The following is a 103558-nucleotide window of genomic DNA, read 5'->3' on the forward strand; positions in this document are numbered from 1 at the left end:
AGAAGGCGGCTTTGACATGAGTCAGCAGGAGAGCTGGGCACCGGGTAAGCAGAACCCAGCGAGCAGAGGAGCAGGGAGGTGCCAATCGGATAGTGACACGTCCTAATTACTTTAGCTTCCAAATCCATATTGTGCTATTAAATTTGCTTGCTTGCACGAGAAACCGAAGCAAGGGGCATTCCCCAAAACTTCCCCCAGGCAGCGGGCTCTAGCACCTAACCCAGATGTTGGCAGACCCTGCCTGCACCAGACAGAGAAGAAGGAGCTCTGGTCACGCTGCCGCCTGCCAAGAATTCCCCAACCGACAAGCCCAAGGCTTGCTACCCTGCCTCGTCAGCCTGGGACCAGGCGCTGGAGCATCGGTGATGAAGTCACCGCTTGGGAGAGCCAGGCGTGGAGGAGCAGCAGCCCCTGCATGTGAGGAGCCCTGCGTAGCCTACGCCTTTGCTCCCCACAGTTGGGAAATAGCTATTGCGTGGGTGCTGTGGTCAGCTAGCACAGGACAGAATTGCTGCCAGCTGCTTACCACGTCCTACCTGACGTGTGGGAGGGTCAGCCCAGGGAACAGTCCCTGGGACCTCACTGGGGCTTGGCTCCCATCAGACGGAGGTACCCCAGAGCCCCAGGAAGCGCAGGCAGGAGCCCCCCACATCCCCTCCACCCTATGGGGTCCCCCAGCACGCTGCCCAGCTCCCGGTGCCAGGTGCTGGGCTGGCCCAGCCAAGCTCCTCCATGGCCCCACTCGCCCCCCTGTGCACCCACAGAGGTTCCATGGGGAGAGCAGCCTGCTGCTGCTGCTGCTGCTCCTGCTTCTGCTGCTGCTGCTGCCACCTAACGGAGCCGCTCCTCCCGCCCGGGTGAGATGAAAGCTGCAGTGCTCTGCACCGGCAGGCCAAAGCTTGCAGACCCTGGGCAGCCTGTGCCCATGCCCATGCTGGCAGGGAGCACGTGTGATGTGCGGGGCGTCGGAACAGGTGAAACCCCCAAGTGCATGTCACACCACACGGCGAGGAGGAGACCCAGTCTCCCCCTATAGCTGGTTACCCTTGGATCTTGTTGACACGCTCTCTCCGTACGCATGCACGTATGGCACACCTGGCCCATGTGGCTGCCGCACGTGTGCAGGTCTTGGCTGCTGGCAAGCAGGGATCTGAGCCCCTGGTCTGTGGTGGCTGGGACGGGGACAGCGAAGCAGGTCCTGAGCAACGCAGGTCATGGCAGGATGCTTTATATAACCCACAGCCACAGAGAAAACCAAAATAGCTGCCTCCCTGCTGCTCAGTTCGTCTCTTCCATCAAACACGGATAAAATTAGAGCAGGCAGTGACGTGCACCTACGTCTGCGCAGGGACTCCAGGGAGACAGAGGGAGCCGGCTCAGGGCTCTGCCATTAGCGGCACAGCCTGCCAGAGCTTTCAAGTAAAATCCGTCAGCCAAGCTGGTGTGTGGCCGCAGGGGATCCATGTGTGGAAGAGGAGGCAGCGGCGGGGGGTGGGGGTGGGGCACGGCTGCCGAAGGCGCTGGGGGATCACTCCACACCTCGTCGCTGCTTTTTGGGAACACAGGCTGACCGCTCGCAGGCTCCGGTGCTGCGCTGACCCTCGCCCACCCAGCGCGGACACCACAGGGGTCGGAGCAGGCCTCCCGCCGAAAGCTGAGCTCTGGAATGACCAGTCTCACAGGGCTGAGCCCCCGAGCAGGGGAATGCTGGAGCGGGAATACTCCAGCCCAGCCGGAGCGTTCTTTCACGCAAACCTGCCTCTGTGAGCTGGGACACAGAGCTGCTGCTGTCCCCTGGGAGGTGACCGCCTGAGCTGGCCAGCCCTGCTTGTCTCTGCTGACTTTGCAACTTGGTGGAGCCCCAGGCTATGTAGTGCTGGAAAGTGGTGAAAAGCTGCTTCAGCAAACACTTCGTGGAGACTCAGACCCCTTAACAAAAAAAAAAACCCACAACAACAAAACAAAAAAACAGGAAAAAAGAGCCAGGAAAAAAGCCTAGGCTAGAAGCTTATAAACAGTCACCTACATCCTTGCATAGACACCCCGATAAGGTCTGAGCCTTTCCCTGATGACATGAGAAACTACAATTGCTCAAAGCCTCTGAATACCAGATAAAAATAATAGTGTCATTGTCCAAAGCACACACACAGATGGAGGCGTCTAACTTCAGCTCTCTCTTTTCAATATGTTGGCTTTGATTTTTACTGTCTGGTTTGCTGGCTGAACAGAGGAGAAAGAGCCTGGAATGCAGTTGTCCTCTATACGCTGTGACATTGCCCAGATCTGTGACCTTGGACACATCTTTCCCTGATGTCCATGTGGCTACATGGGTGCTTTGGTGTCCCATCCTCTTCTCTAGGGCTAATGTTCCCCACCCTCATTCAGCTGACAGGGAAAGGATTCAGGAAGGTGAGCTATTTGTCAAACACTGAAGATGACAAGAGCCCTGGAGAAAAACTCTATGTTAATCCTTATTTACGGGAAAGCAATTAAAAAAAAAAAAGAATTAAAAAAAAAAAAAGGGCAAAAGGTTTAAAACTACTTTCATGGTCTGAGAGATGTACCCACTCGTGAAGGTAATTTATGCCCCATCCCCTGGAGCTCTGCCACCTTCCCCCTCTACCTCTGTCACACGGCAGTGCTGGGTACCTCTGCTCTCGGAAAGGTGGCTCAGATCCCAGCCAGCTCCTGGAGGCAGGAATCGCAGATACATATAGCGGTGTGGTAAAGAGATGAACTAGGCAGCCACAGCAGCAGCTCCTAACGCCAAGCTTGAAAATAAACCCCAAAGCCACACGGAGCAAATGAGATCTGGTCATCTCCCCCACGAGTTCCTGGATTTGAACAGCTCAACGGGAGAAGTGACCAGATGAGAGGAGGGACACCTGTGTCATGCCAGGGTGTCCCTCCTCAGTCCTGCTTTCAGCCGGCAGAGGCCACCGGGAAGTTGCTTGCATTTCCATGGGGACATTGTTTGCTAAGTATCAGTCTCACCATTATCTTATGGTTATTATCACTGTTATCTTATCTCACCATTTCTGAGGAATTGCCCTGCAATCCAAATGTCAACCATACCGTGCAGAGCCATGGGCCTGTAGTGTCCCTGTGTCCTCCGTTCTCTTCTCCTTTGGCCCATGACAAGGCTGTGGGAAGTGTGCACATGCGCAGCACACTGGAGCACCTGAAGTGGCACAGGCTGGTTTTGCGTATTCAGTGAGGCCGTTCGGAAAGAGTGTTTGGGAATCAAAGGGCTTCATGTGTAGCAAAACCCAGCTTCTCTGGGTTGGTACCGAAGGCTGTGTGACTCCTCCCAGCCACAAACAGTTTCACCTGCATCCACATGACCCAGCATAGCCTGATGCCCCTGCAATGCTGCCCCAGGAGGGCTCCTGCCCATGCTGCCCATGCTGCCCACGCTGCCAACACTGCGTGCAGGCAGAACTCCAGGTGCTGCCTGGCAGCTGGACAGGGGGCATTCACCCTGTGCTTGCCCTGGTTACCAGGTTCCTTCCTTTTACTGAAATCGCTAGTTTATTAGTAGCTGAAAGCCTCTGAGAGAGCAGAGGAGACAGAGGTGGAAGGGACCAGGATGGATGGGACAGGCCAGAAAGGCCCACAAAACACATCCTTTCCCCACAAGCCACAAACCCTCCCTCCTCAGACCATGCTGGCTCGTCACTCTTCACATGAGGCACCAAAGCAGGTGAGGCAGCTGGAAAAGCAGAGAGAGGGTTGCACAGCTCCACGGCGTGGAATATGGGAAGCCTTTGGTGTGCTCACACCTCACTGCATCTTCTCCTGCACACCAGCCCCTGAGGGGTGGAAGAAGTAACAGGCGAACACTGAGCACCAGGCGTAGCTGTTGCAGCTGAGGGCAGGGGAGCACTATGATACAGTCTGGGATTCCCCTGCGGCTGTTGGAGGACTGGTTTTTACTAGCGGGATCTCTGCTGGGATGAGATGAATGAGGAGCAGGATTAATTTGCAATCCGTCTTACGTCACTTGACGGAAGATTTAATGACTGGGATTTCCCTCTGGTTATCCTGGGGGAATCTGAGCTCATTTTACAAGCTCTCGCCGAGCATCAGGCAAGGAGCCATTCTCAGGCTGTTTGGGTCTCTTTAGAAGACATCAGGAATAAAAATTGTTTCCCGTGAGGAGTAGCAAGGAGCAGCCTGGCACAACTGTGGTCTGAAAAGGATACTTAGAACAGGAGCATCCTTTTCCTCAAACCCTCAGCACATTGCTCTTTCATAACTGTTCTGTAGCCCAAAATAACCTGTCCTGGCAGCTGGCGTTACCGGCATAAAGAGGAAGCTGAGGCCCTCAGTGAGGTCAAAGGGAAGAGCACCCTGTCTAGACTAACATCCCTGGGGATTTCAGCCCCAGGCTCCTGGAAACCCCCCTGGTCCAGAATTGCCCTGGTGAGTCAGAGCCACTCGCACAAAGCTACCACTGAGACAAACTCCAGAGTCATCCCACCACTCTGACACCTCTCCTATGACCTGCTCCTCTTGGGAAGCCTTCTGTAGGGCAAAGGAGATTTCCATGTTGCTCTTACTGCTTGACCCTTATCAGCTTTTCCTAGCCCTGCTGCAGGATAGGTGAGAACCTGTGACTGCACATCGTATCCATCTTCATCACGAGATTTTCCCTTCCCTCCAGCTAGAAGGCCTTCCTTGTGCTGCTCACCAAAGGTCCTCTCTACTAACATTCTCCGTATCAGATGTTACACGCAATGGCCAGCCATGTCTTTGGTGCTCACTAAGCCCACCACACCGGCAAGGCTTGCAAAGCCCATCAGTCTTTGGTACGATGCTTAGGAGTGACTTCTCGCCTGCAGCCAGCAGTGAGAAAACCAGTATCCCTGAGGTACCTCTTCCCTGGCTGTCGGGGTGCCTCCTGCACCCCCACAAACGGAGCCAGCAGCTCCGTTTGCCCTTGCAGAAGGAACTCTGCAATGCAGAAGTTGCCCATCTGCACTGAGTGGCCACAGGGGCTGTGGTTTGGATGAGCCATCCTGCCCTGCAGAACTCTTGCTGTAGAGGAGTTATTAATATTCCTGTTGCCCACGTGCCATGCTGACTAGCTTCCAGGGATAAGTGCTCTCCTCATGAGCCTGTGGAGAGAGGGGACTTCCCAAGCCTAATTCAATGCTTCCCATTCCTGCTTCCTTACACACCAATCTCTGCCGAGGCTATGAATATGTCCTGCTGAATCAGTGTTCATCCAGCCAACTTCCCCTTTTCACAAGGGGGAATATTTATAATCTAACACTCAAGCCGCCACACAGTGCAGCTGGGTGAAGGCATCCAATAATACATCCCAGCTAACTGCTGCCCGGGCTGCCGAGCCTCCTCCCAAGAGCTGGTGACTCGAGCAGCGTTCAGCTGCACTGTTGCTGATACGTACGAGGTGGTGTTCATGAAGCCATTTGCTAGATGCTGACTGCTCTGATGAGTTGCATGGAGGAGTGTTCTTCATGTTAATCTTAAAATAATCAGCAAGGCTGTTCTGAGCTGAACAAAACCATGTCAGCCTGCAAGAATTCGTTAAGGGTGGTTTTCACTGGAGAACCCGGCTTGGTACTCTGCATTGCGTCTAGCATGAAGGTATCTTTGAAAGATATCTTGTAGTGCCCCTGTGCATAGGCATCCTCTGTTTACTACTAACAGGTGACAGGAGGATACTGTCATTCAGAAATAGTGGCTCCATAGCTACAGCTGAGATCAATTTTGTGTTTAAAATTGGAATTTGAGCGCTCTCCTGTCTTGATGTTCCCTCCCCATGGTTCTTGCACTAACCTGCTACATGTAAGAAGGAAAGATCTGAGAATAGACTGATAAAAATGCTGAGAAGCTGAGAAGCTAAAAATAATAATAAAAATTAGCCCTTGAAGAAATGCAGCCCCTAGTAACAAACCTTTTTGACATTTAATCATCACTGTAGTAGAATAATAAAAAGACTTCAGGCTTCCTACATCGTAAAAGCTCACTGCTATCATGTGCAAAGCCTACACAAGAATATTTATTTTTTGATTCCTGGGTATTTTCCACATTAAGCCTACACAAGAATATTTATTTTTTGATTCCTGGGTATTTTTCGCATTACTTTTGACACGTGAAAGTCTCTCTGGATGGTTACATTAAGTATTCCGTTTAAAATTTTCCTTTTGGATACGCGACTGAAGTCACAACTCATCTTAACTGGGGCTCATCTGGAAGAGTCGCACGTAAACACACGCATACACGTGCCTTTCCTCACACCTACTCACGCATTTCTCCCCGCAGCTTGGGCAGCCATCCTCCCTGAGAGCCGGCTTGGCGACGTCCCCCTCAAGCACCACTGGAGGACAAGTTGTATGACAGATAAGCTAATAAACTTTCAGTTATTAAAAATTGAAACTGATTTCAGGAAATACCTTCACAGGCATCGGACAGCGAGTCTGGAAAGCGTTTAATTCAAGAATTCAGAAAGTTATATGGCTGGTAGGGAACATCCAGTTCGTTACAAGTCAGTGTATGTTTTAAAATGGGTAGTGAGTCTTCTGCTGAGGTCCTCTAGTTAGCTCCAACTAGTAAAGACTTGATGCTGGAATGAGTAAGTCCTGTATTTCTGCTGTGGGCTTCTCCATTCTCCTGTCACGTCCATCACTAGCTGTCATCAGAAAGAGGATGGTGGAGGAGCTGGTCTGGGAGGTCTGGAAGTGGGTCTGGGGTCCCCCGCAGTTGGCAGGGATGAGGAGAGTGAGAAGTCCACCTGATCCGCAGGAAGGTGGATCTAGCATGGCCAACTACCTTGTATTCAAGGTGCCGTCCATTATAAGTTGGCTTTATCTCTCCGTTTCACTCATTTTTTTTCACAGGTGAGGACACTGCTCAGTCAAACTTGTACAGAGCAGCAATATATGATGTAACCGCTGATTAGACCTCGATTTCAGCATAAATTTAGTTTGAAGAAACCTGGGGTGGGATTTACTGCACCCCATTTAGGTGTCTGGTTCAGGATGGGATGACCTTCTCTCTACAACAACCTCTTTCTCCCCATTGCTTGGAAAAGGGACGCAGCACCTGCGCCTGGCTGGATGCAGAGATGGGGATTCGATCAGGTGTATCACACCTCTAGTCTTTTAAGAAAAAGTAACCATGAAGTGATGCCCCAAACCTCGCAACGCACTCTCTTCCGTGCTGTCCTGAGCCTGCACCGTGTTTCATAACTGAAAGAAAAATAATGGTGTGACTTAACATTGCAGACCTTGCCTGTTAAGACATGACAATACCCTAAGCATCTATTTTTTTTTTAGAGTTGTGGCTCAGGTAAACAAAATTGCACGCAACCTTTTGCAGAGCATCTTGAAAGCCTATGCAAACAGCAATGTTTTACCCTCCCTGAGCAGAGGCATATTTATCACAGAGGTCAGAGGAGGGCAGGACAGGGTTGAGAGGAGGTAGCAAGCCAGCTGCTTCTCGCAGAGGGTGGAGGTTTCTAGGTGGACTCTTTTATCAGTGTTTGCTGGGCGAGTTCATCCTGATGCGGAAGACAGGAGAGCCCAGCGGAGCCGCGTGGCTGGGGACTCGCATGGTGCACGCTGCTGCAGGAGGAGCGGAGCTTCGGCTGGGGCTGCCTGCTGGGGGTGGGAAGGGGAACCGGCTCCCCTTGAGCTCCAGAAGGGCAGGAGGTGAAAGCTGATGTGAAGTGAAGGGGGAGATTTCCTTAGGAAGCTGGGAAAGAGCCTTGCGAGCCAGCCAGGCTATTGCTTGAAAGCCAAAAGCCTGCCTGGGAGCCGGCAAAGCACTGGGGAGAGATGGGAGAAGCATAGTGAGCGCTCACCTCCTCGCCGTGGTTTGAGCGTGATGGAACCTGGGCTACCTTTGATGAAGGATGTTTTGTTGCCTGAAATGAACTCATGCTTGAGATCAAGCCCCATACGCTTGATTTTAGGCAAAACCAATTCACATTTCTGCAGGATTTTTAACTAGGTAGAAATAACTTCAGTCACTGGGTGAAATGGAAGCAGATACGTATAAATCCATTGTAACAATAGTTTGCCTCCTCCAAGGAATTACCTTACATGATTCTTGATATCTAAAGGTTATTTTGTTCCACACCTCCTATCCGAGCGCTATATATTTTAGCTATAGGGCCAGCACACAGTGCCTGGGGTCTCTGGGGCGGATCACAGGGGAGGCAGAGCAGTGCAGTGCTGTTTTATGGCTGTTTACCCACTGATTTATTTTTAGTCAATTGGATAACATCCCCATCTGGATTGTGATCACGATGGTGACTGTGATGGTTATATCCCAGCAATGAGTTCAAATATAGCCCCTTAAAAGAAGAGGCCTTGCACTTTCCAGAAGTGGATGAATAATTTTGCATGGTTAGTAAAAACAGCGATTAGCATTGTAAAGCGTATGTAGTTTTTATAGAAGTTTCTCAGTAGCTTGTAGTGGATTGCCAGGTGCAAGGCAGAATGCAAAAGGATTAGAGCATAAAAGTAAGTCTAGAATAGTTTTTAAGAAGAAAATTGTTTCAACTTTTAATTGTCCAAAAGGAGAAAATGCAGAAATGCCACAGCAGCTGACGCAGAAACAGTAAAAAAATAAAAATAAAAATTGTAATTACATCATTCACACACATTCATACACATTGTTTCACGGAGACAGCAAATTAGTGCTGCTTTCTGCCATTTATGTAGACAAAAGATATATTTTGGTATGGCAAAATCTGACTACTGCCAACACTTTGTGAACTTCTTTTTCATTTGAGACAAAATCAGAAATGTGGTGGGAAAGGGCATATTTTCTTCAGTGGCCATTGCTGCCTCAAGCCACAGAGATACCCAAAGGTTTCCAGTGCTCCCTCATTAACACAGGGCTGAAAGCTGAATAATTCATTGCTATCTTCCTCATTTTCAAGACAGCAATGAAATGGCATTAGGGATATTTGGAAATATAAAAGGCATACTCAAACAGAATGGTTTAAATTTTGACAGTTTATCATGACTGGGTGATGACAGAGTAATACTTTCTTTGGGGATACACCCATTTGTCTATGGATTAGCGGCAGTGAGAACAAATACCTGCCTCCAGCTAACTGCCGAGCTCCCACAACTCTTAACACAGCAGATTAAGCTCAACTAGGTCATCGCTTCATCTGGAAAGTTGCATAACAAGTTATCAATCTCTCCTTCTCCTCTGTGAAGTGTTTCAGAATTCCAGGAAGCGTTTCATTTTGCCAGCCTCCACTATGTGGAAACGTTAAGGCAAGTCCCTGCAAGACTGTTATTTCTAAATCTGCAGCTGAAATGATCTTAAAATGCTTCCCCCTCTGCTCTAAGTTACTTTGCACACTCAAGGAAGATTGCCTCATTGGATGTTTTAAGAGCTTTAAAGAGGGAAAAGCTGGGGTTTGTGAAGAGGCTCGCTGCAGCTCGGCACTGTTTTCTTCCACAACACGCTAAAGCACTGAAGCATCTCGGATGGGGTTTTAGAATTGGATCTGAACTTGCCTGCATGGCAGTTTCTAGCTTAATGCATCCAGACGACAGAAGGCTATAAAGAAACCGGGGGATAAATTTGTCAGTCGTAAATGTAACTCATCTAAAAACGTACCGTGACAAAACAGCCGCAATAGGAAGGGACTGGAGTCAGAAACATCTTTGCTCTTTGATGTTTGACATCATGCTTTGATTTTAGAAAATGAGGCTACCTAAACATGAATGAGCCACTTTCTCTGATATTTGCCCCAGACAATAAAGCATTATTGAGTGTTTTAAACATGCTAGAAGGCTGGGCACATATAATTGGTATGAGGAATGTTCTGCACAGAGAGATCGGCCGTGCTGTGCGTGTTTCATCAGGAATTTTGTGGCACAACATTACAACATTTCATATCTTCAGATTCTAGTAATCTATATTTCTTAAAGCTTGTGAAATAATAGCTATTTCTGCCTTAAGTGCTGCAATGGAAAGAATGTTTTTGTTATGCAAAAATACTTTGACATATTGCAGAAAGAGCTAAATATTTATTTTAAGGTGAAGTTTCCAAATAATTGAATTGTCCAAGTAAGGAAAGGTTTGTGAACCAATTAGAAAAATAAAGATTTATTGAAATGTGCAACAAGTGACCATAAATCCCATGTCAAACAATAAAGTAGAGCATAAAGCAAAGCAACAAGCTGAATATTTGAGCGCGTTCGACCTTCATGTAAAAGATACACGCTCTGCTAAGGAAAACTGTGTTTCCTTAACACGCCATTTAATGAAGGGCAAAGATCTAGTGTTGGGATTTTTTTTTTTTTTTTGTGAGGGTTCTCTTTATGTCCCGCCAAGCAAGGAGGTCACTCCCTCACTGTACAGTTGGGCTCTGTTTCTTTTCCTTCACATGGATGGCTTCATCGTATTGTCGGGCAGATATGAGCACAAGGATGTGAAAGCACAGGACTTTTTTAAAATGCTCTGGCCGTGACATGGCCTGTCTGGGTCTGCACAGGAACATCCAGGCACTGACTGCTGCTGTGAGCCACTTCAGACCGGAGTCTGTACCGCTTCCTAGTCACTGCTTATCCTTAAAGGCATGTTTTGCCTGGAGAGAGATGACTGGAGGTGTTTAAGAATTAAAAATGAAACAATGGCGTATTTTTTTTAAATTCAAGTTACTAGAAATAGAAGAGCTTTTTTGCTTTCCAGCGATGTTACTGCCTTTTTCTTTCCTCCTGCCCTTCCTTACATCTCAGCACACCCAAGTACTTGCAGGTGATGCCCGGAGCTGACTGCAGCCGTGGCGATCACAACCGCACACCTGGGAAACCGTCCTGTGCTCCGTGTGAAGGCAGGTCACCCCCCCAGCAAGGTGCTTGTCCCACCGGTGCCCGTTGTCCCTGTGGTCCCTGTCGTCCTTGCCTGGGGAGCCAGGCTGAGGCCGGAGGGATGCTGGTGGTACAGTGCGGGCCAAGCAGCGGCGCAGAGCTGGGTGGGGTTTTTTTAGTGCTGTGTTGCTAAAGGGTAAAATAGACCAAGAGGGGAAAAAGGTAGATCTGAGCATATGCTGGAAAGGGAGGGAAAACATCGCATCCTCAGAGTCTCTCTAAAAAATCATCATAATTTTCTTTGCTGGCTAAACCACTCGCACAGCTCTGCTGCTGTCGTATGGTATCTGCAGGGTGCTGATGCGAGGAGGCGAGATGTCAGATAAAACGGAATTTTGTTGGCTGGAGAAGCTGAGAGGGAAATTACTCCGAAATTAAGATGACCCATAAATTAAACAGCGCGTGCACCTCCCAGGGGAGGACCTCAGCTGCCTGGAGGTCTCTGGGCAATCCAGGCTGCCTGTCCGCTCCCAGCCCGCTCCTCCGCCCCGCAGCACGCTTGGATTTGTCATAATTTTTCAATTCTTTAACGAAAGAAACGATCGCCACTCATTATCTTCCGTTATTAATGAATTATTTTCATTCACAACTGATGTAACAACAGAACACCCGCTCGAAGGGCCGGGCTCCAGCGCCTGAGCCCAGGGCAGCCTCCCCCGGGGGACACCGAGCAGCCCACCCCGCGGGCCCTGGGCGCCCCCGCCCCGCCAGCCCCAAGGCCCCGCCCCGCAGCCCCGCCCCGGCCCCGCCCCCCGTGACGCGGGCGGCGGCGCGGGTCACGTGTGGCGGAGGCGGAGGCCGGGCCTGCCGCACTCGGAGCCGCCGCCATGCCGCTGCCGCTGCCCGGCCGCCCCCGCCTCGGGCAGGCCCCGCTCCTGGCGCTGCTGCTGCTGCTGGCGCTGGTGGGCCCGGCGCGGCCCATCTCCTTCCAGCTGCCGGGCAAGGCGCGGAAGTGCCTGCGGGAGGAGATCCACCGCGACACGCTGGTCACGGGCGAGTACGAGATCGGCGCCCCGCCGGGCTCCTCCACCGGCCCCTCCGCCAACCTCAAGGTGCGGCCGCGGCGACGCGGGCCGGGGCGGGGGCAGCGGGGGCCGGCCGGGGCGGGCGGCGTGGCCCCGCCTCCCCGGCGTGCGGGGGCAGGGCGGGGGGTGGTGGTGACGTTTTCCACGCGTGACAGCGACCCACGCGCGGGGCTTGCGGCGGCCCGGCCTCTCGCCCGTGGCGCGGGGGGGGCCGGGGCAGCGCTCGCCCGACCACGGGCTCCGCCGGCTGGAGCCACGTACACGGGTTTGCCCCCAGAGCCGCGCTGCAGCGGCCGACCCCGGCCGCCCCGGAACCTGCGTGCCCGGGGCCCTGCGCGGCGGCCGGGCGAGGCCGCCCAGAGGCCACCGGCACCGCACGGGGGAAGCGGTCGGTGACGTGGCTTTCCCAGGGCCCCGTCCCGCGGCCGGCCTGGCACGGCGGGCAGGAGCAGCAGGCTGCGGGGACGGGGCCAGCCGGTGCTCCGCCACCGGGGCTCGGTACGCGACGCGGCCGTGCAGGAGGGCACGCTTGCTGCCTGGCGGCACGCGTGGGATTTAAGGGGGCAGGTGGTTGCCACAGCGAGGAAAATAATCCTAAAGCGTCTTCGCGGAGTACAGGGGAAGGGTCGGCACAATATATGCCGCTAACCGATGTGACAAGCAGCTATTAAAACTAGAACAACTTTGCGTTAATCCTGTCCGCGGTCCGCCTTCCCTGGGCTTTCTTCATTTCCCACCTCACTCACTAAGGTCCGTGGCTACGTCATCAGTTGGTAACAGCTTTCTGTCTGGTTTTTATTTCTGTCTGGGTGCCCAAAGGCTTGGAAAAGTGTGCAGACAGGGAGCGAACGGTCTGCTCGGGAGTCTCTGAGCTCAGTGTTACTGAGTGAGTATTTGAGGTCTGCTGAAATCAGGTTGCCCTTCCAGCGTCGGCCTACAAACGCCTGACGGCCTCGCATTACTGGCAGTCGTCCTTGGTTATGGCTAGAGAAGGCCATTTCTGGAGTCTTGCTTTTTTAAAAATCTTGTTCTCCTGCTCTTACATCATTTGTAAGAGGAAACTTGTCTGTTTATAGGTGGAGGCCTGCAGCTTTAATGCCTTAAAATGTTGCTGTAGTACTTGCCTGGTAAGGAGCATGTGTTTCAGACTGCCACGTTCCCATCTGTCTCTTAACACTTGGTGGTCAGGCCTCCTGGTTCTCTGGTTGGCTGCTCTTAGGTCAACTGACCCCACACCGTCTCTTCCAAAATTCACGGTGATGACAGAGGACTTGTCTAGGGAGGCGGTGAAACGATGAATCCCATGCTTGGGTCTTAGTCTGGCTTTGCTGCTGAAGCTAGTATCCAGGCAGGACTGCTCATGGAAGTTGTTTTTTGGGTTTTGGCGGGTTTTTTCTTCTTTTTATTTTTTTGCAGTTACAATAAAAGTCCTTACTAGTTCAAAAAGCTACAAAGGAGAAATAATAATTCATGCAGTTCTTGCTTTCCTTCTTGTTAATATATGCCGTGGCCTCCCAACATGCTGGGCCTATTGTTGGTGCGCTAACCCCTCTGCTAGGTGTGTCTTTGGGTCGATGGGGGAAAGGTTAGTTCAGACATCATGTCTGCAGGTGGGCTCTCTGTCTGCACTGGATGGTCTGCTTCGGTCCCCTGGATCGGGCCACCACATGGAAGAGGTTGGTAGTTAATTCTGGTGGGGCTCAGTTGAGTTCCTGCTGGTGAGCTGAGCTTTGTGTGTGCGATACCCCAGCACTAACAGTGGCACCCTCTGTTTGGGAGGAATCCGTGGGCTCTGCCAGCTGGCTGCTGAGGGGCAGCGTTGGTGTGGCTGAGGTCTCCTTTGGGCCTGGCCATGTGCTTCTGCCCCATTGTCAAGGCTGGCAGTTTGGGGAACCGTTGGGCTGTTTGTCAAGGGTGAACAATGCCCTGTCTGTAGGGGATTGCGTTACCGTAAATAACGTTAGAATAGAATGAAAAATCCCTTTCAGGTCAACTCCCCCACACTCATTCTGGCTGGGCTATTAGCAGCTTCCCCCACCCCCGCGTCCCAGCTGAATGGGCAGTGCATTTGGCTGATTTGGGCGATGCTATTCAGTTTTGATGAAAGCAGATAGCAGAGCTTACACTGTCCAGAATTCTGTTTGTGAGCAGGCTATTGCTAGAGCTGCAAAGGGCAAAAATGGATCAAACTGCATAATATTTGCTAGCTAAAGATTAGCTCTGGTGGCTACAAAGCCCTAAGGGAACAGTGCTTAAAATAATAGGGACGTTTGAGAGCTTTACTGTGTTCTTGTGCCTTGGGATGGAGAACCCAGTGTGCAGATTATGCGGCACCACGTTGATCAAGCATCTTGGTTAATCAGGACCGCTCCGTAACATGCACCATATGGTGACCAAAACACATGCTTTTACGTTGTGTCTGCGTGGTCCAATGTGGACAGTCATGTCCTCCAGTAGGGCTCACTCACTTGAGCCGAGTGCTCAAGTGTTCAATAGCCTGGTGACTTCCAGACAGGAGGTGGCTTGTGTCTGGTGGCTTGTGGCCGGAGGCTGGCATCACAGCTGCCTGTGCCTGACTACGCAGGTGTGCTTTCATCTGCTCGCCGCTTGACTACAGGTAGAGCTCTGAGCAGGCAGCGCGGGAGGAGAACCATGCTCCTCGCTGTTCTCCAACACTGACAAATGCCATATGGTTCAGGGCAGCTACAGCAAATCCCGTAACAGGCAATTACAGGATAAGCTGTATCTAGAGGAAGCTTGTTCCTGAAGTCTTGCCTGCTATGGTTTATGCCTGAGGCATGAGGATTTATATGCTTTATTTTTCCTGCCTAATGCAGCAGCTCTCGTTATCCATGTGAAGGTCCGCATCTATTCCAAGTCCAGCAGGCTGCTGGCATCAGTGGTATCCCGTGGCAGGGAGTTAATAAGCTTGTTCTAAAAGAATAAAGAGTGTTTCCTTATAAAAAATTTGGGTACATAGCCCTTTTGTATGGCCTTTGTACAAGTAAAAAAAGGCTGTTTTGCTGTTGAAAGGTGGCGTAAAGGAGAATGTCTGACTTGCCTTTTCCATACCACAAATTATTTTGTGTACTTCTGTCTTATGTACCTTTAAAATTATTCCCAAGCTTTTTAGTCTCTTCACCTCTAAGACTTTCAAAAGCCCCTCCTAACTTTAGCACCCATGCTTTTTCAGACCTGCTGAAGGATAGAGTTGAGGGAAACTGGGAAACATTCCAGTGGAACACACGCAGTTGATACTCATGCAGTATTGTGACACCTTCAGGGTTTTTTTTACCTCTCTCCACGGTCAGAGTATTTAAACTGGACCGAGCCTTTAATTGAGCACAATGATTTTCAAGTCTGCGTCATGAAATGTGTGTCTTTGGGTTTTCTGTTTTTGTTTTTACTCTTTGTTGAAGCATTTTTGTAGACCTTCTACAGTTTTTGCCTATTCTTAGTTAATTTCATAGACTTAGTGCAAAGCAGTCATTATTCTGTCTGTGTAGTCTGAATTGTCCTGGAGTGGCTGCTTTTATGGATCTTGGCACCCAAACCTTGTATAACTCGGGGCCACACTGGTGGTTCATTTTGAGAGGAATGGATGTGCCCTTCTCCATTTCATCTTCTGGGGAATGATTTTTTATTTTATTTTTATTTTTTTTGTCCCGTAAGGCTTCTCCATATCTCTGTTGCTATGGGAATTTATGAATTGTGTGTGCAAAATGAAGGCAGTGAATAACGGTTTGGTTCAGCTGGAGTTCCTAAATGTATTCTGTATTTGGAGGTTATAGGAGGAAGAGGAATTAGTGTGGTTTTCGGTTTTGGGGTTTTTTTGGTTGGTTGATTGCTTTTTTCCTTTTTTTTTTTTTTTTGTTTTTTTTGTTTAAGAGTAATTTACCTTAGAGGCACTCTTGATTTTTGCAGCTCCTGGAACAGGGATGAGGAGGGGAGGAATTCATACAGTTGCAAGGAAGGAGGGAAACTGCTGAAAGGAGAAAGTAGCAGATCTAGGGGGGAGGCTAGGAGAACCCTTCCTGTATGGGCAGTGTGAGCCCGTGGTGGTGAAGCACCATGTTTCTTACCCTTGTTGTCTCTTACAGATAACTGACTCTGCTGGGCACATCCTGTATGCCAAGGAGGATGCCACTAAAGGCAAGTTTGCCTTCACCACTGAAGACTATGATATGTTTGAGGCCTGCTTTGAGAGCAAGCTTCCCGTAGGTAAGTGCAGTGAAAGGTCTGTTGGCTGCTTCTATCTAGTTTCTGATCAAGCTCGCATAGATGTGCGGTTTAGGGGTAGTGATACTGAGTGTGGCCCACAAAATGCTGTTTGACTCTTAAAGCTGATTTTCAGGAGGCTGTAGGCTCACTGCAGAATATCTCTGTCGGTGTTGCATTTGAAGTAAAGTAAAATTCTCTGGCTGTCATGTAGAGCGCTTGGGTTTCATCTGAAAGGGGAATTGCGTGTTCCTCCCACGGAGGTCACCACAGTTGCAGTGAGTGGCAGTACTGGGGATCAAACCACTTCTCTTTTGCCCATTTCATGCTTCTCCCCATCTTGCAGTCGAGCCAGGACAGAGCAGGATGCCATCGTCTTCAGGACCCTGTCTTTCTCCCCAGCTGACCATCTCTCCCCATTTGGTGGAACGTGATCTCTCCACAATGCATACTTGGCAGCAATTCTGTGTTAGGTTAGCAACTGTTTTCTGGGGTTGGGGGGAGTGTGTGTATAGAGAACGTGGCCTTTGTTTGCACCCGCAACTGCTCTCTTAAGCGGTCAATAAAGGGAAGGGGAAATGAGCAGAACGTCAGCCTTGCATTTGTGCTGCAGGGATGGTTGCCTGACGATCTCAGCGCTCGTTTCCTGTGAGTGTGACGCATGTGCTGCTTTGAGTGGCTGGGCTCAACTTAAGGAAAAATGTGCTGAAAACAGTGAACACGTGGGCTCCAGTCTCATCTGCGGTGGTGTGAGTGCATGTAAGTTTGTAGGTGCTCACATATTTTCACAGTTGCTTTCGGAGTTCTGCTCCCTGGAGCCAGTTCTTCTTAGGTCTTACCCTATAAGATCTCAGAGCATTTCACGGAGCAGTCACTAGCAGCATTCCTCATACCTGTTGAAAGGCAGCCTCTCTTTTGGTGTTCTGTTCCACGTATAAAATGCAAATAGTTTGCAAGTTGAAGAGAGCTTTCCAGAAAGAGAAGGCTGTCATTTTTGTTGGGATTGGGAGGGATCTGGCGTGTAACACCTCTTCTATAGTGTTTTATAGATAAGGCAGTGACCCCAAATGTTCATGATTTTGCTTTTACTTCACTCCAGAAGTAGGGCTTCCAAATGCTCCTTAACACATCGAGACATGCAGGCACTAATGACTCATCTAGGAGTCACTCGTGCTATTTACTGTCCGACACCTGGGTATTTGGGAAGTCTCCAGACAGTCCTGCAGAACCTTTCATAGCTTCCCTGCGATCACACACTGAAGTGGGAAAGGCTTCTTTCTTTAGTTTGTCTAGACTCTTATTTCAGGGCTTATGACCAGGGGTTTCTTGCCTAGGCTGGGCCCCTTATAGCTCCTTGGGTTGTAGCAAATATTTGTTCTCTGGCTCCCTTGTATTGTTGCAAGTTTGTTTGAAAGCTTTCAGTACTGATGAGGATAAAACATTTCTAAATGCAGCTTCTGCCTGATGACCAGTGGGGCGTTGAGGTGCCAAAATCTAGAGCTGTTCAATTGAGCAGCTGGATCCTCTTCTGCAGGCTTTCTCTTTAGGGGCCTCCAAGCTGGCAGTTTCTTTTTGGACCCAGGTACCCCAGTACTGCCTTGCTAAAGAGAGATGCTGCATGGTGAGTATCTTCAGATTTCCCATGCCTGTGCTGGAAATCAAGGCAGTATTAAAGTAAGGGAGGCAGTGCTGTGAGGCTTGATCATCTGCAGGACTTGGTTAAGGTACTGTGGGAGAAGTAACCACGTCACAGGGAAGCGCATGGTTTCCTCTGTAAGGTCAGCATGGGAATGGGGGAACTGACCAAGTGCTGTTTTATCCCCATGTTTCTCTTTAAAGGTTTTGGGTTTTTCCCCCCACAGTCTCAAGTAAGTGGTCAGGACTTGTGCGGCAGCCAAGGAGGATGTTGGTGGAGGACTGGAAGAGAAAAACTGTTGGCAGAGGAAGCCCAGAGCCGTTGGGACCCGAGGGATCTAAGCAACTGGGATTTCTCAATCCCTAACCACAGAAATGAGGAAGAGGAAGTGAGGAGGAGGTCCTGTTTAGAAGGTCCACCTTATCAGAGTGGAGGAGTTCTTAGGGTGCTTTTTGGAGCTTTGGGGGTTTGCATGACAGGCTTTTTCCCTCCTCTTCCACCGTGGAAGAATCCTGTCTTCCTGAGCAGTACTCTGTTCCCAGACATGCTTACTCTCCCACTGTATGCTAATCTCCGAGACAGACAGCCTGGCCTTGCTACGTGCTCCCCTGTAGGGCCTGCGTGCTAAGCTCTATCTCTTTGCTCCTTCTATAATCTGTCTCTTTGCAAATTTTCTTAAGAGTGTTATGGCTTATTTTTTTTCTGGAATTTCTGTGGGAAAATTTTCTGACGTCCAGTTCAACCATCGTGGTTTTCCACTGACTTTGCAAATTAGGAGCTCCCCTAATCTCCCTGGAAACAGTTCTGTGCTCATGTGAGATGATCTCTTGAAGACCTCCTGTGGGAAGTAGGTATCAGTTTAGTTCAGGATCTCTGGGATTTAACTGTTTTTCTCTTTGCTGCTGATTCAGGCTGCTCTGGTGAGCAGGAGGAGCAGGGAGTTACTGAGGATCTGATGGGCATGAAGGGAGCTGCTTAGTGCCCTGGGCTCAGTAAACTCATAGAAGAGCAGCTTGACTTTTTCCAGGCCAGTCCCTGACAACATTAACCTCTTTCGGAATGTCTGCTTTCCATCCCTTTGCACCCAGCAGCTCTTCTGGTTTCTTACTGCCTCTTGGCAGCTCTCTGTTCCAGCCTGACAAATTAATCCTTCCAGTTCTGTTCTCCTGTTCACTAGCCTTTTCATCTTTCTCATCTCTTCCTGGAAGCTCCAGCTCTCCATCCAAGTTGCTGTAATTTAAACAACTTTAAAAAAAACCTCTTGCTGAACTGTGTGCTTTGAATTTTCTTCTCCAGCTACTGTTGGCTGCCCTACCTGCCAGTCTCCAGGCGTGCTGGTATATGTATGGCACAAGCGGTCAAAACTTGTGGTTGGAGACAGGAGCACTGGGTGGTTGTCTACAGCCTGTCTGTTAAAGAACAGCGTAGGGATTTTAATTTGTTCTTACAGTAACCGGTCTTTCATAAGAAAATAAAAAATGCCATCCTAATCCCGATTTATCTGTTGGGCTCTTACATAACTGGGTTTGAATTTTGAGCTCCTGAAAGTTAAGGAACAGTTTGTAGTTGATAGGGACCACCTTGTCAGTAGGTTATTCTGTGTTCTGCTAGTGGTACAGGTGATTCTGGTCTGGTGTTGAGGAGCTGTTCAGTGGGTAGAGAGAAAATTGGGGATGTTGTATTGAAGACCGGGAGTATCTTCCTAGCTATGACTGGAGTGACCCAGTGTAACCTGTACATTTAATTTGTTTGTGGACTGAGGGAATGTCCATCTGGCAAACTCCTAAAGTAGAGTGTGAGTATTGGACGTGATCCTGGATAAAGACTCTGAAATTCATAGTATAAGTGAATTCGGACTTGGTGTTTTGCTGGCAGCCAGCTGAGGACAACTGTATGGCCAAAGTGCTGGGATTTGGGAATGCGTTATGTACAGACATTTCCTTGGTGGGTGGTATAGTGGGATATGATACTTGGGTCAGATGATGTGCTGCATTCTTTGGGGTATGTTGTATGCCTATCCTATATATATAGATATATAAAAATAAAATTTTCTTACGAATGTTCTCAGATATGACAGTCAGAAGAACCTATTGGCCATAGGTGTCTCTAGCTTGGGGGCTACAGCCTTAAAAGATACCTGCTGTGCTGTTGACTGCAGCCTTATTCTACGCGCTGTTTGTGCAACTTCAGCTGGCAGTTCTCTGAAGTGGTGTTTTCTCAGCTTCAGAAGCCTCTGCCATCTCAGGGTTTGCGTTAGCAGTGTGGATCTCAGCCATCTGAGCTGTTCTTTCCCTGAAAAGATATGCTGGTAAAGGGATTGCCTTCGTTTCTACAAACACTGCAGCATGCAAGGGTCAGTAGTCCCCATATGCCATATTCCTCAATTGGTGCAGTTTACCTTCTGCTCCTTTGGATGGAAAATCATTTACAACCCCAGTAACCTTGACAAGTTGCCGGTGCGCTTCCTGCTAGGAGGACCGTGGGCTTCCCAGTTGAATATCTGTCCCTCTAGTGACTTGTTTTTCACCAGGCTGTCTCATAGCAGCTGGTATTCATCTTCTAATCCTCTGCAGTTTTTACAGTGATTTGCATCCTACACACATTTAGTGCTTTTAGTTACAGCTTGTTCTCATTATCTTTGGGAGGCTCTCCTACAGTCAGGATTTATTGTGAAGTCTCTGTATTTTTAGGCTGGACTGTGCTGCCTCCGCAGTTAGCTGCAGACATGGAGGGAGGGGAGGGATATTGTGAGCTCTTCCTCTGTGGTGGGGAGAGCTGGTGATTTCCTGGCAGGCTGAATGTTTCACACAATGAATCCTTTCATTATGCTTCCAGGAACAGGGAGGATGCCGGACCAGCTCGTGATTCTGGACATGAAGCATGGAGTTGAAGCAAAGAACTACGAGGAGGTATGTCCCCTGGCTGCCTGCACTGCAGGCTCCCCTTTCCCAGCACTCACGTGATGCCATTTGTAGATCTGGGGCTCATGATGGGAAGCTGTTTTCCCAGTGGTGATGAAAGCCTGTCTGCAACCTACAATTCCAGTGAAGCTTTGTGTGTTAGGAGAGAGGAAAAAAAAAAAGACAAACATCAACTGAAATTAATTCTCTACTCTGGGAACTGGAGCCTAATGTGTGAATGTCTTTGCTAGGACAGCATGACCCAGCTTCTGGGCATAGGCATCAGAAGCAACAAGATACGGAGATGTGAAGTTTCCCAAGCCCCAGCAGCGGAGGGCATTTTAGGTTAATATCAGATCCTCCTAAAGGTCAAGTTGCGATGTTACTGTTCTTACCTTCCCGACTGTGAGACGTCCCAGCTCAACAGCCCTGAAATGGCGCCTGTGCGTTTCGAAGAACTGGCAGTGTATCAACATAAAGGTGTTTGGCAGACTAACAGCTGGTGTGAAATGGGTGTTTGGTTTGAAGGCGTGACATTGCAAATAGGCATAAAGCCTAAATGTTTCCATCTTAAGAGGACATAGTTTTCTTAGACCCAAGAGCCAGCTTTGTGGAATAGCAGCTGCTTTGTGGCTGGAACAGTCCTGGCTGGTTTGGATGCTGAATTTTGATGGTTGCTACTATGTTTTTGGCTTACTAGAATTCAGGGTCAGTGAGCCCCCAGCACAGAGCCTGTGCCTGAGAAAATGAGAGTTGTTGGCAGAGAAAGATTCCTGCAAGTGATTGTGTGTCTGCTGTGCACAAAAGCATGGAACATGCCTTAGGGAGGACAGTGGGTAGCAGAGGATGCTGTTTATGGTGCCAGTTAGAAAAAGAAAAATTTCTGAGATGGTAATGCTGGAGTTTTTGTATCTTTTTGAGCTTTGGGCTAGCTGGTCCTGCATGGCTGAAGTCAGTCTAGAGCACATCCTACGTGGGGAGTAAAAAAGCACTTGGGGTCAGGGAAGAGCAGAGCAATCATTGCACCAGCTGTCTGGCAACCCGCTACTAAAGGATTACAAGATGTTGAAATCTTATGGGATGACCCCATAGAGCATAAGTGGGAGAATTATGGTGACTGCATTTACAGAATCTCTTTAAATACAACCCCACAGCATATTCTGAGTTATATTACTGTAGCACCACCTAGAAGTGTTGTGCCTGTGCAGAAAGGTTCTCCTATGACTGTATATCTACATGCTCACTGTTTGTACTGATAAAATTGTCTTGGAATAAAACTAAATATCCATTATGCATGTCAGCTTAGTTAGATCAATGGAAAAGGTCCACAGACAAATGTGAGAAAAGAAGAATTTAGATTTGCAGTCCCACCTGATACCAAATGGAGATCTTGGCAGCACTGGCAAGCGTCCTTGACTTGTGAAGATCTCTCAGAGGGGCAGACTGTGTTGAGCCTTGTTGAGCAGCATGTCTGCAAAGGACTCAGACTGGTTTAATGTTTGCACAGCTGCTACAGATGTTTAGCCACACTGCTTTGCAGTCTGTTTTCTTTTTTTTTTATTCCCTCTCCCCAGGTTGCTGTAGTATTTGTGGGTTTTGACTTGACTGGTTGCTGTAAGGCCTCAGAGGGCAGGCCTGTTGCTCAGGTTTCCTGGAATTGATGCCTTTTTGAGCCTTTTGCTTGTGATGTTCGTGTGCTGTAAGGTGCCAATGACCTGTCTTCTGTCCCGAGTTGTTCTTGTTGAATTGCTGCAAGGAGACTTGATGGGGGGAGTTGAACGAGGGTCACTGATACCCTGCTTGTGCATGGATACATGCAGTTAGAAGAGGGGTAACATCCAAGTCTGGCTTTATAAGCTTTCATAGATCTGGACATTCTTGGAGCAAAGCACCTTGGAGAGTGAGCTGGGTTAGAAAAGCTAACTGCATGGCAATGTTATACCTTAGTTCTCTGGGGTAGGGAGGAATAACTTTCTGTATTTGATAAGTAGAAATGAAGGTAGGGAAGAGTGAAAAGACTTTTCAGAGGGCACCAAGAAGGCTTGGTGATCTGGGTTCCTTTCCAGATCAGCTGTTCCTTGTCAATTCTTGGCTACAGTGTGTCTCTTCCTATGCTAGGAAGAGAGTTAGGCTTTGACAGATTTTTGAGTGGCCCCTGAGGAGTTAGTGGAGTTGTCATGTCAGTTCTGGTGGTTCAGATGTTCATTCTAGGATGATGGTGTTCCATCATCACAAGTGCTTGGTGGGCTTTTTACAAAAATCCCTTGGAGCAGCTGTGCATATTGGCTTCTCTAGGGACGAAAGAGGTTCCAGGATGTGCATTTCAGAGTGCACGCAGCACTACAAGTAGCTATCAGATGATCCTAGCTACACCTATTAAGAGCAGCTGAAGGGATGCAGGATGCAGCAGACAAGCCTTGTTTTTCCCCAGTGGAACCTTTATAGCCTTCTGTGAATGAGGAAAGGTGCCCTCCAGGAACATCGTGGAGCTGGTCAGTGTGGGGCTCTCTTGTCAGTAGAGCTGCCTGAGTCTTTGTGTGTGTTACAGACCTGCTGCTCTAGCTTCCTCAGCAGTCTGGGCCATAGGCATGCTTAAACGGGTGCGAGTTTTTCAGCAAAGCCCTGCTGGCAGGTATGTGTCCAGGCCACTAGAAAGCAGCAGGGGTTTAACCTCCCCTTTCCTATCTCTCCTCACAAATGTTCACCAAATTGACACTGCCGTGCAGGCAAAGCTGTAATATACAGCTCACCTCAGCATAAAAAGCCTCAGATGACTGCTTGATGGCTTGCTACTTGCCAGGATATGTGTGTCATGTGAAGACCCTTCAGTGAAACAGCTGATCAGCTAGCACTGGCCTGGTCCCGAGCATCTCCTCAGGTGGGCTCTGACACCCAGGCAGCTGCCTCTGGAAGTGGTGTTTTGGTGATGCTTGCACCCTGGGCACCCTGTTGCCTGCCTGTCAGCACAGACCACTGAGAGATGCTGTCCTGTGGCTTATGTCTGAGTAATTCTGTGTGGCTGTGAGACCGTTGGTGAGCTGCAGGTGTCCATGTGCTTTCTGTAGTTTCCTGTAGCACATCTTTCTTCTGCTGCATTACTTGGGGACAACGGCATCTAGCCTTCATGGCAGGTGCCTGTCGCTTCTTGGCAATAGCAGCAAATTCTATGCAAGGACCAGAGTTACTCAAACTCCATGCTGTAGCAGTGGCAGGAGTTGCAGCTAGCTTCCTTTGAGCAATGTCCTTGTGTCACAGATTTTACATAATGTGTAGTCAGGTTACAGCCAGGACGGGTGAAGGCACACATGTTTTCACATCCAACTTTAAATAGCTGCTGTTGTGGACCATGCTTTCTAACTGTATTTCCTGTGGACTTTTCTTTTTTGGATAAAACCCTGTGACTTGTAGGACTGTGGGTTGCCTGTGCTGCGCAAAAATGATGTCCTCTAAAACCAGCTTTTATGAGGGAAGTGTATTTTTCTTTTTCCTTCTTCAACTGGCTCGGTGGCAGCCTGTCCCATACGTATTCCAGCAGCGCCACCTGGTGGCTTGAGGCAGATGGAGCACTTCGTAGCGGCGTGGTCCCTACCTAGAGCCTATGCAGCCCTTGAGGTTGTCAGTCGTAAGTGATGAAAAAAGCCCTGAGCTCTCGTGGGTGTAATCAAACCATTGCGCTTTTATTACTACTGGGAATCAGGCTGCTTTCTGGGGCGTGTGGCAACGGTGAGTCTCGGTGCTAATATCCTGTGTGCCTATAGAACAGTATCGTATGCGTATGTAAGTTAGTCACCTATATCTCACTCTGATTTCTATTCACTGGAGGTTTAGTCATGTGGCAGGCTCTTCTACCCACTCCTCAGAAGTCAACTGTAAATAAGCTAACGTTAGGCTGAATAAGGAAGAAATGTGCTTGTAGGCATGCTGTGCTCCTCCGTTGTGTAGGAGGGGTAGTAGGAAAGTGTGTTTCAGAGAACAGGTGGGAGAAGTGATAGTGTTTTATGCAGTGGTAATTTCTGGCTTGTAGAGGTGCTTCCCTGGGGGAAGGATGTCCCAGATTTGTAGTGTGTGAGGAGGAGTGGTTCAAACTGGCAGTAAAAACCCATGTGGGGGAGCTTTTGGTTTTGGCTTAGTGATTGCCTGACTCTTCTGTTTTCTAGATTGCTAAAGTGGAGAAGTTGAAGCCTCTGGAAGTAGAACTGAGGCGCCTGGAAGATCTTTCAGAGTCCATTGTTAATGACTTTGCTTATATGAAGAAACGAGAAGAAGAGATGAGGGACACGAATGGTAAGAGACTGTGTGCTCCTTCAGAGGGATGGAGCTCTAAGACCCCTTACTTACTTCTGCGGGGTGTTACTAGCACAGCATTTGGAGAGCAAGCCCTTGTAGCGGTCTCTGTCCCTTCTGTTCCTAGTAAGGGAAACCTGCTGATACTTCTCTCCTTCTGAAGCAATCACTGAGTCTCGTGTGTCCCACCTCCAGAACTTCTTTCTCCATCCTGAATGTGGGTTACTCTGTACCATTTAATGTTGCCCACTGACCACAGTTTCACCTTGTTCTCTCTCATTATCCTTCTTGTTCCCTCTGTGTTTACTGAGTACTGCTGGTGCTTGGGTGCCCTTGCCTTCGTGCTGTATGATATCTTGCCTTCGAAGGGTGGGGAGAGGAAATCCTGGGAACTTTGCTCTCTTGAGGCACATCCTGTGATGCAGGCTCCTGTGCAATGGTATATTGTCTGTTTCAGAGTCAACAAACACCCGGGTTCTGTACTTCAGCATTTTCTCCATGTGCTGTCTCATCGGACTGGCCACCTGGCAGGTTTTCTACCTGCGTCGCTTCTTCAAGGCCAAGAAACTGATTGAGTAAAGGAGCAAGTCCTCCTCCCCCTCCTCTCAGACCCAGCTGGACACCGCTGGGACCCAGCTGTGGCCCCCTGGAGCCATCTCACAGATGATACCCACTGACTGGAGCTTTTCTGCAGGAACTTGGACCCTAAAGGGGGAGGGGAACCTAAACGTTGGAGGCAACGGGGGACTTGTGAAATCCTGTTGGATGTTGAGGGTGGGGGAGGTTTTGATGGGTTTGGGTATTCTTGGGGCAGTGATTAAATAAAAAAAAAGATGTTTCCACGACAGCTGCAGCAAGTTTTTTGCGCTGTCTGTTCTCCTTTTATAATCTTGGCTTGATGATGTCTCCCATCTGTCTGTGACTGTAGTGTTACTCTGAGCCACTTGACCCTGCTGAGCTCTTTAGGTGCCATGCAGTGGGCACCAGGGCAGAGCGGGACATTCCCTGTTCTGACCAGCCGGGATCTAAGCCCTGTGCAAATGGAGGTGAGTACAAAGCGATAGGATTCATCATTCCAGCAGGGCCTGAGGATAGAGGGAGGTCCAAGGTTTGGTCCCTGTCGTGGACCTCTGTGTTTCTCCCTGTGGGAGCTGGTGTCTGTGCTGACGGGTCAGGGCACTCGAGCATACGGTGGTTCAGCCTGGAGGAAGGGGAGCCTTGGAAGTAGGTCTTGGGAGCGTGTTTGAGCTTGGAAAGGAGAAGCCTTTTGCTCAGATAAGCTGTCCAGCCTTGGTCCTGCCCTTGCTCCACATGTTTGTCTTGGGTTTGCCTCTCTTGTTCTGAAATGGTGCAGCAGCTTTCCTGAAAGCCTTGGTCAGGGACGGCCTTTTGTGTAGCAGACGGGAGGCCTCCATCAGATACAGTCACAGAGCAAATAGGAGCAGGTTGTGCTGCAAAACTTGGGCTTACATTGAGCAGGAGACTTTTCTTATCTAACAGTGTAGTGTTTATCCAGCAGGCAGCTGGCTGGACCTCGTTTTTGAGACCTCAAAGCCAAGTGGGCTGCTGCTCACATGAAATACGAGGGCCTGTACCCTGTGTTGAGCTCTGAGGGTGCAAGGGTGCCTTGCAGGTTGGCAGAGGAGTTGGAAGAATGTGGATGAACTCAGAAAAGCAGTACAGGGTAGGAATAGGCTAATTCTATGTCTGGGGGAGTCTGAACTGTGCCCTTAATGTAATTGTTATTCTCCTTTGTGGTACTAGAGAGAGCAAGTAGCTTCTTGTCGTTTCTCAGCCATCCAGATGGCATGATGTTAAATAAGCCAGGCTGGGAAAAAACAGGCAGGTTAACTTCCTGGACTTACTTGCTGCAGTTTTTAGGCAGTGATTAAAATTCTTTCACCTTCCCTGCATTCCTTCAGTGCAAATGGTTCAGCAGCACAGCATTCTGGTGTCATGTGCCTAGACACTTCTGGCTAGGGAAGGGGTTGTCATGGCCCTGGGCCTGGCCTACCATTCTGAAAACATGGATTTATGATTTCTGACCTGAATCTGATCTGTTGCTGGGAAGGAAATGGTTGTCCGGGGGGAGGCGATGGGAAAGAGGATGAAAAGACGACCTCTCGTCATCTAAATACATTAGTACTTTCCCTCCCCTTTGCCATTGCGAAGTTACTGGAGTTGTTAGTTCCACCGCTAAGTGCTTAGATTGCTTTTAATTTGTTTCTTTTTTGATAAAGCCATATTAAGAATCCACATCCACTCCTCTGCCCTTGCATCAATTTTATCCTTGTATGTTTTTGAAAGCTGTTATAGTGCAGAACAGCAGTGATGCCACAGGACTGAATTACAGAAGTCATTTGAAGGTAGTTTAAGGTCCTACAGTTTGAAGCCTGTAGATCTGTTAAGGTTCTGCTTTTGTTTTTATATAACTTGAAAAGACAGTACAAGAAAGGGGCTTTTCCAGTCTTGTCTGTTTTGATATCCTCTCCCCGTCCTTATCTGAGTACAAAGATATCTGTATCTTAAAAATGGTGGTGAGGCCTTAAGTTCCCCAGGTGACTGTTACAGTGTCATTGTTCTGGTGTTACGTTTTGATCTTCACTGTACTGGTATGGTTACTGGGGAGCAGGTGCGGGGGACTGGTGTGGATTTACCTGTAATGACTGGTTGGGGGATTTTTGTCAACTTTCTCAAATAAAATTTCTTTGGGGAAAACCAACCCACCACAGTTGTCCGTGTGAGTCTTGTCCTCTTACATGCACATTCCTACCAGCTGCCGTTTCCTACAAGCTGATGTGTCGCAGGAAGCAGCAAGTACACAGACACCCACCATCGCCACCCCCCCTGCAAGCCTTTGGGTTGCTGTAGCAACAGTTAATTTCTAAAGAATTTGAGAATTCTGACCTGGGAAAGGTACTGGCTGCAGAGACTTCCCTGTGAGTGGGACCGGCACAGCAAGCAAGGTGTCTCTTAATGCAAGTTACTCTTGGCCTTTCTTCCTTCCACTTCTTAATTATATCCCATTATGTGGAAGAATTTTGAGGCTGACAGTGAGAAGGCTGGCACTCTCGAGATCCAGTTTTTCCACAGTCAGCTCCCACGTAAAATGTAGTTCATTAAGACAAATGGAATTACTTTCAGTTTTGTGCTTTAGAGGAAATTTTACATTGTTGCAAAGATGAATTGGTCCTGTGTGAGTGGCAGATGCTTCCTGAAGAGAGTGGTCAGGTATTTACTGAACTGCTCTCAGATCTCCGCTGAGCCTGTGAGCCTTTTGTCAATGCAGCAGTCAAGTGAGATATGCTGTGTAACAGGACTGGGGGGCACATAAATGCTATGTAACTAGTAAGTAGTATTGGGGAGAGTTTCAAGAAGGGAAATTCCCAGATCTTTGGATAAGGATTAGCCTCTGCAAGTTCCTTCCCGGATGAATATTTGAGCATGTGGAATTGCACAGCTGTTCTCATGCGGTAGGTTGGCTAGGTTGGTGGTGGGTCTGAGCTGTTCTACAGCACTGCGGATGCAGAGCCTGGTGTCTTCGTTCCATTTTACTTGTGGGAAATGGGCTAAAGTTGAGCTGTTGCAGATACTTGGGTCTGAGCCCATCTTTGCGTGTGACAGATGCGTTGCTGGCAAATCTATAATTGCCCGTAGCAAACTGCATCAGACATTTCCAGCCTCTTCCACCCACTTGTCAATGTGACTAACGATTTAATTATCACGCTACTTGACACAGCGCGTGAGCATTCCTAAGTAACGTATATCTTTGCATATTCCCTTCCCCCCCCAGCCCCCTGCTATGCCAATGTAGGCTGCACCCTGTACAAAGTTCCTGCTGCAGCTGCTGTTCACGTGCATGCATGAGGGGATGAGCATTTTACACACTCTGCTCATTTCTTACAAGCTGCTCAGCTATGTGAGAAATAACCCAAGTGTATGTATGTACACCTGTGTTGTTTCCTAACTAGTAGATTTTTCAACTCAAAACTAGTTTGGCAACTGGTTGGTGAGATCGTTAGGGGATTCCTGCCTGTGCATTTCACGGGGTCCTACTGCAGAGGTTTTGAAAAGTAGCGTTGCCTCTCTTCACCCCTGCCAGTACACGTGATGTATTTGTCTGTCTCTCATACCTTTAGTTGTGTCCCTCTGCTGTACTTGTCTTTCAGATGTCTGATGTGGCCTTGCCCTTAGTGAACAAAGTCTCTGGGAAATGAACTTCCCATACATTGAAGGTGGTTTGTTGGGAAGGAGAGAGCACGAACCTGAAATGGATGAATATTTCACAGGAGAAAAACCAGTTGGGTCTGGTGAAGACTCTGGGAGTTCAGGGTTGGTAGTCTTGTCTCCTGCCCCTTCTCCACCTGAAAAATTTGTCAGGTTTGTGCTTGTTCTTTTATTCCTCTCCCAAACCACCACCGGTGGTGGTGTGGTGGCTCTGGCAGGCCTGCCTTTCTCTGAGTAAGGTGGAAGGAGCAGAGGATTTAGAAAAACTGCCTGTTGGCATTTCTTGGATCATTTTGTAAACCTGAAACGGGTGAGCCCAAGCTTTTGTTGCAGCACTAGAATACTTGCATTTGCTCAGCAGTGTTTGTAGGAAGCCTGTTTTGCTTTGCACTGGAAGTCTGCTGCGCTGACAGGAGCTGGGAGTTGCTCTGTTTCAGTTGTAGCTGAAGCGACTTAAACTTTCTGCAAAATGGCGGTAACAGATGTCTGATTGCTCCTTCTATTGCCAGAGGCCCATGTGGTTTATCACCTTAAACTCGGCTTCAGCGCTTTCAGCTTGCTGACACTGCCTGCCAGGGGACCTGTGGTCTCTAGGTGTCCGTCCCAGCGATCTTTGCTGTGAGGATCATTTGTTTAGCTCATGTTTGGAGAAAACTGCTGTGTCCTGAAGGACCCATCGGACTTCTTGTATTTCAGGTTTTGCAGTAAAATGTACATGTTGAATGTACATGTAAAATGTTGAATAACTTCCTTTGGGGGCACATTACTCAAAAAAGGCAACAACAGAACCATGCTCGCATTGCTCTGTCTCATTTCTGCGGTTTCCTGTCACTTAATTTCCTTTCATAGCTGCTATTTCCGAGGTACTTTTTCCCTGAGCTTTTAAATTGATTGCATTACGTGATCTTTGCATAAGCTGCACCAAGCTATGCTGTTGGCATCATGATGAGATGAATTTGTTTTTTCTTCGTTATATGGGGGATGCTGTTCCTACGGCTGCCACGCAGATGAGGCAAGCAGAGGGAAGGGCCTGCTTGTGTTCTCCAGCTATATCCCATCGCTGCTCTGGTCTTATTTGCTGCAGAGCTTTACCCACTAGGGTTTGCTCACCCATACTAGCTGCTCAGTCTTGTATTTCCCCCTGAATCTGTTTGGATAATCTTCCCCCAGGTATAAGGTATTTGCTATACATATGTAACCGGAATCTGATGGTATTGTCATCTTAATTATAATGAACCATGTAGATGCCTTGTCATTTCTTCCTTCTCAGTGTGACCTGCTGTTTCCTTGTCTTAGTAACATAATCAATGTACTGTCTTGACTCTGAAAACTATGAATCAGATCTTTGAACTAAGGCAGATACCTGCTATAATTTGGTTTAAATGACAGTGTTCCTACCCTTACAAAATTCATCCTTCAGTAGTGATTTTGCAAGAGGCAGAATGGCACATTGCCTCTAGGTGGTGAGATTTCTTCAAATGCTAGAGTAAAAAATTCAGTCTGAGGTTGGGTGCACATTCTTCAGTCATACTCCAATAAACCTGAGCGGGCAGTGGCTGCTACTTCCCTTAGGGGCATCTTGCTGTGAGAATTACTGCCCTGCTTTTTAAAGCATACTAAAGGCAATGCTCTGGGGCGGCTAAACCTGATTGTAGCTACTACTGTGATCGTTTTATGGAAGAATTTGTATGATACCATAGATAATAATGGGCAAGAGAACTCTACTTTTCAAATCGGAAGAATAAAGATTGACTTTTTCAATTAGTCTTCTGGCTTTCTACAACTGTTTCAGATTCCTTAATCCCACTTCCATGATATTTTGCCATCTAGTTTTTTTTTTTTAAATTCTTATTATTATTATTTGCCAGGTGACATTTTGCCAGGTACTGCCCTTGTAGTGGAGGGAGTGAATGATCCTTAGCAGAATCTGTCTGAACTTTTTCATGCCTTCCTGCAAGCTCCTTAATTCTAAAACCAACATGCTGTCTTTGCTGCTTGGAAGGACAACGTCTTTGTATGGAACTAGTTACGATGCACACAGCAAATAAACTTTGATGGGTAAGTTACTCACTTTTAAAATAGGTGTGTATAACGACAAACAGCTGTTTAACCCTCGCTGCATTGCAAGGAACCCCACTTGTTTCATGCTCTGAGCAATACAGCATATTCCGGAGGTAGAGGCACAAAAGCTAACCAGGCTTTGTCATACCTCACTTCAGATGCCGAAGCACAAATCCCTGACGTCTCCTGTAAGCACTGGATCACCTGTCCTGAAGAGAACATTCCCTATCGTTCAACTCTGGCTTCCCCATCCGTGGTTGTGACTGCTGAACTTTGAAAACACAATATTCAAATGATGATGGCATGCATCATCTGTGAAGAAAATAAATCACTTACCTAAGATTCAGGTTGCTAATACTTCTTTATGATGGAAAAGTTGCTGTAGCTCCGGATCTAAGATATTATTTATGAAGCTTTGAGTTTATTTCATCTTGGCTGGAAAGAAAAAGCCATGGAAGAGCGAGGGGCACAGCAGGGGATGCTGCGATGTTTAATTAACGGTGTGAAACGTGAATCCACCCTCATCTTTTTTGAGCTGGGGACACAGTGGTGGTGTTTATGGGTCTGTTCTCCCTTCCAGCATTTATTTTTCAATAAAGCGCATTATGCATAACACAGGTAAGCAAGAAGGAAAGTCAGTATCCGCGCCATAAGAAACAGCAATGCCTTTTTTTTTTTTGGTACAAATCATTTACTTCCGCTTTTTAGTACCAAAATAACCATTTGAAAGCTTTTTAGGAAAATAACCTTGAACTTCGACTGCTTGGGGAGTAAAATCCTTCCCCTGCGAGCGCTGAGGCACCTGAGGTGGCGGCGGGCGGCCCGCGCGCGTTACATGGCTTCAAGCGCCGGTTTCAGCCGTTCGGGGGCCGGGGCCGGGCTCGGGGGGGCGGCCGGGGCCGAGGCTCCGGGGGCGGGCGGCCGGGGCTCGGGGGGGCGGGCCGGGCCGGGCCCGGGCCCCGGCGGAGGCGGGAGCGCGGAGGTCGCGGCGGCAGGAAACGGTTCCGGGTCGCCGTGGGGAGCCAACATGGAGCCCGTGGGGCTCGCGGGGCCTCGCTGAGGGGGAGCCGGGCCGCGCCGCCGCCATGTCGCTGGGCGAGTACGAGCGGCACTGCGACTCCATCAGCTCCGACTTCGGCAGCGAGTCCTCGGGCAGGGGCGGCTCCCGCGGCGGCGGCGGCTTGCCTGGCGAGCAGGAGGAGCTGCACTACATCCCCATCCGCACCCTGGGCCGCGGCGCCTTCGGCGAGGCCACCCTCTACCGCCGCACCGAGGTAGGCTGCCTCCGCCCGTAGGGATCCCCGCCGCCGCCTCCTCCCCCGGGGGCAGCGCCGAGCGGGACGGGGGCCGCCGGCAGGGCGAGCCGGGGGGCTCCGGAGGCTGCGTGCTTGGAGGCCCCGGCGCCCGGAGAGCCCCCGCGGTGACTGACTGACGGCCCTCTGGGCGACTGAAAGCTCTCTGGGCCACCGACGGCCCTCTGGGCGACTGACGGCAGCCCTCTGGCCCACCGACACCAGCCCTCTCGGTGACTGAAAACAGCCCTCGGGGTCATTGATGCCCCTCTGTGCGACTGACGGCCCTCTTGGTGACTGACTGCCTTCTGGGCCACCAGTGGCCCTCTGGGTGACTGACAACAGCCCGCTGGGCGATTGATGCCCCCTCTGGGCGATTGATCCCCCTCTGGGCGACTGATGACAGCCCTCTGGGCAACTGACAGCCGTGACTTCGGCCCTTGCTGTCGAGGGGCGCAGGGTCTGGGTTTCAGCACATTTGGGAGCCAGTCGCTCGGTCCCCTGAAGTTCTGTAGAGAGATGTGTAGACTCTTCTGACGCTAATAGATTCCTCATTTTTCTATGTTTTATTCCAGTCACAGAGGACATGGGGGCATCTCATACAGGTAACTCTCTCGCGGCATCAGCATTTCAGCATAATCAGGGGCAGCTGGCTGCAAAGCCAGTCCTCCTCTCGCTCCCAGGTCATTTAGTCCTATCCAGTTTGATCATAGTTGTGCTTTTTAGTGGCTGTCAAAGAAAAGCGCTTGACTTTCTTCCCAAGGCAAGTTCTTCAGTTTTTCTCTGGGTGAAGGCCACCCCAAGGTGTCACGGCTTGAACAGCTGTAAGTGAACACTGTTCACTTAACAGATCACTCATAGTGTGTCTGACAACATGGATGGGCCTAACAGGGGCAAACTGGATTTGTTCTCATTTCCGTGATATTTTTTATGTATATTTTTTTTTAGGAATACCTGGGTGGTTGTAATGGATTATGGCGTGCAATATTCTACAGTTATGGGATTGGAAATATACTGTCCTGCCTTTATTGAACTGGAGTATGTTTAGTCTTCATTGGAACAAACCAAATTATGTGTCTTCCCCTGGAAACCTTGTAGTATGTTTTTTGGGGTTTTAGGTTTTGGTTTTTGGGTTTTTTTCTTTTCCTTTTTTTAAAATTTTTTTATTTTTGTCAAAGCGAGTGCTGGCCAGCTAGAAAGATGGCTTTAGGCCATCGCTATTCCTAGGAACAAACAGAAAACTTCAAAACTTACTGTTGTTGAGAATCTTTGTCCGAAATCTGTAAGAGGCAGGAAAGTTTTTTTTTACCTTTCCTGAAATTTTAATTTCCTGCTGTAAAGGCACATACTGTTCTCTTTGTAGTAGCGTGTTTTTAATTAAAAGATATTTTTGTGTTTCAGGATGACTCACTTGTAGTGTGGAAGGAGGTGGACCTGACCCGGCTGTCAGAAAAAGAGCGTCGTGATGCTTTGAACGAAATCGTTATTCTTGCCTTGTTGCAGCATGAGAACATCATTGCTTACTACAATCACTTCATGGATAACACCACGCTGCTGATTGAGCTGGAGTACTGTAATGGTGAGATCCTTACTCCCACTTACAGACAGGCAGCTGCCACATTGCTGAGTCACCCTCCTGCAGAACCTGCAACAAGTTTTCCTGGGGTGTCCTCTGGGGAGCAGAGGAGTGGAGGGGAATTCTGCTGCATAGCTGCTGAAGAAGAGGTTGAGAACCCTTCGACTGCTTTGTCACTCGGGTGCCAAAGAAAGAAGCCCAGTAGTTAGTGCAAGCAGTTCAGGCAGTAGGCGATTTCTCAAGTCTTCTGAGTAGCTGGTGCAGTGGAAGAAGTTGGTTATTGGTAATGTATGCTTCTAATGCGCCTTGCTGTGTTCTTTTAGGAGGACAGCGGGAAAAGATCATAAGGATATTCAGGCGCCTCTGCCAGTACAGAGTGGGGCTGTTTGTCAGTAGCATCACTTAAATAGACCTCTCCATTTGGCAATTATAAATCAGTTTTAAAAATCTACTGGCACACCACAGTCAGGACTTTTTCCTGCCTTGTGCTATCAGCTTCTGTGTTTATTATTAAAAAAATAATAATCTGGTCCTTCTGGTGGTGGAGAAAACATTAAAATTCTGTCCAAGAGTAGATCAGGTAGTATTTTTTGGAGTTTGCAGGGGAAACGGTCCCAGATGGGATATAGAGGTGGAAGGATTTGATATGATGGTCTAAGCTGCAGCTGCTCTTGGATAGCTGGAAGAGGAGGTCACATATGGCTAATGGTGCTGGAACAGGATACGTACCTAGAACTGCAATATGGTTCCTATTGGGGTGAGTGGGACAACTCCCCTGACTAGGTATCCTGCGTGTGTTTGGGGGTTATGTTAAGCCTTGGCTCATCAGCAGAAACCTTCTTTTGGTGGAAAAGGCTGTTATCATGTTGTTATCATCTTAGACAGGTTGCTTTCACTGGGACAGGTTGGAGAGTAAGTTACCAAGTATTTTTGTGAGAACACCCTGGTTGGCAGGTTGGCCAAAGCTGGTTTTGCTTCTCTGCTTTTTGTTCTTATGCAGGGTGGAGTTGGGTGCAAGAGTAGGGGAATGTTGGCTCTTCCGTGCTCCCATTTATTTTAGGAATACTCTGTGTGAGTTATTTTGCTGCCCCAAAAAGACTGCATGCTTGGGTCCATTATAAATTCATTGGAGGGCACAGAGAGAAGCTGCATAGTACTGATGTCTGTACGTGTTTGTTAATGTCTCTAAACTGTTTTACTTTGGAACAATAACCAAGAGATGAGTATATAGCCTGCGTTGCCTGCATCTGAGTGGTACAGGATATTGGTTTTGCTGATGTATTAATAGTTTCTGTGGGTTTTTCACAGTGTAAAAGTCCAAGATAATTTGTGAGTAATGTTTAAAGTGAGCCTGGACTAGTGTCTATCAGACACTCCTCAGAATCCAGAGCTTTTACTGTACAATTGGCACATCTCTTCTGGAAATCTAGGAAAGACTTCCAAATTTGAGTAAATATTGTCCCCATTTTACAGGGGAGGAAGCCAAGTTACTGATTTATTTGCCTATAGTCCTGTATATAAATCATGGTACCATTAAGACTTGGATTTTTCATAACACCAGTGAATACATCTGAAATGGATTTGGGAAGAAACATCCTGTAACATACATTTGTTGAAGAGAGTATAGAGTGTCAGAAGGTTGGATGTGATTAGATGAAACAAAGAAGGAAGTAATTTGGTTTTAGTATGTGTGCATAGAGGTATTTATTGTCTTAGTCAAGAGCTAGTTTGTCCCCTTGTGTAGGATTTCGGTGATGTAGTACCTCTCATGTTGCAAAAAAAGATGGCAAAAAATCAGAGATGAGAAACAGAATTCACTAAAAGCCTGCACAGTCTGAATTGCTAGGAAAGAGGTTCATAAGAAGAGGCAGAAATTAATAATTTGGTTAATTTGGGAATGTGAAGGGTGATTTGTAGTTAATTTACAAATGTGAACATGAGGCAGAAAAAAGAATTGTTGAGAGGTTATAGCAAGGCTGAATGAAAAGAAATTAAGTGAAGGGATCTTAATTAGAATATCAGAAAAATCTTCCAAACGTGGAAGTCTGAAATAAGTCCCCCCAGTAGGCAACGGAGCCGTTGTGACCTGTGTTGGACATCTACAACTTGATAGGCCCATGGAAATTATACAGCAGAAAGATGTCTTGCACCATGCCTGTGGGAATTGGAAAGGGCCTGGTGTTCCGTTACTGTTAGGACATAATATATGATAATTAGGAAATGGAATAGCAACAGGATGTGATCAGAGATTTGGGATTTACTGGTAGGATGCTAATCTGAAAAGGAGTGTCAATGCCTGCTGCCTTCAGCATCATTTCTTTTAGCTCTCCTTGATTTTCAGTCGGCTGTCTTGAAATTGTGAGGTGACCTAAAGAGTCTGCTGATTTCAGGCTTTTGGTGGTGCTGCTGCTGTCAACACTTTGTGACTTCTGCATTGATGTATTTGACAGGGCAGATGAAGGAGACAGGCATGTCAAAGCTGGGCAGTAAATGGGGAAAGACAGTAACTTGTGTTTTCAGGGGCTACTCTGAATTTATAATTGCTTTCTTTCTCTTTTTTAAATGTATTTATTTATAAATAATGCTGAATAGGACAATCTCACACGTGATTTGGTGTACAGGTTATAAATGTTTACATATCCCAAGAGGCACTTAACAGGTAAAAAACTTATCTTACTGATTCACTTTTCAGATAGTATTAAATGGTGGTGTTAAAAAGGAATCATCTCTGCTTAAGCTTAGATATGCCAGTAAAGTTCTTCGATAGAAAAACAACTTAATTTTGTGAGAGTCTGACCAGTTTTAAGTGAAGAGTGTTGAGGGAGAGCTGTAGTGATTCATCAGATCTCTTGGGGGATTTGAGTATTCCCAGCAGTACCTGAGCAGAGTAACTGCTACTATTAACTAAGATGAACCTCTCTGTCTTTCTTGCTCTAATTACAGGAGGGAACCTCTACGATAAGATTCTGCGGCAGAAAGACAAGTTATTTGAAGAAGAGGTAATTTGGATCGGCTTGAGGGAGTGGTGGGGTTGGCTTAATGTTCTGGGGATCCGAGTACTTAAACAACATTTTTTCTCTAGTGCTGGTGGGGAATTTTTGTGTCTATCTGGGGACTGACATCCTTTCTCGCCTGTTGAATATTGCAAGCATTTATGGACTATCAGAAACTCTTAATTTTTCCTTTTTGGCTGTCTATAAACAGTACAGACTTCCAAGGGAGGAATAATGAAAAAACATGCTCAAATGGCTTTGGTTGCATTATGACCTTGGCTAACTTTTGACTTTAAACCTCTTTTTATGTTTCTTCCTGGTTGGTACTCAATTTCTTTCTCTTCTGAACCATTTTTTAGGTTCTTTTCTGAGTAATTACCTTGAATCTGTCTCACCATAGATTTTTTTCATGTTACTTCTTTTTTTCTTTATTGTTTTTGAACTTATTTTCCGCTGTCTGTTTCCACCTAATGTTCTGATGCTGAGGTGGTTAATGATTATACTTATTTATCTTACATAATGACTTTTAAGGCCTTGCAGTGCTTGGTGAATATTAAATGGTCACAGTTCATATTCCAGAGAGCCCCACTGTCGATCTTTCCCAGGTGGTCATTAGCTGTCATTCCTAGGTCTTTTCACTCATTGAATTCTTTGGCGCTGGTCAGGACAGACACTGTGAGTGGCACTAGAACAATCTGCCTTTTGGAATATCTTTTCAGAGATTTCCAAGCCAGGGAATTCTAAATTTTCATGCTCCTGAAAGAGCATCTAAATGGTACAGTCAGGCCCTTTCGTTGTGCCTGACAGGGATGTATGGGGTTTTGTGGGGGGTTTTTTTGAGCCTCACATAAAGCTTTTATTCCTACCTTTGCAGATGGTGGTTTGGTATCTCTTTCAAATAGCATCAGCTGTGAGCTGCATTCATCGAGCAGGAATTCTTCACAGGTAAGTGTGGCATATCGTGAAGCTGAGGTAACCGGTGTGGTTCATGGATGTGAGTGCCGAACATGGAGTAGCCTTTGTTTCTGTGTTTAAAGCAAGCGCTGAACTTCTCTCCAAAGCGTAGCTGGACTGCCTAGATGTGAAGTATCACTTCTGTAAAGAATTTTTATTGGGCTAGAAACCATCTTCTGATAAATGTGCAATAAATGTTGTATGTGAAAATGGAATTGCCATCTTTCATGCTGCAGCTCTGTTAAAAGAGTTCATCCATGCAGGAAGGAAGTAAATTGGCTCTTTATTGCTATAGCATGTAAACAAAGTTTGCTAAAGTGGATAGGAAGAGCAGTTACCACAGGCCAAAGGTACTTCCTACCCATTCCGCAATTAATAGCTTCAAACCAACATGTACATCCTTCTGTAATTCATGGAGGATAACAATGATGAAAGCTTTGCATTTGTGCATTGCTGTAATATAACCCATGCAAAGATCTGTCCTGTATTTTGCTTCATCTCATTTCTCGGGCCTATTATTTAAGGAGGTAACGTAGCTTGTTAGCTGGTAGTGGTAATTTTGACGTTGACTGTGAGATTTTAATGAGTAGCTAATTACCTTTTCCTGTTGCCCTGTTCTGTTTGGGAGGGGTAAATTTCTTGGCTTATGTGTGCTTCAAGGAGGCTGTGGTGGTCTGGGGAGTACCGCACATGTAGACAACTGTTTCCAGCATGGGGTTGGATCGTGTGCTGCACAACATCCTTCTCTAACTAATGAGCATAGCTGTGTGAGGATGTTTTCTGTGGGATAACATCCTGGTTGCTGCCATTCTGAATGTCTGGTAATTGGCAAGCCTTGCTAATGAAGGGTTGGTACCCTACTGTCAACAAAGTAGTGCCGAAGTTTTTGACCTAAAGCAGATGTCGTGTCTGCCCTACTTTGTGATGATTTCCTACTTACCAGCTCTGTTGCCCATCTTCACAGCAAGGTTCCCAGTCTAGGAACATGTGTGGCCCCAGATCCTTCCATAATAACGAATTGAACAGTTATTTAAATGTTTGCAGTGATTTCCTTCTGCTGCAGACATTGTCAGAGTGACCCAGGACTTTGCGATGCCCCAAGTGGATGAATGCAAAGTGCTGCTTTACTTGATGTTGTCCTGATCTACACTGGGAAGTTGTTGATGGTACGTTAGGAAAAGGGGGTGTTACGAAGTGTTGGCCATGGGAAGCATATCGTACTGCGGGGGCTTCCTCTCTATTTACAGCCTCTTATATTAATCTGTGAAACTACATATAAATTACTCTGTCTGGGAGAAAGTGTTTTCAATGAGTTTCAGAACCCTGCATTTTCGTGGCAATCAGCCTTTTGATCTTCTGGGCATAGTACATCATATTATAAAGAGTTGTTCCTGAGGCGTAAGGTAGAGGGATGTTACACTTGTAGTTGTAGAATGGCATCTGTTACACACCCTTTGTGTGTGTATTTATATTTGCATACATACATATTCATGCACAATTTACATTTTTTGGTGAGCTCAGTGACTCCTGGCTTAGGTCTGTTTTTAAAACCAGGAAAAATAAGACCTGCTCAATGACCTTCATATGAGAAGAGACTGAGAGGGGGAAAAGAGCTATCTTTGATCTGTAGCCTTTATATAGGTGTCTGGAGCCTGAGCTTTTTAGACTGTGTTGTGTTTATGTGGGTTATTGATAAAACGTGGATAACTACCCCAGTACTTGGGGTCAAATTGCCTTCGGAGAGCTCTGTGTGTGTGTGACAGAATAGCAAGTACCTCATTTGGGGGGGGAGGTGCAGTAACGTGTGGAAAACTGTGAAACCCAGAAATATATTCGAGTGTCTGCATTTCTTTTTCTCCTTTCAGAGATATAAAGACATTAAATATCTTTCTAACCAAGGCAAACCTGATTAAATTGGGAGACTATGGGTTGGCAAAGAAGCTGAACTCCGAGTACTCTATGGCTGAGACTGTGAGTATCTGCTGCCTTTGTGTGCAAACTGAGGTTTGTTTTTCCTTTCATCTCGGCATGCCTTGCAGAAGACCAGGGATGGTGTACATTCTTGCTGCTTGTCTTCTGTGGTTTTCCTTTCCCTCTCCCCTCGATTTCCCTCAGTGTTGTCTCACTAACATCAGCGTATTTGCTGGGATGTTGTAGCCTGCAGTTATCCTTGCTCTAAGGTTACGTTTTGGAGGTCTGTCTCTCTGCAAAGCAGCAGTAGACTAAAGATAAGTGCCACTGTGGGCGTGGAATTTTGCCAGAGCCAGTGTGGCTGTGCTGCAGAGCGCTGCTTTTCTTTCCCTGGTACCTAGGCATGGTACTTCTATAGGTGAATTTATGTAATACAAAGGCAGTGCTATCTGAAGGTACAGAGATAGCAGTAGAGTCACATCAGTACACCGCTCTCCCTCTGGGCTAGTTAAGTGCAGCTTAGTCAGTTAAATTAATTTTGTCATGCTGTTGTGCTAACAGGGGCATTTTACCTCAGCTGGATCTGAGATAGCTTGGACTTGCTTGCGTGACATTGCACCATGCCATAGATATATCTCCTGTCTCTTTAATACTCAGGCTCTGAACTGAATTACAAAGAAGTAAGAAGGCACTTGTGCTTCTTATGGCAACCAGGTGTATGGTTTATTGATAATGCTCTTGGAGGGGGGCGAAGCTTTGCTGGAGAGATTAGTTCTACCAAGCTGTCAAGCTTGGCTTTGTTCCCGACCCTTCCACAAAGCAGTTTCGCAGCCAGAGTTATGACACAGGGTAAGCTGTATTGCAGGCACCTGGAAGGCTCGGCTTGGATTTCCCAGCTCCATGAATTTCTGTGGTGAGCACTAGGCTTGGAAGGGGAGACGTTGTCTGGAGCTCCTATCTGCTGAAGGCCTTTATTATAGTTTGGGATGCAAGCCAACCAGCTTGCACTTCCCCTCATCAGGCCGTATTATTAGATTTAATGCAAGCTATTGGTGTTCTGCTAGGATGTGTAGTTCAACACTTGCCAGCCTTCTTCCAGAACATGAGCGCTATTGTGCAGTTGCACGGTAAGTGGGAACTCAAGGCTACTGCATAAAGCTCTCACTTAAGCTGGGCTGCAGCAAAACCACTTTTGCTTGTCATGTTTTTCACAGTCTTCTAGTTCTCAGAGAAAGTGCAGTCTATGCTGTGAATGTCTAGGCTTGGTTTTGCCTGTGTTGTGTGTGTTCCATCTATACCTGCGAGCTTTTTTTTTTTTCCTTTTTTACTTCTGAGACATACCTTCAACCATATTTCATCCTGTATATGCTGGATGTGCTGTGTCAGTGTGCCAGTGGCTCAGTTTGTGATCTAATGACCAGCGGCAGTCTGGAAGTAATTTTTTTGTGAAAACGGTGCAAAACATGTTATTGTCAGTATTTGTGATTGCAACAGTCAAACTGTGATTTTGTAAAAAGTTTGCTTGCTAAATGCTGATCTCTTAATTTATCATTCTTTCTCGCATTTACCAAGGAAGATTTCGAAAATACACCTCTGTGTTACAGAAAGCGTACATTATCCTTTGCTTTAAAAAGGTTTAGGCGCTGTGTCCTAGTTCTCCATCTGATACTCCAAATAGCTGGGCTTCTAAACCTTCCCGTGGCCAGGACTTGCACAGCTCTCTAGCTGTCACGCTTGGTAATGGGAAATGGAAAGGAGATGGAGGTTCTAAATGTGCCCATTAGGTATCCAGTGTACTAGCAGAGTCTAATGAAGGGCAAACTTTGTAGTCCTTGGAGCTTTGCTGAGGGTTGAAAAGAGGGCAACTATAAATATTTCCCCTTCTTCTAAATTGTCTTTCTCATTTTATTTCGCTGTCTAGTTCCTTGCTAGGGAATGAGCTCCATTCATCTGGAAGCTTCATTCTTACACCTTTTATCTTGTTTGTTCTCTGTCTCCTTGTTGTGACTTTGAGCTGTGCCGCTATTTCTGTTGTTCCTGGGGGGGCTGCTGTAGTTCTGTGCTGGATTTGGGGATTTTGTGTGTGGTGAGGGGTGTTCTGTTTTAAACCGGTTGTTGAGGAAAGTCCACTTCTGAAGTGAAAGCCTTTCAGGTGGGACTTGAGCCAGCTTTCTACTTACTGAACCAAAAGTATCCTGGTTTTTTTGTCAGAGACAGAGTAGCCTTTGTCCTGGCAGTACCTTGTGATGCGACAGAGTGGCACCATCGCCATGGGCTGGCATCTGTGTTTAGAAGCTTTGCTTGGTACCTTTTCCTTCAGCCTCTTAGGCAGGTTTCCATATGCCTGGGGTTTCCATATGCCCAGTCAGTACGTAAGCCCCTGATTACCTCTAAATGTAATATATTTAAGAGAGGGGGCAGTCCTCACTGTGTTCTCATGACCACTACTCTACTGAGAACTGTGTACCACATCAGAATCTGAGCAGAGAGGTGCCTAGGATCTTCTAAGAAACTCAGGCGCAGGCTTGTTGATGAGAAGCAAAGAAGCATGCTCATTGTTCGCATCCCTCCAGCGTGTTGGTGAGCTTTGTCATCTGTGTCACTTCAGTGCTGTGTGATAGCTGCATCTAGCTCTAATGCTCATGGTGTGAACATGTGTGAACATGATGGATGCAGAACTCCTGAAAACCATTTCTGATTTTTAAATGTTATTTTTCCTAGTTGGTGGGAACTCCGTATTATATGTCCCCAGAACTCTGCCAGGGTGTGAAATACAACTTCAAATCAGATATTTGGGCTGTGGGCTGTGTCATCTTTGAGCTGCTTACTCTGAAGAGGACCTTTGACGCTACTGTAAGTCTGCAAATGAGGATGGACTGAGTAACCTTATTTTTTTATCGCCCTGAGATTCGCACTTGGCTCATAGCTTTCTTAGCTCATGTTTTTCTTTCATTGTTTGAATCTGCTGATTAAGAAAACAGTGGCCTGGGAGGGCCAACTATAGCCAAAGGAAATGTCTGCACGATTTCCCCTACCCTGCACTGCAGGTGTGTCTCTGGCTTCTGCCAAATCTACCCTTGTCTGCAGCCCTGGGTTTACCAGATGCAGAATACAAGCTGTGGTCATTTGTATCATGGTTGTGAATGAAACATCCTTTTCTCTACAAGGAGGAAGTTTGTGGTTGTGTAGTTTTTTGGGTTTTTTTCAGCGTTACTGTCCGCAAATTTTCTGTGCAGCATTCTAAGTGAAAAATTCCAGCCTTCGGATTTCATAGGATTTAATCCTCTTACACTTTCTCGAAGTTTGGGTGCAAGAGAAGCTGGTGGTCAAGCTGGCATGAGGAGGCTGAAAGGGAGCATTGCTGGCTGGCATGTGTGATTTGCGAACTTGAGCCCATAGATGGGAAAAGCTGGTAGCTGCCATGGTGCAAAATTTTGTAACCCTTGAAGAGACAATGTGAAAATACCATCCTTTCCTGACATCCTCTCATCATGGCTACCAAGTCGCCTGTAACTTTGCTGCTGTGCAGTGTTTCAATGGCAATATGCTGCATAGGAGATTCCATGCAGAGAGACACTTGTCCTCCCTCCACTGTTAGGGAATTTGGTGAAAAGCTGGATGTTGCCACCAAGTCCTGCCTATCAGAGGTACCATTTCTGCAGGAAGTATTATTAAGTTTTTGGAGAACCTGCTAGGCAGGGAAGCAGAGGGATGTGTCCTGATCAGAGAAGGAGCAAAAAAAAATAATGGTGGCCTTATAGCATCTCTCCCCAGTGGACACATTGTCCAGTTCAGTTCCCTTACAGCTGGTTTTTGGTTTCTGCCTAGAATCCCCTGAACCTTTGTGTGAAGATTGTACAGGGAAATCGTGCCATGGAGGTTGATTCCACTGTCTACTCCCGGGAGCTGATCCAGATGGTGAATTCCTGCCTTGATCAGGTTGGTGAAGTACTTTTTAATTTTCAAACACCCCTTCCCAGCTGCCTAAGCCATGGAGTTCAGGGGTGAAGGGGAATGACATGCCTGTTTCAGCATGAGGGCTGTTGATGCAGGGTAATTTCTGTGAGGCCTGAGGCATCGCTAGGGCTGGGCTTCCTCCAGGTCTCTGAAAGCATTGTCTCAAGATGCCATTCAGTCTGGCAGGCTCTGGACAGGTGCTGAGTTTACGCTGACACCAATTATTTAATGGGCTGGCAGAAGCAATTATTTTCTAATGCAATGCTGCAGAGGTGGGAATATTGTCTCTACAGTCTCTTAAGGTTCTGACTTTCTGACTGTGACTGGCTTGCTGTAGGGAACTAATGCCTTGAAAACAAACATATTATTGATACTGTCAGAGCATGGAAGTCCCTCCTGCACATCCTTGGCATTTATCCCTATTCATTCCTAATATTTGAATGAATTCCTTTCCCTTCTGAAGGGAGTCAGGGAAGGAGGTCCATGTAGGCTTGAATGAGGTCTTCTGGCCCAAGATTTCCTTGTAGATGATGAGCATTTCCCAGAGAATGACTTGTTGCTCACTTGTTTCAGGATCCAGAGAAGAGACCCACTGCAGATGAATTGCTTGAACATCCCCTTCTCAGCAAACGCAGGAGGTAATCAGATGGTCTTGCCTGAAACCTGGACAGGTGTTGGGGAGAACAGCAGGGTTTGTGCAGCCTAGTGGCATTTATGCTTTGAGGCAAAGTCCTGAAGTTAATTTGGGCTGATGTGACGCAGTTGTTGAAGTATACTTTACCTCTTTAGGAGAGGAGTGCATTCTTGCTGTCTTCTGATCTGATGTTCTGTTGGTGCATGGGTATGGTGAGAAGGATCTCAGCATCCTTTGTCTTAGAAGCTGTTGTATTGAGAACCTTGAGGCATCCCTTTCTGAGGCTCCTTTGAGGACTGCTGGTTCCTGCTCTTCAAATTTCTGTGAACGAAGGGTCACAGAGATCCTCCTATGCTCATTGGAAAAGGCCTTTTAAAATAATGTATCATCCAATGTAGAAACTTTCACTTTCTCCCTTTGTTGCCTCTGTCTTCTGGAGAAAGTTGCCTTGAAAGTGGCCCATTTTACCTTAGTTTGACATCAGCCTGTACACGCTGTCTTTTTATGAAAGGTGGACCATAATTCTGGACTGTTTGGATCCCACATTGGTGACTTTGGGAACGGCAGACTTAGTCCTTTATACCAAGATTCTTTTTGGTGGTCAGCAAAGTTTGCGTTTTGTCTTGCTGTATGCACTGGTAAAAGCTCAGATCCTGATATTTAGCCATATAAGATCATTCTTGTGCTATATGGGTATTGGTTGGCCACATTCTGGTATGTATGTAGTTTGTTGTTCTCAGCTCTTCTGGAAGTTTGTTAGCTGTATGGTACATTACTTCTGCCCTACTTACTGTGTATTGCTGTGAGCTGGTAAATAACTGCTACATTTCTTCCAAGAGGGAGCAGCATTTGATTGGAAAGGAAACCGGTCTGTGTGTGCTGCTTGTCAGTAAATTGCTTTGGGCGACGTTACTGTTTCCTAAAATGCTTTTTCTCCTTTGGCAGGGAGATGGAAGAGAAAGTCACACTGCTTAATGGGCCAAATAAGCGACCAAGGTAATTATTTGGGCATGTGTCTGAAAGGAAGTCTGGAGAGAACAGCTCCCCAGAGAGGAACTTTGCTGAGAGTGTTAGTTCGTGACAATCTTAATGGAAGAGTGTAGTTCAGAAGATCCCTAAATGCTAGGAATTTGACATAGTTGTTACGTGGTTATTGTCCCACATTTTACTCTGCCTTTTTTATCCTGCTTATATGTATGGCTGGAGCCTTACCTCAGCAGGTCCCATACAGCTCTAATCTGCCCTACTGAGGATGTAGTCTTTACAGCCTGCATATCTGAGGATGTAATGTAGATCCCCCCTTTCATGCAGATTCCCTTCAGCAGGAGGAATGTGACTGGATGTTGAATATTAAACGAACATAGATATCTTTCAAAAAACTGGATATATGCAGAGGTTCTCCACAGTCCACAGCAAGCCTGTAGGCAGGGTTGCTCCATGAAGCAGGTAGCTTCTGTGACACATATAGCTGTTTTTTCTGTTGATTTGTCAGATAGAATTTAACCTTTTTTTCCCTCTTAAACTTGGAACTACTATCTGAGCGCTTAATGTGAAGTTATCCCAGTTCATGGGTTGCTCGCAGACTGTATACAAGAGGAAAGAGGGAAGTTTGAAGCTTTTGGATGCTGCTATATTCTGAGCTAGATTTCGTGACCATTTGTAAGGCTTTTTTTTTTCTCTTTCACAAATGAGGATAGCACCGTGGCCATTCAGTGAAAGCCCAGTCTTTTTAAATTATGTCAAATTAGACTGTAGGCTTGTTAAAATGCTTCCTGGGGGCTGCTTTCTGTGCTGCTCTGAGACAGGTTTGAACCTGAGTCTCTCTATAGCAGTTGAGGCCTCACAACCACTCAACAAAAAGAGTTCAGAAGTTTGTGAAAAGAAAAACCCTGAGTGGTCATGAAGGGGAAACCGATAGACAACAGTAGGAAAATGAGTGATGACAGTGAATGTGAACTCCTCATTAAAAGCCTGTGTGTTTTGTCGGGGGGGATCTTGTGCAGGTCAAGTACCATGAATGAGGCTCCCATTGCAGTGGTGACTTCGCGCACTAGTGAGGTGTATGTTTGGGGGGGTGGGAAGTCCACCCCCCAGAAGCTGGATGCCATCAAAAGTGGCTGCAGCGCACGCCAGGTGTGTGCTGGTAACACTCACTTTGCTGTGGTGACGGTGGAGAAGGAGCTCTACACCTGGGTGGTAAGTGAGAGAAACTGCAGGAAGGGGGTGAGGGTGGGAAAGGAAGGTCCAGATCCACCACAGACCATTCAGTAAGCCTGTTAGAATTAGATGGGAGAGTGGCTTGGAAAAGGAGAAATGTTGCTTATAGTGGACGCTGTGAGGCTGTCTGCTTCGGGGCTGACCCAAGTCTCCAAGGCAGGTGTGTTTCTCAAGTTTTCCGTCATGACAGGAGGTGTATTGGAGACTTGCTGTGCGCTTGAGGATTGTAAATGGTGGTCTTGTGGGCTCAGACACAGAATCAGACACCTTTTCCTCCCCTTCCTGACTACTAGAAATGCAGTGGAGGGTTTAGGATGTTCTGTTGGCTTTATGCGTTTTTGAGGAAGGTTTTCCGAGATCAGAACGGGTGACATGAGTTGACCTCATTGTAATACAGGCAACTTGTGGGTGAAACTAGATATGTCTTATACTAAACAACTCCGCTTTTTATGATGAATGGAAGTTCTGTAATAGTTTAAAGTGAGTAAAAAAATGTTGGCATATAATGCATTTAAAACAATTGAATCCAGCCTTCTCAGGCTTAGATGGTCGGTGATGTGGAGGTATTCTGCATCTCCAGGCTTCCACAGGCTTTTGTATTGATGATACAGAAGCTGTTAAGACAGATTAGAAATTACCCTTAGGTGGGTGAGAGAAGAAAGACATCCAAATGGGAGGAGAGCAACTTGAAGTAATTTGCTGGATGTTCCTGCAAGAATGGCCACTGAAAACTTCCATCTGGCTGTTAATGTTTTAGTTTTAGCTTCACACTACTCAGAGTTGTTTTGTTTTTCCTGTAGCACTGGTAGGTCTGGCCACTTCGGTGACATTTGTTTTATGTTATGGGTTTCTTTCAAGCCATTAGGATTTAGAAAAGTAAGTCCAAAAGCCGAAGATAATTTCAGTCCTGTATCAAACCTGGCAAATGAGAAAGGAGCAGGGATTCCTCACCAGCTGGTGGCCTGAGACCAGGTCACTCCTTGTTAGTACCTAACTGCCTGAAAGCCTGTGCTGCATTTAGAATGTTGTTACACTACACAGATAGCAGTCTCTTCCCTAGAGTAGTTAACACACTTTCTCGTGCTCTTTGTTGTCTTCTGGTTTTTGTTTGAGGTGCTATAACTATCGGCACTGTCTCTGGAGTTGTGGGTACATAACCTTACCAGAGGTTTCTGTCTTGCAGAATATGCAGGGTGGCACCAAGTTGCACGGGCAGCTGGGACATGGAGACAGAGCCTCCTACCGGCAGCCAAAGCATGTTGAGAAGCTTCAGGGAAAAGCCATTCGCCAGGTGTCCTGTGGAGATGACTTCACAGTGTGCATCACAGGTGAGAGAGGGAAGGGGACCAGCATCCCCTCACTTTGCTGTGCTGTGGAGGTGTTTGCCTTCACAGTAAGATTAGCAGAGCAGCTTTGTGCACAAAGGAGAAAGCCTCATATGTTACTCACCCCTCAGTTTTGACAGTAGTAGGTACAGTAGTGGAGATAGATCAACACTATTTTACAGAGGACAATACTGACTCCCTAGAAGGCTGGGTGTTTTGCTAGGGATGAGCTTTGTTTTGATGATGATGCTGGGTGCTGAGCACAGCTCCTTGTGGCTGTGCGGAGTCCCTGCTGTTGCATGTGGTGCCTCCATACATGCCTGTATTAAAGACAGAGGAGCTGAAAGTCATGAATGTAAATGTGTTTGAGACTCTTTTTGGACTGTGTGGGGAAAGAATCACCCAATGATAAAAGAAGATGTGTATCTGAGATTTGCTATTTAATTCAGAAAGCTTGAGACTTGGTAGCTGTCTCTAGTCCTAACCCTGCTCATACTTCTGAAGATCTGTTAACTGTGGTGTTGTCTGTTACGGAAGAATTTGATTCTTGCTTTACCCATGAAAACAAATCTTGAAGAAGGTAGTTTCCAGCTTATTTTGCCAGTGCTGGAAAAGCAGAGGTTTGACAGATAAGCTCAGATGCTTGGTGTGCTGGAGGAGTGACTTAGGGAGCTACAGGATTGATTTTGGGGTTTCTGTTAAAGAAAGTGGCAGGTTCAATGCAAGATCTTTTTACGCTGGTGGCCTGAAATAGCTGAAGGTGGTGGAGTAAGGTCATCCATCTTAACATGAACAAGAAAGCACTCCTTATCTCCTGATCACATTGTTCTGCACTAAAGAGGAGGAGGATTACAGAAAAGAGGTTGTTCCGGCCGTGCCCTAAGAGGTTAATATGCCACCTAATACAAGCTCTTTGTGCTGACCAAGCTTCCCTTGTGTCCTTCAGATGAGGGCCAGGTGTATGCCTTTGGCTCGGACTATTACGGATGCATTGGCGTTGACAAGGCTTATGGCTCTGAAGTGCTTGAGCCCCTGCAGCTGGATTTCTTTCTTACCAACCCTGTGGAGCAGGTCTCGTGTGGAGATAACCATGTGGCAGTGCTGACCAGGAACAGAGAAGTGTACACTTGGGGCTGTGGAGAGTATGGTAGGTAGAGTCTCCCTGGAACCTAGAGGGTTTCTGGGGCATGCCTCGAAAAAGTGGCTTGGTGCAGGTGTGTAATGCAGGCCCTGGGTGAAGGCTGTCTGGGTGCACCAGGAGGCAAAGAACATTGTATCTTTGGGGCTTTCTTTCCTTGTAAGAAAGGGGAACCGGGGACTGAGTACTTGGCACTTTAGTTTTGGCTTCCATCTGGGTAGGGCAGTTTTTCTGTGAGTGGGATTGGGTTACCTTGAGGATTGGCAGGCAACGGTGCACGTAGGGGAGCAGGTTTCTAGTTCTGGAGGGAGATGCCTTTGGGACTGTGGTGAGACAATACCATTCCTTAGGGATGGGCACCTGGTGAGGCCATTTCTAACTGCAGTGTTTTCACTGGTGCAGGGCGCTTGGGCTTGGATTCAGAAGAAGATCACTACACCCCTCAGAAGGTAGGGCTGTGACTACTTCTCCAAATCTGCATGGCGTAAATCCAAATTAGTTGCTGTTTGGAAATATTAACTGCCTGAGGTTCAGGTGTTTTTCTGAGATATCATAGAGTTTGCGAGGGTTTTAACTTTTCTTCATCACTTCATTTTGCTTAATTTCTTCCTAGAGATCATGGCAGAGGGGCATACCACTCCCAATCCAGCCAGCATCGTGACTTAGAGCTTGATTGCTCCGATCTCTACGCTGGAACTGGAAATGCCAAACTTATTGTTGTAGAAATTGTAGTAGGAAATACCAAACTGTGTACCTCGGGGCTGTAGAGGAAACTTGCAGCAGTGCAAACAGCTGGGGGTCTTTCAATTTGACATAATGAGTTAAAGATGAGTTGCAAGTAAAACCCTCTTGAAATACAGTGCTAGGGGTAATGAGATAATATAACCCATTGGGGGTTAGAAAGGAACAAATATGTGCCTGGAGGACAAATATCCGCGATCACATGGTATTGCACCCACGCAGCACAGACCCAGCCCTGCTCAGCTAATTGGGTCTGGTGCTTGTGGACCCCAGCTGGCCAGGATGCCTGTGCACCACGTTTCTGGTTCCTGTGCTGGCTCACTGGTGTCTGGACACAAGGTCTAGGATGCCTTGAGTTTCTGCGTTGTGACCAGAGTTTCGGTATGCTATAGACTTCATGGTACCCCCCTCACTCAAAAGAACTGCACTGGCTATTGTCAGGGCCCAGACTAGCTGAACCGCTGCTCTAACCCCATATGTTTTCCGTGTGCCAGCTTCAGTGTAGTAGGTGTTGGGATTTTCATTTTTTGGGATATATTTCTTCCACACAGGTGGATGTTCCAAAGACCTTAAACATTGTGTCCGTTCACTGTGGCTGTGATGGTACTTTCCTGCTCACTCAGACAGGCAAAGTATTGGCATGCGGACTCAACGAGTTCAACAAGCTGGGCCTGAATCAGTGCACATCAGGGATAATCAACCATGACGTAAGTGCGTTTGGGTCCCTGGCTCCAGCTCCCAGCAGTCAGTAGTATATGAGAAAATGGAGGTCCTGTGAGAGTGACCAAGCCTTCATTAGCTTTGTGCCAATTTGTTAGTTCCAGTCCAAGACAATGGATACTGGGATTGTGGGAAGAGGTGGTTTGTTCCTCAGTTTCCTGTCTGCCCTATGGGCTGACATCAGGTCTGAGGTAGCGAAATGGATAGCGAGCTGCTCCAGGGTGACTTAGCCAGTGACATGGATTCTGGCAGTTCTTTTCCATACCCATGTTGGGATTGTCTAGGTTAATGTTGTGGTCTGCCAAGACCTGCTTGAGTAGATCTTAGCTGATGAATGTGGGTTTTGACTCTCTGCTTATCCGCGTGTGTTTTCTCAGACATACTGTGAGGTGCCATATGCCACTTCCCTTACTCTGGCCAAGCAGCTGTCCTTCTACAAGATCCGTACCATTTCTCCAGGGAAGACACACACAGCTTCCATTGATGGTGAGCCCTGTGTATTAAGAAGTGGATACTGGTTGCTGGATTACTTTACATCAGCTTTGCCCTTTCAGCCTGACCCTTGACATTGAGGGTTGTGCTCTTGGTAGCAAGGCTTAGGCCTGCTCCCGGAGCCCAGGATTCCTGTTCCTCAGTAGCGTTGCCTCCTGGCCAGCTGAAGCAGCAGCATCAGCTTCTGGGTCAGCCTTCATTTTTTTTAAAGGGGAAAAACAAAGGTTTGGGGAAGGATTACGCTAGTGAAGGAATTGTTTATGACCGAGTTAGGCTTTGCCCAGGTGACACCAGTCAGAGGGCTGGGAGGGAGGAGTCCCAGCCCCCAGCATCAGAAAAGGGGAGCAATAGGAGAAGGAACTGGGGAAGTGTTTCCAGGCTGAAGCCATTCCTCTTGGGTGGCACTGTCCCCTCCCATCCTGGCTGGCTTCTCAGCAGAGTTGTTCCTGGTCGTGGGCTGTTGCTGCTAGTTCTCTGCATGCATGGCTGCTTCCCAAGTTGGGTCCTTGCTGTGACTGTCTCCTCGTTCCTCCTCTCAGAGCGAGGCCGCCTGCTGACCTTCGGCTCCAACAAGTGTGGACAGCTTGGTGTTGGGGACTATAAGAAGCACCTGGGAATTAACCTGCTGGGAGGCCCCCTGGGGGGTAAGCAGGTGATAAGGGTTTCATGTGGAGATGAATTCACCATAGCTGCTACTGACGGTGAGTGGGTCTTTGCAAAGTTGTGGTGGGTTCCTTTGAACTAGATCTGCAGGGTGGTTAACTGACTCCCACTGATCATTTCCTAGACCACCCCCGCAGCACTGCACTGAAATAAAGAAATCCTCCTAGACTGGAGGCTGTTAGCTGACCCAGCACAGTGCCAAGCATTTGCTGTCCCTGGGGCTGCAGAGTGCCAGCTTGGGTGGCTGCCTGTTTTACCAGTTTACTGTTGTTACCAGTTTGTTCTCCCACTGGCAAAATGGAGCTGGTTGATTAGATAGTTTGGGATAGCAGTTACAGCAGAAAGGCTGTGATCCCTGTAGCAATTACTGATCAAGAGGGAGAGAGGGAGGGAACTGAGGCTTCTGAATCTCTTTCCTCAGACAACCATATCTTTGCCTGGGGTAATGGTGGGAATGGGCGCCTGGCAATGACATCAACTGAGAGAGCTCACGGCTCGGATATTTGTACCTCATGGCCTCGGCCAATATTTGGATCGTTGCATCATGTTCCAGACCTGTCATGCCGTGGCTGGCACACCATCATCATTGTTGGTAAGTGTCACTTTAGGATGAAATTTTGGGATTTTGGTTATGATGATGTATTGCTTGCCAGGACCTGGGCTATAAATCCTGCCTGGGAACAGGCCAGGGTGGTGTGGGGGAACGTGGCAAGCCGCTCGGAGCTCTAGGCCTGCAACATTGGCTTTGTTGTGTGCCTCTAGGAGTTGTCTTGCTTTTGATGCGGCACTCTAACTGAAAGCATGCTTCTCTCCTTACAGAAAAGGTGTTGAACTCTAAAACAATCCGATCCAACAGCAGTGGCCTGTCCATTGGTACTGGTGAGTAACCTGCCCTGGGGAGCAGTGGTTTAAGTCCGTTCAGTGGTTGGTTTGAGTGGGTGCAGTCTGGTCCTGCTGCATTGTTTCTCTGTGTGAAACTCCTCACAGAAGAGGTGAAAAGGAGGAAATCCAGTTGGTGTCGTGCATGGGAATGGATGGCCCAAAGCTGGGAAAGGGAGAACTGTTAATGGGCGGAAGAACATGGATGCAGAGAGGCGTTTGTAGTTCTCAAACTTCAATTTCGCAGGGAAAAGCTGTGAGGAAGTCACTGAAGGGAGCTGATGAGGGAACGATGGCTATGGGGCAGCTGCTGGGAGAGACGGAGTCCAGTTTCTTGGACCTGTGGGAGGGCTGGGGCCAAGAAGCTGCAGAAAACTGCTGCACGCAAGCCCTTTTGGGGAGGCCTGCGGGGAGTGTTAGGAGATGAGCTGTTGAGGGAGGTGCCACTAGCATGTGCTCTCATCCTGGCCTTACAGCCCAAATTTCTGCATCTTCTCTGCTCCAGTTGGGGTTTGACAATGGGAATAGCAGAGGTGGGGAAAGTATAAAGTTTTCACTCTTGTTTGCTAGTGGCTCAGAGCTGCACAACTGGAGGAGGAGAGGAAGAAGATAATGAACAGGAAGCGGAGACCCCCAATCCCAGTGGAGGCTTTCGGGGAACAATGGAGGCAGATCGTGAGCTGGGGGGCTGGATCAGCACCACAGAAGCTAAGGGAGGCAACAGTTCCGACAGCAGCTCCTGCCCTGGCTGGCTACGGAAGGTAAGTGGGGGTCTCAGAAACGCCTTAAATTGGGGATCTAGGCTGGGGAAAAACAAATGGCCCCTTCCACCTTTAAGGGATGCTCTGAAAGCTTCTCAGAGCTGTGCTGCACGGGGAGCCCTTTAAGCCTCACTGCCTTTTTTACCACAAGAGGGTGTGGGTGCATTGGTTGAGGAGATGAAGGCAGGCAGGCCTGACAGTGCTGCTTTTGTGTATCCAGGAACTGGAGAATGCTGAATTCATCCCCATGCCTGACAGCCCCTTTCCTCTGAGCATGGCATCTTCAGAGCCTGAGAAGGAGACTCTCCCCTACCAGAAACTTCAAGGACTCAAAGTGGCCTCTGAGGAACCTGTTGGATTAAACAATCCCAAAATGGAACCCTGGGTAATGTTACCCACCCCAAGATGTTTGGGACCATAAATGGCAACATCTGAATTATGGGGAGAGCTGAGAAGAGAGTGTTGGATTGGCCTAATTCATCTGGATGAGGAAAAGAGGGCTGTTGATAATCAGAGATGATGCTGCAAAGAGAACAATTCATAGGAATCTAGAACACGAAGCTTGAGCTTTGTCAGATTGAAAATACTGAGATCAGTTCTGTGGAAAAATATGGTTAAAGAAGAGAAGCCTAGAGCCCAGAAGCCTAGCAGAAGATAGAAATTTAGAAAGCAGAAATTGCTGTGAGATAGAAAGAAGCACTGATACAGGAAATCACTGAGAAACCGCAACCTGTGAGACTACTTTTGGGACAGAAAACTCCTGGAATAGAGCAGGCACAGATCCCAGGCTTAGGGAAAGAGGGGTAAACCAGGTGGATTTTGATGATAGGAGGACAGGAGCAGCTTTCCCAGAAAAAGGAGGAAGTTAGTGGCTTTGTATTGAAGACATAATGACTAGTAGCTTGCTGACCTTGGCTGCTAGAAGTTTGGGAAGCTGGGAAATGAGCTGGGGTGACATTTTCTGTGAACGGTTTCTTCTTGTGGCGTATATAACTCCTGGCCTTGCAGTCAGATCTGGCCTGACTTCTCTCCATGTCTCTGCAGCCTGCTTGTCTGAGTCCAACCTTGCCATGCAGCGAAGGGAAGGCTACATCTCCTGTTGTGGGCTGCATGTGCAGTGCTCTGCAAGTGGAGGTGACGCACCTCCGAGGCCTGGTTTTACAGTGTCTGGATGATCAGAAGAAGCTGCAGCAGGAAACTGTTCGTCTGAGTGCCCAACTCCAGCGGTTCTGCAGGGGGATGGAGGGAATGCAGCAGGTGAGGACTTGTCACCTGGGTGCACATCCATGCTCGGGGCTCACTGCACTCCTGCATGGATTGTAGAGGCTGCGCAGCAGGAAGCAGCTCTTAACAGATGTCTCCCTTAGAGCAGAAGGGGGACACTGAGCATGATGCCTGGCTCTGCTTTGAGCTGCTGATGTAGGCTCTGGTAGTAGCAACAGGAATGAAGCCAAGAAGAGAGTTTCCTGTGAGGACAGCCTAGTCCTTGAGGGACCTCATTGTCTGGGATTCCCTGGGATTCTCATCATCTCCTGATGAGAAGGGATGGGTGGTCAGATGTCGCGGGGAGTTACAAAGGGATGTGGAGAATAGGAACTGTGCCTTCTGTGGCTCTTAGCTTCTTTGCAGCTAGTCCTAGAGCTGTTTGGATAACTGCTGTGTGTTTTGGCAGGTGGAGGTTCATTCCAAAGGAACACAGACAGCCAAAGAGGAGATGGAAGTGGATCCGAAACCTGACTTGGATTCAGATTCCTGGTGTCTCCTGGGAACGGACTCGTGCCGCTCCAGCCTCTAGTCTCCTGAGCCCACTGGGATCCATCTAATTTCACAGCACACTAACCGAATGCAGAGAGCGGCTTTCCTGGCTTCAGGTCACTCGCAGACAAGGAGCGAGGCCGGAGGCTCCAGAGCAGCACCCATGTACGTTTGATACGAACTAGGAGTGAGTTTGAGAGAGGAAGGGCCCCTGAGCTCTAGGCCAGCTCAGTGGTTGAAGCAGCAGCAGCTCCTCTTTGTACCTTACCTGTCAATTCTGCACATGAGGCAGAATGGCCCCATTATGGCAACAGCTCCAGTAGCAGCTTGTGGCCCTTTCATTGTTTCACTGCTTCTTGGGAGCTGCCTTTGGGACCCCAGTATTCATCACTGCATCTCTAGATGAGAGGAGGAGACTTGTTTTGTACTGAAGCTGGCTGAACCCTAAGACTCGCCACTTTCACTTCAGAGGGGTGAAGGACTTGGATCCTCTCCCTACCATATGGTAAGGCCCAGCCGGTGAGGCTGCTCCCCGCTGCCGAGGGGCAGAGGGAGCAGAGAAGGTCTCATTCTGGAGGCAACAGAGATCTTCCTCTTAGGGAGATAATGGTAGACGGCATGTCCCTGGCCTCGAGGCACAGCTTCTGGCCATACGGCTGTGTCCAGTGGCCCATACAGACAAGAGTTTAAAGGCTTTATTCTGGGTGCCTAGAGCTTTCCAACTTCCAGGCAGTGCATCGAGATGAGTGAATCCGGTGTTGTTTCCAACAGCAGGAGCAGGGACTATCTGAGATGGGATCTCTAGTTCTCGGTTTCAGACCACCTGCTTCCCAACCAGATGACAAGCATCTGGGCCTCAGACTAAGCCACCCATTTCTTGCTCCAGCTGTTCAACTTGGATTGGATGCCAGAGCTTCTGGTTTCTTGGCATAAGCCTGTAGCTGCTCCCTGCTTGGCTTCTGTTCTCCTCAGCCCCTGGTGCCCACGCTCTGTGTGGGTGTGGGAAGAATCAGTGTTTTTCCACTCAGTGTTTTGATGAAGCTGGAATGCAGTTTCCTACCCAGAATGGGGTCATTAATGCTGTGGTCACAGGATGCAGCCTTCCCCAATGACCAGGAATGATCAAGTCTCTGTCTGGAATTCACCTTCTTTCTAGAAGCAAGAGGCTTTCCCAAGAAAATTGGAGATGGGAAGAAGTATGGTCAGATGCTCAAGATTTCCTCATTTCCTGTTTGAGAATGAGGTTAATTTTATTCCCCTTAAATTTGTTAGCAAACTGACTTTGAAGTAAGCTTATGGGATTGGTAGGATCTCTGGGAGCAGCTTGCCTCCTCCGCCTTACGTGACACCTCTAAGGAGTCCTGAGTGCCTCTCACCTTTGCTGTGAGAGTGAGGTGATTTCATCAGGCTTAAACCATCCCCATCAATGGCATGTCACTGGAATTGCCTTAGGTCTAGTGGAGTTGGATATCCTGTCACCTCTCCTAGACTACTTCTTTCGAGAGACTGTTTGGGGGGAGCCAGCATTCCCCATTTGTCTCTAGAGATGGATGTCAAACCATTTGCTTGTAAAACTTATGCTCCTTCAATATTTCTTCGGTGCCTATTGCTAGTATCTTGGAGCTGAACCAAGTGTAGTCTCTCCAGCGCAGTGTCCAGGGCAAGGATTGTACCAGTGTGCTCATCCATTGTTCCTGAAGGAAGGGCAGGAGGACAGCCCTCCTGGGAGGTGGTGGGTGCCGGGCGCCCTGGCACAGCCGCATCACTTGGTTGCCCTTGTGACTGCTCTCCTTTCCCCCATGTGCGTTGAAGCCAGTTCTCAGGTTAGGGTCCCGGCTTGAGGGTTGTTGTTGCAGTTGGAAATGATTGAGTTGGTCACATTGCAGCAGTGCCTTTGAGGAGTGAAGAGTTGAGCCTGAGCCATGTCCAATAAGCAAGCACCAAGCTGATGGGAGTCGCTCTCCTGCAGTGCACTGCTATCCTCATTTCTCAATGCTCTGCAGTTGGGAAGCTAGGTGCACAGACTGGATTCCCCTTGGATCTAGTGGAGGATGAGGGTTCCTGACAGAGGATGCCCTGTGTTCCACAATCTCATATGTGCCTTAGAGGATTCACGCTATCCAGGTTGTGCCTGTTACAGACCACAGATTTCACACCAGCCAGCTATGCAACCAAAAAAGCAGTTTAAAGCCAGCACCTTTGTTTTGGGCTGAAAACAGAAGGGCAAGTGGGCAGAAGTGCCTTTGAGCAGTTTCAAACCCCTTCTTACTTCTCCCCTTCTTGCAGTGCTAGCTGCATATGTGTTGGTCTCCTGCTAGTATTGCTACTGAGTTGTTATAGTGGAACACAACTTATGCCTGCTCTGACACTCTGGCTGAAAACTAGTTTGTCGTTGTCTTTTTTTGAAAGGTTAAAGGGTGGAGTGGTTTGGAGTTTCTGTTTAAATAAATGTTTAAACTCATTCTCCTGTGTTTGGAGTCTTGGTTTTTTGGTTTGGGTTTGGTTGGTTGTTTTTTTGGCAAGAGAGGGAGGGAAAATATGCATATATTCAGCTGGCTTCATGGCATTCTGTTGTTTTGGGGTGGGTTTTTTGCTTATAGAAAGAGGGCCAGTGGGCTGGCAGGTTCTTTGGTGTGGGGAAACAAAAAAGTCACGTTCTGTGTCCCTTCATTAAAAAACCAAACAAACAACAAACTGACTCTTTTTTTCTCTTGCTGCTACATCTCTTCCTAGTGATGTCAGGGGGCTTTTGTGCTTGTGTTTATTTCAGTGGTGCCAAGTGGGAAATGAGTAACAGGAAGAGAGAGGCTCAAAGGGAAGAAGTACCTGTTTCTCTCAGAACAGCTTCTACTGAGCATTAAGGCCCACAGAAGGGAGAACCTGCCTGACATCTGCTTGGCCAACTGGTCCTGCACACTGTACTTAAAGCCTGTCATACTTTATCAGGGTTTTTAGTAAATTGTAAAATATCTTGAGAGGTAGAGCTGGGTCAAAGCCTTAAAATACACCAGAGATTTGGACGCTGAAAATGCAGCATGTCTTTAAGAGGGATTGTACTGCAGTAGCCAAAGAGGAACTGAGCTGGTGTGAATAACATAGCTTGAGCAGTGCCGGGCTAACACTGCCCATGATAGCAAAGTAGTGGAGTAAATCTCGGTCCTGAGCCTGATACTTTGGCTAAACTGTTACTAAGTTTTAAACCAGTTATCAGAGACTTCCTGGGGACTGCTGTCTGTCTTGACCTGAAACAATAGCTCAGCAAAGAGGGGTCAGCTGCCCACTGCTAGCTTTAAAACAAATATGATAAATGAAGCCTGGTGATTTAATTCCAATAACTTTCATTTAATCTACAGTTTCAATCTCTGTGTTAGCAGTTTGCCTGTCACTTTAGTCCCCAACAGATAGATTTATTTTACAGTATCAAAAGCTTTTCTGTGTCTACCCCAGTCACCATTTGCACTCTGCTGACTTTTAGAGTCCACTAAATACGGTCAATAAAACATAGCACAAGAGAAATTAGTTAATATTATAAGACAGGCAGTGGTACTGAATTTCTTAACTACCTTTTGTTAATTCAGTTGCACCTTTCATCAAGGAGGCTGGCATAAAGGTTCCACTTCACCCCTTTCCTACCTCTTGCTGTCCTCTATTTTGAAGCTCTGAAGTTAAAGTGTTGGTTGGTCTTCCTTCTCCAATTGATTTGGATATAGCAAATTATTTTCCCTTGTTTCAAGTCTGGTTTTTCTCTACTCTCTAGGTTTGTATGCTCCTACCCGCTGGCACAGCACTGCACTGACCCTTTCTGGGACCTTCGTGCTTTTCTAGGATGTGCCAAGGGATTGAGATTTCTGCCCACATATTTATAGGGTAGAAGCTCTCCAACTTCTTTCAGGAGTCACATCCACCCATGGAGGGCTGGAGTGTTTTTTCAGCTTCTGACTAGTCCAGTTTAGTCACTTTCATCTTTTTCTAGGTTCCCATGAGCTGCTGCTACCTTACTAAAGGACTTGCAAAAGGAGCTGCTGGGTTGTTTTTTTTCCTTGTTTCCTTCCTGTTGCAACTCTGTCATACAAAGTAGTCATTCTTTGAGAACACAAACCGCTCTGTGACCATTTAAAACAACTTTACACAACAGAACTAATCTGACATATTAAAAATCAGAATCTGGAAAAATAACTGACTTAAAAAATGTGCAGGAACTGGCACCAGTTACAAGCAGATGGTTCTCTAAAAGGGTCTGTAGGACACCTATTTCCTGCAAAAGACCCTCTGACAGTGTGGCAAACTAAGACCTTTAGTGTGAGGCCAGAATCCCCAGGAAGTATCTTGCGTCTTAATGAGAAAGCAAAAGAAGGATTTTTTTATATTAAATCTAATTGTTGATTTAACCCTGAACATATGAGTGAAACAGCTAACGGGTTTTCTGATGTGAAGTTCCTCAGTGTACTGTCCGGGGGTGGTGTTTGGGTTTTTTTAACTGTAACAGTTCTTAAATATTTTGGATATAAATTAAAAGATAAAAAAATCAGAAGCCAAGTTAAGAATTGAGGGGAGGAAATTCCTTCTCAGATCCTGAAAGTGATGCACTGAGGCACAGAACTGCCACTGAGGTGTTGTTCACACATTATACAAAAAGCCTGGAGACAGCAACAAACGCTCTGTATGAAAATTTTTTATTTCTAACTCCTGCTGTATGCTCTGCTCCGTGATCTTCTCCAAGTCCATCTTGAAACAATGTAGGTTCCTTGCCTGTGCTGAATTATTTGGAAGGTTTTTCCGTGATCTCACTCTTCTCCTGGTTAGAAACCTAATTTCCAGTCTGTGCTTATTCATGACCTATTTTTGATCTCATGTGCCATTCTTCTTTAATTAAATATTTCTTCTTCCACCCCTTCCCAGCTCAGAGCCCCAGCTGTTATACATGGTAGGTAACGCATTGGGATGGTTGTTCTGTTGCCTCTAGGGCCTGGCTGGTCCAGAGTACTCAGCTGTTAAATGCACGTGAATTGACATACGGACCCAAACATTAAATGCTTGCTACTGGTAGCTTTTCTAACCCCCTGAATTTCTGATCCTGGGCTTCCTGTGTTGAGGAAGCATTTAATAATACTCCTCCCAGTTCTTCTTTTCCAACCAAAACAAGGCACACTGGATTTTTAAGTGGTCACATTACAGATCTTCAACTGGTAAGACGTAGGCCCAGGATTGTCACCAGTATTCTAGAAAAGCATCTAAATAAACTCTTGGGCTGCTGCAGAACAAGCGTGGAATAAACCTACCTACAGAGCTTTCGTTATTCAGCTGAACACTGCTACAACAAATAGGACAGAGCACTAGCAAGGATGAAATGACAGCTCTGGATCCTGTCATCTAGCACAGGTATCATGGACAGAACAACACAGCAGTCTGTGTGCTGAAAAAGTTAACTGCTTACATAGTTTCCTCCCCTCCCTCCCTCTGACTTTTCCAAATGTCTTGTCTAAATGCTAAAGTTTTGAAGAATGTGGACTCCTTTCTATGACAAAAAAAAAAAAAAAGCCACCTCAAAACCAAAGAGGCAGCCCCTGCATCCCAGTCTCTTGCAGGTAGCTACAATAAAAATGCTACATTAGCCAGAACCACCATTGCTGTTAGCACGTCCAGGGTTGAATACTGCACCTACAGAGCTGCACAGCAAACAAAAGGCAGATGCTTTGTTTGGCCCAGCCCTTCTTCTCACAAACAGCATTACTCCATGCTTTTGGAGAAGGGAAAAAAAAAAAAAAAAAAAAAGGAGTCTGTAGCCACTGGTGAGCTAAAGCAGCTCTCTTCACATCGGGCAATAGTTAAAAAAAACAAAACAATCAGCACCCAAGCCACCTTAACCTACAGGCAAAATACAGTTCTGAACAGCAGTCCCATTTCTGATGACTGGTTTGCTCCTCACTGCTGACCCCAGCAACAGCCTTTTTTCCCCTGCCCAGCTGAGTAGCCAGTGCCTGCCTTACGCCTACGCTGAGAGTTCATTGAGGGGAGAAGCGGCACCCAGAGGGGCACCCTGCACAGGGCGGCACAGGTCAAAGTACAGGTGTTCTAGTATCCTGCTTACACGTCCCAGGTTGTTCACTTGCTGCACTACAAGCTCAATGCTTGCAGCCAGTGTTGAGACTAGGGAAAGCAGGAAAATCACAAGTGTCTGTGGCTGGAAACCTGGCAGAAAACAGGCAGGGAATGACAACAGCAGGTACAGTGGGACACCGTCTCAACAGCACTTCCTCTGTGGTGGGGGTGGGGGCCTGTTCTTGATGGTTTTGCATTTGGGAATATGTCTCTCAGCTGCTTGGGGAGAAAATCGGCGGGTGCAGTAGGGGCAGGCAACGTAGTCTGAGTTTTCGATGGGAGGCAATGAGGGCGGGGCAGGTGCCTTTCCTCCCTGGGAGACGATTTGCTGAACCTGACGGGCCTGCTGCAGGGTCTGCATTAAATAATCATGCTTCTGTCTCCAGTTGTTCCTTCTGGGTGGCTTCCTCTGCAGAAGGGAAAGGCAGTCAGAGCAACTGGCACCACCGTCAGCCTCCATTCTCGTCTTATGCTCAGGGTCCAACCCAGGTCACCCTTCCCTGGCCACTCCCTGTCGACATAAAACCCTCGCTGAGAAACTGAGGATCAAAGGGGATCAAAAAGACCAGCACAGAGAAGGATTTGAAGGAAATACTGATGGAGACATCAATACATAGAAAGATCTTAAGACTAACCAGAAAAGCAAGCAGTAGGACCATAGAACTGGAGCAGTTTGCTACAGCTGCTTTGCAGGAACAGAGCTGCATGTTTCCACTGCCTTCATTTTAACAGCCTGTGTTACTACCTGGATTTTCAGTCAGTTCTCTGCAGCCCTTCCCATCATAAAGCTTTACTGCAGCAGACCTGGTCTGCATCCTGAGCACCCTGACTACAGCAAGGAGTGAGCTTTCTCTGGGAGCACACACCCTCAACACATTATAAAGACAAGTTAGGACCCTCGCCCTCCCATCTATTAGATTTTAAATGGATCTATTTGGCAAGAACCTTTCAGAGGCAATAGCTGGATTTTATCCCTTAGCCCCACGTACACGTGAAGGTGCTCACATCTCAGTCAGAATTAGATGTCAAGGTGGAAGGAATGTGAGCAGCAGATGTGGGTTGAGGGAGGCAAAGGGACTGCACATTACCTGAGGCCTCTCTGAGCTCTTCCACTGCTGAAACTGTTCCAGTTCTGTGCCCCTAGCTTGGACTTTGCTCGAGTCAAACACTTTCTTCTTGGAGTGTTGGATCTTGCTGCAGATACTCATATGCTTCTCAAGCCTTCTAAGGAAAAACTTACGTCCGCAGAAGCTGCACTCTCCAAGCTCCTGCTGCTCCTCATCACTGGCAGCCTGCATGCATGGCGCCTCTGCAAACGGGTGGTCACCAGAACCTTGGACTGAATGGGTGGCAGGACAAGAGCTACCTTCTGCGGCCAGCTCTGAAGAAGAGGCTGAAAGCTCCTGGGGTACGTGGTCTCGAATTCTGCTGTTGCTGGCCACCAGCTGTTCCTTCTTGAGTTTCCTCATAGCCAGTTCTTGGGAGTGGCGGGCAGTGCCAGGCTTGGGGACAGTGGCCTCTGCGGACTGCACCCCACCGAAGACCCCATCACCTGGCCTGACTGCAACTCTGAACGTTCTCTCCTCAGGGTGCCTTGCAGCCTTTTCCTCATGGGTCCTCTCTGCTTCTCTGCCTCTTCTCTCCTCTGCTTTGACAAGCTCCTTCTCTCTCTGAATCCTCCTAAGCTCCTCCTTTGTTCTACTCAGCTTCTCTCTAAGGAGGGCCTCTTGCTTTCGAATTTCCTGTTCCATTTTCCATCCATCTTCCTCCAACTTTAGGATGTAGGCCTGCTTGCTCCTGTATAGGTGGGAGGCTGACTGTTTAGGTTCTTCTGTCCAAGGAGAGAACACTGTAGCTAGCGGAAACCTCCCTGCTGGAAGCTGCCCTTTTCTCATTGAGTTAAGCCTACTATTTGGAGCTTCCTCCATGTATGGGGAACTCCTGAGCTGTGCTGTGTTGACCACTGGACCACTCACATTCCAGTAGTGAAGAACTGGCTTCAAAGGATATGCACGGTCCACTCCTTCTTTCCGTCCGGCTACTGATATAGCTGGCAGAGTCTTGGCCTGGCTGGTAAGGTACTTGCCCTGCAGCCCATTAGAACAGAAGCCTCCATACCCAGAGCTGTATTGACTACTTTCCGGAGAAAGAGAATAGCTTTGGCTCTTTTGGGCATAGTGATCCTTTAAACTTTCCTCTTTATCGGATAGGAGTTTATGCTGAAAGTTGTTCTGGTATGCCAGCTGGGAACAGGGAACAAGCTTAGGAGCTGCCATCACAGAACGCACTGGCGGAAACCAAGCCATTCTGTGCGTGAGAAAGAGCCTGAGGTTAGAAGCAAAGTCATTACAGACTATCTTATCCAAAACTGGACAAATTTTCTCTGAACAGTCTACACCTGGAGGCTACATTGAGGAACTATAATGAACGTTAGCGAAGGTTTTGTAACTTTTCCAAGTTCTGTAAATCTTTACATTTGTTCCATCTAGGGAGCTCCCATAGTGCCTCTTCTAGTCCCAATCATTTATGCAGCCAGAAATAAGGTATTTCAGTTAGCTTTCTGCCTGAGCCCTGTCTTATCACGGTAACAGCAGAAATATGCTGTACTGCCACAGAAACTGTTAGAGCCCCCCCTCAGGGAGTTTCCTGTACGCGTCCCTCCAGTTTCGGCACGGCAGATCCTCCAGTGCGGCACACGACTGTGACACGCAGGTGTCCGGTAGAGCTCAGTAGGCTCGTTCTACCGCATCCCCCGGAGCGTGTGCGGTACCCACGCCGCAGGCCGGCGTCGCGGGGCGAGTGGGGTTACCCGCTAAGTTACCTGTGGGGCTGCGCCCGGACTCCGCGACATGCGGCGTCGCCACCCGTTTCGCTTCTGGGTCTGTCATAACCCGCAGGACCCGAGACCCGCGGCTGCCGCCGGTCGCCCGGGAAGCGCGGAGCTCTGCCCACCCCGGTCGCTGCGTTGCCTGGATAGGGGCACGCGAATGCCAGTTCCTGCGCCGCTCTCGCTGCTGAGCGGCCTCTCTGTGGTTCCTCCGCAACGGTCATTCATCCACTCTGCTCTCTGGGAGGACCGCACCTCTATGGCCGAGGAGGGGAGAGTGAGCGGAGGGCGAGTCAATATACATTATTCATGAGGCCGCATGCCGGTCCTGGATTTTCATTGGCTCCAAGGTGGGGGGGGGGGGGCGTGGGAGCGAGGCCACACCCCCAGAGAGAGGACGCCGCGCAGGCGCAGTGGGGCGTGGCGGCGGCGGCAGGAGGAGGCGGGCGGCGCCGCCATGGCGGAGGGCGAGGGCCTGCTTTCCGTGGACTACGAGGTGTACGGCAAGGTGCAGGGCGTCTTCTTCCGCAAGTACACCCAGGTGCGGGGTAGGGCTGGCGGGGCGGGGTCCTGGGCTTAGCCCCGGGCTGGGGGGGAGCCGTGAGGGGCGGCCGCAGTTCCTGTGGGCGCCTCGGTGGGACTGAGCCAGGGGTGGGCTGGGTGATGGCCGCGGCCCGGGCTCCGGAGTCAGGGCAGCCATCCTGTCAGTGCTGCGGGCAGCCTGTGCTGTGTTACATAAGCACGGCTGAAAAGTGCTTTTCAGCCCCAGTTTTTCATGCGGAAGAATATTATGAAGTGCTGGGGTGCGTCCTCTGCTGCTTTCCCGCTGCCTGAGCCTGAGGAGCTTCTTGGAAGTCTGTGTCTTAGCTATAAAATTGACTGCTGTATGTGAATGTCATTCTGTAGCTCTCTTAACAGTTCGAATTAATCTCGTTTTGCTCTGCGTTGTCTTCTCAGGGGGAGGCTAAGAGGCTAGGACTCGTTGGTTGGGTCCAAAATACTAGCCACGGCACCGTGCAAGGACAAATTCAGGGTCCAACAGCCAGGGTGCGGGAGCTGCAGGAATGGCTCAGGAAGATAGGAAGCCCCCAGTCCCGCATCAGCCGAGCCGAGTTCAGCAATGAGAAGAAGATCACGGAGTTGGAACACCAAGACTTCCAGATTTTGAAATAACTTTGTCCGGGAAGGAGCAAAATCTGCGGCATGGCGTCCCCTCACAGAATGTTTCCCCTCTTCCCCGTTAGTTCAGTTAGCCACTATTCAGCTCTAGAGAACTTTATTTTATTACGTTTCTAATTTATTGATTCGTTGTACTGTCAGTCTAACTCCCAGCCTTTCACAGAGTTTTGGCAGGTGGAGGAAGAGGTGTGCTGCCTTTTTTGCGGGGGCTGTGCAGGGACACGGCCTCTTTATTTCTGAATGTATGCGCAGGGCGGGGTTTAGTTGCACATCAGTAAAATTCTTTGGATTTTGTATAGTGTTACGCTCACATGAAGGAAATCACAGAATCAGTGCTGGTAGGACAGATTGCTAAAAGCGTCATTTCTGTGCTCTGAATGCCTCAGAAACATGAATTTTGCTCCCGACCTTGGCTTTTAATTTAGAATAAAATTGCTTGGAGCTTGCTTCTTGTGTGGAACGGGTGCGTCGTACGTGGGTTGAATGGATCGCGGCCCTGTGGCCGGGGAGGTGCCGCGGGGGAGCCCGGTGCGGCCGTGAGGGCGGCGGCGGGGGGAGGGGCGCTGCCCGGGTCCCGGCTCCGGCTGCCCTGGGGCGGCTCCGCAGCTCCCGGCGTGCACCGCGCGGCGCGCCCGGCCTGCTGGGAGCCGTAGTCGCCGCCGCCTCCGGCCGCGCCGGTCCCGTGTCCCCCCAGTCCTACCGCACCGTGGGAGCGGCGGCCGCTGCGGGGCCGCCCCGCCCAGCCCGGTACCGAGGGGTGAGAGGGGCCGCGGGGCCGGTAGGAGCGGGGTCGCCCAGCCTGGCAGCGGCGGGGCCCAGGTGAGGGGAGGGCCCGCTGCTGCGGCCGCCCTGGGCCCCGCCTGTGGCAGCGAGGCCGGGCGCGGGTCTCCGCTGCCCGTGGGGCCAGGCAGCCCCTTCGCCTGTCGCGGAGGGTCTCCGCTGCATCTGGGGCCGGGCAGCCCCGCACGCCTGTCACGGAGGGTCTCCGCTGCCCCTGGGGCTGGGCAGCCCCGCACGCCTGTCACGGAGGGGCCGCCGGGGCGGGGGGGGGGGGGGGGGGGCGAGCAGCGATGCCGAGCTGCAGGGGAGCTCCGCGCCGGGGGCGTGAGGGGGAATGGCGCGCCCTCTTGAATGAGAAACCTGCAGGCATGAGGGACTTGGGAAATAATGGGTCCTTTTTCACATAACCAGCTTACTCAGCCATCCCACAGCCGTTCCCAAGCCTGCTGTATTCCTTAGAATTGCAGCAGATGCTCTTTGGCCGGAATGAGGCATCGTGAGTTGATGTGAGGGTGCTGAGGTGAAAACCAGAGGAAAGCAATGCTCTGCCCAGTTCTTGGTGGTACTTTTGTATTTTTGATACAAATAGAAGTAGAAACCTTTTATTTGCAGGTTCTTTGAGTTTTGCTTCATCGTGGTTGGAGTTTGGTTTGGGTGCGTTACATTTCAGAATCAAGTATGTTGTTAGTAAAGAGCATAGACTCATATTCTGAGCTTTTACCCAGAAGGCACCAATGATGTATAGTCAAAGCCTGAGCAGGAAAGTCACCACAGAAATAGCCTCTGAATACCTGAAAAACTGAGAAAAGTGTATTTATGAAGGTGAATGCACTAAATGAAAGTTTTTCCAGGCTTTTAATTTGTTTTTTTTTTTTTTTTTTCTCCACCCAGAGCATAATTTTAAGGAACATGGAGGAGTGAGCTCCTGGCAGTTTCTTGAATTTCTCATCAATCTGATTTTGACATGATCAAATGTTTGGTGGAAGATGTTCGAGCCAAGCTGCGTTCTGGAGTGACTATCAACTCACTGGGGCAGTGTGTTGAGGAGCTTGTCCTCAATAGCATTGATGCCAAAGCAACATGTATAGCTATCAGGGTGGATTTGGAAGCTTTTAAGATCCAGGTGGTGGACAATGGCTCCGGGATGGGGAGAGAGGACTTAAATCTAATGGGAAAGCGGTACTTCACCAGCAAGTGCAGCTCAGTGGGAGACTTGGAGAACCTGTCGTTCTACGGTTTTAGAGGGGAGGCTGTGGCAAGCATAGCCAACATGGCCAGTATAGTGGAAGTTTCATCTAAGACCAGCAGGACAGCAAAAACATTTGTGAAACTGTTTCACAATGGGCGAGCACTGGAAGTCTGTGAAGCTGAATTGAGCAGACCAAGTGGTGGAACTACAGTCACTGTGTGTAATCTGTTCCATCAGTTACCGGTGAGGAGAAAATGTATGGATCCTATGCTGGAATTTGAGAGAGTGAGACAGAAAGTAGAGGCTGTTTCACTGATGCATCCCTCTGTTTCCCTTTCTTTAAGGAATGACATTTCTTGTTCTATGGTGCTTCAGCTCCCTAAGACAAGAGATGTATACTCACGATTTTGTCAAATTTATGGGTTGGGCAGATCTCAGAAGTTACGAGAAATAAAGCATAAGTCTGGGGGATTTGAGATAAGTGGTTATATCAGTACTGAAGGACATTACAACAAGAATATGCAGTTCTTGTATGTGAATAGAAGGCTTGTTTTAAAGACAAGACTACATAAACTAATTGATTTTTTATTAAGAAAAGAAAGTGTCATTTGCAAGGCAAAAAGTGGCCCTGCGAGCAGACAGGCTAGTTCAAGTCCCGGTCGCCATCGTTGTGGCCCGGAATTGTACGGGATCTTTATTCTCAATGTGACCTGTGCATACAGTGACTATGATGTGTGTCTGGAACCTGCAAAGACTCTGATTGAGTTCCAGAACTGGGATGCTCTTCTAAATTGTGTAGAGGAAGGAGTGAAAATATTTTTGAAACGAGAAAATTTATTTATTGAACCGTGTAGTGAGGACATCAGAGAATTTAATGAAGATAATGACTTTTGTTTGCATAACGCTCCAGTTCTGAAGCCCTCAATTTCTGATGAGAAGAGTATCCAAGACAGTTTTGAGAAAGCGTGCAATGAAATTGCAGATTCCTATGAAATGTGTAACTTGCAATCAAAAGATGTAAAAAGGAAATCTGTTACTGCAAAGAAATCTTCAAATCTTACAGAGTTAAATAAAAATTTACAGGAAACTGAAATCACCCTGAATCAGAAGATTGCTGAACCATCTGATCCATGTAGAAACAATGAAGTGGAGATTTCACTGCCCAGCAAAGATGACACGACTGATTTCATTGTATCACATATCTCTGAGCAGGAGCCAAAAGACACTAACAGTTCCCAAAAAGCGTCTGATACTCATCTGAAACCTTCAGAAAATCTTCGTTCTTCTTTCACTGGAGGGGCCAGATCAGAAATAAGAAAAATAGACTGTTGTGGTGACCTGCAGCATTGTGCAGAGAGTTACATAAAAGATGTGGAAAGCCAGCAAGGCAAAGCAGTGCACAAAAGTGATAAGGTCTGTATCTTAAATAATGATATTATTCAGTTGCCATCTGAGGGAGAAGACTCTAATGAAACAGCAACGGAAACTGTTTCCGGAAGTTCATTGATGAGACTCTGTAATGCAGGAGGAGGAGACAGGGAAACAGTTGAAGTGACAGATGATGCTAGAAGAGGACCTGTTAGTTCAATACCGTTACGATTGTGCTCTACAGGCTTCATAACATGTGCTAGGCAAAGTGAGCCCCCACATGAATGTGAACAAACAGAAACAAATCTTGCGTTAAACATGCAGTGTAGGCCTGGCCCTGTCGGTGCCAAGGATATTTTTGGCAACAAAGTGAATTTTCGGATTCAGTCTTTAAATGGTAAGAATATTTCCAGTAATACAAATAAAGAATATCCACCTCCTCACACCAGAGAAGTACGCATGGCTGATGGTAATGAGTGGTTGGAGAAAAAAACTTTGTCAGATCAGGTGCATGAGGAGATAGCTATGCCTACTGCCACCGGTAAAAGACATTATGAGACATCAAATGTTACAGAATTGCCGCTGGCAACTTCTTCAGGTATTCCTCACTATAAAGTTACAAAAAGCCCTAGAAGACAAATAGCTGTGCCAAGATCTCAGCCCTCTAAGAAGTTGAGCTTGTCCACACAGCTGGGTTCATTAGAAAAGTTCAGGAGATGTTATGGGAGAATCAGGTGTACACTACCAACACCATTGTCAGAGCGAAGTGTAGTTGGTCTCCCGATTTTAAATTCACAAGCTAATTGTGACTTTTCAAAGAATGAGAATAGTCACCATGGTAACTTGAGCACTTGTGAAACTCCAGCTGTGGAAGATACAGATTCGAATAATAGTAGCCAAGTTTTTGGTTCTTTGGAAGAGACTTTATTCTGCATTGAAGAAACTTCACAGGACAAACGAGCTCTTTGTCAGAGTCCTCTGACATTGTCTGATTACTCTCAGGTTAGTAACAAAAATGCAAGTTGTAAAAGATCTCCAGGATCGTTGTCATCCAAACTGTCCAGGATGAAAAGTGGCGGCAAAGTAGAAGGACAACTTGATGAACAACTCCAAATAGGTCCAAGTAGAAAAGATTACTATTTTGATCTTGAATCTTCAAATAACGATTTTTTGTATAATACTTGTCAAACATATAAATCCTCAGTGGAAAAAATGGGGGAATATAGTTACAGCATTTCTAAGGAGGGTGCGTGCTGGCAGTCAGACAGTATAACAGAGTTCGTGAAAGGTACTGTTAGCCCATCACCGCTCAGCAATGTAGAAGGGGAATGCACAGTCTCTTCAAGCAATATTTTATCATTACCTGCTAAAAAGGATTGTGCAAACATAATCTGTAAAGATAAAAGCACATTAGATGAATCCTCAGAAAAAAATTTGAAAGCTACTGAGGTTCCCCATATGACCTTCCTAAGTAACTTGGAATTCTCTGCAGACAACACAAGCACAGGTGATCCCAGAAATGACTTATCTTGTTCTGACTGGCTGCAAGATTTTGATGTTTCATCGGGTAAGACAATATACATCAATAAAGCAACAGGACTGAGCACCTACAGCACTCCTCCTACGGAACAATTTCGAGCTGCCTGCATTCAAGATATAACAACAATGGCTGTGAATGTTGTTTCAGAGAATGGTAAGAGAGGTGGTGGTAAAAATGGGATGAGGAAAGCCATTTGTTTTCTGTTATGTGCATAAAACATCTTGCTGGTAGCACCTGACTGTATACTGAAATAACTGCTGCCCTACATGTAATAGCTGTATGGAAAACAGGAAAGTGTTGGGAACTATGGAGACAGTAAGATGTTAACATTCAAGATACTAAAAGATGACTTTTTAATAAAACAGTAAAAATAAATGTCAGCAACTTGTCAATTACCAGACAGCTGCCTAGTTTTCACTGGGCATCATGACATTTACTGTGATCACAGTTATATATAATTGATGTCATATATAAAATGAGAAACATACTTCAAAGCAAGCGTACCAGAAAAATATTGTGGTTTTTACCATTTTGTCCTAAACAGTTATGTTTCTAAGCATATGTTGTTACTGAAAGCCCCATATGAAGATGATATTTTTTCAATCTGCATAGACAATTTAAAACAACCTTTGGAAAATGAATGAAAATCTTAACTCTTCGTTGAGAATGTGTAATCTCCTTTCTGCAGATTTTGGAAGGCTGTTCCTTCACACTTGGCTTTGTAGGAGGTGTTGTACAGTGCTGGTGGTGGTCTGATGGTGGAGCTTTTCCAGGAATGACAAGACACTACATTGCATTGTATTTTTCAAGGGTGTGGTGTTCATGAGTCTTCATTGATCTGTCTGTTGGGTCTAGCTTTCTGTGTCCTCCTGATCTGGCTCGGCAGAATAGTGTTTTTGATAATTCTCCCTTCCATGGACGTATCTTTGTTCAAAGTTGTTCTTTGTTCTGTCTATAGGTAGATTTTATGAGTGAAGATGCAGCTATTCCACATGTAGACTATTTGCTGCTGCATAATTTGCCCTGAAAAAGTAGTCTGAACTTCTTTCTAGATGGTTCTCCCATGAAATATTTGTCTAATCAATCATGACAGCCTCTGGTTTGTTTCACTTTTTCTGTTATTTCCTTCTTTATCACCAGTTACAGAAACACTGGTGCAGTAGGTGTTTCAGTTGTTAAGCTATTCCCTTATAATAATAATAATTTATGCCAATAATTCTTAATATTTATGGTGTTCCATTTAAGTAAATTTGTTAGAAATTTGCTCATAAATGTCTCTGGTTTTATTAGGTAAAACTACTTGCAAGTGCAAATGTACTCTCCCGGACTAACACTTTTAATTTCTGTGGGTCAGTTGCCCACAGTGCTGTTTGGTAGCCAGCCAAAGCACTGAGATGTGAAGCTTGACCTTCCACCCAGGGCGTTTGGGTAGCACATTCATGTTTATGAAGAGAATACCTCATGTACCCTTTCAGATTATGTATATAGTCTGTAGTCTTGAAGATGTGTATTGTGTTGTATCTTTTTACCTCCAATGGCACTGTTCTTTCTTAGCCTTATCACTGGTGTTACTCTCTGTCGTACCAATGGTGCCACTCTTCCTTAGCTCTGTCAATGGTGGTGTTCTTTGGTGAGATGTCTACTGCAGCTTTTTTTAAGTTGAAGGTTGGACCTCCTAGACCTTCACAGGGTGTTTGCACTGTGGCTAGACCCTATAGAGCTTAGATTTTTGAAGTTCAACACAAACATTCAGACACATTTTTCAAGCAAAGGATATTCATTCTTTTAAGCCGTAGGAATAAACATAGCTGTATCCTAATGTAACCTTCATGTCTCTTGCTGTTGAGCACTGTTTTGGACTGTTGTTAAGACCCAGGAGTGGAATAATTTCTTCACTTGCTATGTATGCTTTCACTTTGCTTTTTAGAGTAACGTCAGTAACCCCAAGGTGTCAACTTAGAATTTTGTAGCCCCATGATTTATTAAGAACGGCATCTCATACACAAATTTAGGGAAAGTATGTTGGTGGGTGACAGGTGGAAAAAGGTAGGAATAATCAATATCATCTTTTCCATTCCAGTGGTGGCCATCTGCCATCTTGTCCAGTCACAAGCCATGTGCTCAACAGAAATGCTAGATTTTGTAGGTTAGCCTCAGGCATCTTTGTACTGATTAAACTGAGTGCTATGGGAAAATCCATCAGGCTTCATTTCACCATCAGATGCTTTTTTGAATAATTTAATGCTATGCATTTGTAGGTTAACATCCCGGTTCAACTTGGTCTTTCTTATGCCAGCTACAGTTACATTTTTTGTTACTTTTATTACATTATTGACTGATGCGTCATTACAGTAAGGATATTTTAATGATCTAATTGAGGTTAGTGAAAATGAATACTCAAGCATGGTACTTGTATGTGGTTTGCATGTATTAAGTAGATACATTATTATCCTCAGCACCTTTTCTGACGTTACTTGCCAGAAAAATCATATTAATATCTCTGCCAGCTCTGAATTCTTATTGGCCTTTGGGCAAGAAAATCCTAGCTGTGTGAGCAATGTATATCCTGAACAAGGATTTTCCTGCAACAATAAGCAGGGAGATGACTGTTTATTACATGTATAAAATACTGGACTTCTGTTCATATAGATCATGTATGCTTCTGTCAGCTTGAGAGATAATACCTTTCTGTGACAATAGCTATAAAAGTTCTGCCAGAGTCTGAATTAGCCAGCATTCTTCAATTGGCCGCTTTACCAGGAATCATGTCAGGCCATCTTGTCCTCTCTTCTGGATTTTGTGACAATGGGATGCTGAGTTACTCTCCTGTGCTGGGCTGCCAGTTTGGATTCTTGAAAGGATTCTTGGTCCCCAGGGTAGGACTATCAGTGGTCCTTACTGGAATGGAGCCAACACTCAGGAGTCTACGGACTGGCCTAGGATCTCATAGAGCCTTTTCACACAGCTTATCAGCATGCAGCTGTTTTTCTTTGGCGTTATCACTCTGCCACTTTTCCTGAATGCACACCCTTAATTTCTCAGTAGAAAGGAACTTTATTAATTCATTATTATTTCACAAAGAATAGAAGTCTGAATTGTACCAAAGGAAGGGTGAAATGTTTACCACTGTGCTGGAAATGTGGGCCACTTTTCTTAATAATCTTGATAACAGTGCAGGTTTGTAATATCATTAAATCATTTCTGGGTGGGTAGGAACATGTTGTTAGGCTAACTCTGATATCTCATGCAGTCTCACTGACTTGTAGTTTTCAGTTTTACAAGTTCCTGATAACTGTGATAAATACTGATAGGAGTGGTGATAGACTGACAGTTTTGCCACTCCTTAATGGAGGGAATTCAAGAGTGATTCAGTATCTGACAGACTGCTATATGCCTCCTCTTTTTCTTTGGGGATAACACTTCTGATTGCACTAATTCTGGAAATAGTTGTTACATTTTTAAAGCAGCAGCCAATTTTTAAGGACAGTCCTGCAGAAGCCACGGTACTATTTTAAAATGCATTTCCTGGTGCGAGTCTGGCAATTCTTTACTTTTTACATACGTACTTTTAATTCTTAATGTTAGATTGCAAAATCTGTGGGATACTCTTAATTTGTACAGGGCTAAACACAGGCTTGTTTACAAGAATATAATAATTGTACAGCTTTTGTAATTTTGCATGCTGTTGAATCTACAGCAGTAAATTTGTATTGTGTTTAGGGATTCAGTTCAGGTGCCATCCCTTTAGAAGTGAGATTGTGCTACCCTTCCTTCCTAGACCTCGAAAAGAGAAGACTCTAGCAAGCCAGGATCTGCGAGGTAGGGCCAGCTTTCCAGGACACAGTGTTCTGTGGCAAAAACAAATCAAAGAATTCTCCCAGATGTCCCAACAGGAACCCAGAATTACTCAAGGTCTGTTAACAATGGGACCGTGTGAGTCATCTCAAATCTAGAACTGGAAAAAAAAAATCTTTTAGGGTTGAAGGCAGGTTAGGGGATACTTATTTACAGGATGAAATACCCAGTTCTTTGTTGAATTATGTCAGTAGTTTAAAGAATAATTACCTACTCCCTTCTTTGTACTTGTTCCAACCTTGGAATGTGAAAAATAGTTTCAATCCTCACAACTTTTTTTGTGGTGGAAAGGATGAAATCATCTTTTTGGTATGTGGCTTTGTCCAGAGGGAGTGGGTAGCTAAACAGGTCTTTCTTCCCCCCTTCCCTACACCCCCCCACCCCCCATTTCCAGGGCCTGTTGAACTGTGCTGCAGCAGTCCGAAAGCTGCATAGTGTGCTTCCTAGTTAAAGCAGAAAGTTAAAGCCCAGTCTCACGTTCCATTATTTATTTGTACATTCTGCCCTTTTTATGAAGGAAAAAAGTAAGGTAGTACTTGTGTGAGGTAAAGGTACCCAATGCACCTTCCACTGATGGATGGTGGTAGCCCCTGTGTTGTGTATGTGTTCTTTCCTAGATGCTGAAGGGGAGTCTCTCCAGTCGTTGCTTTCAGAATGGCATAATCCTGTTTTTGTTCCCTGCCCAGAGGTGAGTGTTATCTTCCATCTCGTGCTAAGGTAAGAATCATTTTAGCCTTCGGTTATTTTCTGACATGGGGGCCAAAATTGCAAATACTGTAATAATTACATATAAGGTCTTCAGTGATATATTAGACTGTAGACCTGGCAGTTACGTTTTTTTATAGACTAAGTTGTCATGAATTTGTTCAAAGTCAGAGAAGCAGGTATCAGGCTAATCTTTTGCTTATGTTATTTCAAAAGCAAAACATTATTGTAAGCTGTCTTTCTTTCTACTGTCTAAGAGATAGTAATCTTAAAAGTTATCAAATGGCAGAATTGTAATATCGTGTCTGTTGTCTGTGAACAGAATTAAAATAATCCACCTTTCTTCTCTGGGATGCAATGGGTCTTAGAAGTGTATTTTACTATAATTGTTTTTATAGCCTGGCAGGATTATAGCATGTGAGAGGGAAACAATGTTGGAGCTTTTAGAAAAACTTCCTTTGTTGTCATGAGATAGCATTATCTTTCATCATCATGCCGTGTGTGTGTAAACATACGTATGTAACCATTTCCACCTGCAAACAATAGGGATGGAGTAGCAAACCACCTGCTGGTGAGTTTCTGAAAAGGAACAGTTTTGTTCAGTTGTTGCCGTGATGTGTACTCTGACTCATTTCAGGGTAATGCATCTTTTGTAATGCAATCCATTGAGAGCTCACGTAGGCTGATGATTAACTTCGGGTTTTCTGGTAGGTACTTGAAATCAGCTGAATGCATTGAAGTTAGCAGGTAATATCCAGATGGGAAAGTATATGGGGATGGAAGCAGAGGGTTTGTTGTGTGGTATCTTTAGCTAGTGCTGTTCCTTGCAGAAAGCTTGGTTTGTCAAAATACAGACTTAGTTCCAGTTTTTCTTAAAGCTGGTTTGTTGGGAGTATTTTATGTTTGTTTGGGTTGTTGGGTTTTTTTGCCATATCCTTTATAGCCTGCCTGATCTGTAATTCTGTTTTTACAGATTGCTGTTGATGTGACCAGCGGTCAGGCTGACAATCTGGCTGTAAAAATTCACAATATATTGTATCCTTATCGTTTCACCAAAGATATGGTTCATTCAATGCAGGTACTGTATGATCTATTACTAGTTTTTACCGCCAAATTCCCATTCAGCAGATGGGATTTGCTGATGTTTCTGCCTGGTGGGAAAGAGGTATCCAGGGAAATAGTTCATATCCCTAATTTTCACAAACACCAACAGAATTCTTGGTTGCTGTGTGATACCAGCAGACATATGTCATGCCAGATCTTAGTATCAGCTTGTGGTTAATCAGCTGTCTGCAAGTGACTCTAACATTCCTTGACTTTATGGTTAAATCAAATCAAGAGGCAGCCCTACTACTGCTGCTTAGAAGCACTGTTAACTAAATGATATTTCAATGGGCAATTTTTTATATTTATTGTAGGCATTCGCTTAGTTTGTACTCCTCTGAAATGTCTGTCCTGCATCTTCCATTTGTGTTGACCTTAGAAATTTAATTCTTCAGCAGGGTAATTTCAAAAGCAAATCTCAGGCTTCACAGAAAGGCTTGAAATTTCACTTCAAGATTTATGTCTGCCCTAAAAAGTGATTCTTAAAAATGGCATCATAGCATCAAGTTTAACTGTTTTAGTGCTTCTTTATCAAATGTTTTATATGTTAGCTTAAAAGCTAATGTAAATGTGTGGCTTCAATTTGCGTTCTTTGATGGTCTGCCTGGACTGAAGTGCCACAGTGGATTCTCTCCCTTTGTTGCATCCCAGTAACAAAAGCCTTCCAGGCCCAGTTAGCATTATTCTCATGCAATCAGGTTGCTGATTTGAGGTTGCAGGTTCTGACTGTGTGGGACATGGTAATGTTGATCTCCAGAGTGGACAAGGATCCAAATGATTCCCTTATTTCTGTTGTGTGTGCAAGAATAACAGGAGTAAATAAAGTTATTACAGTAAACAGGTTATGTTTCAAAAAGACAGGAGAGGAAAGCTGGAAAATGGAAGGTACCATTTTTCTGTTTATTCATAATAAGAACTATTCTTTAAAACTTACTGAGTGGTTCTGTAGTTAACTTTACCTGCGTAATGTTTTCCTTTTTATGTTTCAAAGGAGGTAAAGCTAGAAGAAATTACCACTTCCCATCCCTGAAGAAGCTAAACGCTACCTTCAGTGCCCTATTGTAATTTTTAGAATCTCCATAGAAAAGACCAAAAGCACAGAATGTTGCATCATACCGCAGGAAAAGAATAAATAGAATCATTAATGTCTTTCATTCCTGCAAAGGAATAGGATCATCTCTTCATTTTTACCTAGGAGGTGAACAATGCACATGTTGTGAGACAGAGAATTCAGTGAGCTCTGTCTATGTGACTTGGGGAGAAATTCCTCCCTAACACCACATCTGTTAATTTACATCTAAGAATAAGATACTGAAAGCATTGTGCAGCCCTGCTTAGTATTCCCTGTAGCTGTGGTTCATTTCTGATGCTTGAGGGAAAGGTGGACTCAAGTCATAGAGGCAAATTCTACATCAGAAAATGAGATTAAAAAAAAAAAAATGCTTCCTGACTGCTACAGATGATCAGCACAAGTCCTTAAACACAGGACAGTTTAAAAAAAAACGTTGTTTACATTTTCTTTTGGTGATAATCAGCAAATCAAATACTCAGAGTCGCTGTGCACAGCTTTAACTCACAATTCAAGAAGGCTTCTACACAACCATTTAATCTATTAAATTCTGTAGATTTCCAGCTCCAACTTAGAACAATTAGAGCTCTTGCCCTTTTGACTTTCTTTGAAAAAAATTTGATCCAGAATAATTTTCTTGGATATTTTAAAACTTTCTCTTTGTTCCAGACTAAATTGTTTCATGAGCAATTTACAGATTTGACCTTGTGCCAATATTGTATTTTGGCTTAAATAATTGCTGCCTTTTCCATATTTAGCCCCCCACTGTATTTATAAAGAGTAATTATATACCATCTTGGTTTTGCTAGGACAAATTCTTTAAGCCTTTGGGATTGGAAAAGATGTGGTTTCCGCTCTCCTAATCATCCTACTAGCTGTTTGTTGCACTTGATCCATTTTGATTGTTGTCTTCTTTTGTTTGTCTTAATTTTAAAAATGATTTTACCACTGAGTAGTGATTTTTCTGAGTATCTTACAGGTTCTTCAGCAAGTGGACAATAAATTTATTGCTTGTTTAATCAACACTAGGAAAGAAATGGATAAAAAGGCAGGTAAGAGTGGTTATTAACACAAAGTTGAGGTGTCTGTCAAGTGTATTTAGACTGCAGAGGGAATGCTATCCTGTTTGTATTCTCTTCTTGCCTTGGGATGATACTGTGATTAGAGGAAAATGTTAGTCTTCACTTGAAATTTCCTGGATCTTCTTTATCTTTATTTTGGATGTTGTTGAATGTTCCTACTGCCTTCAGATTAGTGTTATAAAAATAGATTGTACTCAAATTACTAACATCTCCCAGATTCTGTTCACAGTGTCTGGACATATTCATTGTTGAAGCTTGCTGAAGCTGTACAAAAAAGGCATTCAAACCCAGTAGTTTTTGTAACATTTTTAAAGGCTGTATTAAACAGAACACTTTGTGGGTGACCTCAGCTCTCAATCTGGCGTTAGAAGATGTCCATAGACAAGAGTTTCTGACTCAATCTAATTACCTTAATTTAAACGCCAATTTGGATCACTAAAATTCTGTTCTGTAGTGACTTTATGTTCTGCCAACACAGCCTCCTCCTCACTTTATTTCTGTAAAACTGGTTGATAGTTATCTTCTAAATGTGGGCTGTAGAGAGTGGTCATTCTTCCCGACCTGTGCAGTTGTCTGGTGCAAAGTTGCCTATTTCTCATCTGTTGTGGTACATTTTTAGATGGAAACCTCTTGATCTTGGTGGACCAACATGCAGCTCATGAACGGATCCGCTTGGAGCAGCTTATTGCAGGTGAGGGTTCTGACAGTCTTGGGAAAAAAGATAATTAGTGCACATAAAGTACAAATGAGCTGTTTGGGATGTATAGGACCAACAGGATATTCGTGTCTCATCTTTATCCTGATCCCTAGGAGAGTGCAGACATTCAGTATGTATAGCAGTCATAGTATTGGCAGCTGAGAATTGTACAGTGTTTCCAAAAATAGAAGATACAGTCTTTACTGACAGAACTATCGAACGAAAATAGTCCTGACATAATGAAAGAGCAGGAAGACTGATAGGAAAAACAATGAAGAGGAAATAGAACAACATCAATAAGATTATATGGTTATACTGTGAGGAATAAGACATGGGATGCGGACGAAAGAGCATAGTTCATTTAGTTCCTTTTTAGCTGAATACTGTACTTAAAGCCTAACATTTCCACAGTCTGAAACTGTTTGCAAAGGGATAATAGTCTTCTCTGTAAGCTCATTAGCCATCGGTTTCACTGTTAAAAAGCACAATAGTCATCCATCAAGTACTTAAAAATCATTGACCTTCTCTTTCATCAACAAATACTGCGCAGTTCCTGCAGAGAGGGTTCCGGGAACTCCACTCCTTTTGGTCTGGTAGTGAAAAAAGTTAAAGAGCGAAAGGAGAAACGCTTAATTAATAGTATTTTAATGTCATTTATATCAGACTTTTCTGTGGAAAAATTGCTCTCTCTGAGTTGGACTAAATATATCAGTAGTTTTTTTGCTATTTAGGGTGACTCTTTTTTGGAACTGGTGGGAAAAAACAAAGTGGCATTAACCAACCCTTCCCCAGAGACTAGATGTCTGGTTTGTGACATTCCCAGTCCTCCACAAGTTTCAGGAGAAGGCATTCTGTGGTCACTTTTTAATCCAAACAGAGGATTACATGCCAAACCATAGGGTCATTAAGGATAATGCCTGCGTAAATACTCAAAGAGGGAATACTTCTAAATGATTCATTCACAGATTCCTATGAGAAGGAAGCTGCAGCATGTGGCAAGAAGAAATTGCTGTCCTCCTCCATCTCTCCCCCTTTGGAAATTGAAGTTACAGAAGAACAAAGAAGATTTCTGCGGTTGGTAATGGCCAATAGCTCTAAACCTTTGGGGATGGCTCTGTTGACCAGGAAGATCTCTGTGCATTGCTAGGTTACCGTGAAGCTCAGGAAGGAAGCTGTTGATTCTTTCCTGAGCCGAGACCAATTGGCTATATCTGTGCCGAGGAATATAGATGTGCTTCTCAGGCATGTTGTTACAACATCTCAAGACAAAACCCTGTGATATGCCATCTCGGTGCTGCCGCAGCGTGCTCTGCTTTCCCTGGGAAAGTAAACCTTCACGGGCAGGCCAGTAAAGTGCCAACGCAGTCTCCAACAGATCCTGCTGTCTGGGGCACAGGACTTGGGAGTGTACACCAGAGTCCAGTGCCCATAGTGTTGATCCAGTCGCTGATTTAACAGGCAGTGTTTGGGAGGGATGGGGTATGGGAAGTCTGTGTTGTGAATCCTTCAAAAACACATTCTTTAATCCTAGGTGCCTGCCAAGCGTAACTAATGAACACTGTTGCCCAAATGTTTCAGAATGGGGGCCTAGCTACTATTAGGATATTTAACTTTTGTACTGCACGTTTAGATACAGATCTGTTGTTGGACTGTTGCAGACCTGTTGGACAATAATCAAGCTTTTTTCCCCAAAATCCCTGCCTGTCACCTGCCGTATGCATTTATGGTTTTTCCCCCCCCTGCATTGTCCTTCATTTTCAGGTGAAGTACTATCTTAACGTTCACAGGACTACCTCATTATTCTCAAACTGCTCTTTTTTGTGATGTCTGTGGCAAACTCCACAGCTTTTAAATCACTCCTTGTTACAATTGTTGCCTGTTGTAGGGATACATTTGTTTGGTGTAAAGTCCTTTTTGGGCGTATTCCAATCATAACAGTGTCACTGCTATATTTGTTTGGTAACTTTTTTGACAGTGGCCAGTACCAGAAATTCCAAAGGAATGTGTAAAGCACTAGCCTTAGGGAAAAATGTGAGGTTGTAACTGTTGCTGTTCATAGTTCAGGAATATTTGGATGCCTTTGTTGTTCCCACCTCTGAATGATGGTCTTGCTAACCCCACAATATTTGCAGTGCCTCCTGATGTTTGCACTCGTCTTTGAATGTCTTCGGCTTCTGATATATCTACTTTTGAGAGCAGATGGCCAAAATTTAATACAATATACCAAGTGAGGGTATCATGTTGATTTGTATGGTAGCTTTGCAGTTGTACCCATATTTTCTGTCTATTATATCCACTTCTGATATTTTGTATATCCACTTCTGATATTTTGTTTGGTTTTTTGGCTACTGCTGCTTGCATGAACTGCTTGTTTGTTGAATAGTCATGGCAATGAAACACACAGAGTTGTGGGGTTTTTTAGATTTTTGCTATTTACCTAGAAACCAGCAAAATGTGCAAATAGATCAAATTATTCCTGATAATTTGCATATATTTGTCTTTGGGAGTAGTGAATTTAGGTTTTTATGTCCATTTTTAATTATACTTTTTTTATTCATCATTTTTCTACTTTGTTTACATTCTGATTGAGTTCAATATCATCTTTAGTCTCAGCTAACCAAAATAATTTGTTTTCTACAAATCTGTCTGCTTGACCATGCCTCTTCTTTTCCATGTCATTGATAAACAATTATGAAGATACAGATGAGGACTCATGTTGAACACTGAACATCTGTTGCCAGCATACTTTTTTCCGTAGTTTCTAAGTCACAACAAATGTTACTCTTCTATCCATGACAACTTCCTGCATTTGCTTTTCTAGCTACTTTTAAGAGGCATCATCAAAGGCTTTTGAAAGACCAAATAAATTTTGTGAGCTGCTTTTCTTCATCAGCTAAATTACAAATAAACTGCAAAAATCAGAAAGATAAAGTAAATCAGAGAGGCATGGTTTTCTTTTAAGGACACTGGTTAAATTACTCAGCACAGTGGGATGCCAGTTGTAATTTTCCATTATTAAAAAAATTGATTCAAGAATCTTACTAGTGCTGGCTTACTGATGCTTTTATTGTGTTGCTCTTTAATTTATCGGTATTTATTGGCAGTTCATCTCTTTTCAATCATTCTGTGCGACTATCCTTACTAAAAATTATGAATTAAAAAGTACTGTGTACAAATCTAAATACTGTTATTGTTGCTGGCAGAGTATAACTATTCTGTGTTAAAATTGGATGTAATGAAATCAATCAAGTTCCCTAAAAGACCTTTCTCTTCAGCTCTGCTTGCTATTTAACAGTTCAGCTGGACCTCTGGTTCACCTGCAGCTTTGATTCTGTTATTTGTCCACCAAGCATTGTAGTAATGCATTGTTCAGTTGACTCTCTTGAACTTCCTTTCCCCCCAACACCCCCTTAAAGAAAAAAAGAAAAGCCCTGACTGACTTCAATAGCTGCTTGGATTCTGTAATTTCACCACAATGGGCTTTTTCTGTCTTTCTTTGCTTTTGCTAAAGGCTATACTTGTCTTCCTTTTTTGGGTAGAATTACACAAGTCATCTTCATATGGAGGCTAATAATTACATTATTCTCATGACTGACTTTAGTAAGTCTAGATGAGCTGCTTTTTTGTTCAAAGAATCTCTTTTCTAAAAAGAATCTTTTTTCTAAAACTGACCTTCACCAACTGTTTTAAGTGAATATTCCCTGAGTTAATAAACTAAACTATATATTGCTACAGTTGTTTTCATTTTGAAGACGAGTTCTCGTCTGACTATGAAGTCCCAGTTTTGCGTGTATTTTTCCATCCACAGGGTGAAATACGTCAGATCCACCAGAAGTTGTTCTTTCCTGGGTTCTTTTTGTTTAATGGGATATAAAGTTAATTATCATAAATCTCTTACAATATTTTTTCCATTGTAAATATTTGCTATTACATGCCAATTGAAATCACAATTTTTTAGGTTGAACTGAAAGGAGTCTTTATGCTGCATAATTTCAGTATTTGGAGTGTTTGTGTGTTGAACCAGACACCTCATGCATCTTTAGTAAAGACAGATTTATAAATATAGACATAAAGCTCCACATAATACAGGAACGCTTAGATCTTGTGGCTGTGGAACATGAAATACGCACAACTGACTGGAGTGAAAAAATGCGGCTGAATGTAGGCTGAAAGGGCAGAATTACTTGGAATCTCATGATGCATGGATTCTTGCATCTTGCATTTTACGGAAACTTGCAGGAAGAAACATACATGTAGACTACAGAAATATTTATGTATGCTGTGGAAACATAGCTACTGTGGTTGATGTCTTTCTGGTATTTTTTTTCCTCAGATGCTGCTACAAAAATTTGGAGGACTTGGGTCTTGAATTATCATTTTCTGAGACCAACAGCTCCTTGATTCTAGTGAGGAAAGTGCCACTGTGTTTTATAGAAAGAGAAGCCAACGAATTACGACGGAAAAGACAACCTGTCACTAAAAACATTGTGGAGGTCAGCTGTGGGTATGGGTGAAATTCTGATACGGGGTCTTGCTCTGTGTTAATGGCCCAGGGTATTAGAGTATCTCTGTTATGAGGGAGACAATGAAGTCCCTTGGCAAACATGGGTGTCATCCCTTTTAATAGCTAAATAGTTCCACAGCTGAAGTCCCTGAACTATAACAGAAACAATAAGAGACTGTTTCAGACTTGGACTAGTGAAGAAGCTAAGAAAAACAGTAAATAGTACAGATGTTTCAACAGTTTACTGCTCATGAATGCTTGAATGAACAGTAAAATGATCACTATTGCCAATACAGAAATATTATTTGTTAAGATTTAAAGTTGTTGTCATGAAATCTCTGCATGGGCAGTACAGCTTTCTAAAAGCTGCTGTTCCAGATGTTCTGCAGTTTGAGGAAAAAACTGCTGAACTGATTACTTGCAGTTCCCATTGCAAACATTTCTCCACAATCATAACTTCTTCAAGGACTCCTTAAAAATTGTTCCTGAAGCACTGTATTTAGCCCCTAGGCTGAGCCATTGTGAATCAGTCCTGTCTTCCCATACATCTTTTCATATGAAAAGAAGAAACAGAGATCATAATCTGATTTAAATTTTCTTTTCATACCTTGTTATGATCTGGAAGAACTCAAAATGCAATCCCCTGCTGTGATTTGGGAGCCAAGAACACTAAAAGTGGTGGAGGAGGGGATCAGGTCTCTGCCTCGTGAGCACTCATTGTTAGTTGACGCCTCAAGATCTCATAAGCATTTTGGCAGATCTCTTCTGCAGTCCTTTTTATTTTAATTAGGACTGGTAGCACCTCTTCATGATTGATTATGAATTCATTGCATTTTAGACATCAGAAATGAAACCCTCATAGACTATCATCCAAAGAATGGGCAGCTATTCAAAGATAACATGCATTCATTGCACCCTGAGGTATGAGAGTTCCATTATACCCATTCTACACATAGGAAACTGATGCAGAGAGAAACCAAGTGATTAGCCTAAGGTCTGGTAAGGTATTTGTCAGAGGCCAGGACTTGCAGCTAGATCTTTCACACTGTGCAACAGCATCATTTTTCCTGGTTTTGGCAGTTACACAGTAAATTATACACAGATGTGGACAAAGTAGGATATGGGTAATGAAACGGAAAAATAGCAACTGATAATACCTTTTTTCTTTCCAGGAGCTTATTCAAGAACAAGTTGAGGTGAGTTGGGGCTGCTTCTAAAACTGACTATAATAATGCAAAGCTTACTGCATGAACCAAAGGGAGTGTGTTAAATCTTAAATGAGAGGTGGGCTAGATAATCCACTAGCTTTTCCTCATTTTTAGTCTCTCTTGTGTTAAAGTTCTTCCTTTTTCTCATATTAAATGGAAAGTAAGATGATGTTCCCTTACTACTTTTAGCTAGTGCAGACCACAGGAGGAGGAGCACGAGGGCCACTGCCTCTGACATTTCTGAAGGTGTTAGCTTCCCAGGCCTGTCATGGTAGGGAAACTGTACTTTTCTTTCATTCTTTTTTTTAACCTTTCTGTCTCTACACATCTTCCCTGGGGCAGTGGTTTTAGAACGTTTGCAGGAATTCTAGGATTAGTTTGTGCTTCAGAGGGAAGAGGAGATAAAGGTCTTTTCATGGACTGCACTGTGAGGGACAAGCAATGCTGCTCTGATTTATTCATGTTTTCCAACCCTCATATGAAACACAGATAGAATACAGTTCTGAGCTGCACTCATCCCTGTGAGCTCTAAACCACTCAAGTAACAGCTCTGTGAAGGGGCAAGAGGAGGTGCTAGAAGGTGCTTGAAAGCAAGTAGGAAAGATCACTTACAGACCCTTCCCAAAAAGCATTTTTTACTTCATGTAAGTACCAAAAGTGCTAGTTTAAGTGTGCCTGTGACCTTTGAAGTATTTTTGGAAGGAGTTCATTAAGAATTTACATCTTCTAAGGGACTACGGCTTTCCAGGACCTGGAAATGAGCAGACCTTACATGTGTAGATGGCAGTAGCTCTATAGTCTCTTGTGGCAATTCCTCTGCCATATACAGTATTAACAAGATTATGCTGAAGAGATAAACGTGAACCGAAAGCATCTGTTTTCACAGCGTGTCACTGCATTTTACAAATTGCAGACAGTATATGATTTTCTTTACATCTAAAAAAGTCCCATGGCTGAAAGACAGATTGCAGATGGTCTTGTGCATCTGTGAAGACTAAAGGTTGTAAACACCTCTGAAATGAGTCCCTAACACTCTGCTCTGATTTCCTTTGGATACCATTAAGTGCTCATTTCTCAGAAAGGACTTAGTGGCAGGGCTAGCATTTCGTCTTGGAACTGATGCCTGTCAGTGGCAGGCACATCAAACTGGTAAAGCCTATGGAACTGATATTAGGTGTCACCTTGGTTTTTGATTTGTGAACTGCTTATGTCTTCACCTGTAACACAGGCACACACGCACATGTAAAAAGCAAAAAACCCCAAACATTTGCCTCTTGCAGTGTCATCTGAAAAGCCAAAAACTAGTAATCTTAGAGTCCATCAGACCTAGGTTGGGTGAAGGTTTAGGCCACGGGAAGCTGATCCTTATGTAGCAGTCTGAGCTAAGCCCCAGGTCTGCCCTAATGCAGCCTTTGTGCCTCCCCAGCTAATCTCTGGGAGCTGCCTTGTTTTTGTGAAAACCACAGAGTGGAGGGAAGTCAGCTGGGTGGTTTGAATTCTCTTTGGCAGCACATGGAAGAATTTGTATCTTTTTTTCAGGAGCTATTAAGTTTAATGAGCATTTGACTTTGGAGGAGAGCTGCAGGCTTATTGAAGCTTTGTCATCTTGCCAGCTGCCCTTCCAGTGTGCTCATGGAAGACCTTCCATGATGCCTCTTGCAGACACAGACCATCTACAGCAGGAAAAGCAGGTACTGTGTGGGAGACAGATATGCCTCTGATAATCCACACTCTGGATTATCAGAGGCACGCCCCATAGGTGTGTTGGAACTAGAAACCATCAGCAATGGCTGTATCTTACTTGAATTTTTACATAGCTGATACCTCTGTCCTGCAAACATTTTAGCAAGGACCTTACCATATTTCATTTGAATGGTCACATTGACTTGAATGCAGTCCACACGTCCTTAAAAGTTAAGCATATATTTAACGTGTTTGCAGTTTTTAAGTGTAAAACTTAAAAAATAGGTAAATTCTGATATTCTGCTACTGGAAGAGATAATAATTAAACAAATGCCTGCTTCCCTGAAGTTTAAGGTGTTGTAAAAAGGGGGGAGGGGAGAAAGCAAAGAAATGACAACACTTAAAAAAAATTATTCCTTCTCCTTTGCTATTACTGTGCTATGTTAAGTTATGAAATTGGATTCTGTTGAAAGCCAGGTGGAACTTCAAATTAGATATTAAAAAAACTTGGGAATGACTGTATTAGGGCAACTGTGGAGGCACTGAAGCTCATTTACTTAAATGAGTTATGATTTAGTGCTGCTGAATTTTTCTCCCTCCAGCCTAAACCTAATCTGGCTAGACTGCGGAAGATGGCACGAGCATGGCATCTATTTGGAAAAAAAACCCAACCCTAATCAAAAAAGTTAAGACTGTAAGCTGCAACCACTAGAAGTGTTGGTATGATCCAGGTGCCCCTGTTGTTAGCAACACCCTGTGTGGAGCCAAGTTTCTGAGCCAGTGCAGTCTCCTGCTCCGAGTACTGACCTAAGAAGCAGAGGCCAGGCAGGAGAACACAGCAGAAGGAGCCCACCCCACGTAGCCTGGAGAAGCATCTTCAACATAAGGAATTACATTGTAAGCCTGGGCCTTATGTCAGTGCTTGACGATCGGAGGCAAGGAGTTGCACCCTCTCACAGTTACTAAAGTGCTTTTTTTCAGCAATTACAGCATGATTCTGCATAAGAGAGAAGACACTTTATTTTATAGTGCTTTGAAAATGGGGAGGTATTTACTAATAAAATTAATATAAACTCATTCCTTGGGCTCATGGTAGTGGTTGGGATGAGGATTGACCAGCTTCATAGTATATACGGGCCAAGTTAGGATCAAAAACCATTCTTTTTAACTAGCCAACGAATGACACACAGATTTCTCCAGCTCCCTGCAGTTTGTGTTTTTGAGTGAGAGATTTCTAAATCTTAGTATAGCCATACATTCCCAGGGTACAGAAACTTACCCCCACAGAAATAACTAAATAGCCCATGGCATTTTTTTACAATAGGTAGAATTTTTTTACAGGTCCCAATTCTGTTTTGCATCTCAGTCTAAGGTAGAGGAGTAGAGCTTATTTCACAATGGTAAAAGAAGAAGATGTCTTTGTTTAATCACAGAGATACAACTTAAAACCAAACCAGAGACTGACAGCTGCTGAATCAAAAGCAAAAGGAGTGGAAACTAATTTCATTTGATGCCTTACCTGTGGTGTAGTGTATTGCCATACATTAATGAAAGGGGACTAATGAAGAGTGATCTGACTGACCTGCAACAGCCTGAGATTTCTAAGACATTCCATGCTGACCCTCACAAAAATCGAGAGCTTTCCAAATGAGAGAGGTCCACCCAAGAAGAATAATCACAGTCACTCAGTACAGGAAAGGAAAGACCCTCAGACTACAATAAGCGAAACAAGAGGTTGAGCTCTGCCTTCTGACAGGGAGGCGAAGCAGCTAGCTGACAGGACTTCTCAAGGTCTGCTTTTCATCAAGAATGGAAATTCCATTCCAGCATTGTACAAAAAGCTGGTTTGTATTTCAGCAGGTCACCAAAAATTATCAGAAATTTCTACCAAAAAAAATCCATTTTGAACACAACTGCCAATGGATTCCCATCACACACATAGATGAAAGCACACCTTAAAGCCTGTTACTGCGTCACGGGTGCAGGCAACTCACTACATTGGTAAAACTCTTGCTAGTTAAAGAAACAAAGTAACTGCATATAGAAAACGTGCTTAACAGTGAGATCATGGTAAACAGCCTTTATTGCAGCCTACTTTGAAGTAACAGCTTAGCTGCCCCAGAGAGTTAAACTCCCACCTTGCTGTTTCAAAAATCAAAGTTAGGTTAGCAGCTCCATGTGACTTCTAACAGCTGAGATCCAAACCTGTACGAGAGCTCTGCCTTCTGTTGCTTTTGGGTAGGAAAGACATTGCTGAGCAAATTCCCCACAGCAACCTGACCACAAGGTACACTTTAATCAGCTGTTGTATCTTTCTAAAGAGAAGGTTGGGAAGAGTCTAGAGAGTGATGCGCTTTGTGGCCTTACAGTTCATAGTCATCTGGATGGTAGAGCTCACTCATGAGGCGGTAGATGTAGGAAGGTGCGTTACCCCCGATGTTAGAAATGAAGAGAGTAATGAGCTCTGGAGGGACGTAGTCAAACACTGGGCAGTGAACATTGATCTTTGCCAGGATCTCCCCTGTAAAGTGAATAGCAGCAATATTAGGCAAAGCAACTCAAAGTACATTTAGCCTTCTGAACATCTTCCTGAGCTCACTGGCTATGTGCATGCCATCCTGAAGTCAGTACTGGAATGTCCTGGATACTTTCCAGCTTCCTCACTGATGTCATGGAATTAGAGGTATACAGCAATCTTGGATGAATGGCAGCACTCTCTTTTGGTAGTTTTTACTGATAAAAGACCACAGATCCCCTGATGTAGTTACTAATTGAAAAAAAAAACCCGCCAGTATGTAACCAGGATGTAAGAGTCCTGATGCTGCCAAAGTTATTATTTAAAGAAAAGCTCAGAAGGCCAAAACCAAAAACCTGTGCCAAACCTGGTAGTCTTTGTCACATAGAAACAGGGCTTTGAAGGAGGCTTTGCTATCTGAAAAGGTACTTGGGAGCTGGTGCCTTTCTGAAGATGGTGCTTCTGTGGGCAGCCCATTGCAGAGATACTGGGCTTCAACAAGTGGATCACACAACAAAGTTTCAGGAGGTTAACATGAGTTGTAGGAAGGAAAGGAAGCTGCCCTCAGCGTTGGGCATCTGCTCTGTCCCACAGGAAACTTCCACCTGCCTGGCACCATTATTACAATCCTATAATAAAACACTGACTATTTCAGAGCAGAAGCAAAAGTGCAAAGATAGTGTTCAAGGGAAATCCTTTCTCTGTACTTCCTGTAATAGAAAGTTATGTATAAAATAGGATGGTTCCCAGCACTTCTCTTCTGCTTAAGACAGTAAGAAAGGATTTTCTGTCTTGGGTTACAGGACAGTCTTACATTTAAGCTTTATGTGAGCTATTAAAAAATTTCTTTTAAATTATAGTCTGAACCAGATTGACCAGGCTATATAAAGAAGAACCAGTACCTTCTGTGAACGGCAGCACTTCCTGTGGTGACACAAACTTGTGGAATGAATCTTCTTCATTAGGAAACTGAATGAGAAAGAGTACAGGAAGGGGGGGGGGGGGGGGGGGGGAGGAAAAAAAAAAAAAAAAAAAAGGACTGCCTCATTATCCTAGTGAAAACAGAACCTGAGTGCTGGAAGCAGAGGAAGATGACTGCCAGGTGATACGACACTTGTTTACAATAATTACATAGTGCTTGTGCCTAGAACCTCTGTAACATCTACAGGTGAAGGGTTTTCCCTCAGCACTTTTAGAGCCACCTACAACCTGGCTGCCTTTCTGCAAAGCCTAGGGGACTGGAGCAGAGAAGCTAAATCCTCAGTCTGCAACTTCATCTGGCAATACTGAGAAAGTAGGGTGCAAGAAACAGTTTAGAGCATCTCCATCTACCTCCTCTGTCAGTACACAGGGTCTTTCAACACCAAAGATATAAATTGAAATCCGCTGTGGTTGAAGAAAAAATAACTATGGTGATGTCAGTCTCTAGTAGGCAGTGGTCTACATCCTTACACCTCATGCACTGCTTACCACATGTGGCAGAGGGTGCTTCAAGGAGACCCTCCTCCAAATGTGGCATGCGTCAGGACTTCCTATGTGAAGTAACAGCACCAGATGGGGGAGATGGCTCATTTACCAACCTCCCCTTGGGACAGATGGTGCTGTCCATCCTGAGCTCCCACAAGTGTAAAGTCACCCCCCATCTCTATGTAGAGCAGGCTTAGTCCTGAATTGCTGCTGTGCCTACCTGTGGTGACAGCTTGAACATGGGGGCACACACAATGAGCGGAGTGGAGTGGTGTTTAGCTGCCAGCGCTAGAGTGTGAGTCCCACTCACAGCGATCAGGGCGCCGTTGGCCAGGATTGTCTTTGTACCAATGATGACCTTAAAAGGCAAATGAGCATTAGATAGCATGTTCCACAGCAGAGTGGGGAAGGAACGCTTCCTGGCTCGGACCCTGCTGGATGAGCTGGAGGAGGAGTTTGTCAGAACAGCCAGCCAGCCAAAGGCTGGAGTTACAGGACAGTTGGATGCCTGATCTGTTTCATCTGGCACTGGCTCTGCACCGAGACGTTCCTCTCTAACAAGAACATGACTCCAGCATGGTGAGGCCAGCACAGAGAACTTCAGAGGACAAATGTATGTTCTACTGCAGGGAACACTGAGCAGAAACTGGGCTGTGTTCCTTGTTGTTCTACAAGCCCGCAAAGTAAGCATTGCACAAGTAACTTGAACTGCTGCCTGCAACAATGCCCTTGCTGTAAGTGGTGTAGCTAGATTTTATTAAGTAAAAAGATTTTTTTTTTTTGAGTTTGGAGTGCCAAGTCTTCATCTCTATAAAAGTACAGAACAGGTATGTTGTTTGAAAAAACACACCTTGGTGATTCCCTTCGCCACCAATTTTGCATTCCAGACAAGGAGAGTTTTTCCTCTTTGGAAATGCTGCTTTTTGTTCCATCTTCTTTAAAAACTAAGGTTAATCCTTTTGAGGCTCTCCTGGCTTCGTTTCTTATAACTGTTCTGCCTGTTAGCCACTAAGGCAGAAAAACCTATCACTGTGCAGTGAGCCATCACACTGACTTGGGATTCCACCCCAAATCTCCACCCCAGCTGTAAACAGGGACTATTACAGTTTTGAGTTTTCAGTGAAGAAATGCATCCATCACTGCTGGGACCTGTGGCTGGTGTGGGAAGCCAAAGCACCTAACCTCCTGTGAACTCCCTCCTCCAGTGGAGCCCTCCTTACCTTGTTGACTCGAGACATGACCGCAAAAATAGCTGCATCGCTCATGACAGTAGTTTCAATGTTCTCTTTAGATAGCCGGACAGCCATTTCGTGACCCTAAAAAGGAGAATCCAATTGGTCCCCTGGGACACAGCTCCTTGCAGTGCAGTTGTAGAGATATTAGCACTCAATTCTTGTCTGAACTGCGAAAATACCAAGCGATGGGGCACAAATACAGCCCTCCAACTGAAGGACACAGGGTACGATAACAAGCCGCCTTCAGTCTCTCAACTGCAAAGGAACTTCTGTAACACTCAGCTTGCCTCCAGAGACAAGATTTCAGTAAGAATGCGCAGGACAGCGTGGTGCCTGGAGACGACAGCCAGCTGGGGCCTTACCTGGCAGAACGGTGCACACTCTGCCACAATGACCTGGAATTTCCGCTTGCGGGCAGCTTCCTTCAGGAAAGCCTCAACAGTGCGCGAGTAGCCAATGGTCATGATCACCTCATTGGAGTGGATGTGCTCCAGCGCCTGCATAGCAATGTTTTCAGTGGTGCCCTCTGTAACAGAAGGAAGCCATAGGTGGAAAAGCAACACTTGTGCTGCTAGGGCTGTCCAACAAGATCATTTTTTACTACAGCGATGCTACGAGCACTGGTAGAGCAGGAACAGCTTTTCTCCCTGTTCTTTTTACCAGTGGACAGGGACCAAGAAGCTGGCCCTTGAATACCCTGTGCTCCCCAGCTACTCCTAGAAATAGCCACACTAAAAACTCTATTGTGAGGGGAGTGGATTATGTCAGCACAACCACCATGCCCATGCAACAACTAGTGACAGTTCAATAGCACTAGAACCACACAGAAAGGAGAGGCAGGGCAACCTGTGCCTCAGACTGAGAGCTGGACACCTGATCTGTCACAAGATCGCAGAAGAAGAAAAATGTATCACAGTGCTCTGTGACAAGGGTCAGGTTATATGTGCATAGGGATTAAGTCCAACCTTGGTGTATTTTTTAGACTCTTCCTCAGAGGACTCAACTTCCCAGAAGACCAAGAACACAGGCCAACAGCCCCCACTCTGTTCCCTCTGCAGTGTTCCACCCATCTCCCCGTAAGCCAAACTAAGTCCTGGGAGCAGCAGGACTTCAGTTCCTTAGTTCCTTCAGGTTAAGCCTCCCTGATCCTTGTTGTTTTCTTTCCACCCAAGAGGAGGGGAAAGCATCGCTCCCATCCCATAAGAAGCTCCACCCCTGGGGCAGTTCAGACCCATCCGTTACCTAGCTCTACTAGCAGCTCATTAATAGCTTCAATAACATTAGCTTTGAGGGGAGGATAAGGGGTGTTGAAATCCTCGCTCAGTCCTCCAGAAGTCAGCAGTTTGTGCAGAGATTCTTGCTGGTCACTTTCCTCACTGCGCCCATGAAGCCTGGGGCGAGATGAGAAACAGCCTTTCAGCCTCGGGAGAGAAGGCAGGGGCATGGCCAGGCTGAGTACCATCCCCACAGCGCAGCACACCTGGATGTCAACAGAGAGGAAGGAAAACCACACACAGGAGGCACGCCACAGTGTGCTGAAGAGCTTCCCTAGCTGTCTCTAGCAGAAAGACACCCAAAGCTCTGCCATGAAGTGCCTTCCTAAGTTGTATGCAAACGCTGCAGCCCACAGATGAGGAGCAGGCTCAAGGTGACTGCTCCAGTAGGATGGACCCTCCTGGGAATGCAAGGAGAGAGGCCCGAGGTCAGGGCACAGACTGTTCTCGTGCACCCACAGCACTTACGCCAAGAGGAGTTTCACTAAAGGAAATGTTATCAGCTATGCTGAAAATGACAGGTTTCCTCTGATGTTAAACTCACCGAGCCCCTCTACAGGAGAGGCGGGAACAGGGGGGTGATGGAAACTACAGAGATCTCACAGAAGCAGCAGGACACGGTGTGTGGGAAGGCTGTTCTGGGCTCCTAGGAGGGGTACAGGCAGCAAGACCTGTCAGTATAGGGTACAGGGGTACACCGGGGTACAGGGGCACTTCACCTGCCATACTCTTCCCGAATGACCTTCAGCACTCGCCGCACCATGTTGCCCACGGTTGTCTCAGACGGTTGGGCTGCCATCATCCTCTGGCCCTCTGTCCGGATCAGATCCATGAGCTCTCCTGAAAGAGGGAAAGGCCTTGGTTATTGCTGCCCAGAGCAAACCCACGCAAGCATCAAACCGATGCGTGTGCCCCACAGATGCCTCACAACCAGAGACTGGTGCTGCCACTAGTAATGCAACACCAGGAAGCACAGAGATGCCAGCTGAAAGCTGCTCACAGGGCTGCTCGTTCCACTGCGGTGTCTGTACTATGAATCACCTGGACGCAGCACACACTCAAAACTTACGGAAAACCATAAGCAGTAAGTTGAGTGACAGAGGAAACCGGCTGCTGCTGGAACAGCCCATGCTCAGACCGACGCATCGAGAGAAGAGCAAGGCTGTGGGGTGGGAGGCTCTGCGGCTCAGCAGGGCAAGTGCTGGAGCCCGGACCCACTGGCAGCTGCCAGCGAGGCTCCCGGCCGCACCGGCCACCGCACACGCACCGGCCGCCGCACCGGGCCTGCCCCGGCGTTGCCACTCCCTCTGCACCCTACGGCCGCCACCGGAGCGCCGGACCCGGCAACTGCCGAGCCCCTGCCGCCGGGCTCTGCTGCCGCCTTCCTCCCAGCACCCGGAAGAAGCACTGCGTCCGCCCGCCGCCGCCCTCACCGGCCCGGCTCCATCGCCCGTGCGCGATGATCTTCCGCAGTAGCGACAGCGTCTGCCGCGCCGTGTCCTCAGAGCGCGGCCGCTCCCCGCCGCCCCGCAGCCGCGCCACGAAGGCCTCGATCTGCTCCGAGAGCTCCGAGCCGCGCTCGGCGGCGCCCGGCATGGTGGCGGCAGCGCTCCGGCCCCGCTGAGCTCCGTAGCCACTCGCCCCGCTTCCGCTTCCGCCGCCCCGCTTCCCCATTGGCGGAAGCTGCCAAAGCGCTCCCACCCTCCTGCGGTGGCGCAGCCAATGGGAAGCGCGGGCGGGCTGCGGCTGGCAGGGAGTGGCGGAGGCCGCGCGTGGCCTGGGCGGCGGGGGGCAGGGAGTGGGTCCGTCACCGGGGAAACGGGGGTGGTGACCCCTGACCCCGCGTGGCGCGGGGGCTTGTGGGCCGGCGGTGGGCCGGGCCCAGAGGGGCGGGGTGCGGCCGGGCTTCGCTGCAGGCCGCGGTGCCGGTGCGGGGCGGCCGGGTGGGGAGTTCTGGAGCCGGGCGGGCGGGGGCGGCGAGCCGCCTCCCTGGCGGGGTGCCCCTGGTACAGCCTGGGGGGCGTGGTGCTGGCGGGGTCCCCCGGGGCGGAGCGGCGGGGCTGCCGCCGCACGGGGAGGGGCCGGGCCTGCGCGCTGCCGCTTCGGTGGTGGGAATGCTGCGGGCCGGTGTCCGGAAGGGCCTGTGCGAGGGAAGGCAGCGCCTGTGCTGTAGGGCGGGAGGGAGGGAGCCGGGCCTGTGCCGAGCAGCAGGGAGAGCCCATGTGCAGGGATTTACTTTGGACGGTGCGGTGTTCCAGGCGCAGGGAGCCAAAGCAAATGGGGTGGGAAAGGCGCAGTTCCTGGCAGTCCGATTGTTCTTGCTGGCAGAGCCAGAACCGGCCCTGGATAAGGCAGGAATGTAGCTCCTTTGTGTCTAGTTCCTGGAGCGCTGTGTCCAGGGAACAGGCAGGAGCCGCGGAATAATTCTGATTGCGGCACTGCTGTACTCCGTGGTGCTGCTCTGTGTCCTGTTGGTTTAGATTAGGAAATCAAAGCAAACTGGTTTATGCTGGAAGCTTTCAGTAGGTGCTTTCTGTAGGGGCCTGGAGGGCCTTGGGTGCTCGTCACATCTATTTTGTGCTTGTCTGATTCTTTAGGACTCACCAGCTGCTCTCCAAGGAGTGTCAGGTCCCCAGGAAGGTGCCAACAGCCGGTGGGTTGGGTCTTGGGGACATATTGCAGATGATTTGTGACCCAAAGCCTGGGATGGACTGAGTCCTTCCACACCTCTCTCCTGTGGCTTCCTCAAGTGCCCCTTCCTCAAGTGTGCCTGGAAGCCAGAGTGCATGCCAGCCTGCGGAAAGAGGCTTGCTGCATCACCTGGTGAAAGGCCACATGTCTGGGTTTGCCTGGATGTGCTTGGGGGGTGCTGCTGCCCTGGCTGAAAGTCACAGTTTCCCTGCTTGATGAGCTTGTCTCGTTCTTTGCCCCTGGAGAGAGTCAGTGAAGGGTAACAGGGTTTGCCTTGCTGTGGGTTCAGCAGTACTGGGCCCTTCTGTGCCAACCAGGCATGTTCTCGTTCCCTGCTGCCTTCCCTTCTCTTCCCCCTTTTCCCCAGCTTTAGGGGTCTGTTTTCTTCCACCTTGTGTAAACTGGAGGCTCCCTGGAGCCAGGCCTACCTGGCTCTGTATTTGCACAGGGTCACACACTTCATGCTTTTGCCTGTCCACACAGCTACATGGGAGGCAAGGCAACCCATCAGCTGCCTGCCTCTGCTGCTGGCAGTGCCTGCATATTGCTGTGTGCCAGCTGCCATGGCGTGCAGAGACCGCTCCCATGTGTGCACCCTGGGACTGGGACATGCAGTGACTTGGTAAAAAAAAAAAAAAAATTGCTTCGGAGCTTTCCTTTGTTTGTTTACTTATCTCACTAGTAAACAGAGCAGCTCTTGGAGATTAGGCAGGAGAGGGAGAAGAAGAAGGGAAACCGGACTCTGAGGTTATGACCTCCTTGTGGATGCTGGGCTGTTTACATTCCCTGCTCTGGTCCCAGTAACTATTGCGGGGCAGTTTCTTCTCAGCGCCTTGCCAGGCTACAGAGGTTTTTCCCTGCTCGCACTGTTCCTGCCCTGTTCCCTACAGCACTTTCCACTGGGCATTGCTGCCACAGCCAGCCAAAGACGGCCAGCAGTCTGGTGTCCCTTGAGGGACAGAGTCCTGCACTTGGTCTGCTGCCTTGTATTTCATGAATGAAAGGCTCTGAATGGGGATTTTGGGAGCTGTTAGCCCTGTGGAGCTGAGCTGAGCCAGATCCTGTGGCTCTCTGGAGAGCTGAAAGGCAAACTCCAGGCTCTGGCTGCTCAAAGGGACCGCAGCTGAGAGACATCTGGTTGTCATTATCCAGCAGCTGCTGCCAGGACCCATGAGTTAGGCAGGGAGTGCCCAGGAGGACTGAAAAGGAGGGAGTGGAGAAGAGGACAGGCAGTGTGGGGAGCACGGGGCAAGTGGGGAAAGGCAACTGGAAAGATGCATGTTGGTGTCCTGGTATACTTGGCTGAAATCTTGCTGCCTTGCAGGCGGTGCTGGCCACTGTGGCAGAGGCAATGTGGTGGGATGTGCACGTGTTCATCCCTGAGCAGCTGGAAGGAGACTCATCTAGTGGTCCAAAGTTGCCAGGTGTTGCAGACTAGGACCCCACTCTCCTGCTGCAGCCACAGGCAGCTGCCTCCTGCATAGCACACCCTCCTTCCCTTCCCTTCCCGAGTGTATCCAGGTCCCCTCCAGCAGAGTTGGCTGCTGCAGCTTCCCAGTTGGTGCGTGAGCAAGCGAGGAGACTGACACGACTGCAGGGGTTGCTGGTGCTGTGGGCAAAAGAGCTGAGCAGGGGATGAGCTGGCCAGCTGAGCAAGGCAGCACATTTTCGGGGCCTGCAGAGAAGCTGAAAACTGGTTCATCTCCTTGGAGAGCTGCCAGCCTGCCCAGGATGGTGTCCTGCTCTGTACCCTCGGGGGTGGCTGCTGGAGACACTGCTCCCCTCCACCCAGTGAACTCTGCATCCCAGGGGACCAAATGTCATCCCCCAAGTGCTCGTGTGAGGGAGGAGAAGGCAGGACAGAGGCTGGGTAGAGCCCGAGCGCACTGGAACATCCTGTGCTGGGAGGCTGTTTGGATTAGAAACTCTCGGCAGATAAGTGGGCTGGATGAAATGCCAGGGAGGGGAATTGGAGTTTGCTGAACTCTAGTAATTGGACTCGTCTGCAACACCCGGGTAAGCAAGGCGGGATGCTCACGCGAAGGGAAGGAGCCAGCAGGACAGAGCCAGCACAGCCACGGCCCAGCAGCAGCAACAGGGCAGGCTGTCAGCGCAGCACGGGCTGTGAAGGCTGGATAGGTGACATGGGAAGATGCAGCATAGGGTCATCGCTGGATGCCTAAGCCACTCGCTGAGCACAAATGACTGAGTTAAGGATGGCATGGGAATGGGGGGAATGCAAAGCACAGTCTAAGGCGAAGGGTGCACCAAAGGTGCCTTTGGTGTGGTAGGATTGCTCTGTGGAAGGTCTGTGCTCAAAGACTTGAGACAAAACCAGAGGGGACAACTGAAGCCCAAAGCTCTTACAGCCAGAGATGCGGAGGCAGGGCTGTTAAGGAGGCAGGAGTGAATGCTGAAGGGCTGAGGAAGCCTAAACCAGTGTTTTCTGCGTGCTACGGGGGAGAAAGTAGGTCGCTTAGTAGGTGAAGGGGGTGGAAATGGTGGGCTGAACTGAGCACCGAATGCACGCGTAAAACTGGAGCTTCCAGGGAAAGAGAACAAAAACCCCAAACAAACAGCTGGTGATCAAAAGCAGGCATGTGAATAGCTGGAAGGGTCAGCTCTGGGGGTCTGGAGGTGCACGCACGTGTTGCCTGCGTCATCGGCAGTTTTAGCATGCTTGAAATTCATGGGTGACGCTGCAGGTACCGGGGCACGTGTTCTGCTGGTCCTCGCTGATGACCCGGTTAACAACTGTCCCCTAAACTGGCCATCCTTGGGAAAGTGTGGCTGCTGTGACTGCCTGGGTGGCTGAGGAGAAACAGGCAGGGCGTGCTATGGGGAGTAACTGGGTGGATTCGGTGCCTCACGTTAGCGAAGGGTTGGATGCAGCTCCTTGCTCAGCAGCCCGCATGTACGTGCGCCTGTCTGCCTGGAGAACGGCTGCTGGCTCATCCTGGTGTCAGCGCAGCGCCCGCGGGCAGGCTGAGCCCATAGCCAGACCCTTGCGGTACCGATGGAGTCTGCGATCCCTACGGGAAAAGAGTAGGCGGTTCTGAATCTGGCCCAGGGACCATCTCTCCTGCCAGCAAGTTTGCCGTTTGTGCCCCTCTCCTTTTTAGAGCCTTAAAAATAGGGACCAAGGCTGGGAAGCAGGAAGGTTTTTCTGGGCTGCCCCGCGCCATTGCCAGTCTGCGGGAGAGGCATGGGAAGCTGGCGTACAGATGCCTCCCCTGGATGTGGAGCCTCTCTCGTCGGCTCGTTCATCTGTGGCAGTTCCCCAGGTCTCCTCTCAGGGATGCAGGCAGCTGGAAGCAGCTGGTTCAAAGGCCAGGCTGGTCAGGAAGAGGCGCGGGAAGTGTGGGAAGTCACTGCATGTCATGTAGGAAAACAAGCGCCGGCGAGGGATGAGGGACCGCGGCGCAGGGCTGTGCGGGCGGTGCTGGCCCCGGCATTGCTGATGGTGTGCCAGTTCTTTGTACCCGGAAAAGGCGTCGGTTTGGTCGGTGCCACCAAAGGCACGAGTGGCTCGGGGGGGGGGCTGGCTGGCACCGTGCAGGTGTTGGCCATGGCTCTGTCGCCGCTCAGAGGGCACGCAGCAGGCTGGCCGCGCCGGGGAGGAGGTGATGGCAGGGGCCCGTCCCTCCAGGCTGGCTTCAGAGAAGCCTCCGAGCAAATGGTGGCGCGGCTGCAGGAAGCCAGGGCTTTGGGTCGAGACAAAGCGCGGGCTGGCCGCTTTGTGGTCACCGAGGGGTCCGTGACACCAGCAGTCTGGGCTGCTTCCTGGTCACCGGCCAGGTCCCTGCAGTTCCTCCGCTCATGCGCTCCCGGCGCTGCAGCTGGCCCCGGCCTCGCTTTGCTCATTGTCTGCTGCGGGTGATGGCAGCTATTCAGCGGCTGCCAGGTTTCAGGGAAAGGGAGAGATGAGCCACTCCTCCACCCACGTTCTGGGAAAGCCTCGGGGATGAAGCCCTGCTGATGCACACGTTCGCTCCTCGACGGGGAGAGCGTGCTGCGGAGCCTGCATCCCCCTCCGCTCGCATCCCACAGCCCCCCCCCTTATCAGCAGGCGTGATGCCGGGGAGCAGAACTTGGAAGCAGCCTGGGCTGCTGCCCCGTCCTGCACAATAGCAGAGCCTGCTGCTCCCTGTCTCCTCGCCTGTTTGCCTTCCAGAGCCAGGCAGAGTCTTGCCATCACTATTATTTTGCTTTGTGTCAATATTATGACAGCTAAAAGCAGGAGAACTGCATCCACATGATAAGCAGCCAGAAGCTCTGGGCTGGGTGTGGATGGGGATCGAGTTTGGCAGGGGAGAGGAGCTCCTGGCAGCCCCTGCCCACCGGCTGGCTGGGCCGAAGGGCTGGGAGGCGAGGGGCAGCAGCGGAGCAGCTTCGTGCCCGTGTGCCTCTCCTCTCCGTTCTATGCTCACCGCCCTCCTGCCAGGAGAGATGAAACAGGGTAGATGTGCAGAACGTGCTTGGTTCTCCGGTGGAAAAGTAACCTCCATCTCTTTCCTGGGGAGAGGGGCGGCTCCGCTCCTGCTGGGAGAGTCCCGTTCCTCCTGGGGTTGCCAGACCCTGTCCCTCCTGCCCCATGAGACAACGTGGGGTGTTTCATCTCTGCCGGCGGTGGGGGGTAATGTACACGCTGCTGTGCCAGTCTGTCCTGGTCGCAGCCTGTTTGGGCTTTCCCAAGCACAGCACACTGCAGCCACCGGAGAGAAATTCCTGCAGGCTTTCTGGGGTCTGGGGCCTCTGCTCCCACCCAGGGCTTCAGGAGCGGGGCTGGGGCAGCGGGAGGTGAGCCGTGCTGTGGGAGCTTCCCGCTCCGCACTCTCGGTACCTCTCGTACAAGGGGCTGTTTGGCGCAGGCACTGCACGCCCTGCGGAGGCTGCTGACGACGCGCTTACCTGTAGGCACCCACGTATGCTTGGGGCTGCGGTTCGGCTCTCCGGTGCCTCGCCCTGCTCCAGGGCTGTGCTCTCCTGCAAACACCCGCGGCCTGGCCAGTCCCTTTCGTGCAGGGCTACCTGGCCAGCTGGCCACCGAGCAATGCGGATGCAGCCGGCAGTGTCACCAGTGTCACCTCCCAGCCAGGCACACCTGACTGACAGCTGGGCTGGGAAACAGCTAGGCATCATTAACCCCCCTGTCTGCTGCTGGCATTGCTTTGCCACCTGCCCACAGCTTTTTGCCGGGTGGGAAGGTGACTCTGTCCCCTGCCCCAGGCTCAGCCTCAGCACCAAACCCAGCCTGTGCTAGAAGAGGAAGCACTAAGCTGAGCAGTGCTGGGTCCGCCAGCCACCGACCTGTTCTGGAGCGCTGGCTGGCTGCGGGTCATGGCTTCTCAGGGCTTGGCTCGGGCAGTCTCAGGGATCTCCTCCTGAGTCGCATCATCCCTGACTCCACAGAGGATTTAAACGGTGCCTGGATGCAGCAGCTGGGCTTGCTGCGGGCTCTGCCTGGCCAGTCTCCTGCCTTGAGTGCCCCTGGGCAGCCCTGGTGCCCATCCCGAGCTCGTGCCTGACCTGAGCCAGCCCTAGTGCCCGTGACCCAGGGGCAGCCAGACCCTGCTCTCCCCAGCCATGCAGCCGGGCCATCAGGTGCCTGGGGTTTTGGTCACAGGTCCCTGGGGAGGCCGAGCTCCCCTCCCGAGGAACCAAAACAAACAGCAGAGTTCCTGCCACGTGCAGCCGGGGCTGACTAAGGCCGGACGCTTCCGCCTGCCGCGGGCAGCAGCGACTGGGACCGTGAGCCACCACCATCGGGGTGTGCGGCATGGCTCATTTCCCCCTATTGTCAGCCTCCCCCTTGGCAAACACATCCCCCTGCGCACCTGGCCTGGGAGGAGGCATTGACTCCACAGCAAGCAGCCGCCGGGAGCTAGAGATGTGCTGCTGCTGGCGCGTCTCTGAGCTGGAGCCGCTTCGGCATGGCTCCAGGGAGTCCTTCAGGGTGCCCAGGCAGGTGGTTTGCAGGTTGTTTCCTTGAGGAGCAATGCTGGCCACCCAGGGGTTACTGGTGCAGCCCTGCTTGCCTGTAAGGGCACTGGAGAGCCCTGTGTTTCGCAGAAGAGATCAGCAGCGAGATCTCTCAGCAGGGAGGCCTGGGTTTCCCTGTGCAGAGAGGCTGGTGTTGGTGAAGCCTCTGCCAGTCCATGCTCATCCCCTTTCCCACCCCCACACGCAGGTACACACAGCTCCAAGCAGCCAGCCTCCAGCCCTCTACCTTTTGCTTTCCATCCCCACTCCAGCGGCATCACCTGCAGAAGACGGAGGGGGTTTATCTCAGCACTAGCTACGAACCAAGCCCTCCGTGCTCACTGATGGGGGGGCTTAGGAGGGTCGAAGAGCTGGATCACAGGGCCTGGGAAAGCAGCTGAACAGAACGTCGAGGGTGAAACATGGGTGCTCTGGGATGAAGGGCGGGCGTGAGGAGCCCTGCGCCTTATGTCTTCGTGCTGACGTGGAGGTGAGCCCGTGCCCTGGCAGGGCTGCGCTGGGTGTGCTTGCAGCCAGGTACCGGGGCTGGGGCTCACCCGCAGCAGGGATGCACCGTCACTGCCCACCCGCCTCGCTCCCCAGTGCTGCGAGCGGGGCAGGGAGGTGGCACAGGCGAGCGGTGGCAAATTGAGGCGATGCTCTCAGCCCACACATGGGGCTCACCGTGTGGGAGGCATCTGCCCTTTAAGGAAATGTCTCTATTTGCCTTATGTCCCAGGCCGGTCCCTTGAGCCCTCTCTGTCCCTTGTTCCCAAAGTGCGTAGTTCTGCTCCCCAGAGCCCGGTGGGCGGCAGCGCGCGGGACTGGTGCATTTATAGCATCGACCTCCAGCCCTGTCCTGCAGCTGGGGAAGGGTAAGCTTGGCCCCCAGGGAAGGAGCGCAGCAGAGGGGAAAGCGAGCGGCCATGGCCCCAGCCAGCTGGATATTTCTTCCATTTGCAGAAGGATGTTGCTGGTCACAGGTTACCAGTGTCCAAATATTATTTCTCTGCTCCTGTCTCTGCTCCATGCTGCCTAGAAAGGGGATGCTCATCCCAGGAATGTAAACTCTGCCCAAGGCCTCTGAGGAAATAGCTTCAGACCAGGAACAGGATTGCACTCAGCAATTAAGGGCTGGTCTCCCCAGCCACACGGCTCCTGGGGGAGAGCCCTTTGCTCCAGCGCCAGAAGCTGGCCTTGTGTCTGAGGGGTGGCCCCGAGGGACCTTCCTGCAAGGACAGGCGTGAGGCCCCATGTGGTCACGGTCTTTGCAATAACAGGATTCTGTCTGTCCAGTGAGTTGGCAGCAGCTGCTGCTCGGGGCAGCCTCTGGTCTGGGCTCTCAGGTGGGAGGAAACGCTCCCGCTCCCGTCTCAAAACCATCCCAGGGGAGGTGTGGGGGGGTGCCTTGGCCCACGATGGTCGGTGGGGTGGCAGAGGGACAGCACAGCCATGCTCCAGCCACGGCAGTGGGGGCATTATGTGCTCCCTGCTGCCCAGCTGGGGATGAGGGTGAACAGGCAGCCCCCCGCAGCCAGCCGCCGCGCTGTGCCGATGGGTGATGAACTGCAGCGCACCCGGGCCCCCCCCCTTGGCGGGGCCGGGATTTCTGCACGCTTATCTCTGCAGCATCTCCCTGCTAATTTGCCAGGCCCCACTCCAGCAGCTTTCTCACACACTCAGCAGTACCAAAGCCTGGAAGCTCCAGGCAGAACTCCTGGGAGATCCAGGCAGGACCCAGCTCCCACTGATGCCTGAGCCACTGCCACCTGCATGGCCCGGTGGGGCTGGGGACAGGGGGCTGGCATGTCCTGCATCCCCTGGGGACAGACCCCACAGGTCTGGGGACAAGGCACAGGGACAGACCTCACATAGAGGTGGGCAGGGAAGCCCTAGAGCAGCCTCCCCACCCTCCCGGGAGGACAGAAATGTGAATCCTGGCAGGGACACAGAGCCGTCACATCCCCAGGACCTGTGGCCCACGGGGGATCATGTTGCCCGCTGGCATCTCTTCGCTTCCCACTTTTCCTGGCTGCTGGGGCTTAAAAATAGAACAGAAAAGGCCACAGAACTCCTTTGGGCTTACCCTTGGTGGCAGCATTTGGCCCCAGACCCACTTGAGGGCACAGCTGTGCCCCTGCCCTCCCCAGCTGGAGGGACCCCCCACAGCAGCCAGGCCCGGCTGGTTCCCCAGGATGCTGTTCCCGGGATGCTGTCCCCTGGGATGCTGCCCCCGGGATGCTGCTGCCCCCGGGATTCTGCTGACCGGGATGCTGCC

At 47.6% G+C, this 103558-nt stretch overlaps 6 protein-coding genes and 1 long non-coding RNA gene across 14 annotated transcripts; 5 read left to right on the plus strand and 2 right to left on the minus strand.

Annotated features, from left to right (window-relative positions):
• Nucleotides 1-11639: 11639 nt before the first annotated feature.
• TMED10 (transmembrane p24 trafficking protein 10) lies at nucleotides 11640-27653 on the plus strand. Its single transcript, XM_056346346.1, has 5 exons — nucleotides 11640-11920; nucleotides 15994-16114; nucleotides 20583-20656; nucleotides 24805-24931; nucleotides 25389-27653. Exons 1-5 carry the CDS (start codon nucleotides 11696-11698, stop codon nucleotides 25508-25510), a joined length of 669 nt encoding a protein of 222 aa, XP_056202321.1. The 5' UTR covers nucleotides 11640-11695; the 3' UTR covers nucleotides 25511-27653.
• Nucleotides 27654-29110: 1457 nt separating this feature from the next.
• LOC130152886 (uncharacterized) lies at nucleotides 29111-31559 on the plus strand. The gene is made up of 2 exons (XR_008823128.1): nucleotides 29111-29311; nucleotides 31378-31559. It is a non-coding gene; the product is annotated as an uncharacterized LOC130152886 (long non-coding RNA).
• A 648-nt stretch (nucleotides 31560-32207) lies between these two features.
• On the plus strand, nucleotides 32208-57688 carry NEK9 (NIMA related kinase 9). 2 transcript variants are annotated; one of them, XM_056346599.1, is made up of 23 exons: nucleotides 32208-32493; nucleotides 33087-33116; nucleotides 33913-34090; nucleotides 37031-37086; nucleotides 37955-38025; nucleotides 39900-40005; nucleotides 42667-42798; nucleotides 43774-43884; nucleotides 44476-44540; nucleotides 45482-45532; nucleotides 46540-46732; nucleotides 47937-48081; nucleotides 49025-49225; nucleotides 49619-49665; nucleotides 50509-50664; nucleotides 51055-51163; nucleotides 51709-51870; nucleotides 52254-52424; nucleotides 52652-52711; nucleotides 53282-53472; nucleotides 53693-53857; nucleotides 54517-54729; nucleotides 55145-57688. In XM_056346599.1, the coding sequence occupies exons 1-23, from the start codon at nucleotides 32305-32307 to the stop codon at nucleotides 55265-55267; spliced, it is 2925 nt and encodes a 974-aa protein (XP_056202574.1). In that variant the 5' UTR covers nucleotides 32208-32304; the 3' UTR covers nucleotides 55268-57688. The 2 variants fall into 2 exon arrangements, with proteins under 2 accessions (XP_056202574.1, XP_056202575.1); XM_056346600.1 differs by lacking the exon at nucleotides 33087-33116.
• A 2195-nt stretch (nucleotides 57689-59883) lies between these two features.
• Nucleotides 59884-63632, minus strand: ZC2HC1C (zinc finger C2HC-type containing 1C). Its single transcript, XM_056347508.1, has 2 exons — nucleotides 62415-63632; nucleotides 59884-61735 (listed from the first exon to the last, which is right to left on the minus strand). Exons 1-2 carry the CDS (start codon nucleotides 63630-63632, stop codon nucleotides 61469-61471), a joined length of 1485 nt encoding a protein of 494 aa, XP_056203483.1. The 3' UTR covers nucleotides 59884-61468.
• Nucleotides 63633-64550: 918 nt separating this feature from the next.
• On the plus strand, nucleotides 64551-65778 carry ACYP1 (acylphosphatase 1). Its single transcript, XM_056347510.1, has 2 exons — nucleotides 64551-64694; nucleotides 65111-65778. Exons 1-2 carry the CDS (start codon nucleotides 64611-64613, stop codon nucleotides 65324-65326), a joined length of 300 nt encoding a protein of 99 aa, XP_056203485.1. The 5' UTR covers nucleotides 64551-64610; the 3' UTR covers nucleotides 65327-65778.
• A 182-nt stretch (nucleotides 65779-65960) lies between these two features.
• Nucleotides 65961-87193, plus strand: MLH3 (mutL homolog 3). Of its 7 annotated transcripts, none has more exons than XM_056345713.1 (13): nucleotides 65961-66151; nucleotides 67004-70362; nucleotides 73930-74028; nucleotides 74682-74752; nucleotides 75743-75847; nucleotides 77922-77994; nucleotides 78644-78715; nucleotides 79687-79795; nucleotides 83055-83214; nucleotides 84398-84421; nucleotides 84623-84704; nucleotides 85973-86124; nucleotides 86719-87193. In XM_056345713.1, exons 2-13 carry the CDS (start codon nucleotides 67077-67079, stop codon nucleotides 86791-86793), a joined length of 4308 nt encoding a protein of 1435 aa, XP_056201688.1. In that variant the 5' UTR covers nucleotides 65961-66151; nucleotides 67004-67076; the 3' UTR covers nucleotides 86794-87193. The 7 variants fall into 7 exon arrangements, 5 of the variants coding, with proteins under 5 accessions (XP_056201688.1, XP_056201690.1, XP_056201689.1 ...); XM_056345715.1 differs by having other exon boundaries at nucleotides 65961-66110; XM_056345714.1 differs by having other exon boundaries at nucleotides 65961-66079.
• Nucleotides 87194-88181: 988 nt separating this feature from the next.
• On the minus strand, nucleotides 88182-94267 carry EIF2B2 (eukaryotic translation initiation factor 2B subunit beta). Its single transcript, XM_056345718.1, has 8 exons — nucleotides 94041-94267; nucleotides 93327-93447; nucleotides 92576-92724; nucleotides 91696-91859; nucleotides 91319-91414; nucleotides 90319-90456; nucleotides 89534-89600; nucleotides 88182-88637 (listed from the first exon to the last, which is right to left on the minus strand). Exons 1-8 carry the CDS (start codon nucleotides 94201-94203, stop codon nucleotides 88480-88482), a joined length of 1056 nt encoding a protein of 351 aa, XP_056201693.1. The 5' UTR covers nucleotides 94204-94267; the 3' UTR covers nucleotides 88182-88479.
• Nucleotides 94268-103558: the final 9291 nt, after the last annotated feature.

Source organism: Falco biarmicus, chromosome 7 (genome assembly GCF_023638135.1).
Source record: "Falco biarmicus isolate bFalBia1 chromosome 7, bFalBia1.pri, whole genome shotgun sequence".
NCBI classification, from domain to species: domain Eukaryota; kingdom Metazoa; phylum Chordata; class Aves; order Falconiformes; family Falconidae; genus Falco; species Falco biarmicus.

Excerpts from the sequence above, each read along its gene's own strand:
- TMED10 (XM_056346346.1), top strand. The coding sequence starts at position 11,696 with ATGCCGCTGCCGCTGCCCGGCCGCCCCCGCCTCGGGCAGGCCCCGCTC. Across the intron at positions 11,921-15,993 it reads GCCCCTCCGCCAACCTCAAG|ATAACTGACTCTGCTGGGCA; the intron begins GTGCGGCCGCGG and ends TGTCTCTTACAG. Across the intron at positions 16,115-20,582 it reads TGAGAGCAAGCTTCCCGTAG|GAACAGGGAGGATGCCGGAC; the intron begins GTAAGTGCAGTG and ends TTATGCTTCCAG.
- NEK9 (XM_056346599.1), top strand. The coding sequence starts at position 32,305 with ATGTCGCTGGGCGAGTACGAGCGGCACTGCGACTCCATCAGCTCCGAC. Across the intron at positions 45,533-46,539 it reads GGGCCAAATAAGCGACCAAG|GTCAAGTACCATGAATGAGG; the intron begins GTAATTATTTGG and ends GATCTTGTGCAG. Across the intron at positions 48,082-49,024 it reads CTTCACAGTGTGCATCACAG|ATGAGGGCCAGGTGTATGCC; the intron begins GTGAGAGAGGGA and ends TGTGTCCTTCAG.
- ZC2HC1C (XM_056347508.1), bottom strand. The coding sequence starts at position 63,632 with ATGGCTTGGTTTCCGCCAGTGCGTTCTGTGATGGCAGCTCCTAAGCTT. Across the intron at positions 61,736-62,414 it reads AGAGCTCAGAGAGGCCTCAG|AGGAAGCCACCCAGAAGGAA; the intron begins GTAATGTGCAGT and ends TCCCTTCTGCAG.
- ACYP1 (XM_056347510.1), top strand. The coding sequence starts at position 64,611 with ATGGCGGAGGGCGAGGGCCTGCTTTCCGTGGACTACGAGGTGTACGGC. Across the intron at positions 64,695-65,110 it reads TCTTCCGCAAGTACACCCAG|GGGGAGGCTAAGAGGCTAGG; the intron begins GTGCGGGGTAGG and ends TTGTCTTCTCAG.
- MLH3 (XM_056345713.1), top strand. The coding sequence starts at position 67,077 with ATGATCAAATGTTTGGTGGAAGATGTTCGAGCCAAGCTGCGTTCTGGA. Across the intron at positions 70,363-73,929 it reads GAATGTTGTTTCAGAGAATG|GGATTCAGTTCAGGTGCCAT; the intron begins GTAAGAGAGGTG and ends TATTGTGTTTAG. Across the intron at positions 84,422-84,622 it reads TTATTCAAGAACAAGTTGAG|CTAGTGCAGACCACAGGAGG; the intron begins GTGAGTTGGGGC and ends TACTACTTTTAG.
- EIF2B2 (XM_056345718.1), bottom strand. The coding sequence starts at position 94,203 with ATGCCGGGCGCCGCCGAGCGCGGCTCGGAGCTCTCGGAGCAGATCGAG. Across the intron at positions 91,860-92,575 it reads TGAGCTGCTAGTAGAGCTAG|AGGGCACCACTGAAAACATT; the intron begins GTAACGGATGGG and ends CTTCTGTTACAG. Across the intron at positions 90,457-91,318 it reads TCATGTCTCGAGTCAACAAG|GTCATCATTGGTACAAAGAC; the intron begins GTAAGGAGGGCT and ends TTGCCTTTTAAG.